At 43.1% G+C, this 140,763-nt stretch overlaps 12 protein-coding genes across 18 annotated transcripts in view; 6 read left to right on the plus strand and 6 right to left on the minus strand.

The window, feature by feature from the left end:
• Positions 1-1,159: 1,159 nt before the first annotated feature.
• Positions 1,160-14,614, minus strand: brd2b (bromodomain containing 2b). 3 transcript variants are annotated; one of them, XM_079275331.1, is made up of 12 exons: positions 14,491-14,614; positions 9,701-9,968; positions 8,724-8,861; positions 7,835-7,979; positions 7,453-7,613; positions 6,079-6,576; positions 5,688-5,816; positions 5,334-5,579; positions 4,978-5,237; positions 4,483-4,805; positions 3,451-3,585; positions 1,160-2,774 (listed from the first exon to the last, which is right to left on the minus strand). In XM_079275331.1, the coding sequence occupies exons 1-12, from the start codon at positions 14,520-14,522 to the stop codon at positions 2,644-2,646; spliced, it is 2,466 nt and encodes an 821-aa protein (XP_079131457.1). In that variant the 5' UTR covers positions 14,523-14,614; the 3' UTR covers positions 1,160-2,643. The 3 variants fall into 3 exon arrangements, with proteins under 3 accessions (XP_079131457.1, XP_079131456.1, XP_079131458.1); XM_079275330.1 differs by having other exon boundaries at positions 5,334-5,816; XM_079275332.1 differs by lacking the exons at positions 9,701-9,968; positions 14,491-14,614 and having other exon boundaries at positions 5,334-5,816; positions 8,712-8,826.
• Positions 14,615-15,484: 870 nt separating this feature from the next.
• Positions 15,485-23,669, minus strand: tap1 (transporter 1, ATP-binding cassette, sub-family B (MDR/TAP)). Of its 2 annotated transcripts, none has more exons than XM_079275337.1 (13): positions 23,503-23,669; positions 22,832-23,131; positions 21,953-22,193; positions 21,159-21,273; positions 20,606-20,736; positions 19,819-20,024; positions 19,292-19,489; positions 19,009-19,137; positions 18,651-18,845; positions 18,383-18,556; positions 17,419-17,578; positions 16,253-16,389; positions 15,485-16,163 (listed from the first exon to the last, which is right to left on the minus strand). In XM_079275337.1, the coding sequence occupies exons 2-13, from the start codon at positions 23,126-23,128 to the stop codon at positions 15,933-15,935; spliced, it is 2,214 nt and encodes a 737-aa protein (XP_079131463.1). In that variant the 5' UTR covers positions 23,129-23,131; positions 23,503-23,669; the 3' UTR covers positions 15,485-15,932. The 2 variants fall into 2 exon arrangements, with proteins under 2 accessions (XP_079131463.1, XP_079131464.1); XM_079275338.1 differs by lacking the exon at positions 23,503-23,669 and adding an exon at positions 23,247-23,365.
• Positions 23,670-26,940: 3,271 nt separating this feature from the next.
• On the plus strand, positions 26,941-30,533 carry LOC306782140 (uncharacterized protein). Its single transcript, XM_079275339.1, has 4 exons — positions 26,941-27,071; positions 27,363-27,470; positions 28,198-28,839; positions 29,248-30,533. Exons 1-4 carry the CDS (start codon positions 27,026-27,028, stop codon positions 30,165-30,167), a joined length of 1,716 nt encoding a protein of 571 aa, XP_079131465.1. The 5' UTR covers positions 26,941-27,025; the 3' UTR covers positions 30,168-30,533.
• A 572-nt stretch (positions 30,534-31,105) lies between these two features.
• Positions 31,106-38,638, plus strand: notchl (notch receptor, like). The gene is made up of 11 exons (XM_079275334.1): positions 31,106-31,340; positions 32,141-32,285; positions 33,108-33,440; positions 33,784-34,004; positions 34,290-34,617; positions 34,964-35,139; positions 35,865-35,926; positions 36,159-36,282; positions 36,957-37,054; positions 37,186-37,517; positions 37,666-38,638. The coding sequence occupies exons 1-11, from the start codon at positions 31,289-31,291 to the stop codon at positions 38,174-38,176; spliced, it is 2,382 nt and encodes a 793-aa protein (XP_079131460.1). The 5' UTR covers positions 31,106-31,288; the 3' UTR covers positions 38,177-38,638.
• A 2,557-nt stretch (positions 38,639-41,195) lies between these two features.
• On the minus strand, positions 41,196-42,142 carry LOC306782146 (enhancer of split mgamma protein-like; the record flags this gene model as incomplete). The annotated part of the gene is made up of 3 exons (XM_079275346.1): positions 41,196-41,738; positions 41,841-41,927; positions 42,098-42,142. The coding sequence occupies 3 exons, from the start codon at positions 42,140-42,142 to the stop codon at positions 41,196-41,198; spliced, it is 675 nt and encodes a 224-aa protein (XP_079131472.1).
• A 5,141-nt stretch (positions 42,143-47,283) lies between these two features.
• On the minus strand, positions 47,284-48,693 carry LOC306782670 (uncharacterized protein; the record flags this gene model as incomplete). Its single annotated transcript, XM_079276114.1, has 4 exons — positions 47,284-47,709; positions 47,767-47,856; positions 48,156-48,248; positions 48,655-48,693. The coding sequence occupies 4 exons, from the start codon at positions 48,691-48,693 to the stop codon at positions 47,284-47,286; spliced, it is 648 nt and encodes a 215-aa protein (XP_079132240.1).
• Positions 48,694-50,546: 1,853 nt separating this feature from the next.
• On the minus strand, positions 50,547-56,515 carry pbx2 (pre-B-cell leukemia homeobox 2). The gene is made up of 8 exons (XM_079275341.1): positions 56,137-56,515; positions 55,371-55,444; positions 54,185-54,429; positions 53,481-53,671; positions 52,921-53,056; positions 52,511-52,652; positions 51,807-51,901; positions 50,547-51,326 (listed from the first exon to the last, which is right to left on the minus strand). The coding sequence occupies exons 1-8, from the start codon at positions 56,376-56,378 to the stop codon at positions 51,246-51,248; spliced, it is 1,206 nt and encodes a 401-aa protein (XP_079131467.1). The 5' UTR covers positions 56,379-56,515; the 3' UTR covers positions 50,547-51,245.
• On the plus strand, positions 56,470-59,913 carry gpsm3 (G protein signaling modulator 3). Of its 2 annotated transcripts, none has more exons than XM_079275344.1 (6): positions 56,470-56,488; positions 57,174-57,273; positions 57,688-58,210; positions 58,480-58,645; positions 58,889-59,130; positions 59,244-59,913. In XM_079275344.1, the coding sequence occupies exons 3-6, from the start codon at positions 57,734-57,736 to the stop codon at positions 59,382-59,384; spliced, it is 1,026 nt and encodes a 341-aa protein (XP_079131470.1). In that variant the 5' UTR covers positions 56,470-56,488; positions 57,174-57,273; positions 57,688-57,733; the 3' UTR covers positions 59,385-59,913. The 2 variants fall into 2 exon arrangements, with proteins under 2 accessions (XP_079131470.1, XP_079131469.1); XM_079275343.1 differs by lacking the exon at positions 56,470-56,488 and adding an exon at positions 56,552-56,600.
• A 2,114-nt stretch (positions 59,914-62,027) lies between these two features.
• On the plus strand, positions 62,028-69,483 carry dnase2 (deoxyribonuclease II, lysosomal). The gene is made up of 7 exons (XM_079275342.1): positions 62,028-62,161; positions 63,274-63,371; positions 63,576-63,744; positions 64,517-64,613; positions 65,222-65,386; positions 67,673-67,891; positions 68,077-69,483. The coding sequence occupies exons 1-7, from the start codon at positions 62,132-62,134 to the stop codon at positions 68,439-68,441; spliced, it is 1,143 nt and encodes a 380-aa protein (XP_079131468.1). The 5' UTR covers positions 62,028-62,131; the 3' UTR covers positions 68,442-69,483.
• A 175-nt stretch (positions 69,484-69,658) lies between these two features.
• Positions 69,659-95,887, minus strand: rgl2 (ral guanine nucleotide dissociation stimulator-like 2). 3 transcript variants are annotated; one of them, XR_013772254.1, is made up of 21 exons: positions 95,663-95,887; positions 93,499-93,665; positions 84,704-84,751; positions 84,260-84,343; positions 83,987-84,153; positions 82,971-83,027; positions 81,383-81,579; positions 80,596-80,705; positions 79,659-79,874; positions 78,454-78,557; positions 77,383-77,467; positions 75,236-75,295; positions 74,107-74,193; positions 73,967-73,999; positions 73,445-73,566; positions 73,250-73,336; positions 72,681-72,774; positions 72,325-72,549; positions 71,995-72,109; positions 70,510-71,782; positions 69,659-70,456 (listed from the first exon to the last, which is right to left on the minus strand). XR_013772254.1 is itself a non-coding variant. In XM_079275336.1 (20 exons), the coding sequence occupies exons 2-20, from the start codon at positions 93,655-93,657 to the stop codon at positions 71,601-71,603; spliced, it is 2,226 nt and encodes a 741-aa protein (XP_079131462.1). In that variant the 5' UTR covers positions 93,658-93,665; positions 95,663-95,887; the 3' UTR covers positions 69,659-71,600. The 3 variants fall into 3 exon arrangements, 2 of the variants coding, with proteins under 2 accessions (XP_079131462.1, XP_079131461.1); XM_079275336.1 differs by having other exon boundaries at positions 69,659-71,782; positions 73,250-73,330; XM_079275335.1 differs by having other exon boundaries at positions 69,659-71,782.
• Positions 95,888-100,452: 4,565 nt separating this feature from the next.
• On the plus strand, positions 100,453-116,174 carry phf1 (PHD finger protein 1; the record flags this gene model as incomplete). Its single annotated transcript, XM_079275340.1, has 15 exons — positions 100,453-100,530; positions 100,682-100,763; positions 101,608-101,694; positions 102,789-102,883; positions 103,418-103,566; positions 104,171-104,266; positions 106,201-106,269; positions 107,242-107,365; positions 107,935-108,002; positions 108,478-108,609; positions 110,617-110,695; positions 112,051-112,166; positions 112,867-112,953; positions 114,058-114,421; positions 116,103-116,174. 15 exons carry the CDS (start codon positions 100,453-100,455, stop codon positions 116,172-116,174), a joined length of 1,698 nt encoding a protein of 565 aa, XP_079131466.1.
• Positions 116,175-121,544: 5,370 nt separating this feature from the next.
• The window catches only part of syngap1b (synaptic Ras GTPase activating protein 1b), a gene marked incomplete at both ends in the record, with an annotated part of 117,942 nt that continues 98,723 nt past the window's right edge, over positions 121,545-140,763 (plus strand). The window contains one exon of the mRNA XM_079276039.1: positions 121,545-121,566. Within this exon, the coding sequence (XP_079132165.1) occupies positions 121,545-121,566 (22 nt within the window). The remainder of the gene's footprint in view (positions 121,567-140,763) is intronic.

Below are 140,763 nucleotides of genomic sequence, written 5' to 3' on the forward strand. Positions count from 1 at the left end.
GTTCGTCACTCGTCACGTTCCTCTGGCAGAAGGTGAGAAAGCGAAGCGGGTGTTTACCTGCACTTTGTGAGGAAAGATTGAAAACATACGATGTGATATATGATGGTGTCAAATTGTTTTTGTGAGCAAAGCTGGTGTCTATGGAGAATTAACAGCGGACATCCTCCAAGCTGCTGCCAACATTTTGGATGTTTCTGTCTCCATCAGCTGGCATGTGACCAACCCTGATGATTTCTATTGTGGAATAAAGTTGTTTTATGGAAGAAAATAGAGATTCTATAATGTAAAGGCAGACAAAAGGGTGTTTCATAAACTGGTTCTTACACGGCTGATCCAAATGAAATGGTACTTCTCGAATGACCGAAGCGTTCTCATAACATACGGCATCCTCAGTGTAGAACGAACTTACTTTCCTTTATATTTAAAAACCAAATGTCTTTTACATAAACTTACCTTGGCAGTATTGTGGAAGACAAATAAGCAGCAGCACTGGGATCAGATCCATCGCCATGTCGCATTTCAGTTCATCCAAACAGCAAAGTGAGCAGGTTTCTCTGCTCGTTCCCTCCCAAACATTAGAGTCACACGGTCGGATTCACAGGCTGAGATGACTTCCTGTCACATACCGATCAGTGCTTGTTACTCAGTCACAACAATGTCTCCACCTTGACAACACTGGAGGCATGTCCACGGGTTTATGACGTGAGGAACTGCTGCCACCTAGTGGAGGACAATCAGAGTCACACTCTGTGCACCTGTCTGGAGGAAATAGAACAAGTTGGGCACATCTTTTTAACATGATGCATTCAAGTTTATCATGTTTTTAAAGCTCTGTAATTGTATATCACATCATACTTCAGTATACCGCTATAGAATACGTATTTGTATAGCAGTGGTGTTACAAAATAAAATAAATTCATTTGTTTTCCCAACTTCTAGTGTCAAGTTGTCTTTTATCAGGAATTCTTTTTTTTTAAAGTTGTTTCTTAGTTTGTCCGACCAACAGTTAGAACAGATTATCTTCACATTGAGGGAAATATAAAGAGTCACCCTCCCGCTGATCCCAGACAGCCGGACAAAAGTCAAACCGTTTGTACAGAAGAGAATATTTTAATAAACACACTTGTCAAATGAAAGTTATGCTTCGGAGAGCCGCTCCTCAGGAAACTACTAAGACAGTGAACTGGAATGAGAAGTAACAGCATGTAAAAAAAAAGGAAAGTAAAGGAAAGACAGCAGAAATACAATAGTTTGTGCACCAGCAAATACAGCTGAAGTATATATAAGCATATATTCTTTCACTGAACATTCAACAATAGCTTCAACTATGCATGGGGGCTGCGAGGACTTGGTCCTCTCTTTATGGGGGACACTTGTGGCGTTATTCAGTCAACGCCATGTGCTCCAGTAAGTGCAGAGCCGCTTTCTTTAAGAAACCGCCGCTGAGTTTCTAAGTGCTGCAGATGCAACACGTCACATGTTCAGGAGATCAATGTAGAAGCTAAGAAACCCGCACAGCAGTCCGATAACACTCACGCCCAGCAGTGTTCAGCTCTGATCAAATAAACGCACACTTCAGTTTCAGTCGGACGTAACGAAGAGAAATGTTGAGAACAATATCCAAGATGAACAGCAAAGAGCTGATTTTTTTTTTTTTTTTTTTTTTAAATACTGAAGACAAATAGTGTCACATTTAGAACACCGGCTGCTCTTTTAAAGTCAGCGCAGCCATCAAAATCATTACAAACTGAATGATTATGTTACTTTGTTGCAGACTTTGTAATTACAGTACGTAAAGCCATTTCTATACTGTACTATCAACCCACTTTGTTTTCAAACGACACGAGCTACATGCTGTAAAAACAGGCCGCGTGACGCTCAGACAGATTCAACTGCAAGAACGTGTGTAAACATAAAGGAGGAATGATCCAGAGCTCAAGTTTCCCCCTGAAAAGTGGCAGATACCAGAGGTTTGCTTTGCTAAACTGCTCAATAGGAATATTACAAGCTTTTTTTTAATTTTTTTTATTGTTGTTCCAAATAATCTCACCGTTATCAACAATCTGGAGGATTAAGGCAGAGTCTAGGGGCGGATCTAAAAGAGAAGCGTGGCCCGGAGGCCAGATGATAGAAAAGCAAGGCTTTGTGACCACAAAGGTTGCTGGTTCAAACTCCAGTAACATCCGAGGAAATGTTGGTGAAGAACACAGATAAATAAACACTCTTCCATTCTCTCACCACAGAGGACACAGCGTGAGGCCAGCCAAATCACATCTGGAGTCTTCCCACATCCCTTTTTTTTCTTTTCTTTTTTTTTTTTAAATTACTCCGCTTCCCTCTTTGGGGGATCACCATAAAATTCTTCTTTATAAAAGAAACATAAATTTGTACAAGTATTTACAAAAGAGGAGGAGGGGGAAACCAAGGCATTTAGTGTTTGTTTTCTACGATTATCCACAGAGATGTCGTTTCTCGTCCCTCAGCTCCACATTCAAAACTTTTTACGAGTCCACTCGGAGTGTTTTTTCGCCACGGTGTCTAATATCTCAGCCCACAACTGTTTCAGGGTGTGTTGTGTCCGGGGCCAGCCCAAGTCCCTGAGTTATTAGTGTGTTCTCTCTCTCTCAGCCTGTGCCGAGGATCTCAACCAGAGTCTGAATCGCTGGTGTCTGAGGACGAGGAGGAGGAGGAGGAGGAAGATGAGTCGGAGCTGGAGCTGCTGCCGCTGAGGCGCGCTGGCTGGGCGTGAGTCTCCGCAGCGCTGGGCTTCTCCACTGAGGACACAACAATGAATAAGAGTAAATGAATACGCACACACCAGGTAGAGACCTGTTCACCCTCTCATCACCGGCATGTTTTCTTTAAATGGCCGACATTACACATTTGACCAGAAACTGCATGAAAAGAACTTATAGTCGGATTTTCACATTCCCAACGGTCTTTGAACTAATCATGTGTGAAGAACCCGTCTATCAGGAAAAGACACCAAATCTTAAAATAGTGATGTTTCATCAAAATCACGTCATTCTTCATGTTTCATTTAATATTTCGCATCACGTGACATCACGTGAAGAATGAGTGAAACTTCCAAGTGACGACAGGACAAGAGAGGCTGTACGTAGATGTGTGTAGCATGAGGAGTCCCTATTTGTTTCTGTATTGGTAACACTTGTGGGCACTTGGCAACATTTTTTATATATAGATTACATTTTTTATAATTTTTGTAAAATAAATTATCAAAGAAAGTCAAATAACCCTTTTATATATAATTTATGGCACCACTTTTTTTGCAATCCTTACTTCTAGCCATGATTGTAGAAATAAAATGTGAAAAACTTACTGTTGTCTTATAATAATAAGACAACAATAATCTTAAAATAAATGACATCTAAATAGCAACATTGAAGGTGCGTGTGGTGTGCACGAGGAGAATAAGGATGCAAGGCTCACCTTTAGGTTTCGCAGGTTTCTTGACAGAATTGAGTTGCCCACTGACATCTTGCAGCCTCTTCTCCAGCTCCCTCCTCTTCTCCAGAGTCAGCTCCTCTTTCGACTTCACAACGCCGCCTTTCTTTCCTCCTGCGGCTGAAAAGACGACAGCGTTCTTTAAAGACCTGAGGTCCACACGGTCGTGCGGTTGCTAGTTGGATTTAGGAAACCTTGCAGAACACCGGGTTGGCGTAGCTAATTTAGCCTCATGATGTGACCCAACCAAGCACTGTGCTGCCATACTCTACACACCAACTCAGCAGATGCATAATCAACTTTCCACATCACTGTATCGGCCTTAAGGAGCTTATCCAGCAGCGTTTACTCAGGAGGAAAACGAGCCTCCCCTCCCTTCTGTGTGTCACTGACAGAGGAAACAAAGTCAGGTGCATTAACTGGCTGAGAAAACAACGTTGCATGCCGTAGTATTATTACTCCCAGTGTACATTTACTCAGAAGCAGGTTGTTTTAACAAATCTAATTCAAAGCTAATTCAACAAATCCCGCTTCAGAATAATGCACAGCGCTGTTTGCTTGTTTGTGTTTGGAGTCGCGGCGCTGTCCGTAGTACTGATGAGAGAGAGACGCGGTTTCTCATCCTGTTCGCTTTTCGCGGTTGTAAATGGAACTTTCCGTCCTAATTCCATTCTCCACATTGTTGCAGTCCACAGAAGAAGGGAAACCACAGGGAAGAGGAGGGACAGTCAACAGCTGTGACAGCAACACAAACAGCTGTTTTGCGCCCCCCCCGCCCCAGCTGATTTTTAGAGAAGGGTTCATAAATTAAAAATATATCGAGTGCTCTGATTAATGAATGCAGGCCTATTCTTTAATTATGAAACAGCAATGTTGTTATTTATGAACGATCCTTTACATCACGACCATAATTTCCAGTCACTGCGACAATTCGACTGAGATTGTCAGTCATAAATACACAGCATCCTCCTGAAGTCTACACTCAAGTGAATGTCTTCCCTTGATCGTGTCATTTACCTTGTTCGCCGTACGGCTTACGGGGCTTCTTCCTCAGACAGGTCATGACGTAGCGCTCCAGCTCCTTCAGTGTCGACGGCTTCAGCGTCTCAAAGTCGATCTCGATCTCCTCCGGGTTGGTGTCCCTCAGTGACGGCTCCCTGGACTGGATGATGTGGACCACGCGACCCAGCTTCTCCCCCGGCAGCTTGTTGATGTCGAGGCTCAGCTGGCGCTTCTCGTCGTAGGACATGGGCACGATCTCCTCCTCTTCCTCAGAGTCGTAGTGCGGCAGCATGGAGGTGGGCGGAGGAGGAGGAGGGTAGAACGGCTTCTTCGTGGTCCTGCAGAATCAAGAGGAAGTGAGACAGTCAGGACAGAATCATTGGCAGCTGCTTGACATATTCCTATTAAAGACAAACGATAATGTTTGTGTGTTCCTTTACATTTACAAGCTTTAAAAACTCTTGATGTGAAGAGGAGGAACAGTTTGATGCTAATCTGCTGACTACTAACTTGCTATTCTTGTTACTCTTCTTCCCCTGGCTCTTCTTGGGCTGGGAGCCGCCTGCTCTGGCAGACTTTGTTTTCAGGATCTTGCCGGGCATCTTCCATTCCTCAGAGTCCGCTTTGCTTCTGACAGCTCGACTGCGCTTCTCCAGCTTCTTCTTTTTCTTCTTCTCCTTCTCCTTCTTGTCCTTCTTCTCTTTCTTCTTCTTGGCCTTGATGATGGGGCCTTGGGAGAGGGCAGCCAGCTGCTCGTGCATGGCTTTGAGCTGTTTGGAGAAAAAAATAATGAATGAATTGACGCTCGTTGTGAAAACCCCCTTTTTTTGGAGACCTGGATGAATAAAAAGTACCGCGGGACTTACTTGTGTGCACACCTGGTCCTGTAACTCAGCCAAGCGGTGCGCCCGCTCTTCCTCGCTGTCTGAGTTGGGGCTGCTCTCGCTCTCCTCGCTCTCACTGCTGGGCTCGCTCTCGGAGGTGGAGGAAGAGGAGGACGACGAGGAGGAAGAGGAGGACGACGAGGACGTTGGGTGGCCACTCAGCGACATGGCTGTGTGATCCATACGTGGTTCGTCTGGCATCTTGGCAAAACGGAACTCGAACACATCCTGGGGACAGGCCAAATCAGAGAGAAATGAACAGTCACGGGACAGAGTTTCCTCACAGTCGGCTTCGGTCCGATGATCCCAACAGCAGGGTTGGACAGCTGGGCTCACCTGCAGCTTCCGGGCCATGCCCACGACATCGTGGTCCGGTGGGTTGTACTTGTAGCAGTTGGAGAACATGAGTCTGACGTCGCTGGCAAACTGTTGAGCCTCCCTGTACTCACGACAGTCCATCTTCCTCTGATGAAGACAGGAGAGGACAACTTTAGAGCTTCAACCGCACCGTCGGGAGGTTTTATCAGCGTTTGTATTTCTTAATAATTTGCACTACACTGCATATTTTCAGCCCCAATGTCTGTGTGTTCATCATCACAGTGCGTTAGATTTAAAATAAGGACATTAAGAGATCTGAAATCACTTTACTGTGTAATCAGCAACACAATAGGAGCTATAACAATGGGCCATTAGTCTTTCCACAAGTTAAAGGCATATGAGGAGTCACCTTGATGTCGCTGAGGTCCATGGGACACTTAATGATGTCATGATAGTCGTGGAGTCCCAGTGCAGCTGCGTCCACAGGTGTGTAGAAAGGCCAGGCGTACGCAGCGTGCTTCTTCGACAAAATGTCCTTCAGCAGCCCGCTGCAGTACCTCAGCTGAGGGCTGAGCTTGCTCTTCTTAGAGGGCTGAGCCTGCACGGAGTCAGGCAAGTCCTTCTTGGGGGGTTTGATGGGACGCCCGCTGCCCACCCTGCGTCCACCGCCTGCCATCATCGGCTGGAGCAGGACGGGACCTCCGGGGCTCCTGACCAGGCCCATCCCAGGTGGGGTCTCCAGGCCCATGCCCCCCATGGAGGAGATGGTGTGCATGGAGGTGTCGTGGACCTGGCCCCCGTGGCCTCCTTTCCCCAAGCCCACCATGTGCGTTGGTCCCGACATGCCCACAGTCAAGCCCATGGTGGAGGGGGTGGTGGTGTCTGCCTTACGTTTTACACCTTTTTTCTACAAATAAAGGAGGTTGGAAGTCACAATATACTCAGTATTGTGGCTTTATTCCAATCCCTTTCATACTTGTAATTCAACACATTTTTTCCTCCAACAAAAATGCTGAATACGCGAAAATATTTTGCAATTTTTTTCACAATAGGCACTCAAATCTGTATTGCTTCTGCCTTTCAAGATGGCCTAAATGTTTCCAGACATTTGTGTTTTTGTAGAGAATATTAATTGAATGTAGTAAATCCTCACTTACTGGTCTTGTTTGACTTTTATTACACATGTATAGACGACCAGACATTCTTTTGTTGTAGGGCTGTACCGAATGTTGTTGTTTTTACATTCAAAGCTTCTATTGAGGTTTACGAATATCTATCGTCATAATTGATGACGTCATCACCATTAAAAAAAAATCCTGAAACAAAATCTTCAATTTAAACAAAATGATTCAACAAAAAAAAAATACTCTTTTTTTATTTTTTTAATCAACTTTATTTAAAGAATATAATCCATCAGTTTTGCCAACATAATAACAACTAGAGGACTGAGCGCGGTGGCAGTCGCTGTGTGTTTGAGAGAGAAAGAGAGAGAGGTGAAGAGGAGAGGCGGCCATGTTTTCCTAAGTTATCAATAAATAACTTGGAATGCTGCTTCGTCACCCGCCCGCCTGAACCTTTTCTAGTAAGCTCACCACTGGAATATAATTATAAAAATAATGTCATGCTGATAACAACAGTGCAGACTGATCTTTACTGCAACTGAATGAATGGAAATGCAGAAAAAAAAAAAAAAGAAAAAAAAAAAGGCTGAGCAGCATTCGAATGCCAACGTTATGAATGAAGCTTCATTCTATTCAGTGCAGCACTAGATTGTTCCATCTACCTTGGTTGTGGGCTGTGTAGGAGGCAGGCCCATGATGGTGGCCGGTGGCAGGCTTTTGGTCACCACGGTCTGGGGAGAGTTGGCCAGCATGGACTCCCCCGTGTCCGAGGAAGACGGGGAGTAGGCCGACTGGGACACTGCCGGCACCTGCTGAGCCCTCGCTGGTGAGACATGAATATTCAACATCAGTGATAGAATTCAGCTACAGAATGACAGGTGGCAACAAGTTCTGTCTAAAATCACTGGAGACATGCACGGCTTTCTGCACGGCTTTAGTATAACCGCTGAGCTGTGTGTGAGCGTGGAAGTCTTAACAAAAAGTTTCTTCTAGTAGTGAACAATAAACAACAACAGAAACGGCTTCATTTAAATTCTCACTTACAGTTGGACTTGCGACCTCTTCCCCGGCCGTTCTTGCTTCGGGGAGCTGGAGGAGGCAGCTCCACTTCGTCCTCGGGCATCTGGGCCACTTTTTGGAGAAAGATCTTCTCTAAGGGCTGAGCCATCAGCACGATGTCATCCGTCGGCTAGCAAAGGAAATAATAGAACAAAGAACATTAGCACACTGCAAAGATGCCATTACAGGTTTTACATTACAGAACAGTTCTTTTGACATTCATTTGATTTGATTTCAATGTACTTTTTAATCACCGTTTTAGTTAAAACATCAATATTTATACCGAACATTTGCTCGACAAAACTTCACAAATACTCGCAACTTGTCCTCAGGTTTGTCATTTATTCTGATATATTACAAATGAAATGTAAAAACAGTGACATATGGATGAAGCTTATGGTGAAAACTATCTTTCGGTGATGCTAAGATAGAATCAAAGTTTTGGGGATTCTCTGCATCTACCACTTAGACACCCATTGACCAAGACACCTGGATTTACATCTCCAGAGAAGTTGTCTGATTTGTAAAAAAAATGATTTGGCAATGGATCTCCACTAAATCTGAAAAGGCAGCATTTTCATTTTCCCTCTTGTGTTATTACGTAGGAAAACATCCCAGATGCAAAGTGTTGGATGACCGTTTTCTCACAGGTAATCAAGAAAAGGTTGAAAAATGTTCCCTCTCTCACATTGTTAAGAAAACCCCTGAGAGAACACCTGGGTCTGGACCTGGGTCTGGACCTGTCCCGAGCGCCTTGAGCTTTAAATAACCCTGTATTATTCCTGCTGTGAGAGAGAGTGGTGCCATCTTAATAAGGCTGCAGCGAGAGGGAAAACAGGATGGATAAAGATCTGTTTTGTACCTTTTAACCTACCTTGTTGTAGATGTAGCAGTTGGTGAACATTGTGTTGAAGTCCTGTATGCACTCACTAGCACTGCGGTAGAAGCTGTTCTCCAGGCGCTTTTTGATGGTCCCCATGTCCATGGGTTGTTTGATGATTTTATGGTAATCCTGAAAAAAGGCAGGACAATAGACGGAGAAGTGAGCGAGAAGTGTCGATTTTTTCTAGAAACGAAAATTGTGAAGGAGGAGAATGCAAAAAACGCAAAAGCTGCAATAAAGAACGCTCCACGTGACATAACTGAATGAGAGGAGATTAAGAAAACAACTTGATGCTCGCAGTACAACTGTGTGAAAATGGCCAAGGCCGGGTTTAAGTGCGATCCACATGTTTACATATGACATTATTGTACGAGTAACGTAGCTCCTTTTGGGGGAACAGCTCAGTGTGTCGCGAGTGTGGGGGAGGGAGAGAGAGAGAGAGAGAGAGAGAGACAGAGACCAAGAGAGAGACAGAGACAAGAGAGAGAGACAGAGACGAGAGAGAGACAGAGGCTGCACTCAGAGCAGATCGGAGCAGAGATTTAATTAAATTAAAAGTAAACTTGTAAAGCAGTAAATGTATCTTTCACTTTGTCCATGAAGTTCGGATTTTATTGTCCATGAATCAACGCTGCAGCTCCTCAACACCTTGAAGGCTTCAAGGTAAAATTTATAACATTCTACTGTGATTAATGGTTTTTCAATTAAATAGATAAATAAAGACATATTAATACCGGTAATATCAATTCATGCATCAATTAATCTCATTTCATCAGAGCACATGAAGCAGCAGTTCATTTGTTGACTGCATCCGATGCAGTGGTAGTCACCCTTTAGAATGATTTATTGCTTGTGTATAGTGAATAATACAGGAGATGAGGAACTACAGGCACCACAATGAGTTGCAGAAACATAAATCAAACTCGACAAAATAAAAGTGAAAGTGTTGTAACTCTGTCGTAACTCACCGGCAGGTTGAGCCTGTAGGCATCCACCGGCTCACGGAAAGGCCAGGAGAACTGATGCCTCCACAGGTACTTCATCAGGGTCCTCTGGAGGAACTGCAGCTGGTTGGTCATGCGGCCCGGCCGGCTGGGATCGTTCACCGCGGGCTGTGGTGGGACAGGAGGACCCTGAGGCATCGTGAGCGGCAGAGACGGGCTCTCGAAGTCCTCGTAGAGCAGGGAGGGCTTGCGAATGCGTTTGCCCGAACTACTGTGTTGGTCCATTCCGCCACTGGACAACCCGACCAGAGAGAGGATGGGGAGGAGCCAGAGAGAGAGGAGGAGCCAGGGAGAGAGGATGGGGAGGGGACAGATGAGGGGAGGAGCCAGAGACAGAGGAGAGGAGGAGACAGAGAGAGGAGGGGAGGAGACAGAGAGGGGATGGGAGGAGACATAATTAAAACCGATAACAGTGATTGACATTTTTGTGATGGAAGACAATGAGAGAGTAAAGGAAACGGCACTTTAAGTTAACTGCTGTTTGACCTTTGCCATCGATTCACCGAACTTCAACCCGCTCCCATGAACGCATGCACTCGTGGAAAATCTGCTAATGTCAAAAGGCGCAGACTGTACATGCTTCAGTCACGCAACCCTCGACCTGTGAAACTCTGGCTCTGGCCTCCCAGTCAGCGAACCGTCCTCTAGGAAACTAGGACTCTATCAACGGGCTGCTACTTTTAGCACAGTCATGGGAACCACCATCGCAGGGCTCCTCACCAGCTAAAAAAACCCCCAAACATTCACTTATAATAAGGCTGGGTGATAAGAAGCAGGTTGTTTTTTTTAACTTTGGCTCATAAATATATCCTGAATCATGGGTAAAATAATAAGATTCAACATCAACGCCATGCCTGAAATGAAATGGCTCTCGGTATTTTTTTTAAAGACAACTTTACAAAAGAGATGAGGTCGGAAGCAGAAGGGATACAAACAGAAGGGGCCTCGGGTCTTCTCTGCTTCCTACCAAGCTTTGGGGGGAATCCAACGCTCTACATAAAAGCTAAATCACTAAAGTCACTAGCACGTAGAGATTTCTGCTGGAAGAACTTAACTTGCTTTCTCATAAACACACAGAAAAGAAAGAAGGAAACTTGCTGCTCAAACAAAACCGTTGGATGCTGTGTGGACACGTAGGCTGATCAAAGGCATATTTTCTAGTGTACAAAGATAAGGATATACCGGGAAAATGTTAATGCAGTTGGTAAAATATTCTGGATATGAATTCCAAAATACCTGCCCTGTGATGTACTTAGGGAGCTTAAAAGGTACACGTTATCCACAAAATGACCGTTAGTATATCAGTTACTCACCCGGTGTTACCTTGAATTCGTGAAGAAAACTTATGAACAAACAGTCTCAAGTTTGTAAACTTAGTAAACTTACTTACTTGCCTCTATGGTTTAGTTTTCTTCAAGGGTTGAAGGTAGGGCTGGGCGATAAATCGATTTAATCGATTAATTCGAATTTGTGCTTTAAGGCGATGTGTTTTATTGAAAATCGAGAAAATCGCCCCCACCCCTCCCCCCCGTTGGCTTCCCGTAGTAGAGTGCGCGCGCATTGTTTACAAACTAAAACAATGGCGGCCAGCAGCTTCACTGCTGGCCGCCGCCGCCGCCACCTCACAACAACAACCCAGCATTTTGGAGACATTCACCAACTGTACTCCGCATGAGAAGAAGAGTGCCCGGTGGAAAGCCATCACGGATGCAGTCGCGATGTATATCGCAAAAGATATGGTGCCCATATACACCGTGGAAAAGCCGGGTTTATTCACCTTCTCAAAGCTTTGGACCCCAGGTACGTGCTACCAAGCCGTAAACATTTTTCTGACGTTGCCTTGCCTCGGCTGTACAATAGTACACGCCAAAGGATCTCTGCGGAGCTGGAGGAGATGTCATTCTACTCCGCAACAACTGACCTGTGGTCCAGCAGGTTGACCCAGACACCGATCCACTTGACTGGTGGAAGCGTCACCAACTTAACTTTCCAAGGCTAAGTACTTTAGCAAAGAAATACCTCTCTGTGCCAGCTACAAGTGCCCCCTCTGAGAGGCTTTTCAGTGTGTGGGGGGGCATTGTTACATGCCACCGTGCATGCCTGAAGCCAGAGGTAGTAGACAGGCTTGTCTTCCTGGCAAAAAATATTTAGAAAAAACATGCACTACTGTTTAATACTGTTGGTTATGTTGTGAATGCACTTGATTTTGTTTACATGCACTTATTTACTGTGCAAAATATGTTATGTTGATGTTAGATCAGATGTTGCACTTTTGAAAATGTGAATGTTAAAGGGTCACATACATTTTATTTCATGCTGTGTTTGTATCAGTGTATTCAGTTAGAAAAGCTTACTGTAAAAAGTTACATTTGCACAGTTGTTTACAATGGAAGGCTACTATTTAATGCCATTTAATGTTATGTTTAATTTAATTTTATATTTAAATGATTCAGGCAAACAAAAGAGTGACCAAATACTTTTTGTATACTACAGGCACCTTTCTACAATGTTCAGGTTTTGTTTGCACTTTATTTTTATCAACCTACTTGGGAAAATCATCACAAAATAAAAGAAAAAATTGTTTTCAACAGCTTCTGTCATCTGCAAAAAATTTTTGGGGAAAAAAATCGATTTAAATCGTGAATCGGATTTTTTGTAAAAAAATCGGAGATTTTTTTTTTAGGCCATATCGCCCAGCCCTAGTTGAAGGTAACACTGGGTGAGTACTTGATATACAAATAGTCATTAGGGTGAGAAGTATTCCTTTAAAGGTGAGAGAAGATATCTACTTGAGTTAAGTTTTACTTGCAGCAATTAAATAATTAAAATAGTAACGTTGCAAAGCAAAGAGCCGAGATACGTCTGACATTTTTGTTGCTTTCAAACTATTTATTGGAAAGAAATGTCATGCATAAACATATAAACAAAACTATGGTGCAAATAAATAAACACTTACATAATGAATAACTAATACATAAATACTTACATGTGCTCTAAAAAACGGGCATAATAAGCATGAAATCTCAACTCTGCTCTCTTCTGTATGAAACTTGTGAGCTCTGATTTCCAACTATTTACAAAGAAATGACTGTCAGGGATACTCCTGCCAATACTCTTGACTGAGGCTCTGTGGTCTAAAGTTGGAGTTGGTCTACAGCTGCCCAGTACACCTACAGTTACTATTAAGAACTAATGAAAAAAAATGAATTTCAGAACATGAATTACTAACGTTAAGTCAAATTTTGAATGCTCTACAACCATGAGGCCACCATGTCACCATGAACCCTGTCATCCCTTCTTCACCTCCTTCTAAGCAACACACAGGAACCAGAAGAAGGTAAATCTCACCTGGGAGATCAGGACACACACTTGCCCCACTGACTCACTAACTGTGTGTGTGTATCAGTCAGAATCCTAGCAACACAAACAACGGCTGAAAGCATTAGCATTGAGAAAAGTATCAGCAGCCAGTGTGTGGTGAATACACTTCAGTATCAACTTACAGACAAATATATTTGAAGACTTAAGCTTTTTGGAATACGTATCAAGTAATGTAACTGCAAATTAGCTGTGTGTATATATATATATATATATATTTTTTTTTCTCAGTTGTTTTTAATCTCTATTTGTTGTGGGTGTTTCTGCTTAATATTTTCGGGTGCACCAATGCAGCATGTCAGTTCACCACAGACAAAAAAGGTACTAACTCATCATCATCATTGATCGGTAAAATCATTGTTTTACCACAAAACAAAAAAGGAGCCACAGAGCCCACCAACGTGGCTTAAACATGACAAAAAAGTATAAACATGATGATTAAAAAAATAAGCTCTGGCAAACATTTGACAGTGTTAAAAACTCAACAATGCATGTTTAAAACATAACACTATTGGGAAAAAATCGAGTCATGAATATATATTATGTTCAATGATATATAAAGTCACTTGAGTCTTTATTGTGTTTCTTTATTGCATAACATACAACATGTCATTAACACGAATGCAGCTTTGTTGTGCCAACCTGCACTGAATCAACGCTTCTTCTACACAACATGCATTTATATTAATACTCATACAGCAGAAACTACGCAATATATTTACAATTTAATTAAAACAATTAAAGAAAAGTCAGGCTCCTTGGATTTAAAACCCTAACATCCGGTGATCGCGTGGTTCTGACGCCCCGCCCTCACTGTTTGTAAACACTGCTTCACAATGACAGACGCTACGACGGCGGAAAGCGATTATATATAAAAACAAGACATCTTTATTCAACGGTGCAGCTTTAGAATAAAAAGGTCAAACTGTTAGCCTGCTATGTCGATCCCAGCCATTTCGCCACATGCATACAAACGTTTAATAATCACTGGTACAGTAGCCTTGAAGCTAAGCTAACAGCTAAGCGTCACCCGGGACTGCAACAATGACTGACTGATCAGTTCATTTTAGGGCTGCTTTATTTGCATTAGCACAGGCTGTGTGTAATAAGCATGCTGGGTAATAGTTATTACCAGTTAATACCTTGCGAGATAGTCACGTGAACCTCGATATTAGCGTTGGCAGAGTGTCTGAGCGATGAATGAAACCAACAGATGGAAAGCCGGGCTGCAGCTGTCAAGCTAGCGGTTGTTGTTGTGAGGCGAACGGCAACTAACGTTAACGAACGTAAGCTAACGTTTTGTGGTGATATTTTTACGTTACGCTTTTCCTCCGTTCATCGGGGGCATTGATCAAAATGACTGCGGGGCTTTTTACCTGTCGTGATGCAGGTTGACGGCCGCTTCCATCGGGCAGAAGAAGGCGGAGTGTTTATTACAATTCCAAATTTTTTTTCCACGACTGTTGACGCTGCACTTCCACCGAAAGACCACTGTGCAGAACTCCGCAATGAAATGGCGCCTTCCGCTTCCGCTTGACGCTATATAAACCCACGACGTGGCAGTGACGCGTATTTCCGGTCACGTTAGGGGTGACTCTGCGCTCCTATTGGCTGCAACCACACGTCTGTCAAACTAGGCACACACGGCAGGCACCTCCCTGGTTCCGTACATGTTGTAGTCTGCCATGTTTGAAAACAATGGATTTATTCAGTTTTTAGATTTTGGCTTCGAAGTATTCATAATTACGGCTTTACTTTTGACAGACACACGTCAATCTGTCTGCAGGGAATGATGTCATGTGTTATCTGCAGTGTCTGGAGTTGCTGGTGCAGGTCCTCTCTGCTACAGAAAACCCTTCAGATTTACATTGGTGGTAAATCGTCGTTTGTATGGAGATCATGAAAATACTAACCGTTGTTTTAGCATGGAATATGTGGCCAATCATTTAGCTGGACATCCCTTTATGTGATATGCCGATAGACATATGAGCATTATATTTCAGGCTTTTAAACTGAGATATTCTGTGTTTAAAGCAACACTTCCCACAAGCTGCCACCAGGAACCCCCACAGCTGTTTGAGCCATGCACTTTAGAAGTAGCTGTCATGTTCTGACAGTAATGCAGAGATAAGCTATCAAGAAAGACCCTTTGACAATGTATATGTCCTCTGGTGCAGGTCACAGTATTTAAAGGAATACTCCAGGGACGTATTACTGTACCCCCATAAAGCTGGGAGACTGACAAGATTCAGTTTTATGACACATTTTGAGTTTCAAGCCCAAACTGAGACTCCCCTCTCAAACTTTGGAGAACTCCCTTTAAGTGCAAACATAATCAAACAAAGGGTAATATTGGGATTGTTAAAAAAGAACAAAAAACAACAACTTTTGAATAAAAAAAAAATCAAATAAAGGAGGAAACAAATCAACAATCACCAACTTGCAGTACATGAAAACAATATTTCTCCATCAATTTTAATTCACTCAGAGTAGATCTGAAAAGCATTATTTTGCTATGAGGTTGTAAATAAGTAAAGAATGATCAATACAAGGGAAAGTACAGCGAGAATAATACAAAGACAATATGAATGAATAAAATATACAACCAGATAATGTTTCAACTGTCATATCATTTCTACCATGGAAGCTATCCCTTAAATACTGTGTCTCTAGTTGTGGACCATTGTGGGCAATGTTGACCCTTCTGTCTTGCTCATGGACACGTCGAAATGCGACTAGCGGAGCCGGAATCGAACCGCCGATTCTCTGATTGAAGGACGGCCCTGCTCTCCACTTAGCCACGGTCACCCAGAGTGCATCAGTGTGTGTCATTCGTCTCCTCTTCTTTACGGTGAAAGCCACATTCTGATTTTTTCACCAGATCAGCATAAAGACCGCCTTCCTGCATCAGCTCCTCATGGCTGCCCTCCTCCTCTATAATCCCGTCGCTGAGGACAACTATGTGGTCGGCCTTCTCTACGACCTTCATCTTGTTGGATATCAGCAGCACGGAGTAGTTGTTGGTCTGGTTTAGCAATTCTTGGTGGACCTGTTGAGTACAGTTATGACTTGATGTCACATGTGGAATACGGGAGTAAATAATTAGCAAAATGTGAGAAACTCAGAAGAATAACCTACCTGATATTCATTCTCTGCGTCCAAGTCACTGGTGGCGTTGTCAAGAATCAGGATTTTAGGACGTCGGATCAAAGCTCTGGCAATGGCAATGCGCTGCTTCTGGCCTCCAGACACCTGGCCTCCCTTCTCCCCAGCATCTGTCCGACAGAAAGACATACTGTTGAGTTTATGGACATTTCTGGGGAACGGTGAGTTGTTTTTGTGAGGTTTTTTTACATTCAGTAAAATCACAAGGCCAATAATCAAATCCATCTGCCCTTTCACTACTGTCAGTCGGGTTTTTGCAGGGTTCACTAAATCCAATTTCAGATTATTTAGTATCTTTATATTACCGCATAGAATGCAATTTAATGTATGTTTTACAATCATACCAGCCAAAAGTATGACGGAAAACCAGGAGGGACAATATTTGCTTTTGAATCACATTTCTTCAACAATAGAAAATAGAAGGAAGGATTAGCCAATTAAAAATGATAAATGCATTGAAGTCTTTAAGCTAAAACTTGAGCCAGTGAGCTTCCTGCTACTGTAGCTGGCAGTGACGATATTGAAGTATTTTGTAAATTATAGTAAAGACTTTTCAATGCTGTCGAACAATTTTTTGGAAACAAAATTCTATAGTTTTCAAGACCTGCAGATACCCTGGTAGCAACACAAAGTTGAGTTTATATGAGACTTAAAAAACACAGTCCTCCCACTACTAAGTGCAAACATCTAAGTACGATAATCAAAACTAGAAAGGTGCACTCAGTAGAGGGCAGATCACCACAAGTGTATCAGACATGGTTTTCACAACACAACAGATACGTTTTAATCGATGCAGATTCATGCACCAGCTCTGGTCAGGCGTGCGTCTCAGCGCCGTCTCACGAGCGTAACCACGGCTTGAACCGTTTATTTAGGACTCGGGTCTATTTCTTTTTTCCAGAGAAGGTCCTCGATCATGCAGCTGTAACTGGCCACATGACATATTATGCTCTTTGGTGCAGCAGAATGCGAGACTAGCCGTGGACAGACACAGGGGGGCCACTCTCACGCGTGAGTGATCGCATTCTCCAGGCTGAGATAATGAAAAATACATTTTATTCCCCCAGGAAGTAACAAGCACCCATGTGAAGAACCCCACTTTAGGATTCCTTCTGATAGATGGGGTTTGTGGGTCGAACCTGTGTCGTAGCCACTTGACAGCTCCATGATGAACTCGTGGGCACTCGCCAGCCTGGCAGCCGTGTGCATGTCCTCATCAGAGGCGTCCTCGCAGCCGTACTTGATGTTCTCCCGCACAGAGCGCGCAAACAGCACGCAATCCTGGCTCACCACAGCAATCTGTAAACAAACAGGATGAAGAGGACACGTCAGCGGCCGCGTCACTGTCACAGCTGACTCTGAGGACGCTTTACAATGAGGACAACAGCAGAATACACCCGGGCAATGAGTGCTAGTAAGTGTCAATGCAACATTAAAGAGCTTTCAATGAACTGTGATTCACCTTCCTTATATCATCATCATTGTACAGCTCGGAGATACTTTAATCTCATTTTCTTTTTATGGTCTCAGCTGCAGAATTCTCTTCTTCACATCTTAAATTTTAGTCAATTTTTGTGGTACAATAACTGAAAACCTTTCAGTAACTCCCAGATGAAATGTCCTAAAAGGCTAAAAAGCTCCGTGTAGTCTTTCATGTTTTTGTTTGTTTCGTAATATCGATTTAGGAAATGTAAGTTATAACGTGCTGTTTTTCATGGGGACAAATTGATCGATCAGCGATTTAAACTTCTTCTTTTTCTTTAACATGATGACCTGAGATTTGATTGCTTTAGGACAACAGCTTAGCAGCTTATGAGGACCTTCTCTGTTACTTTGTTTGTTAGTCGTTCTGCCACCTAGTGGCAAAAAATCTCTTAATGCAGCTTTAAAGGAGCCCTGTGGCGTTTTCTTCTGAAATAAAAAAATAAAAAACATTAAAGTTGTGTTTACATTCAGTGCTTCTCGCCAAAATGCACAGCGTTGCCTGTGTGCAAAACACAAACATGTGAACCCACTCCTAGAAGCTTCCTACTATTGTGCTCACTGCAAGTCAAATCAGAATATTAAAATATTCAAGTACAAAATAGAAAAAAAACAACCCACCTTGTCATGTAGGTACTGGTCTTTGTAGCCTTGCAGTGGTTTCCCATCCAGTAGGATCTCCCCAGCTTGGGGCTGGTAAAACCTCTCCAGCAGCTTGACACAGGTGGACTTCCCTGATCTGTTGAGCCCCACAAGGGCCGTGACTTGGCCTGGCTTTATCTCCAGAGACACGTCCTGGTAGAAGGCAGGAATCGGGTGAACAGGTAAAGAGTTGTGCATCTCAATCGTGAACACAATAAATGCACAGGAGATAAGAACACATACGTACCTTGAGCACAAGATTGCTTTCGTTTGTCGTGCCAGAATAGGAAAACGCAACGTTTTTGAATTGAATGCGTCCCTCAAGATTTCCGGGTGCCAAACAGCCATCTGGGGGTATTTGAGGTTTGCGTTCTAGATATTCAAAGATCTTCTCAGAGGCACCAATTGCCTTCTTCACCTCCGGGTAATAACGCATGACAGCCTGGAGGAGAGATGGTAGAATGAGGTCATTTTTTTTCAATTTGTCTAAATTACTTTTTGAACAAAATCATCAGCCCCTTGCAATCCGGCCTTAGAGGAAACAAGTGCACGGACATAATAATATATATTCAAGCTTATTCCATTTATCTTGGCCTGTGGCTCACCTCAACAGCAGAGGCAAACTGCAGCTCATAGAGGACGAATGACACCAAGTCTCCACTGCTAACGTCCCCTCTGGTCACCAGGGTTCCTCCATAGTACAGAATACACACCTTCAGGGCCATGGTGGTCATCTGGGAGACAAAGGGTTACAAATGAAAAGAAATGCATGAAATAATATTCAATATTCGTTGTTTTTTCTCTAGGTTAAACTGGCTCACACTCACAGACGTGCATGAGCTCAGAAATCATTGCACACTTTATAATCCAGATCTGTATTGAACTCACGCTGTTCGCCCAGGTCGAGGCTGCATAAGCTAGTGATTCCTTTTTGTTCAGGGCGTACGTGTCCTCCAGCCGCCGTCGGTACCTCTCTGTCTCACCGTCCTCGTTGGCAAAACTCCTCACTGTCTTCATGCAGGAGAAGGTCTCTGTGGCCACCTGGTTGGCCTTAGCCAGCGACTCCTGAACCTTTGCAGCAATGGCCTGAAACACGGATGCAAAATGTAAAAAAAAACCGGAATGAATTTGTGACAAACATGACGGATGGGCACGGGCCATGATCATAGCTGCACTGGAAGTATTTCATCATAATGATGTCACATTGTGGAAGGTACAACAACTGTTTTTTAACAGTGTCCAGCGCTTCGGGGGGATTTTTCCTTAAACTTGCATCAATTGATTGAATTGTCCATTTACAGAGCAACATTTGCTTCCATCCGTCTGGTGAGTGAAAGCTGTGTGAACCTCTTGAGGGAAATATCTGTCTGTCTTTAGCTGTTAAATGCTCCACGTTTAGGGAAGTTCCTCTTTACCTTGTGGAAGTCTCCGGTGAGCTCAGGTACGAACCAGATGATGGGCAGTCCCATGCAGGTGAGCAGGGTCATTTTCCAAGACTGGATCACCATGAAGTACAAGAGGAAGCCAAACCGAGCCGTGTACCACATCACAAGACTCAGTTTGTCACTCAGCGCCTCGCTCATAGTGTTGGTATCAGTGGTAACACGGGACACCAGTTCCCCTGAGAAAAGAGGAGTGCATTATTCGCCATGTCAAAGAACTTACAGTTGAGGTATATGTTGTTAAAATTCTGCATATTCTGGATTTTCACCAGCCCACGCAAGTTCTGTCAAGTATAAACTATGACAGCAAAAGAGGGTGATTGTAGATTCATGAAATAATTGACGAGGCAGTGGAAGGGTGTAATATTCTCTTTCTGAGAACTTTCCAAGATTCACAAAATTAATATATGAACAAGCGAATTTACAAGAAAAAACACCACAAATTTGTCGAAAGAAGTGCAAAACCGCGTTAACGAAAAATAGAATAAATGCACTCCACTATTTTTCCAAATTTGTGACTCTATAATCTGGCAAATTTATGATTTTTTTGCGTAAATTTGCTACTTTTGTTTGCTACTTGACTAGAATATTGAAGTTATTTTCTCAGAATATTGCCAAAAAAAATATGTTTGCTCTATAAGTGAAAGGATAAAAGCAGGTTTATGATTCATTCACAATGACCTAGTGTACTGTACACAGCACTCTTTCCTTTAAAGATGCCTGTTGAGTCCGTCATATGCACTGTTTTCCCGTGATTTACCTGTCTTAGTGGCATCGAAGAAAGCAATCTCCTGCTTCAGCACGGCCTGGAAGACGGCTCCCTGCACCGAGGTGTGTACGAGGCTCATGGTGACGTTGTAAATGAGGTCGCCTACGAACTCAAGCACAGCACTGAAACCAGAGGGGGAGAACGTAATCAGACCTTTTACTGAAGTAAAAGTAGTCACACCGCAGTGTAGATACTCTGTTACAAGTCAAGTCTTGCATTCAAACAAAGTAAAAGTAATCGTTCGAGACATTTTACGACGGGGAACTAAACTGAAGGTAAAACGTATCTATACTGTTTCTGTTAATGGAGTCTGGTGGGTTTGAAGAGAGTTGAGATTAGATTGACTTTCAGTTCAGTTTTATTCTGAGTTTTTAAATGACAGTTTGAATTTCATTCAAATTAAAATATAAAATGCGTCTCTTCTGCACTTTGTCTCCATGTTTTTGATGTTGTAAAGTGCTTTGAATTTCCTTGTTGCTGATATGTGCTAAATAAATGAACTTGCCTCGCCTCGCTTTTTTTTTTTTTACAAATATTACATTACCTGGCAATAGTCATCAGCGTCATGAAGATGATGGCCTCTGTGAATGCATCCGGTGCATCTTCATTTGTGATCCAGTCTGCCACACGGCCAGTGTAATGCGGGATAGCCATCTCACCTGAGGTCAGAAGATCACACTATCACAACATATTTGGGGAGACACAACTGTCAAATCTAAAATATGAAGCGTGGTCTTTCCAAGCTTCAAAATGCTCAGCTGTAACATCCGAAACAAATGCACAAATTGATTCAACTGCGAAAGAGCCAGATGAACCTCAATGAGAAACACACAAAGTAAATCTGTGAAGTCTTGGGAGGAGAATGTGACACCGCAGAGCATTTTCAACACCTCCATAAGTGACACATCAAGCTCACCAGACCTGGAGCTCAAAGCAACAGGAGCGGGCAGCTCAACGGCACAATGAGGTGGAGGCTGCTAGACCCGTTGACAGGCCGATGAACACCGCCATTCGAAAGGTTTTTATGATACCAAGCTGACGTTTAACTGCATAGAATCTCAATTACTCAGAATAGAAGGTGACGAAAAATGGCAGCCATATTTTCAGTATCAGCAACCAAAAGTGTTGAGCCTTGAGTTGTGCTTGTAAAATGGCTCATCTCATAGCAGAGGTAAGTTTTGAATAAGCGGTACTCTATTCTAAAGGGATTACTCTGAATCAACACCGTCTACTTGGTGAGTGAAGCTGCAAACAACACAGCAAGAACTGCAGGATGTAACTTCAAAACAACAGTTTCATAAGAACACTTAAGTAAAGTTCCCGCTCAGTCTGACTTACCATAAGAAGAAAGAGTCACGAGAAACAGCACAGAAACAATGCGCCCGACATACGGCCGCATGTATCCCATCAGCCTCTTCAGAGAGGCACTGGTGTCCTCTTTGGGCCCCTCTTTGGGCCCCTCAGAGAGGGCCCTCGTCAACAGAGACGAGATGTATCGACCCCCGCAGAGCAAAAGAGACGACACATATCGACTCCAGTAGAGCCACGCCACTGCCGTCACAACATAACCCTGTAACACCTGCAAGACAGATCACAGGTTCATTACACAAATCCAGAAGAATATGAAATGAAATGCTTCAAAATGATTCTGACAAATGTTCGGATAAAAAGCAAAGACAACATTTCTGAAATGGCGGCTTTCTGGATCTCCTCAGACTGGTCTGGTTTTGGTTTCAGTCTTGTTCCTGCTCCAGGCTCAACAACTTTATTACAAAAACAAACAAATAAAATATACTTGAAGTGTCAAAAGTGAAAGTATTTGTTATGCAGCAGAATGCCCCCGTCAGCGTTATACTGTAAAGTATATTTGAATGCTGTCGCAGGTGGATTTTGAAAAGTACAATACTGTAGTAGAAGTATACATACACATGAACTGAATAAACTCAGTAAGTACCTCAGCAATTGTACTTATTTATACTACAACTATGTGCTGCTCAGTGCCCTTGAGCAAAGCACTTTTGCCAGTTCCACATCATCAGTTTGGTGACACCCATGTTTGTTTTCCACCTCCTTTTGGGTACAGCACTTCTTCTTTTTTTCTCCAGCACATAAACACACACCATGGTCCGGATGCCACAATGCATCATGGGCCCTGATCTAGAGCACATAAAACAATATCAATGTGATCCATACTGCAACGAAATTAGTTTCACCCACCCGCTCCCAGGAGTGCCACCCCCACAGTTCCTGCTCGGTGGGCATCCCCAGCGCCCAGAGAAGAGTGGTGTACACCGGGAAGTGGAAGCAAAGGACCCCGAAGCTGCTCATCCACGGCAGTCCTCCTCTGGGGGAGGTGAGGGCGAGGAGGGCGAGGAGGCCAGCCCTGGTCAACCCTCCTCCCCACAGGGTGAGGAACGGATGGGGGAGGAGGAGAGGCGAGAGCTGGACCCAGCGGATGGCGTTCACCACACACACATCCAGGCACGCGAAGAGCAGGGGGGAGAAGGAGCTCATCTTCTGCAAAACAGGAAAGATGGATCTGAATTGTTGGCAGAAACATGTAGAACACAAAACTAACGAATAAGAAAAGATAATAATTTGCACTTGCATGTCTTGCATGGGGAGAATTTACTTTCACTTGCAGCAGACGTTATTCCGCTTTACTTTCATTTTCATCTACACGTCTGATTTCCTTGAAACGGTTTTGACAGCAAGCCGAATGAAACAACACCCACAGAAACACCAGCGACACTAAAACATACAGTATTACCATTCAGCAGTATTAGCGTTAAGTCTAAATGTGCAACAATGTGCAACAATGTGCTACAGTAAGTACAGTAAGTACAGTAGCTTAGCCGAGTTTAGCTTGTCGCTTAAATTCAACTTACGTTTCCTTTTCGACACGCCCGGGTTGTATTCGTCGGTTTGTTATACGTTAAGTCTGACAACGTAAACCGACGACGTTATGTTTCCCCCAACAAACGTTAACGTCAGTAACCCGCTGCTCGTTCCAACGTCGACCGAGCTGATATGTCTGTCAAAGTGAAAACGAAAGTTATCGACTCTCCTTTTGTAATGGAAAGCCCCTTTTAGGTCTGCACACAATGGCGGACGAAGACAAACGAGCGATAACACTTCGATTGAAGGAATAACGTTGATGCTTTCGTCCCCTGCTTTCTTAAACTCTAGTAAAAAGAGAAAGTGTGTCGCACGTCCCGTGGTGGTGATATGATAGACCTGGTGGGAACATGTGCCATTTATAAACAGTCCAACAGCGACACCATGTGACGAAATGATGGAACTGCACGCTTTATGAGTATAATATACATTTACATTTATATTTCGGCGACTCAACTGAAATCATAAAACAGATTTACGGAAGCTGATCTGTCGTAACAACAATGTGTGTGTTCTCAGGAAATGTGGATTAAATAGGAGAGTCTTCCCTTAAATACACGCATAATATAGGACAGCTTGACATCTGAGCTGTTTCAAGGACTCATGTTCCCAACAGTCTCTTGTTATCTTCTTCTACACCTCAGTACGTCGGTTATGGCTCGGCATGCCTGCTATGGTACTACAGACGCATACCAGTGTGAGATTACAACATAGCCACAAAGATAATCACAAATGTGTTGTGCTGACACTGGGGACCCACACAGCTGATGACCACAAGGCTGTGCACGTTCAAACAGGCCGTGAGACACACTGTGAGGAACAGACCGGTGTGTGTTTCTCTTTTGTTTTCGTCCCTTTTTTTAAATACCGTGTCCACCAGAGGAGGGCAGTAACTTAACCTGTAAAGACAGCCATAATATCCACCATCTGATTTCAGCACCATCACTGTGGACTAAAAGCAGTGACGCTCTGGAGCAGGATTTAACCCTTTAGCTCCAGATTGTAGACTGCCTGTAGATGATGTGCTTAAATGCACAAGTTCAACAGAAAAAAAGAGCAAATGTTGAACTTTATTTAAATACTAGTGAAACCTGCACATATACAATCCTGTAAAATGAGATGAAATCTATACAAGATGCTTCTGAAATGTCACTTTTGATAAATGCTGTATTTCTTTTTGCATGACATCACCTTTGCATTCGTGCTGAAAGCCATGAATGCCTTTTGTTTAATTTTCCTATTGTGACGAATAATGACTGCTGATAAGAAGTTATTTGCTTCACAGTTGGTACTTTGCAGCTGCAAAATAATCCTCAAAAGAAATGCATGCGTCTGTTATATTTTAATAATTGTGTCCCTGTTTTCACAGAAATGCTCCGTGTGACGCAACACAGTACGTCAAACTGCGGAGGACGGTAATGAAAGGGTTAATTATTACAGTTTATTTTACACAAGTTACCTCTCTGGCACAATACCACCAGACAATTGAAGATATATTATGAATACTAGATGATCTGAGCTATATTTAATAACAAAGTGGGTGACTTTGGTGAATCATACATCTTACTGCAGCTGCATTTGAATCTGCAACAGACAATTAACCCTTTGTGCAAATTAAATTAAATCATTAAATAGAATCTTTACCAACAAATGTCTTAATACGTGTAATCGATCTGAAGACAATTAAGGGTTGATGTGTAATCATATTGGTTTTACATGATGATACAAATATTAATGAAGAGATGGTAAACAACACCAAATACAGCTGTTTGTGGGTTAACCAATCACTGCTCTCCAGCAGCATGGACTTTTGAAGAAAGCAGAGAACCTCCACATCGCAGTGAGAAAGTCTCGGCCTAAAGTTGCGGCTGGGTGACTCAGCTTCTGCAATATTGTGCTTCTATACTTCTATACGACATGAACATTGTTCAACATTTTTGGACCAAACCATCACTCATCAGGCCGGTCCAATCAGTACTACTCTATAGTCTATAGAACAGTAAGACATAAGTATAGACTATATTTTTACATTTGGATCTACAGCTGGAATTTAAATAAAAACTGAATGTGTTGTGACATTAAACTGTGAGGGTACCCTGGGGCAAACATTTGTTGTTTGGACCATATATGTATGAATGCTGTATGCCTTTTTTATTAAAGACATTTGATGTACAACAGTAGGAAAAGTACTGGTATAAATAATAAAATGAAGAATGATTTAATTCCACATTGAGTTTCTATTTAGTGATTCACATTCCTTCACAAAGTTGCCTGCTTTTCCCAGTTGGTTATTCCTGCCTTGTGTTAAGACAAAGAAACCCGACAGAAACGTTGAACTCCCAGATAGCTTCCTTCCTTCCCCTTTGCCTTCATGTTTGTATAGGATGAGAAGAGCAAAGCTATATCTGTGCTTACTGTTTGAAGCAGCCTGCGTGAACCCCCCCCCCCCCCCCCATATAGCACTTATAATTAGAACACGTTTCCTTTCATGCATTTTAAAAACATAACGTACATTTTTGAGAGATTAAATGGAAGGAAAGCCTGTTCATTTATACAGCCTGTGTTTAGTGTCCAGACAAATAGAAAGAGGCTCAATATTGTTTATGGGGATGAATTAATATGTAGTATTTTACAGTTGTAGTTGATCGACATGAAGCTAAATTTAACTATCTTGTGTCAAATCTTAATCTTTATTTGAATACCTAACTGTAGTCGCGCCACCTCAATGGATGCATCAGTATTACAGTCTCATGATATAATATGTTATAATATCTCAGTCACATCGGGGGATGCTTTCTGCTCAACAAGTCATTTTACTTTAAACACTTTGCATACATTCTGGGTTCTGCATTTTTACATGAATGTGTTAATACTTTTACTTCAGTAAAGGATCTGGATACTTCTTCTGATGATATTAGTAAAACCCTGACAGCAGTCACTCAGCATCATGAGTACATTTATTCAAGTAGCATTTTGAATATAGCACTTTTACTTGTACTTGAGTATTTTTATATTGATGTATTGATACATTTGTTCAGTAAAGGATCTTCCACCACGATGATAATGATGAATGTACTGACAGCAGCTGTTCTGTATAATAGGTGATTTTACTTGTGGTACTTTTAGCACATTTGCACTTTGTAAAATTGTACTTGTACACAACAGTTACATATCTGTAATACATGCTACATTAGAATACTTGCTATAACACTGCAAAACAAAAACACATTATTATTATTGTTGTTCTTACTATCACAATTGTTGTTTTTGTTGTGTATTTATTCTATTTAGAACACGAACTTCCTATCTCTGCCTTGAAGGCCAGTGCGCATGCTCAGACATGGCAGCTGCCAGTGCGGGGAAGCTCCGCAGTTCCGCCAGTTAATAAAGACATTTAGCGAAATAAAACGTGAGCTAACCGGAGCCAACCGAGCCGACAGATGTTCGCGTCTCGCTGCCGGAGCCGTGGCGGAGTGAACAGCCGGCCGCGGGGGAACTTGTGATCTGCTCTGGATGGAACCGACCGGTCTACGAGACGTCTTCAGATGTATAACACTGTGTGAGCAGAGCCGAAACAATGCGGCCTTTTTAAAGGGTTGTTTGTCGAAGTTTAGCATGCAAGTAGAGTTAGAATTAGCTTATGGTGCACATCAAGTTAAATAGTAATAATGATAAGACTAAATATCGCTATAAACACCGTTACAGGCGTTTCTACTTACCCTGCTCTGTGACTGTCAGGCCTGCAACGCCTACTTCTACCTCAACTACTGAAACATCTGGATTGAGACACATGGCTTAGTTGTCTATCTTCATGCATGAGCAACCTAACAACCTGGTTCTTGTGTTCTAGCCATTGCAGCCATGGAGGATATTGGTCTCCATCCCAAACCCACCAATGACCCCCCTGTTCACAGACCCGCAGTCACTGAGACTTCCGGGCGGCACCACATCCCTCCAGGTGTGTATGAGTGTCTCTGTAAAGACACACAGCGGTTATTAACGCGTCTTAACAAGAAAGCGTGACACCAGTAAGTAACAGCTGTTGCTGCTGTAACTGTAAGCTGTTTGAATTTTGTGAATGCTAGCTTACATCCTGTAAAAGCACAATATTATTTTTTTAGCTTTTTTACACATTACTACCGCAAATCCACTTACAGAAGTGTGCACCTTATTGTTATTGTTATCTTGCATTCTTTCCTTTTTTTCTACTGCAACTGCTGCACAGCACAGTAATTCCCCTTGTTATCAACAATGTTTTATCTTTTCTTGTATGATCTTGAGCCTCAATGAGGCTCATTTTAAGTCAACCGAAAGAAAAGTTAACGACACAGATGATGATAAACATGTACCAATGTCACAATAACTGGGATAGATGCTGTTTATTTATTTGTAATATATATAAATATTATCCAGCACAGACAGCTTTCTTGCAATGACGTTGACATTGTAGTTCTCTTACAGTATCTAGCTTTATTTGATGGAATGTGTCGTTTCATATTCTCCACATACGTGTACAACAAAGTCTTATTTTATATATTGCAATCATGAGACGGGCGTCCTGTATTTCTGCAGGCTGTTGCAGTTCCTAACCATTATTTTGTTTTTAACAAACCAAACATATCATTTCCAACTGAGCATAAGTATTTTAACATTGAAGAACTTTTTTTTGTGTTTGTTTTTTTCAGTGCTCCTTAATACAGCTGCCAAAAGTGGAAACACTAATATGGATAAGGCCGGGAATGGAAGGAAAAAGCCCAAAGCCAAAGTAGGAGATCCATCAAAGTGGAAGCAAAACAAGCAGAAACAGCTGAGGATGGAGGGTAAAGCCTACGTGAGCCAACGAAAGAAAGACGGCGAGGTTATGACAAAACATCCGAGAGCAATCGGACCGAGGTGCACCTCCAACGCATGCAAGAAGGCCTCGAACCGCCTTTGTAACGAGATGGACGAGGAGGCCCGGGAGAAAGTGTTTGACGATTTCTGGCAGCGCATGAAGTGGGCTCAGAGAAAACTGTACGTAGCAGAACAAGTGGACCGCGACCCCGTGGAAAGATCTCGGGCGGTGGGATCGCGGTCGAGGAGGTCAGTTTCCCTCCGTTATCACTTGATGGTGGACGGCAAAAGGAAACAAGTGTGTAAAAACATGTTCCTGTCCACCCTGGGGATAGGAGAGTGGTCCGTGCTCAACTGGACGCAGCAAGGAGCAACAACGACAACAATCAACCACTCAAATGAACACAAGTTAGAAAAGAGGCGGGCTGTCCCTCAGTGTGCACAACAGAACCCTGCTTCTTCTACTGTTTATAAAACTGCAGATGTTAACCCGGGTGAGTGTCAGCTACTTACTAAAGAAAGCTGCGAGGCTGCAACTTCCGCACTGCGTGATAATCAGTTGTGTGTCAAGGAAGAAAATGCCAAACATTTGCTGGTTGCAGCTCCTGAAATGTGTGGATTTGATGCTTTTATTCTGATGTACGTCATTGTAAATTGATTGCTTTTAGGGGTACATGTGTAACTGTCTGTTACACATTTCAAAAAATATTTTATGGACAATATTAACAGTCATTTAACTGGAAAACGAATCAATGGATCATTTGAGAATGAAGATAATTGTTAGCTGCAGCCCTGCATAGTGCATTTATGTAATAACGTTTGTAAGTAGCATTATTTTCCATGTTTTTTGCCGTTACCGTAATATCTCATACGTGTTCATGTCATTTCCCCTGTTTTTGCAGAGCGAGTGAATGCCACTGACAAAGACAAAGACAGGCCTCCAGAACCAGAGGGGTCGGCCAGGAAGAAATCCAGAGTGGCCAAGCCGCTAACGTGGAAGCAAAATCGACAGAAGCAACTCAGGATGGAAGGGAAACCGTACGTCAGCAAATGTAAGAAAGACGGCTCGACCACGACTAAAGGTCAGAGGACAATGGGCTCGAGATGCACGTCCAGCGCTTGCAGAAGGGCATCCAACCGCTTCTGTGCCGACTTCGGCGACGAAGCGAGGAACGAGCTGTTCACTGGGTTCTGGCAGCGCATGAACTGGGCTCAGAGGAAGATCTACGTGTCCGGATTAGTCGACTGCGACCCGGTGGAAAGAACCCGAGCGCCGTGGACTCAGTCGAGAAGGTTGGTCTCGATGCGGTATCATTTGATAGCCGACGGTGACAGGAAACAGGTTTGCAAAAAGATGTTCCTCTCCACTTTGGGGATCGGCGAGTGGTCAGTGCTCAACTGGGCACAGAATGCATCTCAGCAGGACGATTCAGAGGAATCCACCAAGAAGCAAACGCAGAGGAAGTCCCGTAAAGCCTCCGAGCATGTGGTCCTGAATGAGTTCCTCCAGGGTTTGCCCAAAGTTCCCTCATACTGCTGCGGCACGTCCGTCTCCAAGCTGTATCTGGAGCCGGTCTTCTCGAACATGTCCGAGGTGTACAGGCACTACTACAACCACTGCTCGGAAAGGAAGGCGGCGGCGCTCTCTCGGCAGGTTTTCTGCGCTGTATTTAAAAAGATGGACTTGGGACTATGTGACCCGAAGAGGGATCAAGGGTGCTCCTTCGGTGCGACCAGGAATTTGTTCAATGAGCTTTGGGAGGAGTACTGCTTGGAAAGAGGAGCTCCAGGGCCTCAACCAGAGAAAGCGGGTAACCAGTAGAGAGGGATGAAAGGAGTTCATTGCTCCTTGTTGGTCACTTTATTACTTACAACATACGTTGTGGAGAGTTGAATTCCAGAAAGACTGAATGATCTTGACTTTCATTCAATCCTTCTTCCAGGCTCACACTGTCTGAAGCAGTTCAGTCTTCATGAGCAGCTGCTTCCCTGAAGAGGGATTATTTAAACACGATAATTATTGTTGTTTTTTTACAGTGGAGAAAGCTTTGTTGTTCCTTGAGATGTCAGTTCCCATTAGATTCTTTTGTCAAGCATCATTGTTAGTTCAACGCAAAAACAAAAATGTTTCATAATGTGCGTAGAAATCTGTCGACCGACTGTTTGTTATTTCAATGAAAGTGTCATGTGAAGGGTCAAAGTCAAACGCCTTAAAGAACTTGAAACACTGCAAACTGATGAAGTTATTGGTTCTTATTTATTTCACTCTGTGATGACAAAGAGCCATTTGGGGCCCCAAGTGCCCTATTTTCTTTTGTGGATCGAATATGAACAACAGAAGCGGTTTGCAGAGTAACTTTAGAAGCAGAGAACTCACAGAAGTTTGTTGTTTTTTTGACTCTGGACAAAACAGAGTCTTTGTAAAGGTCTAATTCAAACCACGCCGTTCCCCCCCACACCCTGTAGCTTTTTACACATTCAAATAACGGCTCCTCTAACAGCTCACATGCCCCATAATGTGTGTTTTCAACTTGAGACACAGTACGGGCTACAAATACGCACACACACACACACCCATACAGTCATCACACTCCTATTCTTCTCCACACAGTGGCAGGAAGTTGTCCAGATATCCGCAGGGCCTCTGAAAAAAAAAAAAAAGAGCGAGTGAACAAAGTGGGCTGGGTGGTGGTGGCGGTGTTGGAAGGTGTTGGTGCAAGTGGTGGTGGTGGTGGCGGCGGCGAGCGGTGATGGGATCGTGCAACTTCACTCAGAGTTCATGGTGAGCAGCGGGACTACAGCGACACCACAGAGCTACAGATTAAGCGCGAAACACCGTGTCGCAGCGGCAGCTCCCGCAGATCAGAGGCAGGTTTACAGAACAGCTGGACTGGACTGCTGATTCCTCTGAGCAGAGAAGAGAGAGAGGTGAACAACCTGAAGATGTTGGCTCTGAGGCTGTTTGTTCTGCTGGGACTGAGCTGGACATGTCAAGGTGAGGCTGCCGGCCCCGATTCTCCACAGATTGATCTTTCTTTCGTACAAACGCGAAACACATCACCTGTTCAAAGTGTAGGGAAACCGCATCCTGTGTCTGTAGACTAATTATTGTAGCTGGACCTAAGTACTAAGGTCTTTAAGGAGTGATTTGTAGCCTCAGACAATGTGGTTTACAATATAATATTATGGGTCATTGTAGATAAGAATTGAACCTTTTGTAATATTCTGTTAAGAACAAAGGGAAAAGTATTTTTTTAATTATTATTATATTCAAATTTGTATCCCTCCTGCACCAGGAAAGCTCTCTTTGCTGATCAAGCTCAACAAAAGTGTTCAACCTAACATGTCTATTTTCAGCTCTATTGTTCTTGCATTTTTTTTTTTTTTTGCTGCTATGAATTCATGTTCCCGCACACACCTGCCAAGCCCATTGTCCAACTCCATCACATTCCTCGTTGCCACAGTAGCGACCTTTAACCTTTATCGAGTCCCGGCCCACTCCATTTCCTGTTGCTATTCGCTTCTCCTGGAAACTTCCTGTTTATGTCGGGCCCATTTCCTGTTTCCCTTTAACGACCCGTATCAGGACCCACCTTTCATGGCTTGACCTGCATTGTTATGAATAGTTAGCTGATGCTCTGAGACAATGAGTGACCGAATGAAATAATACACTCAATGTGTTTGCCAACTGTGCAAATACATGTGAATATGGAAGGGATGTTTGCCGTGAAAAAGATCACCATTTATGTGCAACCCTGTGACCCTTTTCGCCCTTATGTGCGCTTGTCCCCACAGCTGCGTCTGGTGATCCGTGGGGTCAGTGTCCAGTCAAAAGAAAGTGTAAGGACAAGTTTGGAGACGGGTCATGTGACAGAGATTGTACGGAGCCCGAGTGTCTCAGAGACGGCTTCGACTGCCTGAAGGACAGGGGCCACTGCAAGTAAAACACTTTTGTGTTCATTCTCGTCGTCATAGACCCATAAAAAGAACGCTTTCTTGGCTTCGTAGTGAATGTTGTGAATTAAATCATTTCATGTGTCCACTGGCTTACTCAAAACCAGTTACAGTTGCCCTTTTGAATTGTCGTATGCTGGTTCAGCTCTTGTTTCCATCGATTATATTTTTCATCGATTTTTACTGATTTGTCTTCATATTTCAACATCCGTTCTACTTTTTTTGCTGCCATTTTTTATTCTTTATACATATATTATCTTGTTTATTGTAAATTTGTGTTTGTACATTGAGAGCGGAGTGGAAACCGGAGACAGATTCCATGTATGCGTATGCACACATGGCCAATAAAGCTGATTCTGATTCTGATATTTGTAACTTTTTAAACAAATCAAAAATCCATTTAGGTTTCGGGATGTTTTTTATGCCAGACAGACTCAGCCTGATGCTTATTATTATCACTTATTATTGTCATTAACCAGTACACATGTGCAAAGGAGAATCAAACAGTGAAATTCATGAACTTTTTCTTTGGTATCAAGGTGCAGGCAACATAATAGTATCGATAAGAGGAGTTGTCTCAGTAATTGTACTCTGTGCATCGACAACACAACATTTCCAGAGTCAAGAATGGAACTTAATTCATTACTTTGAAAATAGTACATTTACAGCCAAACACCACATCTTATGGTCTTGGTTGAAAGCTCTGGGTGAGAAAAAGAAGATGGTAAGTTGACCTTAAGGGGATTTTTCCCAAATCTCTTATTCTGTCTCTTTACATCTCTTCATTCCTCTCCATCATGACTCTCAGTCCGGCCCACATCCAGTACTGCCGCGACCACTACGCCAACTCCCACTGCGAGCAGGGATGCGACAGCGCGGCCTGCGGATGGGACGGCAGCGACTGCTTCACACACCAGAGCCCCCTGTGGGCCAAAGGCACCCTGGTCCTTCACGCCAGCCTCCCACAACAACGCGGAGCCTTCTCCAACAGCTCCCTGCTCTGGGCGCTCAGCGTCCTCCTCCAGTCGCCGCTCAGACTGAGAGGGTCCGCTGCTCTCTCCACTGACAGGAACTTGTTTGACTTCGACGCCCAGCAGCTCGCCAACCTGCTGGCTCAGGCGTCTGCGGCGGACTCGAATGGGTAGGTGCTGAGTGAACTGTGAAAAATAGTGAGTGTCGTTGGAAACAACATACTTTTGAACCATGGGAAACTCCAAGTTCAGTAAGACAGTCTGAACAGGGAGACTGGTATAAATACTGATATAAATATCAATCACCATGTGTGTTAATCTCAGAATTGCATTTTGTTGATTTTCTTTGCTTTGTTTGGTAAGAAGGTGACTTCTTTATGTCAAAACATTGCCGTAATGTGATTTTTATGATATGGTTTTAATGAATTTAGATTTTATTCAGCCGACATTTCATTCACTTGTAATGAAATGATGCTCTTTCCTACTGTTTCCCTTCCTCTCACTCGTTCCTAGATGCCTCCTTTTCCTCCAAGTGGACAACAGGCCGTGCTCCCGTCTGCTCTCTACCTGTTTCCCCTATGCCACCGAGGCGGCCAGTTTCCTGCGTGCTGTGATGTTGCTGAAGCCTGGCTTGTTCCCCACCCTCCCGGAGCTGAAGGCCGTCGTCAGTATTAGGGGAGTCCGAGAGGAAATAGGAAGCAGAGAGGAGGAAACGGTGAAAGAGGAAGTCAAAGGTATGGGCTCACAGGTCCTGTCTCCCACACACACACACACACACATCCAGCTTTGACTCATCCAAACAAAACACTATGAAACACCTTTCTGTTTCCATTGTGTTGATGTTTGAGCTGTTCAAACACACACAATATGTCAGAGGCAGAGATAAATAGGAATGTATTTGTTGTATTTTTTGGACAGTTAAGGATCGGTGTGATTAACATGATAAGTATCTTGACATCACTTTTTCCTGAACGAAATGTCCCAGTAACAAAATCCATTGTCCGCTCTTCCTCTCACAGAGCCGACCCCTGCATGGCTATGGGCCGTGATCGCCGTAGCGATTGGCCTGCTGCTGGTGCTCGCCCTGGTGGCGTTGCTGGTGGTGAGGAGGGTGAGGCAGCAGCGGGCGCTGAGGGAAGGCGGTGACAGGGTGAGGCACCGGTCCACGGTCATAGACAATGACCCCAAATCCAAGGCGGCCGTGGCGCCGCACGCAGCCAACCAAGAGCAGAGGGTCAGGTCCAGCAGAGACAAAGAGAAGATCAGCTTGAGGAAAAAGAAGAAAGCGAAGGAGGCGGAGAAAAAGAGAAGGAGGGAACCGCTGGGGGAGGACGCCATTCGGATGCGGTGAGACACGAGCTGCTTTGAAAGGCATGAGAGAGGATGTTTTGTCTGCTGGAGGGATGATGTCATGCAGACAAATATCAAACAATAGAGACGTGTGTAGTTTTCGAAATGGAACTTTTTCCTGCCAATCAGTTGGATATTACCTTTTGGATATACCAATACTTATCTTTAAGCCCTGACATGTTTCAGGATCCTGTCCCTCAAAGACTACCAACCCATGCATGTTTTAGGAAGGACTTAATTCTTGTGTTTGGGTGTGTTGCAGAGCTCTCGGGTGACTTGATTACGATGGAAACCACAGCAGTTAACCTAATGCCTTGATCAAAACTGTGCTTTTGGTTTCCAGACCCCTCAAAAGGGACCAGGATATAGGAAGCGACACAGACTTTACCCAGAGTTCAATGGAAGACATCAACGCGAGATGCTCCAGGCGACAAGAGGACGCCTCCATCTGTGACCACAGGAGCCAGGAGCAGAAACACTACCGGGCTGGAGCCTCACAGCCCCGCAGGCCTGTACAACGTAAGGTTCAACATTCATCCATCTACTCACTCACTCATTCTTAGCTTCTTTTCACCACGTGCATTACTACCACGCTACACTTACATTCAAAAATACTTTTATCTGATTGGCTGTCTGGCATCTGGGTTCAACCCCCGGCTCCTGATGTAAGTATGATGATTGTAAAGTTTCAGTTACATACTGGGAGACGGCAAATATTTCTTAACGACAGATTAATCAGTGTTCAAGGTTTAAACCGCAGGTAATGATATAAATAATACTTCACAAATACAACGTTTTAAACTTGCTTTGATGAACGAAATAATGCACTCTGAGATGTCCTGATGTCGAAAATAATACTCGGTCAAGGAAACGCCACTCCTACTTCACCTCCTCCATTCTTCTCACACGTTGTGTTTTCCTTGTTGCATTATGGCTTTTCGGTCATTTAGTGGTTCCATTGGTCTGAAATGTGCTGTGTGAATAACACTTCTTGATTTTATTGTTATTTGTCTGCTTCGCTGAAATCTTTTTTTAAATTTTTTTATTTTGTCGGACAAACCATTTGAAGATGTTCTTGACATATCGTCACCACAAACAATACACGTACAACACTGAAATACAGCCTTTATCAACTGTCGAACGGGACTCATCATTACATACCGTACTGAGTATTTGTGTGAGTATTGCAATTCTTACACTTTTCAGTTGGAGATCCATCTCAAATGTTTTTTATTCTCCCTCAGCTCCACCTAGAGGATGGGAGAGAAACGCCATTCCTCCTCCTCTGCTCAGTCCTCCCCAGCAGGTCTGGCCGTAGTTTTTGTTTTAAATGTTTTGTTCTTTTTAATTCATCCATGTTGAGGGGAGCCGGTGTTATTTAGGACTTTAACCCATTGGGGTTGTATTTTTTATTCTCCTTTTTGTGTTTTTCGTAGACCACACTGTTCAAGGCTTAAACTGTTTAATATTTAGGTATGAAATATGTATTTTATGTATGTGTGTTCTATATATTCTTCACGGCTCTGTTGTGTTGGCAGTCGGCAGAGTGGTGTGGCCCGGATGGCTCCGTGGTTCTGATCCGAGCGGTGCGTAGCGGGCTGGACAGGGTGGTCTTGGAGCTGCTGCGAGCGGGAGTACCGGTCAACAACACTGATCATACTGGTAACGCATCCGTGTCACAGTTACTAATATTCGTTTGATACCTCTGTCTGACTCAGCCCATGAACCTCAGTCAAATAGAATTTACATGTAAAGCTTGATGCCTTTTATGAACCTCATTGAAGTAAGGGCAATGTGAATGTAGCCAATTGTATTTAAATGTCCGTCTAAAAAAGTGACATGGAAGCCAATAAGATTTAGTATTTTGTAAAAAGACTTACAGAGTGCCTCCACAGCCATAACCAACGTTTTAACAATTCATCCTGAAGGAAACATGAATCTCTCACATCCTCTTTTTGTGTCCCTCCTCTCCCGTCCTGTGCTCATGTCTCCATGGCTTCCATCTCTTCCTCTTCCTCCTCTTCCTCCTCCAGCTCCCCTGCTGCCCTCCTCTGACTCAGATCAAAGTTAATGTGCTCTCGTGCTCAAACTCGGGTCGATGCACATGTTAACTTTGATGCTCATCTTTCTCCTCGCTTTCGCTGTCTCTCTGTCTCCCTCTGTTTACACCTCTTGTCTCTCTTTCTCACTTCAGCTGAAACTATTTCTACATCCCTCCATTCTCCCTCTCTTCACCATCTTGGGCTCGACTCTGTTGTGTAATGGTTGTTCATTGGCTGACTTACTCCCTCCCTTCTTCCCCCTTGCCTCCCCTCCACTCACGCTGTCTCTCTCAGGGAGATCAGCCCTGCACTGGGCATGCTCAGTAAACCATCTCACCCTAACGAGGACCCTCATTCGCTACGGGTCGGCCGTGGACCTGCAAGACAACAAGGTGAGTTCTGACTGTTTCTTTATCACTATAAGAACCCTGACTTGCATGTTTAAAGCGGCACATTGCCTGTTTTATTTATATCCTCCAGACGTCACAGACGTATGTTGTTTTTTTGTGTATTTCTCTTGTAGGGCGAGACGGCGCTCTTCCTCTCCGCCCTCCATGGTTGCTATGATACGACCAGACTTCTCCTCCTTCACGGCGCCAACCTTGAGCTGCACGATCGGAGAGGACGTCGTCCGAGCGACGTGGCCAGGGAGGGCATTCACCACCAGGTCCTGGAACTCCTGTTGGCTCACCAAATTCAGAGGGGGCCCGTTCCCGTCGACACGGCCAATGACATGCTGTGGGAGGAGCGCGCTCTGATGTACTCGCCGTGGGTCGGATCTCAGGGCATGCCCGGAAGAAGTGCCTCCTTCTCTGGGATCATAGCGCATCGAGATATGACACCACCTCCACAAAAGTAAGGTTTCAGGAAGATGATGCGCGCACAGAGAACCGTGTCTCTGTGTCTGCCTTCTGATCATGTGCCGCCAGATGAGTGAGTGAGAAATGTAGCCTATGTTACTGTGTGGCAGTCTAACGTTGCGATGACTTTCTTGTCTTGTCAGTGATTGGTCGATGAGCCGAGTGCAGTACCCCTCCCCTCAGAACTGGCGACCGCAGCTCAACCAATCAGCAACAGCGCTGGTCCCACCGAGAGTCATGGGCCGCTCCCCTCGGCCAATCAGCACCTTGCAGGAGGTGACCTCGGAAGACGAGGATCGTCATAGGCATCAGGAAGTCCCCAGAGCTGCAACGCCTCACTTCCTGTCGCCTCAGCCTGCCCCTCGGCAGCGTTCCTTTTCCTGCACCCAGCATGCATTGCAGCGCCGCTCCAGTGCCCACCAGCCAGAGCCCAATTATGTTATTGTGACAGACAGAACAGCCAATGAGCCCATAGAAAGAGTGGTTGTTTCACCTCCCACCGATGCCGCCGCCCAATCGGATCGCCGGCCAGTTGTGATTGGCGACAATCCCAGTAGAGCAGAGCAAGCAGCGGCGAGTTCAACTAATTTAGAGCAGAAATACAGAGGTGAGAGGTCAAACATCACATCTGACTCCACACAAACAGCCTTGTAGAGAAGCCAGTAACACAACTTCAGCTGCCTTTCCATTCATCCCAAAAGAAGAGCATCGAAGAACGTGAGAGAATGACTTTCAATGAAGCTATATTGAGATCTTAATTATTATTCAATACGCATTTGATGGGTGTGGCCTGACAGAGTTCAAACACAGCAGCCCCTCCCCAGTTTTCACTCAGCCTGACCTAAATTATTATTGTTATATTTTTTACTACGGGGGTTTAATGTCCTTTGTAAATGTTCTGTCAAATAGTTAATAAAGCAACATGTCTGAGGTGCCATGTGATGAAGGCCACAGTCACGCTGAAGCTGCCACATCTTGTGAATCTTGTTGCCAGATGTTGTAATATATTCACATTGTCTTGACATCTAATGGGTTGTATTCAGATTATTCCGGAAACATGCAAAGAGAAATGATTAAAAAGGAAACATGTGCATGGTTGCACAAAGATGTCAGAATCCTGCTGATTCATGCAATAAAGTGACGTTTCATGCTAACTATATGGATTTTTAGCATTATTTCCAAATCCGCTTGCATCGTAGTCAGCATAAGTGTTTGCTCAGTTTGACTGATATGATGAATCAGTGGACTTTTCTTGAATTTTCAATGATCAAACATCACAGCTTGATCAAACATGAAGTGGAATATCAGGATCATTTTCAAAATACAAGCGATGAATATCACCAAAAAAGTCATGACGAATAAAATTGTGTCATCTTTTTTGTTGACATTATGACATTGTGACCAGAGTACAGATGATCAGCCCCGTCGGTGAGATTCCCAATCGTAGTAATCAGGTAGGATGGCAGAAAAGCTCCCAGCAACCTGATACCGTGCTCTGGAAGTCTCCAAAGTTTAGAGTCCCTTTGGTTTGGTGACTGACCGTCCTCAACCAGAGATCTGTACCACAGGCTTGTGGCAGCGGTGGAGTCCCAGGCCAGCAGCCACTTTCCAGAGAAAACGTCCCACTAAGCATCGCCCGTTTGTATCCGCTTCCAGAGGAGCGGCTGGTGACTTTAGAGGGACGCCAGATGTCTTATTATTGTGGTCCTCCATTATTTCTGGGTTTTGTATGTATAAATATGATCAGTTCTTATCGACAGCTGGCACCTCACAGCTTGCTTCATCCCATTCTACAATGCGTTACATTCCAACTGGTCACATTCTGCTTCCTTGGTTAAACTTGGATACATTTGAGATTCGGGCAATTAAAACTAAATGGCTGACCTTTTCCTGTGATACTGACGGTTTTATTGTGGACAAAGTAGCCAAATACACTTTAGAAAAATGTAAGCAATGTTTCAAAATGCACCCAACGTTGAGTGCTATAATAGTACATTGTATAACATACATTAGAAATGATGGAAATAGTCCTGGTATGTTTTTCCAATCATCAAATTCAACTTTGAAATACAAATATTCCAGAAGGCCTGTTTTTCTGGTTTTATACATATGTCCAACAGAAGTAAGCCTGACATGTTATGTTTTGAAACGTTATGTATTGCCACTGAAATTTTAATTAAAGTATTTTTGTTCGAACACTTTATGACATAAGATTGTATCGAAACATAGAACAAGAGGCAAACAGGGCTGAGAAAAACTTCCACACCGGCGACTTCTGTTGAGCTGTAATTCACACGAATTGACGGGGTTAAATTATGCGAAACTGGCTCGTGCCTGAGTCACACCTGCACGCGCCTGTGTAGATCAAAGGGTTGCCAGGATTAGCACCTTTGAATCAAACGCTCTCCCCCAACAACCCACATTTTCTGGCAAAAAGAGCTTTTCAAAATCGAAATGAGACTCATCGCAGGAATGCCATCACTCTTTTTAATGACACTGAACCCCAAGTTGTTTGCCAGACGCTTTACTGCCCACTGCTCCCAATGCGTATGCTGGGTGACATGCAAAAGTCAAAGTTCATGTTAAACCTGTATATAGACATATATACACATATATATATATATATATATATATATATATATATATATATATTTAAATATATAGCCTGGCTTCAATGAAGGTTGGGTCAAATTTCTTCAGATAAAGAGACGCCAAAAGTTCAAACGCTTTCCCATGGGAAAGGAGGAAATGGTGCTGCATTTACAGCTTTATTGCTTGTTAAAACGGATACATCACTGGAGATGAGGGCACAGAGAGGAGATACTGCCATCGTTCCCACGCGCGTTTGCCGACGATTGAAATGCAAATGAGCTACAGATCGAGAGACTTGCTCGGTTAAAACTGATGCAATTAAATGATCGGGCAGTGTCTATTAAGAACCGTTTTACGCACGCCAATAATACATTTACGCAGCAAATAGCGACTTTGGCCATAACAACAATAAAATATATATTTACACAGGCAAAACATTTTTTTTCTTTAATTTAAATTAGTAAGATCTGACATTACGCACGGGAGTGGCAACTTTTACGCACGGCTTACCCTCAAGTTAAAGTGATTTATGTAGTTACTTTAGAAATAGGTGTAGAATAATAAAATGCTAACGATGTATGAATAGAATTATGTAACGTTTGTTAGTTTGTCCAAGTGAAGCAGTGGGGATTAAAGCTCATTCCACTGTGTGAAACGCCACCGCATGGTGCCTCTCATCCTCACGTGTGTGCCACAACACAAGTCCACACTTATGCATATGCTCCTTCAAGACACGTGCCAGCAAACAATCAATGAACGCATAGACTTGTAGTGATTTTTTTTTTCCTTTTGTTTATTTGCAAATGACAAATAGAATAAATTAAAAGGTGCAAAAATACGTCACAATATGTGTCACAATGAACACGAGTCGGCCCGTAAGGGCCGTAGCAGCACTTGGTGTGGTCACAATAGATTTACAATATCAACAAATGGATCAGACTTGACAGAAAGCAGGAGGCCCGAGTTCAATAGATTGCACGGGAAATGTCCTTGTAGAAACAACGCATGCTCTTATTTTGTGCATACAACTCAGCATATTAGAGTCATTAAAAGTTCAGTTTCTGAAGTCACTGCGTGGTGATCAGGGCCACGGCCTCCACATTGACTGGCTGACCTGTTGGCTCTGGGACGGGCTCTGTTTGCTCATTTGACTCGCCACTTCGTGCGGCTGTTGGGGAGTTGATGTGGCAGAGGTATGCGATTCCCCACGGGTCTGAACACAACGTGGTACGGTGGTGAGGGCAGGCGTGCACAGTCTGAGCCCGGATCTCTGTATCAGCAACCGAAGAATGGACCTGGAGGACTTCCTGAGAAGAAGCGAGCCGGAGGAGGAACGAGCTTCGGTTCTCCTTTGGACACCTGCAGGGTCGGTGTCTGAGCGGGAAAAGCGAGCGGAAAGAGACGCATCTAGTGCTGCTCCGAGCCACAGGCCTTTCCCCTCAGGTCCCAGGAACCGAGCAGCTCTCTGCAGGCAGGTGGAGAAGCCGTCTTGGAAAGAGTGTTTCTGACCTCCTCCACCACCCCCGCCTTCAACCCTCATCTTGTTTCTTTCAGCAGTGTCCTGCAGGAAGAGGACTGTGTGCTCGAGTATCTCAGCTTTCTCCACTCTGCGCCGAGACGCTTCCTGGGACAGAAACGAGGAGTTAATAAACAGTTTCACAGCCTGCTCTAAAAGGCTAGTTCTCGATGTTGAACAAGTAGACCACTCGAGTTTTGTGGTCCTTACCTGTTGCTGTAACAAAAGAGTCTTCAGGCTCTCCAGGCTGCGGTTCATTCGCTCCCTTCGACGTCTCTCCACCTGAGGTTTGAGACTCTGCGAGGCAGAAGCGAGAGTAGAATGAATGAAATGAGACCAAGATGTGGAATTGTTTCAGTTTTTTCAACAATTCTGCTTTTGTCCCAGTCCACGGAGCAATGTGCATCAGACAATACAGATACGGAATAATCTGAAATATTCGGTGAAGGCATGAATGATAAAAGTACCTTTCTGTCGGCCTTTGCGTCCTCTGAATCCTGAAGCAATTTCATGATCGTATTCCAAGAAGCTGATCGCTGCAGCTCCGCCGGCGTTTCAGTCAAAGCTGAATGTGACATCAGAAACGTTTGTGACAGCTTTTATGCCATAGGTGGGCGTGACTCTAGGCTCCACCCACAACCTCTGATCGCAGATTTTATTCAATTCAATTCAATTTATTTTTGTATATGTTATTGTACTCCAGGTTTTTCTACTCCATGATTAACGACTTAGTTTAGGTTTTACCAAAGTGGTTTAAAATGTTCAGCATTACAAGTGAACGGCTGCTTTGTTGTGACTCTTTTTTTCCTGACAGTCTGCTCCAGTTTAAAAGTTAATGTTGGATATGTTAGTGGGAAAGAGCTTTAGCACTAAAATAAAGTTAGACGTGAAATATGTATGTATTTATTCATTCAATCATACATTGAAGTATACATTCCCCTTTTAAACATTTTCTTAATTATCTGCTTTTAACACGTTTTGACGAAGATCAATGCGGACTGAACGACACGTCTCGACCCTTCCCTAATCTGCGGGCACGTGCAGCTGTCCCGCTGAGCGTCAGCGGCACGCGCATGTGAAAGGTGTTACCCGCTCGTGTGTCTAGTTTTACATATGTGAGGGGAAGCAACAAACATCCGCCAAAACAGCGTGAAGCTCAGACAAATGACCGTGGGTGACTTCTCTCACCATTATTATGGACGGCCAAACGAGACACGTCCGCAGGCCGACACCGTCAGAAGAAAAGGAGTGTGGAGACGAGAAAACCTTTTGAAAAAGCGCCCTTTCACTCACTCACTGATGAATGAGGTTCTCATAAATATAAACATCTGCAACAAGGGTGACTGTTACGGATTTGCGTAAAATCCACTCTTTTATGCGCATGTCCTGTTGTCTCTCTCTGTTTGCAAATAAAACACAAAACGAAGTCAGAAACTACAGCTTAAAGTTATAGCTTATTTAATTCAAACCATGTTTGTTAATGTATGATCAATCTGCAAAATATGCAGAAAATAGCACCTATGTCGTTAAATTACCTTTACGCGCGGTTCTGAAAATGCAAATAATGAGATTAAAACCAAAAGGCTTGGGAACGCGTGAGAACCCGAAAGTCACCTCTCCCTCAAACACTCTTTGTTATGATGTATCGATTCTAACACGTAATAAAGTGTGAATGCAGCTCCCTGACCAATTTTCCCATGAGAAAGAGTTGGAGGACCGACTCCCACATTTGCACATCAGGACAGTCTCTGACATTCAGTAAACAAAACTGGATCAAGTCGTTGTGTTAACTGTTTTCGGAACATCTACCTACAACTCTCCTTTACTATTTAAGTATTTAAGTGTCTAATAATTCCGTAGTTCTCAAGGACAACCGAGATGCGCGTAAAGTATATCATTTTACGCGCGACTCTTCCAATTGACGTGATTAGTTACAGTACTAAAACAAAAATGGGAGAAAAATGTTCATAAATGTTCACTCCCATACTCGTCTACCAACGGTTGGTCGTTCACTGTTAATTGTTCTGAGTGTCCCATATACGTGTGTGGGAACCTTAGAGCAACCTCTCCTCCAAGCACATTTGTCAACGAAGTATCGGTTTTAACAGGTAATAAAGTGAGACTGAAGCCTGTTGCTCCACGTTCCCATGATGAGAAAGAGCTGGTGGTCGCTCTCCCACTGTCACACTTCAACACTTGTCTGCATTTGCCATTTCGACTTAAGGCCGTTTGTTTATATATATATATGTGTTGCCTTTTGGATTGTACAGTTTATATCCATGCACATTGTGTAAGCAGTTTGTTTTGCAGTGATGGAAGAAGTACTCAAATACATCGAGTAAAAGTCAGCAGAAAGTACTTGAATCATCAAAGTAAAAGCAGGTACAGTGTCCCCTGTGACTGATATTAGATTTTTTAATTGACAGAGCAACGTGAAAGCATGCAGCATTTTACTGTTGTAGCTGCTCGAGGTGGTTAGTTAGTCCAGTGGTTTCCAACCTAGGGGTCAGGAACTTCTTGGGGTCACCATAAACACGAGGGGTCAGGAGATGATTAATTGTAAAGCAAATAACAAAAAATAACTGCAACACAAATGTGTAATATTTTGATTTCTCTCCATACTTTTTTTTGTATGGGAAAATGGATAATAATAAATGATCATTTTACTTTTTGGGGCCTGAAACAGTTATTCAAATGTAGCCATCTGAGAAGTTAAGAGAGGAAATCATTATTTTGTGACAAAAGACCCCAAGCTTTTTTAATAAGGAACACAAGCCAAATGGATGGGAACCACTGGTTGCATCTAAAAAATGTGTTGTGTTTTATAACCTTATAAATAGGCCTACAATCTTTCCCTCTGAAATGTAGTGAAGTATACGCCTTAACATACAATGGATACGAGTGATTTAGGTGCTTCATAATTTTACTCTTACATTTCTTGAGTAAATACCAAACTACAACAACTAGACTATGAAATATAGACTTAGAATAATAAATACCTTAGACATTATTAGGGCTCGTTTAGCTTACGGTTACATTTTTGCTGTTTGATTTTAGAGTTTATTTATCACTCATCAGTTAATGGAACTATACTGTCTTCATTAACTTTTAATTTTAATTAATTTTTTTAGATGCAGGAACAAACCATGTCTCTTTGTTATTTGACCCTATAAATGCTGATTCACGAAAGCCATTTGCGGCCCACACGTGCAGCAGCTCCGGCAGCACGCGACCACATCACACCTATATTCAAACACGCGCCGGCTGAAAAGCACCTCAACAGACTGAATTCTTGACAAGCGCACCTGCAAGTTCTTTTTAAAACACGTTTATACATTAGAACAACTCTTACTTGTCAGTCCAGTGGAGACATAGAAACATAATCTTTCAGCTGAGTTTAATGTCTACCAGGTTGTACATTGCTTGTTTGTCGATCAGCCATATTTTAGCACCATACGCCTTTGTTGGGAAATACGTGATACAAATGTCACAGAAAATGTAGAAATGTCTTTTTATTAACTTGAATAAAACCCGCAGTATGTTCACGAGACACATCAACACGCTGAGGCTGATAGAGACTGAACACCGAGTCAGCGCACTGAAACAGTTGTGACTATTTAACCCGAGGTCAAACAACGGGGACAACCTCGGCGCGTGATTTGCGTCTGAGTGACCAGTGTGTGTAAAGTGAGTGCGTGGGAACCTGAAGGCTCGCAGTCCTCCACACACTTATTTTATTGACGCAACAGATAATAAAAGTGCAAATAGGGGCGCGTCACTCTCTTGTTCCCACGAGAAAGAGGCAGAAAAGCGTCTCCCATGTTGTCTCCCATCAGTCAGTGTCGTAGCGTCAGACTATTGCGGTTGTCTGCCAATACAGTAAATATCAATAAATAAAAGTTACATTTTTAAGGCAATGTTTTACTGAACGAGCCTATAACTTCATCTGGTTTGGATTTGTTTACATTTAAGTACGTTTTAGTTTGCAGGCAATGACAGGCCAAAATATAATTGAATGATTTCTGTGCTACTCGTGGCACATAATTCTGTGTATTGATAACTGGACAGTCACCGATTTTTTTTTTTTAACAAAACGTGTTATGTCGGTGTCAAACAATCCTGAGCAACAATCATGCAGCTTTAACCAGACACAAGTCCCGTTAGTGTGACTGAACTTCAAAGGGCTGCAGGTCACGAGGTGTGAAGACACGTTTGGTGTGAACTTACACCGGACACGCGTAGACAACAAATGGCCTGTGAGCAGCTGGGGGTCGACGCAGGAGACAGAATGAATACTAATGAATATGAAAACGCACGTGGGCATGAGCTACAAGGGTTTTTCCGATTATTCAACCTCATCCCGTCGGGTAACCGGCATGGTAAAGACAAGGGCTTTGGATAAAGTGAAGAGGTTTAACAGGCCCTCTGCAGTTACATAGCCAATGTATCATCATTTTTTCTATGAAATTACATGTAAGAAATCATATCACAAGGTATTTTTTCAGAAACAGAACAAGTTTGGTCAGACTTCTTGAAGAACATAACGTGTATCACTGCGTCAGGGCTGTAAACTGAAGCTAAATCTGGATGATGTAATTTGCTTCTTTTTGAAAACAAAAGTGGTAAACCTTGCACAGACTGCTCCAGGCTATATTATCTTTTATTGTCTTTTTTTAATGTATTGGTTTAATCCCAAAAGGCATTCAAAGTGAGTGTGTGAGCAGGGCTATCTTTGATGTCTTTGAAGTGAAAGCTGCTGAACTCTTTCGCCTCATGGCCAGACTTCACACCTGGAGGATGTAGCTCTGCAGGAGGCCACGCTTCACACCTCCCACTGCAGCTAAAAAGAGCTGTCAAGGTCAGCGCAAATAAAAGAAGGCCTGCTGCTTGCAATGAAAATAAATAAATAATTGAATACGATGCTTTTTTTCCATTTTAAGAAAGGTCTTTATTTTATCAATAAAAATAAAAGAAGAACACTTCTCACCATAGGGAGACATCCAGAATAAATTAGTGTGCAAAACAGACAATATATATATTTAAAGGGAATACATGTTATTCACAGAGCCGCAGGTGTCATTGATGCCAGCAGACATCGTGGCACACAGGTGAATGTGAGGGGCTGCGTGGGGCTCACCCAGCCTCCAACCCTGAGGTCCCACCTGGAAATGTGATGGATGGACACTCAATCATTATCCACTTCAGTATCTTCGAATCGTGACAGCAGAGAGCAGTACATGAAGGAGGAGAGAGACGCTTCAGAGGATACTCACCTCTTCACTTGCTCTTAAGCACAGCCAGCAGTCCCAGCTGGACACCGTGATCCAGCTCACGTGTGTCCCCGGTTTGGGAGAGTCCCTGTGCCGTCAGCGGGATAGATGGCTGTCCACTGTCTGCGCTCGTTCAAAGGCATTAAACAAGAGTAGTGAGTCCAGCCCATCACACATACAAATACAATTACAAAATACATTATTTAGGCTTTGAGGTTGTGGTTGAACACCAACACCGTTATCAGTTATCAAAAGTCCAGAGGCCATTTTTTGCAAGGATGCAATGCACATATTCATTCAGGAAGAGTACAGTTTGCCCCAGTGAATGTTAAACAGTTGTTCGAGTCATCAAATGTTCAGTTTCAGAGGTCACGGCCTGCTGATCAGGGCCAGGGCCTCCACAAAGTCTGGCTGACCGGGCTGCTCTGGGCCGGGCTCTGTTTGCTCGCTTGTCTCATCTCAAGCAGATTTTGTATCTGAGCCTGTTGGGGAATCGTGGGAAACCCCTGCTGGACTGGAAGCCGGTACGGATGAGCGACGCTGAAGTCAGGTGCGCGCGGTCTGTGCTTGGACTTTTGCCTCAGCACCCGAAGACTGGACTTCGTGTGAGGCAGAGAGCTGGAGGACGAACGGGCTCCTTCGGTTCTTCTCTGAACACCTGCACGGTCGGAGTGGGAAAAGCGAGCGGCAAGAGACGCATCCAGTGCTGCTCCGAGCCACAGGCCTTTCCCCTCAGGTCCCAGGAACTGAGCAGCTGTCTGCAGGCAGGTGGAGAGGCCGTCTTCGAAAGAGTGTTTCTGACCTCCACCCTCATCACCACCACCATCAGAAGAAGAAGAAGACAAAGAAGAAGCAGCAGAAGAAGCTCTCGTCTCGTCTCTTTTGGCAGTTTTTTGCAGGAAGAGGACTGTGTGCTCGAGGATCTCAGCTTTCTCCACTCTGTGCTGAGTCCCACCCTGCATGAAAACATCACTGTGAGCTAATGGAGTCTGCTGGCAGCAAGAGGCCTGAATGGTGCATCATGGTATAATAATTTCACTGTTCTAAACATTCTTTATCTTCACGTATGGAAATGTTTAAATGTCTCTGGATAACATGATATCATGTTTAGGGATTGAGAAGAGTACAGTATGTGTTATAACATGTTTTAGAGTCATACAATGAGTTTCAATACATGTTTGTAAAACTGAAAGCAAAATTAAATGTCATTTCTTTTCCCTACATACAAGTGCACTCAAAGGTTTTTTTTTACCAGTTGTTGTGGCTCTTGAAGCAACATTGTCCTCAGACACTCCAGACTGTGGTTCATCCTCTCCCTTCGACGTTTCTCCACCTGAGATTTCATGAACTAGAAAGAAAGGGATTCAAATGTTGTGGGTATGACGCAGTGGAAAATGAAATCAAATTGACTTTGATTGAAAAATGTTCTTCCCAGCTTTAAGGTTTTTGTCTGGGACACTTTCAGCCATCTCAATATCCAAGCCATCAATATAGCAGTTGTTATCTATACTCTAACAAACACAAGTTAGAACATGCATTGAGAATTATTTGTACCTTTCTTTCGTTTGTTGCATCCTCTGGTTGCTGTAACAGTTTCATTGTAGACAGAGGTCCAGTCGGTCTGTCCTTATCTCCTTCACAGTGAGCAACTGATGGCAATGTGGCTGGTGTCCCGGGCTGCTTCTTTTACCTCCTCCAAGTCGGTCCATCAGACTCCTCCTCCTCCTACCACCACATTTTACAGTCTCACCCACCCACAGCAGCCGACCACCCCCTCCCCTCAGCTCCTCCATGTCACCGTTTTATTTTATTCCCGGTTCAATTAAATTGACTTATCTTCCACATCCCTGATTAGAGGCATCTATTTCACCTTGATGCAACAAAAAAAATCAACGTGTGCTTAAAACACAAGACACAAAGTATGACATTTTGCATATTACGCGTAACGTCGTGCGTAAAAAGCCATGCGTAAAATTAAAAGAAAATATTAAATTTGAGTTTTGAAAACAAAAGTCACAATTAGTTTTCTTTCGAATGCATACATGGAACAGCCAACACTAAGCTCGCCATGCTGTCACTTTGAGCATAGCTTTTTGCATTTGAAAACAATACACAAAGGTGGAAAATAGCGAACAAAACAAAAAAGTGTTGATATCAGTTATTGGGTCGATTACTTGGATGCAGTTCAGCGGCGCCCCTGAGACTACGTAAAAAGCATTTGTGTACCACATGAGGTGAATAAGTCGGCACTTAAATCCATCTCTTCAGCTGCTTATTAATGCACCACAACCGGTGACATCTTCTGTCCATGTTGACATATCTGGTGCCAACTTGAGCAATTATAGACTACGTATTATTTTGCCAAAAAATCATTGATTATTCTGCTCACCAACATCCATTTTGAGAGGTTATTTTCCGTCTTTCTTTCTGAACTCCGCGCTCACTTGCGGCATGTGCTGACACCTTGCCGTTTTCACTTCACGCCTTTGCATTTGTTAGTCGGTCCGCAGGGTGAAGGTGCAACAGGTTAACCTCTTTGCATTGACACCTCCGTGTCACAATAGACCACGCGTGCCTTTTGGGCATCTGTCTCGTGCTGGCGCCCCGTTTAGCAGCGCAGCAGTTGTTCGACATTTGCCCGTGGAAACCCTTTGATGTCGCCAGGCGACCGTGGGAAAGCCGAGAGACGGTGGCGACGCACACGTGGCAGCTTTTTGAACAAGTGGTCTGAGGCCTCGGGGGCCCTCGTGGGCCCTCAGGGGTCCTTTGAGGATGTCGATTAATTAACAGCCTCGATTGCATTATAGCTGGAGCACATGAATCCTGCAGCTACTCCACACGATAACACACATCTACTCTTGAAAAAAAGTGGTATTATTATACGTTTCCAGTTCCAGGAAGGAAACACAATCAGTTTGAATTTGAACTTACTGCCATGTGTAATATCGGCTTGCTATGACGCTGTGTATATTTAGTATATGGTGTGCATTTGATTTGTCGGTTTATCTTATTATTGAAGGTGCTAGCCAGGGACAACAAATTCTCCTTTTTGGCTATCTTGGGCTCATACACAGTTCTTTATGTGCATCACTATCTTGTCAAATAAACTAATTAAATAAAAAGTGATTTAAGGAATATTCACCATACTAACTACATGTTCAAATGAAAGGTGAAGCTACATTTTCACACAGAACCGCTCCATCCAACAGGGTGAGAAGATCAGATAATCATACAGTCTCCCGGATGACATGTTGTGCTTTAGTGGTGCAAATTATCCAACACATTTAAAGTCAATAATATAACTTAAACCATAAAGTCTTTTGGGCAGTTTCCCCACTTTATAGTTCAACCTTGCACCAATACAAATACAATCACATGCTGTCCAGTTTTCATCGTTTACCTCTTCAATATAAAAGGTACTTACAGAGAAAACAGTTCACAACGAGAGCTGTGGCTTATCCAGCATCAGAAATCAAATTCCAGTCACCTCCATTGTATTGAGGGGGGGGGGGGGGGGGGGGGCAGGCAAACACTCCAAAACTATTGGGAGGTAAAGTTGTGTAACTATGGTGAACCAACACTTCAATGCTCGTTTATACACTTCAAGCCTTTTGACCGGTTACACAAATCTGGAGCGATCACCATCTAGTTGTGAATACAGAGTCTTTATTGTAAAAGAGGTAGAGAGAATACAGGTGTTTCACTGTACAGAAAAAAGACTGCACTGTTGATATACTCATTCAAACCACTGATATGGACTCACACTCACACACACACACCTCATCCATTTTACAGGGACACATCAGCCCGGTAGAAAAACAAAACTAACAAAAAAACTAACAAAACAGAGAAACAAACGCACAAAATCTTTGGATTTTTCTCTATTCCCCTCTCATTCACTGAATGCATTCTCTCTTTCTGAGCTGTTAAAATGAAAATAGTTGTAGCATTAATAATAACAGCAATAATATTAATAATAATAATGATAGCGTGCTAAAAACAATAATAATGCTGTCCCCGTCCCTCCCCCTCCCAACACACATCAGTAACATTTCAAAATTAGTGGAAAACAAACCCTCCTGATAATAAAACCACACCTGCATGCATGCACACAACACACAAACACACTTTCACTCTAGCATCCGTGCATTCAGCTAAACATACTAATGACCCACGCTGAGCGGTGAGACAAGACGAAAAACACAACTTACATTTAAAATAGTCAAACCAAACAAACAACGTACAAAAACAACTGCAGCCAAGTGGGAAGTGTGATATCATTCTTCTCGTCTTTTCCGTCGTCAATCTTTCCGTCGCTGTCGTTCTGTGCCAGTGGGCGGGGCCTTCAGTCAGATGTTTCCGAGTGGTCGCTGTGGGGCGAGGCGCCGGGCGGGGGCGAGTTTCGACCCTGCCAGTTCCCATTAGACTGAGAAATCGAAAGATAAACAAGTTGTGACTTGTGTCAACTGCACGTGCGTCACATTACTGCCAACTATTCTACGCAATCTCAAGATGTTTTGGATTGATCTCACATTTACCATCACAGTTCACGTGTGGAAATAAATTCCAAAAGTCTAAAAACTCATTTGAGATAGGCAATCCACCACTATAAACCTCACGACTGGTGTTGCATTGTCAAAGTTATGTTACATATCAAGTGCTTATTGGAATTGACAGGACCTGAGAGCTGGGTAAGGAATTTCATAATTTTGAAAAATGCAAAAAAAAAAGAGTGGGCAACGGGTTAAGAGAGGAAACCACGTCTACTTCTCGATGACGAAAGCCTCGACGCAGCGACAACAAACAGGACAGCGGCTCGGAAAATAGCGACGTGCCACTGAATTTGAGTCACCGGCCATCGTTACGTAAATATGTGTGTCACTACTTCATGAGTGCTTTAAAGTACCTGCACTCCAACTTGGTAAGCAGACTGCTCGCCGTTCACAGGCGGAACCCCGAGGAACAGGTCAGCTGACCCGGACAGAGCGAAAGACCCAGATCCTTAAGAAAGACAAAAACAAGAGCAACCTCAGTCAGTTTCAGTTATTTTGGAGCAGCACTATGAACATGCTATTAAAGTATAATGAATTTTATATTGTGTACTATATTGCCTTCAAATGTGAAGAGTCAGGATGTCTTTCAATAGGGAACAAAGACCAACAATGTGCAAAAACAAAAAAAAGGAATTAAAATGCTCTGCATTATAATCAGCATCTTACTGTCTCAGCTGTCACATTACGAGTCATACACTAGCTCGCCAGCTAATCAAAGTCAGTAGCAAACTGAGCTATAGCAGGAAGAGTGAGGCTTGTAAGTTACTCAAGAACAATGCTGTAAAAACCAGTGCAAACGTAATTGTGCAACAGTTCAAAGACAGGTTCAAAGACAAAGACCAAAAACGGGCATTACAAATTGTCTTTGTTGCTTCCTCAATGCCCGACAGAGTCAGGCATCGTCCCCTTTTTCCTCAGCCTCGGGTTATGCATTGTGTTCAGCTCAGACATACGACTGACAAGTTCCCGGGACGTGGACTAAAATGAGTGAGAAGAAGGGCGGAACTGCCTCGAGGCGAGCAGGTTGCACACTGTGGCTGTGCTCGTCTTTTGGTACCTGTGGAGTTGGGAGTGTGCGGGGAGTCGTCGCCCGGTCTGACCACCAAGGCCGTCTTCATGGCATAAAGGTTGGCCTCCTCTTGGAACTTGCCAATGTTTTTCTTGTAGCGGATTCTTTTGTTGCCAAACCAGTTGCACACCTGGAAGCGGAGAAAGACAATACCAGGCTCAGTGAACACGCTGGAGAATGATTGATCAACCCTGAACATTAAATCCAACACATATACAGCAAAAGCAGCGTCTTTAAGCTTGAGAGCAGAAAACCTGCTGCTTTCACCGACTTTAAACCTCGACGAAACAGCTTTAGGAACATTGAATGTTCTTCTTAGATGTTGTCAGAACAAAAAAAAAAAAAAACCTCAATCTTCCCAAAGCTGCCGGTTGCTAAAAGTACAGTGAGTGGTTTACCTGAGAGACGGTGATTCCACACAGTTTGGCGAGATCCTCTTTGGCTTCTTCACTGGGGTAAGGGTTGGACAGGTGGGAGTAGAAATACTCATTCAGGCCCTCTGTGGCCTGCTTGCTGAAGTTGCGCCTTTTGCGCCTGATGAGACACAAACAGGTGATAAGTATTGGAAAAAAGCAACTGTGATAAAAAATTGTTCGTTTTAAGATGTGGTCAAAGGTCCCATTCGCACACAGGTTTAAATGGCTACTGTTGGTTAAATATGCTCATCAACAGTTAATATATTCTACTTAAATGTGAATAAAAAGGTACAAACTGAGTTGATATTCATTTCGAAAAAGGGGAATTAGTATTTCAACAAAAAAAGTTTGTCACGTTAGATTGTTTGCACTCATTTACTATTTAAAACCATAATAATTGTTGAGAATCCAAGCTGACTACAGCTACTGTCCTCCAAAAAGGGGAAAGGTGCAACCTGGTCAATGCCACAGTGCAAGCCTACTCAAAAGACTTCCAGTTCAGTATTCCTTTCAACAAAAACAACAACAACCGCACACACTACCTGGCATCGAGGAAGCGGGACCTGAGGATCATGACTGCCTCACAAGTGCTCTGCTTCAGCTGGGTCTGGATGGTGCTGAACTTGCGGTGGATGATGCCCACCATGCGCTCAATCTCCCGCGGAGTCACGGGCCGCGTGCGCGACTGCTCCCTCAGCAGGTTCATCACATGGGTGGTGAACTCCGTGCATGCCTAGGTGGGGGGGTGGGGTGGTGTGGGGGGGGGGGGCACATGAAATGACGAATAGTGAAGGACAGAAATGCGCAAAGCAATGAAGCTGTGTGTATTATTTCATGTTAGTTTGATGTTATTTAGAAACGCCTGTTCTGAATCTTTTCTTTTTTTTTGTTTTAGTAGAGAAGAAAATGAAATGTCACGAGAAAACATTCAGAAAACTGGCAGCTTAGTATTGCTATTCTTGTCAGTAAGCATGTAGCATGCATAAGCATCATTACTAAAGGTGTGGTAGATCCACAAAGCAGCGGAACCCTATACAGCCTATACCTATATAGCCTATATGGAGCCTATACCTGGTGTGTTTTGATTAGCAAGATAAAGACAGTCGTGTATTCCCCGGTGAAGAAAAGTTATGTGACTGCACCCTAGACCCAACATGCCATTGGACTATGCTTCTGGCGAGCAGTTTTAGTACAAGCAAGCATGTACGGACAGTGTCAGCGCTCGTCTCCTGTTGCGACACGGTACCTGCTCATACTTCTCCAGCTCAGTGTGGTAGATACCGCGAATCTGGCTCAACTTGCTTTTGTAGTCGGAGTGTTCGAGCGAGCTGTCGGGTGACAGCCCTCCCGAGCTGGTGGCAGCAGACACCGCAGCGGCAGCCCCACCACCCTTCTCGGGCCCCGCCACACCCTCCGCTAACAGCATGTTATCCAATCGCACCAGCTGAGGATCCTGGGACTCGTCCTCCTGGGCGTTCCTCATTGACAGGCCTGTCGATGAGACAAATGTCAATTGGCTTTTGTGGGTGAAGAACCAACAGCAGACTGTATGAATGTGTGTTAATGTTGCTTTAAAGTACAGTCGTATCATACTTCTTGCATTCGCATCAACTGAAGCCTATGCAACTGCTGAATTCATGCACGCATTCCTTGTTTTGGTGCAACTCGTAGGTCAGAGTTGACTCATAAGTTCACAGGGTCAGCCAATAGAAACACCAACACAGTGTTTGGAAGTGTGGTAGTCATTACTTAGTAATAATGTGCCATCACCTCATTATGTGCATCACTCTCACATCCTGTTTACAGTAATCAATCTGCTCAGTAGTTATCTATTACCCACATCAGATCATCCTGTTGGGGGGCTGAGTGCAATGCAATTTTGCTGGACTGAAAGCAACCTTTACAGCGTCTTTGCAGGATTTTTAAAAAGTATTTATTTAAAAAAGAAAAGAAAAAAAACTGCTTGCCTTATCCAACAAAGGATAAAATCAAATACTCTTTTAAATCATACATGAACATATCTAGCAGCATTACTCACCACCCTCTATTTGTCTGTAACATAAACTGTTGCCAGTACTGTACTCTCATCAAGCAGCCTGCAACATGTATTGTTTGCCATGCAGGCATTGTCTCTTTGACCAGCTGCTGTCGTTTGTCTCTATTTTTACACCATATAGTGTTTAACATAAAGACGTCCATGTCCCTGTACATTTGGTCCTGACATTGAGTTACTGACAACCGGAGTCATATTCCTGGTATGCAGTGTGTATACTGTATGATTGTATTGGTTTCTGGTGACACACTGTCAACACATTCTAATAACGCGGCAACAAACCCCACTGCACATCAAAAACGCAGCAAAGGCGGGTTCACATTTTGAATGCATGATGGTTGACACAGATAACATCAAAATGATCTGAAAACAACGTTACCGGTTTTTTCCTTGATCTCGCACAGGACGCTGAATAACGCAGGTTTCATTCGGTGACAGTTGAGGGCATGTTTCCTGTGCAGAAAGAAAAAGAGCGTGACTTGTAGCTAAAATTAGCACAACAGTCTAACGTTAACTGTGAGAATGCGGTAGAGTGTCGATATTCAAATTGACCAAAACAAAAACAGAAATTAAGTGAGTGGCCAACCAGAAGCTAATTTAGTTAGCTTCTGACAAGCTCGCTAAGTGCTAAGAGGGTAACCGTTCCCTGGTAATATGTCTGTAAATGACAGTCAGTAGATTCAGTCGCATTTTAATTTGGTTCCCAAATAATTGGGTGTTAACATGTGCAGGAAGCTAACGTTACATATTTAACGTTTGCATTAGCGCTCAATGCCTGCTAGCTGCTCATTGTAGCCTCAGCTAGTTAGCCATGGTTGACGCAAGCTAACTGTGGCTAACGATAACGTAGGTTTGAGACCACCGCTGCCAAAATGCATAACGTTAGGTGTTAGTAAATGACAACAGAGAAGCAATCAGCATAGGCTAACATAACGACATATGAGTCTGAACAGGTTAGAGCAAAACCACTTCGTTTCCGTTGGCAACCCGTTGCTAATTTGTTAGCAGCTAGCTAAATAATCTAAACAAAAGATTGAGGTTCACGAAACTTTTTGTCAATGCGAGTCTTAGTCGACAAAGCGGAAACACACAACGTTGCAGGGTCGATAGGCAAATAAAAAAAAAAAAGCAAAGCTAATACTAACTTTGCTTGTGCCTCGTCCAAACTTTGGTCGGTGATGGTCATTATCTGCTGCAGTATGTCACCAATATCTCTGCGGTTTTCATGTCCGTTTTCTGTGCCCTCGAGGCCCGAGTCCCCCCCGTCGGACCGATGCTGGGAAGGTTGATGAACCGAGTTAAGCGCATGCATCCCGGGGTGGCCGCTCACGCCGAGTCCCCGGCCGTTGGAGGGCCCGTTTCCCGTCAGAGGCTGCTGCTGCAACATCTTCAGCGACGCACAGTGGCGACGACTGCTGCCCAAACTGTGCTCACAGACAGTCAACACACGGGCATCGGAGCACAGAGCAGGGATCCCCTAGCGATCGACAGGAAAAGGTACAAGCCATGTCAACGACACGCTGCACAGCCGACAGTGAAGTAGCACTGCTGGGTTAAATGTACCCACAACAGAACATATGCACTCCCCGCATTCTCACAAAGTAGAACTGTGAGTGTGTGTCATGGAACAATATGAATAAGATCAAACTAATTAAAATGGTGATTATGTGCTCTATTGTCATCCTAGTTACACGCATTAACAGCGACATAATAATTTGTTTTTTAATGTCTCTGGATATAACGTGACAACTTCTCTCACTTGTCTGACTCTTAACTTCTCGTTTTAGCTTGCAAGTCAACAGGAAGTGTGCCAAAACCACATCAGTGTCAGAAGAGTACTGTGCGCCTGTTTCAACATGTTGCAGTCGGGTCTGTAATGAACAAATGAGCAGCAGTTAAAGCAGCAGCTGCTTTTAACAAAATACATCTCAAAGGACGAAAACCTTTTCTTTGGACCATGTGCAGACGAACCAAAGTGCACCATGAGGGTTCCTTCTGCTTTTTTAACAGTCATATGTCACAATAGCATGGCTTGTCAGATGCGGGCCGAATAAATAAGGGTGGGCTGTGGTAAGAGGAACAGGAAGAGAAGAGAGACGGTAGCAAGGCAGACAGAAAGGGCAAGAGCTTCTCACGTCAACACCTGAAAATCTTCATTGCTGCTTTTCTTCTTCTTCTTTAGAAAGATATTATCAAGACAAGTGACAAGCCAAAATGCTTTGCTCCATCTGTGGTGACTTAGAGGAATGATGCTCTGAAGAGACAAAGTTTAAGAAATAAAGGTAAGAATGAATTTACTTTTTTCTTCTGTATCGTATACGAGGCAACCTTTGTGGCAAAACAACACGAATCACGGTGAAACTTTAGGCAGAATATACAACAGAAATCAATCTGCGACAAGCGGTTGTCATCTCCGAACATGCTGTCACACACCTTTGTTGTCACGCAGTAAGTCAAAGAGGAATATATGATTTACTTTTGGATTTCCTGGCTAAAACATGTTAGAACCTGCCAAACTGGTTTCTCATATATTTCTTTGCAAGAGGGAGGGAAAAAAACCCACATGCTGCTCTCTAGCAGTTTTCATGTCTATTCCGAGTAACTTCAGGGTTGAGAAATGTAATGTTTTGAGTGTTAACAATGGGGTGCTGCCAAGTATTTGACCTAAACCCTGTTTCTGTGTGGCTTCTTGTCAGAGGCTGACAGGGGGATTACCGGACCCGCACAGAGATCAAAGTTGAAATGGCTGAGGAGGGGCTGCTGGAGCGTCTCGTCATCACCGAGGAGGGAGACATGGCCGAGAGCGTCGCCGAACGGGGGCCAGCGAGCGGTTCACTTGTCGCCGTGCAGAGCTGCGGCGCAGAGACGGCTCTGAAAAAGGAAGCGGAACACACAGGAGAGGACCAGAACGAGAAAAGAGCGAGAAAAGAAATGTGTTTTGAAGAGCAGGACGGAGCGGAGAAGCAACGAACCAACGCAGAGCACGACCAGACGGGGGAGGTTGTTGTGACTGGAGAGAAGGACGGACAGAACAGAGGTGGTGGTGAGAGTGGAGGGCAGACACATGAGATGATGAGGATTAGTAGGAAACCTGAGAAAGCCGGTGACACAGAGGATGAAAAGGCGACACAAAAAGACCCTCAAGTGGACATTAAGAGGTTCAATTCCTCCGAGCAACAACCTGAAGGGCTAGCACACCAAGAAGAGGATCCAAAAAAGGTTTGTGGACTTATTTAGCTTTAGCTTTGGCATATGCCCTGAGATTACTGCTTGCACATGTAATCTACGAGAGAAACTATCTCGTAGTGGAAAAACAACAGGTCGGTTTCAGAGCATGTGGGAGTACGTAGGAGTCGGGTGAATTCTTCTGCTGTGCCAACAAACATTCCGTACCACTCACTGACAAAACCTTTCCTCCCTCACTCACTCGCTCTTTTTTCTTTTTCTTCTTCTTGTGTTCTACCACTTACCCGTGTTTTGTTTCTCAGGCTCACCGGTTAACTCCTGACTTCCCGGACGCCCTGTACGAGCTGCTCTGCACCCTTACGGAGGGGAGACGGCTCAATGACCAGCGCTGCTCCTTCCGGCTGGAGGGTGGGATGAGGAGGAGGAGGTGCCACTCTGAGCCCAACACCTCCAAGCCGGCCAACAGAGGTGGGGGGACTATTTGTGAAGCTCTACTTTTGTTTTCAGTGTGATAGTGATGAAACTGCTGCAGCTGTTGCATTTGTTTCCGTGCAATGATGCTGACTCATGTTGATCAAGCTGAAAGCCCCCGCACTCGGTGACTCAAGAGTGTTTTGAAACGGCGTGTTTCCACTTCTCTCCGCGACCACAGACCACTTAAGGTCACCTTCCATCTGACCATCAAAGCTCTTTTGTCTCAATTCTCCGCAGTCGTGTTTTCCTCCATGACTTCACTGCAGAAAGAGGAGTTTTTCGAGCTGGTGGCCACCACTCAGGCTCGCCGCCTGGATGACCAGAGGGCGCAGCTCGAAAAGTCTCGTCCACCGAAACCGAAATCCAGAGGTTTCAGAGGCAGCATCAAGCAGCTGTCGTTCGTGAAAAGGCCCGCGCCTGCACCAGCACCCGTCCCCGTGCCCAAAGAAGATCTGTACAATATGATTCTCACGACACAAGTAAGCAATCACAACTAGTCCGATTAAAGGTTTTACCATGACACTAGGACTTGTTGTTTGCATGAAATGCATCATGTCAGGCATTCATTTCCTCACTTACCTTGCACCTGCAGGCCCAGGGCAGACTGGAGGATCAGCGCAGCAGGGCTCCTGGTCCCATGGACGATGAGGACTTCTTCTCCCTGCTCCTGAGGGTCCAGGGGGGACGCATGGACGAGCAGAGGACTGAACTACCGGGCATGCTGCAAACCTGATATGGAAAACAATCAAAAAAACACGTGGGGCTACAGTGGGAGCAGTATTGTAGCGTTTTTCGTCTATTTGCTGTTAAAACAAGTTGTTTTTCTGTCGCTGACCCCGATGATGCTTTGTTTCAGGGGATTTGTTTCCCTCTTGATAGCGTTGGTCAGTGCAAAAAACAGTAATGTTTGCGCAACAGAGCTTTTAATGCAACTTAAGAGATGTTAACCATGAGATTGTTAAGTTTACGGCCAGTTAGTCTATTCTTTCCTAGTAAATAGGATCAGCAGATATGCTTTCTTATGTCGCAAAATGTTGTATTTTATTGAGTGTACGTGACGAGTGCTTGTATGATTTTGTGCGTGTTAACGTTGTTAATGTGGAGGAGGCAGTCTACTGATCCCTATTGTTTCTCCTTGTTTGTACAGCAGACATTAAACACACCAGGGATGGTGTTCGGGAGATAATAGCTCCAAGGCCACACAGCGCTTGACTGTAAATGGATGATTCTCCTCCAGAAAATAAACAAAATGTTTATCTGAACCATTTGCATTCGATCCATTTATTCAACTTGTCTCCGATGTTGTCAGGAGAGAAACCGATTTAACACGCTCTAATGATCCCCTCATGATTATTTTTACCTCTCAGACACACAAGCCTGTAATCGCACACATTTTAGCAGAGACACTAGCGAGGACGTGTAAAACCTTCTTTTGTTTGTTTTTATCAGGAATCATCGTTCCCTTGCTCACAAGTCACATTCCCATAAACTTGGGATGGTGTCTAATCTTTAAAACATGAATCAAAACATTCATGTCGATAGACACAAGGTGGTATTGTTCCATTCATGCAGCAAAGATAAAGGTGTTCCTTTTTCCACAGAATGAATGGACTTCCTCAGTTTTGTCATTTTTATTGAAGGTTACGTCATTACACATTTAATGTGTTTTTATGGAGTATTAATATTTATTAGAGGACTCAATCAAAGACAGTTTGACTCATAAATATCGTATTAACTGTGAAGTTCACCATCAGTAACGCCGCTTTACAGTATTTGCTGCTGTTAGAACAGTTACTCAGCTTGTTTTTAAAGGCCTGATGTAGGTAAATGCTGCATGCATGTGATGATCCAGCTCCTCCGATGTGTGTTTCGTCCTCTCAGCTCAGAGGAAAAGTTTTTGAGGAAGTCCTGGTCGGCCTGCATCAGTAAAGTTAGAGGTGACGAGAGGAAGCTGTGTCACTTCCTCAAACAGAGCATAATTATGTGATATGTGATAGCGATGTTTTGATCAACACTGCAGGTTGAGCTCCATGTTAAAAGGAGAAAACGAATTGTAAGTGATTAGAAGCACACAAATATTGTCTCTAAAGGTAATGTATTTTTGTTTAATCATAAGTCAATAGGGGAGATCGACTAACTAAAAGGTTAGACTTCACATGAAAGGTTAAAGGTTATGATGTATTTCCCGTTCTTGGTGACAGAGTCATTGTTCTCTCAGTAACCAGCTGTTTTCTCGGCCTAAGCTCCAAATGATCAAATGGTAGATAAACATTTCAAACGAAGAAGAGGAACAGAGGAGGAGAAGAAGAAATAAACCACACTAAAACAGGAAGAAACAACAACTATCCAGATTCTATTTCCACTTTTAAGCTGGTAAGAGTTCAACACCTCTGCCTACCAAGGTTGGGTCAATATACTGCATCATTTTAACGGTATTGACCAAGTCAACACGCGTTTGCTGTTATTAATTTAATTTAAGATGGCTGACTGAGAGTTCACTCTAGTGTGGTGGTTTCAGGAGTGTTTATGTCTGTGAAACCTTCACACTCTAACTTAACTGCAGAGGTTTGCTGTCTCTCCAAGCTGGATCGTTTCAGAGGCTTTTCCACCCAAGACGATGCAAAGGTAGAAAACACTGAAAATGTCTCATTTAGGGGTGAAAATGGTTAAATTAATAAAGTATTGGATATTGATACAGAAGAGCTATCCTGCCCCTATAGATCATATCGTATCAACTTATATTTCATAATGTTAATATTATATATGTTGCATTTATAAGAAGGCTACTTCTTGGTAAATGAAAACATTACGATTTATCTTTTAATATCACTCAGTCAGGACTTCAATTATTTTATTTATTTATCTATTTTTGTATTTATTTAAATGTTTATTTAGCTGTGTCCACTTTACATTTATGTACCTATTTTGCAGATACTCGTCTACATAATAATAGTACTGTCTATTCTTTAACCTTTAACTTAATGTGTCCAGCTGTTGTCCTTGTTCCTAGCTGTTATCTCAATGTGTGTATAAGTACACTGAGTGCATTGAAAGATACCATGTTATGTGTTTAAATACTTGGCCATTAATATATTTGTATTCATATTTGTCTGTGTAGCCCCGCCCACCGAGTGATGCCATTGGTCAGTTGACTGAAACCAAAAACTCTTAAAGAAGGATAAGACGCGAGCGACACGTTTACGGAGCATTTAAGTGTAACCTTCTTATATAACGTCTAAGAGTTCAACCATATTGTTTTTTCCGTCGATGTTTCGCACATTTTAAACTTTTTATCGTAAAAACGTCTTCGTTTGTGAGTGTTGTTGAAGAAGCCACCGGTTGCGTGACGTCACTTCCTCATCCTACTGTTGTGGTCCCAGAAATGAGTTTAACAAGGATGTAGATGAAGATGAAACTTGCTCAGGAACGAACCTACAGCACGTCTTCAAGCCGAGATCAGGTTTATAATCTGTTGAGGACATGACTGAGGAAACACGCATTCAGCCAGAGGTGTGTATTAAATGGTTAAATGAAGCTTTACATGTCACTTTACCTTCCTTTAGTGTTATAAGCAGTTAGCAATAAGCTCAACGTGTAGTTTTACTTTTAGGTGTAACTTTAGGCTAAAACGTCTACTGTGATTTATAGTTTAAAGTTCAATTTGAGCTTTCGTTCACTACATTTGCATCGGTTTTAACTGTGTTAACCAATAACCTTCCTGACGGAACCTGTGTTGAAATGTAGAAGTGCGTTTACTCAAGTAACGTACTGTACGTGTTTGAGGTATTTGTACTTTGAGTATTTCCGTTGTATGCAACTTCAAACGAAGGGGAAATATTGTACTTTTTACCCCACTACATTCATATATCTTTAGGTACTTTACATTGTCAATACATAATACAAACAAACAGATGAATCCAGATGTATTATTTGAGAATAAGCCTCCCAGTAGTGTATACAATAGGAATAGATTACTCTGTTTTTACCAGCTGCAACATCAATGTGGCGATTGCATATGACTGCATCAATGATTATAATGCAAATAAAAGATATAGATTCATTATTCTGAAATGAGTCATTGTGTACGATGAGTACTTTTACTTTACTTGGTACTTTAAGTAGCCTACATTTAGCTGCTGTTACTTTTGTAACATCTCTTTCATTAAGACAATTGTGAATTCTTTAATCACTAAAGCAATTTTATGCATAAATGGTGGATATATATATATATATATATATATATATATATATATATATATATATATATGTGTATATATATGTATATATATATATATGTATATATATATATATATATATATATATATATATATATATATATATATATATATATATATGTATATATATATATATATGTATATATATATATATATATATATATATATATGTATATATATATATGTATATATATATATATATGTATATATATATATATATATATATATATATATATATATATATATATATATGTATATATGTATATATATATATATATATGTATATATATATATATATATGTATATATATATATATATATATATATATATATGTATATGTATGTATGTATGTGTGATGATTAATATAAGTCTGTCTCTTCTTCTCAGATGCTTCTGTTCCTGTCAGTGCTGATCTTCTGTGTGCCACTAGGGGGCGATACCTCACCAATCACCTGCTACAACGACCAAGGAGATGCTGTTGATTGGTAATTCATTGACAGTAGTCCTGGACAAAGCCATCTTTTATAAATACACTTTATGCTTTGTTTATTTTTAGCCCTGTTAGGTGACTCAAGAAAGCCTCGTAGGAAGTTGAAACAATACTTTGCAAACCAGTGTCGTGTGAAGCTCATTTAAAGCTTTCCAAATGTCTTCCTCGGATGCACTCACTGTCTCATTCTCTGTGTTAGGTTCTACATGTACAAGCTGCCTAAAGAACATAAAACATCTCCCCATCAGGGTGAGATGTATTTACTGCTGGAAAGGGGGAGTGAAGGATGGACGAAAGGGAAGGAGACAGTGAACGACACCACGGGGGCTCTGGGCAGAACAGTCGGACAACTGTACTCACAAGGACAGGTGTGTTCCCACCAGGTGTCTTCTTCATCTGTAACAAAAGTGGAACAAATACTGAAACGAAACGTAGTGAGCTCAGTTTGGTTTTACAGAGAATTGGAGTTAATTGTCTGGGAAGTCACCCAGGTGGAAGTCAGCGTCCTTCTACATGTGATACAGAGTTATTATAATTTTCATTTCCTGATTATTCACGTTTCAAATACATGCATGATTCATGCGAAATGGCCATCTCAAAGTCATGATTTTCTTTTTATGACAGACAGGACCCTGAAATGCAAATTATATCCTTAAAAAATACAGATGATCGATCTGAATCCTCATTAGCTTTTGCCACAGTGGTTGTAAATCTTCCTGCTGCATTAATATTACATTTATTTGCCCTTTTCTTTAATGTCCACACTATCTTCCAGACATCAGCTGATTTTATTTAGTTTTGCCTGCTTCTGCTGTTTCACTACAGACTTCTCATTTTCTAAAAATACTATGCAAAAATAATATGCAGCAGTAAGCCTTTAAAAAAAAAAAAAAAAAAGTCTGCTATGACAACTTGACATATTATATCAGATTAAGAAATGGGAACTGAAAGTTACTTGTTGACTGTCTCTGAACAGCTGTGGGTACGATAATATAGTTGTTTCAGCAGCATCACATCAACTTAACTGTGTTTTCAGTTAAAGTGTGTGTGTGTGTGTGTGTGTGTGTGTGTGTTTCTTGTGTGCGGTACGTGCCCAAGAACACTGTTTTTAATTTCAGTGAACCTCTCTCCTCTTCACAGAACACAGAGGTAGCGTACATCCTTTACAATGACCAGAAGCCAGCTGAGGACGTTGGTAATGGATGGCTTGGCAACAGCAAGGGGGGGCACACAAAAGGTGAACACCACAGCAGTCCAGCTCCAGTACCTGCATAGCCCAGATAGGCTTCCGGAGATTTGGCTTTGTACTCAAAATCAACAGATATGTGCAAGTTTGTACTTTGTCATTTTTGATTTTACACAATTTATACAAAGTCTATTGCAACACTGTATGAAACAAAATATTTCATAAATCAAGCTTCATTATACACCTTGTATTCCATATATCCACACATGGAAATACATATAAAACAAATGTTAATCCTATTTACGTAAAAGAGACTCATAAGAGTCGCCAAAAATACCAAAACAAAGCTACTGAAATTCAGAGACGTGGTTGATTTTAAAACGGCACAAGTCATGTTTAAGGCCAAACTAATTACGGACTGAAAGTATCCAAAAGTAAATTATATTTTTATCATAGCATGTATGAAATGACAACGTGACAGAGATGAGCTGGTACTGATGAAGAATAGTCACCAGAATATTCAGCTCCTCTCTTTAGAGATCAACTCGATCAAATGAGCACAGTTTAATGAGCACAGTTGATTTAGTTTTGACTCTCGCCATCTGGAGGGGAAACCTTGATGCTTGTTGCTGACAGTCTTCATATCTCTGTTTCCTCAGGTGTTGTCCTGCTGGATAAAAATCAGGGCTTCTGGTTGGTCCACAGCACGCCTCACTTCCCTCCTGTACATCAGGCAGGACAGTATTACTACCCCAGCACCGGTGTGGTCAACGGGCAAAACTTTATCTGCGTTACCTACCCGCTCGACCGCTTCCAGACCATCGGTAAGACTGGAGTCCTGCAGTGAGGCTGTACAGCACAGAGCTGTTATAAAAATACACAGATGACCATGATGAAGGTATTAGATCACAATTGCAACGATTCATTCCCTGCCTTCTGACTGCTATTATATATGAGGGAATGAATATACTTTAATTCAGTAGGAATTCCTTTTAAAACTCATATTTATATTGGTAAAAAAGGTAATATTTTGCTAAATAGACAATAGCAGTAGCTTCTAAAATGCGGTTATTTTGTGCCCGTTAGGTATTGATGCTATCAGCTTTCTTGAGAACCGCTCATCCAAACGACTTCACACTCGACACTGCGCTTCCATGGGTCCGGACCAAGACACCCACCAAGACTGAAGTCGATGGGATGAACGGTTGTCCAGAAAATTGAAGGGCAGACATACATAAATACAGAGACTCCTTCCATTTGGATCTAGTCTAGTCTATCTGGAATTAGATTTAAATTACAAGTTATCATATCAGCCAATCGTGTAATCCCCTGCCAATGCAATGCCGCTTCTTCAGGGAAGACAAAGTCTATTAAACCTATAATAACATGTATTACATCTATCAGAGTTTCCCTGATGTTACTCTGCCTTAAAGAGCTGCTGAGTGAAAACAGGTTTCAGCACGTTTCAGGTGAGTCTTAGTTTCCCATTAAGGTGTAAATGCTGTTTCTAAGGCTGAAACCATCAATAATTGTCATGCGGTCTCATCTTGAAAGGGATTTTTTCGGTCGGTATTGTCTCGTCCCCCCCAGTACTTCATAATCCTGTCAGGTTTTTGACACGACTACAACAAGATCATGCAGATCCCAGATAATCAGCATAAACTGGTCTCCTCACCATGTCACCGCGCTGACTGACTCAGAAGTTCGCCCAGTTGCTATGGCAGTGCCCGGGGTAATGTTATTAGATTGAGGCGTGTTACCATAGAGATGCTGGGCTTCACTCTGCGGCATGCGGTCGCTCCATCAGAGGCTCTCTCGTGAGTCTCTGGGATGCTCAGAGTGAGGCGTGTGTCCGGGCCAACGAGGACACCCAGCGATGTCAAGCACAGGAAGGTGTCCCGTTTCATTTTAGCGCACCTTGAAAGTGCACATTAATGAGAGGAAACTGAGATCGGACACTTCTGTAACGAGTTCATAAATAACCTAGGTTATTCAATTTGTGGAGACGTTGTCAGAAATATATGCTTGTTTATGTTTAAATGAACTCAACTATTGATGTTTCATGCATGGAGTTATTGCTGAAACAGAAAGCCGATTAATGGAACAGTCAATTTAATATAAACTGAATCGACAACTATTTTAATGTTTGATTAAAAGTCATTTACGAGGCAACAAGAGGCTTAAGACACGCTTCTGTGAGGCTTCAATTTGGCTTAACGCTGCGTCAGCGCGCTGACATGCTCACAGTGACGATGCTAACGTGCTGACAGTTAGCAGTTATAATATTTACCACGTTCGCCATCTTAGCGTAGCGTGTTAGCATGCTAACATTGGCTAATTAATGATGGGATTGTCATCAGTTTTGCAGATGTTTGGTTACGAACCAAAGTATTGAATCCATGGAAAATGTGACCTCATGATGGTGCGAGATGAAAAGTCGATGGATTACCGACATTATTACAATGAACCCTCATGGGGACGATAGTTGGAAAGATATTTCACTACAAAACAAAAATGTCAAACCATGGTGTCGCAAAATGAAAAGTCATTTTTAAAGTTTGAAGACATCGCCTTGGACTACGAGATGTTGTGATGGTCATTTTTCACCATTTACTGACATGTTGTAGACTAAGTGGTGAATCAGTTAAGCAGAAAGGAATGGAGCGCTTAATCAATAATGAAAGTAATTGTCAGTTGCAGTCCCAATGGAGCTCCTTGAGAGACAGTAAGCTGAAGTGCATAATGTGTTTGTGTTAGAATCAGAGTTAAGTGTGTCGTGTTGTATGTGTAGCAGTTGTGTACTATTTAATACAGGCCAATAAAGGAACAATTTACATATTGTATACGTACATAAAGGAAGAAAAATAACATGCAACAAAATAACACCAATGATGCATACATGGATTTTTCTCATTACAGTAAAGAGTCAAATCCTTTCACTGTATCTATAATTATATTATCCTTATCTGTTGCAGTGCAAGTTATTGATACGCCTCCGCACCAATGTCAGCAAGCCAACGCTGCTCATTTACTACACTGAACCCATACAGTGATCCTGGGGCGCCGGTAGCAGCGTTTGCCTTAAATCGAATTTGTTTTTTGTCCAACAGGAGAGCAGCTTCTGATCAATCAGCCCAATGTGTACGACTGCGACGTTCCCGAGTCCTTGGCGTCCCTGGTGCCCGCACTGGCTGCTGTCTGTGGGAAAACACACCCGTCTGCTCACATCTTTCCACGTATGAAACCTGTATCCAACCGCAGCGTGACTCTGACCTCAAAGGACGGCACCAAGTTCATCAGCTTTGCCAAAGGGTCTTCTTTTGACCAAGGTACGACTTTAGAGCAATAAAAAGGTGTTTTCTTGTTGCAGCCTCACCTTTGAGTTTCTTTGCAGGTATAAATAGGCCAAATTGTAATAATTATTCACCCTCTGCACTTTACTAGAATGCAGACAATTTACAGACAGAGATAACAAAAACATGTTCCCATCCATCTCCCCTCTCTGCCTCACCAGACCTGTACCACTCCTGGGTGGCCCCCAGCCTCCGGTCAGACCTCCTGGTCCAGTTCTGGATTCGCTCCTCGGGCATCCTCCCCTCCGACTGCTCGCTGGGCTGGAAGGTCCTGGACATCACGCTCATCAACCCGGGGCAGACGTTCACCTTCAAGGCCAGTCAGGACCACTCCAAGTGGGCCGTCAGCCCCAAGCAGGCCGGGGCCGGGGGAGGCTGGGTGTGCGTGGGAGACATAAACCGGAACAAGGCGGAGGAGAAGCGAGGCGGTGGCACGGTGTGTCTGCAGGACCCGGTGGTGTGGAAGGCTTATCGCACGGCGGCGCTGGAGTGTGAGGCTTGTGCAGGAGGGACGATCCATTGTTGACACCCTGCCGGGGCCCCATGGGCAAAGGAGAGGGCCGTCATGGGTTCTTAAGGCTCAGATTATATCTGGCATGTGGGACTTTTAAGATAAACGTTTGCACTAATTTGGTACAGTGGGATTTTATTTTAATGTCTGGGGAAATCAAGCATGTTTAGCATTTTAAATGAATGATCTTGGTGATAGTCCTGAGATGCTGCAATCATTTTATTTAAGGTTCCCTTTGGAGGGTTTGACCACTTCTAATGCTTTGGTTTTCATGAGTGGCTTTATCTGCACTCTGTGCATGAGGAAACGTGCATGTGGGTGATGCAATACACATTCCAGCCAATATATTAAGATAGATTGGTTTAAAGCCCCGTAAAACACTTTTAGCACTTCTCTGCGACATTAAACACTTCTGACTAAAGGTTGAAAACAATCATTTATAGGTATTATTTATTACAAGCTTAGCTTTAAAAAAAAAACCTCAACTAATCAGGACCGTGGCTTGTTCCTAAATCTTGATTGGTGCATGGAATTATGTGACATCACATTATTCAAACCAAGCCCCGTCCATTTCAAACCAGCGCAAAGAGCACAAAGAAAAGAAACACAGAGTTAAAATAACTGGAAGTGACCCAACTTTGGCAGAACATAGTGTGTCCACGTGGGACCCCATCACTCACAGTAAGAGGCTGATTGAGGAAATATGTTTCCGGGGCCTTTAAGGCACAAAAAACATTTTACTTGTTCAGAACCATCAAGGGCTGCTATCGCGGGCTGCTGCACTCCTCTTCAAACTTGATGCATGATCGTTGTCTGTTTAAAGGTGCAATGTATACTCAGGTGTGAGGAATGCTTTCGTACTTGTTTCATTAATGCTTGTGTTATTAACTGGCTTGTATGAGTGTTTGTGAATCTCTAATGTGCTCCTCTGACATACATATCCTTAACTCTGTTTTCTTTTTTTATGTGTCCTAGATTTTATAGTTGTGTCACATTCTTTGATTAAGCTTGAAGATAAAGATGCTTTGATGAATCTGAATAAAGAGACTAAAACACAGGTGTATTTTTTTGTCGCTGATGTATGAATTTGTCTTGCTTCATCCATGAGAAAAATAGAAATGTGTGTATCTGACATGTACAGACGGCTTTAATAATACTCACGGGATACTCAGCAGCATGGAAAATATGCCTAAAGTGGAAACCGTTACAGCACATCAGTCAAAAGCAATGAAATTCATATAAAAGTAAATTTATTCCCACAAAAATAGGACATCCTGTATGTAGTGCATAAATAGCTTTGATGTGACACTCACAGGAGGTGACTGCGTGTCCGTGTATACTGAATACATTATAATGCAAACACGAGGGAAGATGTGCATTCTGCTTGAGAAAGGCACTAAAACAATTCGGTAGCGGAGCACGACGCTGGCACACGTCATCTATTATTACCCAGAATCCTCTCCCCGGTCCCTCCATGCTCGTGCCTCAGCCAGCGAGGAGGCCTCACCAGCACTGAGCAGATACAACCAGAGGCAACACGACTTTTATCAAAGTCCAGATTTAAAAAAAAACAGAAAGAGGTTGTGTGTTTCAAACCTACACGTGTTCATTCACACCATGAAATTGGAAGTATGTAAACAGGGAAGATGTATGCTGCTGAGCTGTGGAATCTGCATGATTTAACTTTAGCTCATTCTCCGTTCAGACCTGGAAAACCTGACACCTAATAATGGTGGTGTATTGTTTTGATTTTCCATACCTCACGTTTTAGCTACTGCGGACAAACTGAAGCAAAGCCAGGAGCTTTGAAAGTGCTGCAAGGGGGTTCATTTAAAGCTGCAATAATCAACTCCTGGCCACTAGGGGTCAGAAGAACTCCAAACGAGCTGAAGAGGAAGCGTTGAGCTGGAGTTGTGTTTCTGTCCGTCTGACAAAAATAAGTGCGCATCGCTGTCTTTTTGGGGCTAATTTGGTCTTTAACAAATAAAATCGCCTCTTTAGCAGATAGATGTTCCAATTATTTCCACCAGCTGGTCGCTAACTGATTGCTTTGATTTTTATATGCTCTTTTTTTTGCTCTTACTTTTTAAAGCATCATTTTCATCTGCTGGTTGCTGTCATGTAGCACACACACTGGATTATCTGAGCTTTTTTGGCAAAAAATAAAAAAAGGCAGCTGCTACTGGAAACAGGGTTGATACCGTGACGATATAACTATGAGAATGAACCATGAAGAAAGTTTCCAACACTATGAAAGACCAAAAAAAACTCGATTGAGCTTCAGGGATGATCTTTTGTTTTTTTTAGGTTAGTCAATACAAGCAGCTGTAAGTATTGAAATGAGTATCTGCATGAGTCAAAGCTGAAATAATGACCCTCACTGTCTGTGGACACATGCTGGCCTCTTTAAAGTTAAAGTGAAAATCTTGCAGGTACTTGACGCACTTGTTTTCTTTTGTGAATTAGACAATTGGGACATGTGGACCCAGAGCTCCTCGACAGTGTAAACACAATGTTGACATCATACAGACGTACAAAATATATAAATATATACAAAACATATTTACGTCTCATTTGACAAGCTACGGTGATGCACTTGCACTGTGTCTTTGGGCCTTCCAGAACCAGGACCTGACTCTGTGTATTTACATTGCATTATGCTTCTTCCCCATAAAAACACACTTTCCTTCATCCTTCAACGGCATTGCAGGTGATCGCAGAAGTTCTGACCAATCAAATGTTTTTTTTAACATTTAGAAATGTCACTCACGACACACAACAGCAGGGGATTTCCTGGTGGCTGTAGGCAATTAAAAAAAAAGACCTTATTCATTAAGTAAGAATGAAAGGAAATAAATCAAGAGCTACCTGACTGGGACTCGAGAGCCAGCACCAAAAGCACACCGTTAAAGGCTTCCATTGCTCTTCCTCTGGGTGTAACTTAGTAACGCATACTGTTCTTCTGCAGTAGACGGCTCTGGTGCACGCAGCAGGGCAGCTGGAGGTATGAAATGTTGGAGTTGTCGGTTGAGACTTGGTCCTGGCGTTGGTGTTTTGGTAGAACGAGCTTTGTGGGAGCAACGGCGGAGAAAGGCATGTGTGGAAGGCCACATTCACTGAAGAGAGAACATCCGTCACTGTGGACAAAGTTGGGTTGAGGAAAAAAACCGCACGTCAAAATAGTGTCCTGACCAGTCTCCTCCCCTTGGCCTTGATTCGAGGAAAGGTGGCGCTCGTCTCCGTGTTGATCGGATGTGAGCCCAGAGGAGTGTTCCCGCCTTTCCTCCTCAACAGGAAGTCAACGCTCGATGACGACATGGCGTAGAAGACGTTTCCTGTAGCAGGGATGACCAGTTCTGCGACACGAGTAGAAGAGAGACAAATACAAACCCTGAAATTAACCACAACTTAAGATCAATGGAAAAACATTTTAAAATCTCAACACAATCTCAGTTTTGTCTCCATTTGGAGGACAGAAATACGCCACCTAATGATGAAACGGCTACAGAAATACCACGCTCATATCCAATAGGTGTTGTGTTTCTCGGCACTGGAAACACGTCTTTACCTTTTCCTTCAGCCAGAAGTTGGATCAGCTCATATCTGGGCGTCTGTTCGGGGTCCTGACTGTGCTTTTCTAAGGCAGAGCTGATCGCAGTGGGGGTCTTGTCATTGCTCGTAACCTGAGGGGAGAGAGAAGGATCACAATGACAAGAGGACAGCGTGATTCGTGCTCATGACATCCGCAGCCCGTTGTATCCTGAGGATCATTACGGGATCCTTGCAGACAAGACATAAGCGCAGCATGTCGTAGATAATTCGGGACAGGAGCATTTTTCTACAATCCCACTGTGCCGCTGCTGCTGTTAATTCGACTCAAACGGTTTGATGTTGGTACCAGTATGCTTCGGTACAGGTTTCCATCCTGCAGGTCCATCCGTATCCTGATGATTCGCATGTCGGGCCCCGACCCTTGGATGTTATTGGGGGGGTTGTTGCCGCAGGAGACTGATCGACGGTGCGATTTGGTGGGAGTGGATGGAGTCAGCGTGGCGGGGGTGGATTCATTGGTTGAAGAAGATGTGTCGACATCCAGACAGGACACAGACGGAGATCTCATGTGCTGCAATTCCAAAATGAAAGTAACGGTGCTGATGAGAATCAAGAGAGGATTGTTTCTCCGGCATACAATGTCTGTGAAACAAGCGAAATGAAAATGCAAAGTTTGTTTTTTAAAAAAACAAACAGTTTTACCTTTGTGAGTTTTGAGAGCAGACTATTGACAGGTGAGGGGAAGTCAAAGAGGCTGTCACTGTCACCAGTCAGGCTGGTCCGAGAGCTACTCAGGCTGCGGACACAATAGAAACGTAGAAGCACATTCATATTAGGGTTGGAACTAATGATTGCTTTGATTTTTATATGCTCTTTTTTTTGCTCTTACTTTTTAAAGCATCATTTTCAGTCAACAAATTGCCAGATAATTGTCAAAAGGCAACCCGATAGCATCTTTCTTTCAGCATTTATGTGTCCCCGTCCACATTTCCCTTGCAACATGGGGATCTCTTAACTTTTCAAGCCCAATAAGAGGTAAGCTCCAGACTTTAAAAAACAAGAAAAAAGAAGCTCCATTAGCGAGGGATGTTACTGTTTTCACAGTCTGAGCAGTTAGCTCCTGAAACTGAACTTCATGTGTAAAGTCTGCGGACAACACACCACAACCTGGACCAAACTAAATCCTAGTCTGTCCATCGTGTGAATGTGATATCATGGTCATTTTACTGTCCTGTGTGTGTGTGTGTGTCGGGGCGTTCAGTATCGCTTACTCTCGGCACTGTGTGATGATGACTGTTGGAGTGAGGCCACGGGGGCTCGGCTCGCCGGGCGCTTCAATTTCATTGGACAGTCTGTAACTGAAATAGGCACCATTGAATATTTTGAAATCAGTCTTTGTCCCACGTACACAAATGAATGCATTGATGGTAATTTGTTTAACCGGAACCAAACGTAGAGATATCTACCTTTCCTCCTCCGTCAGCGTCGGTACACTCTGATACCACTGTATGAAGGCTTGGTCGGCGGTGAAAACACAGTTTTTGCAGGAAGACTGCAGCAGACGGATTTGAGCTAAAACCTCAAATTCCTGTTGACAAAGAGGCATATCATCACAACGTTTCATCACAACAAAAAAACAAAAAGAGTAAAAAAACGAAATGTTGGCTGATCTACTGTGTTTGCTTCTCATTTTGCACCTCGCGGCTGCCTCCACCTAATCATTCTCCTCCCCTCAGATCTAATGTTAACACGCTCTTATCTCAAAAATGATCCCACGTATCTTTGTGTTCCTCGTCTTCTGCTCTCGAACAGGATCGTTCACAGAACCGGGGCGCTACAATTCCCACTCATCGTGCACACCTCAGTCGTAATTGCTTGTTGTGTCATGCGCCGCAGGAACAGAAGCTCAATCCAGAGCGTCGGCGAAATGCAAATCTCTAAACTTTTGACCTTTCATCTCACACACCGATGCGCGATGCAACACTCACCCTTCTCCTTTTGTCAAAGTTGATGTAGCCGTTCTGCAAAGGCAGTGACAGGATGTGTCAGTGTGATAAGTGTAAAAATACTGAGCAACTTCAAGGGGTTGTGAGCAACTTTCCCCTTGAGAGAGACGAGGGGGACTTACATCCAGCCTGTCTTTGACCGCCGTGTCCAGCATGGTGAGGTCTGTGAGGAAAATGCCCAGGTAGGGCACGGTGCCCTGCGCGTTGGACTGTGGAAGAAAAAAAAGTGTTTTATCAGTTCCCCAGTGGTTTCTACTCGCATCGTAAAGAGCCCACACAGAGAGGGATTGCAGAGCAGCCGCCTGCAGCTGTTTTCAAATGATGGCTTCAGCACATCACACACACACACACACACACACACACGCGGAGAGCCCTCTGTTCCGCGTCGCTGCTGCACGCCGGTCGATAGCCCTTACAACCCTCCATCAAACCACTGAAACACCCCCGCTTAGCGCAAGTATCAGTATCAATGTAGAAAAACTGTGTTTTCTGCTACTTTTAGTTTGAAATACAGTATTAAGCTCTCAGCAAAACCATCAGGATTTTATATTTATCATAACGGAGTGTTTTTAACTTTAACATTGTTTCATTTCATCCTACATTGAATATCTACAGAAGAACATACAGTGTATGCATACAATAAAATAAGAATGAAGCCCTAAAATTACACCTGAATGCATTTTTCACAAGACATTCTACAAAATTGTGTGCCCTAACTTTTACAATATCCCTTTTGCAGGTTCTTACATCATTCCTAAATTTTCCAAGGTCTCCCATAAAGGCCTGTGGGGGAGTACAGCCCTTCAGGCTAAAACGATTGGTATGCACACATGACATGGGCTGTAAAATGAGTGAAAATTGGTCTTTTTCATGTGCTTGAAGATCTGAGGTTTTGCCTCAGCAACAAATGTTGAGGTCATTATCACGTTACTCCTCTGTGACTGGAACGATCTCAAATGTCTTGGTGGGGATTTGAAGCTCCAGCGAGAATAATTTACAAATGTTTCACTTCATGTGAACTCTTCAGTGTTTCAAGAGACGTATTTGCACAATTTCAGCCGCTGACAAGCGAGTGCTGACCTGTGCAACAACAGTCTCTGGTTTTCAGCAGGTTGTAGAGGGAGTTCATGTTCTCTATCCTAAATGTTAAAGCCAGTGATCGTCCACAAACAAGCCTGCCTCACATATAGCTGGACCTCCATCACTCCCTCATTTCACATGGAATCAAGTCTTTAACTCCACTCTGCTTACCCTGTTGAGAAGTTTGTTGTTGAGCCTGTTGTCAAGGTTGGCGAACTTTGACGTGCCTTCCTGCAACACAAAAGCAAGGATGTTGTGAGGTTTTAAACGAGACGTATCTATTCATATATTTCTATTTATGTCATTATTTCTACTTGGATATAGAAGATTTCCCCATAAATACACGACATAAAGAATTTATCTTTTGTTGCATAAAAATACAAATTCAGGTATGAAAAAATACAAATGACCATGAATGTACCATTAAACTAGATAAAACCAGGACAACTGATATTAACATGAACACACTTTCATGACATTAACATTGTAAATGCAAAGATGACACTGCTCTAGACATATCCTGTTATAATCATGCAACTAAATAAACTTTACCACATTGTAAAATGCTTCAACGACAGTGTTGTGAATAATTCCTCTCCTCAAACTTTGAGTACGTCTTTGATTGGATCATTCATCTCACACTCTGTCTGCTCGTCGGAGTCATTTTTAGACAAGCTCTGAGATGAAGGGAAGCAAGTGACTGTGCGGAAAAAAAAAAAATCAAAGGGGAACAGAAGGCGATGGTGTTTTTCTGTGATCAAAGCTCAGAGTGAAGCTTTCAAAATGAAAGCAAATGTTTGATTGAATTCCTTTGGGGGGTATCATGGATAAAATCCCAGCTAATGCAAAAGGTATTGATGCCTGCATTGCACCGTAACAGCCAATCAAAGCACGGCTAATCTTGTCAACTTCTCTAATTCTGTGACACGGTGCAAACTAAATATATTGCACGTCTTCAGATGGGTGTATCAAACTGAAGTGCAAGTGTTGACAGAATAAGGGCAGTTACACTCAACCAGATTCGACTGGTTTCTGGTCTTTTAAAGCAGTCGTAAATCTCGAGCGCTCGATGTTGTTTTCGGCTGAGATGCTCGACTATAGCCTGTGCGGATAGGAATTTAATAAATGTGGTCCAGCAGTGGCGCTTGACAGACATTAATAAATGCCTCACACTGCTGTTGACATTATAGGATGCTCGTCAGCAGGATGTGAGATAGAAGAGGCTTTTCGGAGCTGCCGTTTGAGACTAGAGCAGTTTGCTGGTATGTTGTTTTTAACCGTGCTAGTTACGTTGCTCTAGCGATAGCAGGACAGTGAAGGAACTTTGCCTCTCTATGTCAGTCAGTTGATCGGTTATATCAGAAATATCTTCACAGACATTGGATGGATTCAGATGAGATTTTGTACAGAGATTCATGGTTCCCAGATGGTGTATCCCATTGATTTCGGTGATGCCTAGCATCGTCATCAGGTCAATATTTGAATTTGTCCAGTATGGTTTATGACCAAATACCTGGAAAAACTAATGATGTTCCCGTCAACCTCAGCTGAAAAATGAGCACACTAAACTAAGACGGTGGTTAGCTTGCCGATGTTAGCATTTAGCTCAGCGCTTAGAAGTAAAGCCTCACAGACCTCATTTTTCTTCTTCTTTCCCCACATGGATTAGTTCATACAATCATAAGATCAAGTCCCAAACTGTGATGATGTTGAGTTAAGACTGATAGCGGAGCAATTACAGCCCAAATCCGACACCTGCATACAGCAAACAGTCAATAAAACCTTTCTGTCTTTCTGTCTGTATGCAACACGAATGCTTCAGGACTTTACATATTGTACACACAGGTGTACACTCAAAGTGTTTGTTGTAATGGGGTGAAAGTATCTTTAAAGATATTTTTAGCAAGGCAATTAAAAACGTAAAAAACATAAAAAAGAATCCTCAAACAAGTCCAAGACATCAGAAAAGAGCTGTTGAAATCTGAATACAGATCAAAGCTGCACTCCAACACTTTAATCCTGTGAGTGAGAGTTAAAAGTGACGGCGCACAAGAAACAGCTTCTCCAGCCTCCAACACACAAGCGGTTAAATGACAAGATGACGTTCAGGCTCATTCTGAATAACTGGTTCAACGCTGCGTCATAGGAGCCAGCCTCTGCGTGCAATGAATAAAGGACCACATTTCTCACTGAACCTGCTCCATTCACACCGTATAATGCAGATTATGTCAGCCTGATTTCCTGTTTTTAACTTTTGAAGATGTACAGTGTATTACATTTCCATCGCAGCTCTGTATGTTGTCTTGACATAAACTTACCTCCTTAAGGAGTTCTCTGCTTTGTGAGTAGTTGTCCTTGTCTGAGAATATTTCTGACAGATCCTCGTATCTCCTCACTGCCTCCCTGTCAAGTGACCAAAGCAGTGTATTCAATTCAATCAGCATTCATGTTTCAATGTTACTAAGATAAGGAAATCCAATGAAGACATTTTGTACGAGCTGCGAGGTCAAAATCCTGTACTGCATGCATGCAGTGCATACTGGAGTCTGAGAGACAATGACTGATAGAAAAGCAGAGAATGTTTCATGACATCAACAGAATGATGCTGATTCAGAGACGGTGCTGTGACTGATAAGGGTTTGGGCTTATGTTGCGGGAACAACACTGCTGAAGTGGCATTTTTAGCTTACGTAATGAAATTGTACTTCTACTTCTTCTTTACGAGGTTTAATTCAGAGTTATTTAAAAGGTTACCTTGGTGAATAATAGATGAGGACATTTACGGTAGCCATTTTTGAACATGTGATCAAAGCTCTAAGCATCTGAAAATGAGGGTCGAAGGTCAGCTTAAAGTATTTACTTTTGAATCTTTACAAAATTCACTGATTTGGAAAATCTTCATTTCAGAAATGAATCTGCTGTGCTCTGTATCCAGTGTCCTGTGTGGACATTGTGACTTGTCACAGCAGGAAAAGCACAGGTGAAACAAATGCCATTCACTGGAAGGGTGCAGATCTCCACCAGGTGTGTCTGCAACGACCACAGCTGTAATGTTTGATTGAATGAATTCCAGTCATGTGAGGTGCCACTGTTGCCATTCCTCGGTCACCAGCACAGGTCAATTAAAGTCCTCAATAACTTACAGTCATACTATAATACTTCTTCCTGCTTTTTTGTACAAACACAACTATCTTACACCTCAATTATGACACTAATATGCACAATTGGTGTACAACTTTTGTTGTTCGTTATCATGTTGTCCTGACTTTTTTATTTTGAGGTGTTTCTTTTTCTAGCAAACTATGAATCACATTGCTCAGTGAAAACCGTTCTCTGTGTGTGTGGCAATCAATGTTGTCTTTAAAACTGCGAGTTGTTGGTCTGCGGACCTGTCAGTGTCCTGCCACGTCTTCCTCAGCCGGTGGATGGGATTACTCTGCAGGGCAGACACGATGGCATACAGCGAGGAGAAGTTTTTCCTGGCACGGCACTCCTGTTGAAAGCACACACGGATGACTACAGTCATTTGCATGCACACACACACACAGACACACACACACACACACGCACACACACTCACACTGTAACCGAGAACACCTGTGGGTGTGGGTCTGGCTGGTATTGAGTTACAGTGTCGGCTTGAGGTTGCTGAATAATGCATGCTGCTAAAGAGGTTTGTCCCAAAAGAAACCTGGGGTGGGCTTAGGACGGCACTTTGGCAGCAAACCAGCGATACCTCGCTTTGCCAGCGAGGATGTTGGAGTGTGTGTGTGAGTGTGTGTGAACGTGATGACAAATGCAGCTTCAGGAATACTGGAGAGAAGCTGCGTTTTATTCACAGATAAAGAGGCTCTGAAAGGAATAAAACCGCTCATATGACCCTAACAACCAAGGACAGGATATGTTTACGTGTGTGTGTGTGTGTGTGTGTGAGAGCAGGTGCTGTGAGCTCTTCAATATTTCAAAGGAGACAGATTGCTGTGCACAGTAACCACAACGCTGTTACAGTTCTCTTGTATAAGACCGACATGTTTAAGCAGTTTAAAAGCTTTACTGTTTGCCTTGAGGTCATGCATCACATTTCTCGACTCAGCACATTTCTTGTCCTGTTCATGCAGAGTACATTTCCTATTCTATTTCCCAAAGGTGTGATGGAACTCTGGTTCTACTTCTAGTATAACAATATGCAGATTTTTAAAATAATCTCGCTTATTTACTGCCAGAAGTGATCGACCACCAAATGCACTCAAAGAGTGAGAGAGCACTATTTACAGATGTGCTGCTGCCGTCCAGAAATAAACCATGATTCAAGACGTCACTGCTGTGTTTTGCTCTCAGCTATTGATTCAAGTGAAATTACCAGAACAGTCACAGCAGAAAGCAAGCTGACCGTGAATTTGTGACGTGCAAAGAGCTGAGATTAGGATTATGTTTCGGGGATTAAAGGGGGTTTATTGTAAGAAAATGCACAGTTGGGGATTTTTGAACATTTCAGGATGAGCTACATTTTTATTCCCCATTTCTAGCCTTTAAAAATGGCATCAAATCCTGCATTTTGTTTTAGAGCTGTGTCCTTTGATTTATGCACACTGACCTCTGCCACGCTGATCCATTTCTCCAGCAGTCGGGCTCTCTGCTGGCTGCGCAGATTGGTGGGGCAAAGGCAGGACGCCAACACTGCATTGGCCAGCTTGTTGAACTGACGTATGGTGGCCCGGACGGACCAACAAACGCCCTCCCTCCCTTTCTTGTCCCTCTGAGACCACAGTGAGCCGAGGCAGTGGTACGGGACGAGACGGACAAACAGCTCCTGATAAGTGACAGCATACAGAGTTCATAAACAATAAACGAATCAAATCATGTGACCTGTACTGAAGTGTCTTCCCGCTTGAATTTCGTGCTGATAGGATTTGAGTTTCTGAGGGTGGCACCCTTTCTGTTTGTGTTTGCAGCGAGCGTCACGGCCTCCGACTGTCTGCCGGGTGTCACCTTGGCAAACTCGAGACACTGAACTTGGCCGCTCGGCCGTGTTTGTTTGTGGTGTTGGTGCCTTTTGAAAAATGCATCACACAATACGGGACATAATATGGCTTGCTGTTCAGCGATTTGGAGGCCAGACATCCTGCCGGCCAATGTGCGGGCGTTGGATGACGGTCTGCATTTCACTGAAGTCGTACCTTGTGTGATTGAATTTGTAAAATGCTTGTTTTATTCCATTTATGCAATGTTACAGCACCAATTAGCAGGTGTGTGCTCACTGTACCTTGATCGTTAGCTTAGCTTGTTGTGCTAAGAGACACTCTAAGGAGTCATCTGTTAATTTTTCAAGCGCTAGCTTGAGCTGCTAACTTAGCATACCTGAATTACTCCACAAAGTCAACACTGACATCAAAGCTGAGTTATAGCTGACAATCGCATGCAAACAAACTCAAAAGGAGAATAGTTTACCCTGAATCCTAAATTCAATTGCAGCATCATCGGTCAATATTTTGCTTCATGCCACCATCGAAAACATGTCAGGGAGAACTCACTGTCTCTATTTTGGTGAGCTGCTCGGCGATGATCGCTGCAGGGAATCCAAGGATGCTGGTGGGTTCAAACTTGGAGGCGTCCGGAGGAGGGCCAGTGAAACCGGTCTTATCTGCAAAGGGTGAACGTGTTCACTAAATGCAGAATATAAGAAAATCTGTTTCTCTCAGAGTTGCTGCTGCTCTGATCCTTGGCTGTGTCCACTGTGGTAATGAAGATGTTTTGTTCCAGAGGATCGTCTTTCTCAAGATAACAGCTTAGTCATCTCAGGAAAACCCGAGGCAACTGGATAAATATCTAATTTTAATGAGAAAATGACCTTGTTATGTTGAGATATGGGGATATTTCACTCGTGACCTCGAGATTACAGGATGGTAGAAAACTAGATAAAGAGTCGATCTACTGAGACACAGCAGTACTTTGAGCTGAATGCCAATGCTAGCATGGCAACAAGCTAATGTTTACCATGTCCACCATTTTTCCTATTCGCACTAAACACAAAGTACAACAAGGATTGCATCAACGGTCGCCTTTGGCTTTCACAGCAGAGCAGCTGTAGTGTCCAGAGTATTTTTAGAAACCAACGTTCTACACACTCCTGTAAAGTAACAATACAATTCAAGTTTGATTACATTTGTATGATCAAGGAAGCCACAACCAGCCCATTTTATATCGTCTTTGCAGCCTCACTTGTGATTTATACTGAGACAGCAAGTGTATTTCTTCATGAAAACCTCATCCAGCGAGGCCTCAGCATGGTGACATTTAAAGCCCAGTGAATTTACAGACCTTTATGGGCGTCGGGGAGCAGGGCTTTCTCGCTGAGCTCCTCGGCTATCCGGAGGAGGCGAGCGCAGAGGTCGGCTGCGGACGAGGAGTCCTGGGGGAGCAGGGGAACCAGGCGCAGCAGCCGTGAGGGCTCCTCCAAACTCTTAAAGTCTTCAGGATACTCAGAGAGCCATGTGCTGAACACCGTACACACCGCTCTGCAGGAATGTGGAGAGAGATGTTGCAGGAAGAAATGATTCATTATCTCCATGGCTTGAGAGGGATGTGACTCTGACCTTTATGGGTCACATCATCAGAAACATGATCATCTTTTGTTGTTTTCTCCCCGACCTCCACAAAGTTCAGAGTACAAAGAGAACAAAAAGGTTCCCTGTGTCGGAAAACCAGGTTATCAGGAATAGGAAAGAAACACTTTCAAATCAATCCCAAAGTTTTCCGGAAGCAAAAGAAGGGAGGTGCATCTGCTTCTGGTTTAAACCCGGGGGAGGTGCAGGTTGCCAGAAGCAGATGAACAAGCTGTTGCAGATTGGAATTGATTGAATGTATTGATATTTTCCAACACACCGAGAAAATTTGCCAGGAAATCACGTTCTTGGGGGGTTTAGACAAGAAAAGCGGCTTAGAGATGAGTCTATAGTGTAGTGGAAGCAGAGGATCGACGTGTTGCCCTCCTCACAGTCTACGTTCTGAACAGGACTAAGGGCCTGAGTCCATAATAAAAGAATAGTTGTTTGCTGCTATACTACTGCTCTGAATTTTGAATTGAGCACCTTGTAGGTTAATACAGTTCATAGGCCGGTTGAGATGGTTTGTATTTCCTGTTCCTCCTTTTATTCTGGCATCTTCTGCTATTGTTCACTTGTTTTATATTAAAGTGAAAGCAGACAACTAGTGGTGGTATTATTGTTGGAGCCACTGATCGCTTTCGGTTATCGCCAGAGCTTAGCATTCTGCCAACAACAGAGGACACACGGCATTTTGTTTTCCACGGTTACTTCGGTCATTCCACCAGCCACTATTTCCGCTTGTGGGGATAGTAACTGCAAATAACTTCCATTGATGCTTTGGTAGCTGGAGATAGCGGCCATAAATCGAGCCTTCATTTCCCGGGAGATGGTTCCCAGTGGCAGACAGAATTGCACAGTTAAAGCGAGGCTTACATGGAACCAATCTAAACAGCAATGGTGTCATTATTCTACAGCCATTACATTGTTCAATCAACATTGACTTCATAATGAGTTAAAGCAGAAAACTTGGCTATTGCCACTTTAACGCGTTATATATTAAAAAAAAGATAGTAAAAGACAAACTATAGTTTGAAACGAAAAAAGGAACTCTGCCTGGTAATAATAATAAAACCCCAAAAACAAAAGCAAGAAGCGAAACTTTCTTCAGAAGATGTATTTATGGCACACACAGCTTCACACTTATATTCAAGCACACACACACACACACACACACACACACACACACACACACACACACACACACACACACACACACACACACACACACACACACACGACCACAAAGCGTTTCACAGTAAAAGTTGCACGGAAGATGTTGGGTAGCATTTTCAAAAACTCACCTGTTGAAAGATTGTCTCACATGGCTCCTCTCGTTGTCCCCAGGCGGATTCTCCAATCTGTTAACAAAAAAGGAAAGTTAGCGGAGCAGAAAAAAAAAAGAACATAAATATCATTCAGCTTCACATATGTGCATCTGCCGAGTCATAAATAATGCTCTTTGTGATAAACGTATCCGGGGCTTGTTTTGCTGCCCTGATGTTTGCAGGTAAACTGAGCTCGTTGCCGGGACTCAAAACTCTCTTTTGTGTTGCTTCGTTTGGAAAAAAACTTTCCAAATAGCTGTTTCATACAAATGCCTCCATTATTTAATAACGACTTTATAAGGGAATAAAAAAGCCTTCACAAGCAAGTTTGTTTTGCTGAATTATGTCGCGGTTATCTTAAATAAGCACCCAGGTGCTTCCTCCATTGTGGAAGTGTCTCTAAAGTAAGTTACGCAATTAATCTGAAGACTGCTGTTTGTATGAGAATCAGCTTGAAGACAAATTACAAAGCTGAACTAAAATCTGTTTATTTTGTGAAAATGTAAAGTAGGTTTTGCTGACTGTTATGTAAACCATTTATCTGCACTTTATTTATTTATTTGATAAGGGACAGTGCACATTAATAAAAACATGTCTGTAAATGCACCAGTTAGCCAAAAGGCTATTTTTCATCTGTAGTCTTTTAGTATTTAGTACGAAGCTGTGAGGCTCTTCAGGTGGCGACGTCAGTCAGTCGGTCCACCGCTTTGTTCCAGACTGAAATATCTCAACAACGATTGGATGGATTGCCATGACATGTTGTACAGACATGCACAGAGCCCACAGGATGACTCAAATGGATTTTATTGATTTAATGACGTTTCATCTAGTGCAGTCAGCCTGTCAATGTTTTTCATTTATCTCGTGAAATATCTCTACCAGATGGATTTACGGCTCCGAGACTTCGTGTAGATCCCCCCCCCTTTTAAAAAAAATCAAAAACAACAAACTTCATCGTCCTGGATCAGAGATTTAAAAAAAACACCTCCAACCTGTCAGTGAGGATGTCCAGCACTCTGCCCGTGGAGGTGAAGGATCGATAGGTGTAGAGGAAGATGGTGATGAAGGAGGAGTCTCCCAGAGAAAAGGAGTGGAGGAGGTGGAGCACCAGCTTCTCCTCTGTCCCCGCTTTCACACACTGGGAGCGAGACACCGTCGACTGGAGCGAGACAGGAAGGAAAAGAAAGGAAGTTCATGCTACTGCAAATAGGAGGCCCTTCTTTCTTTTTTTTTACTGTGCATCCAGTCAGTCACACATGACTTACCATCAGACTACTGGGGGCACCATGCTGCTGTTTGACCACCACTGTGTAGATCACTCCATCATCCTGCTCCTCCACCACCGTGGACTGAGCAAAGCAGAGGAAAACAGATTAACGGCTGCAAAAGTGTTGCAAAGAATGCATGACAATCAAAACAACATCTGACATTTAACCGTGTCCTTTCACTGAATGAAACACACTCACACCAATAAACGGTCTCAGTAAAAGGATAGAGATAGTATCTGTTCTACTCGGGACCCCATGTCCATGGAAAAGAAAAAGACATAAAATCCAGCTGCTCATGTCTCACGCTACATGGAGCTCTAACGATCCCGTTTTAGCCTCGGGGAAAGTCCCTGACACAGTTACCCGATTCTATACTTGAACTGGCTCACAGGCACATTATCCCATTCATGTTACAATGTGTGCAGCACACTCTGGCCTTACCAGTTCTAGAGGACAGTACCAGGTGGTCTTCATTGGTGAGGGCTCTGCCTGTAGATGGAGAACCAAACCAAACTTGAAACGTATTTGTCTTGTTGGAAAAGAGCGTTGCACCAAATGAGGGAATCAACGGTAAAGCAACACATCGTATACAGTCTCTCTAGCTTCTTTCATTTGATGAGCCACACAAAACAATGATGCAGAACAAAAATATGTTATTTTACAAGAAAAGGTGAAAAACTTTTAAACAGACTTCAATAAATTTATGTCGTGGAGATAATTTAGTTTTTTAATCAATCGGTCTCACTTTTCCACATCCACACAAAAACTTAAACATTGTATAATTAAACATTCTATAATAACAGCAGTCCAAAACAACAACAACAATAACAACATACGGAGGAAATGACAGCATAAATATCTTCAATTCACGGCGAGGAAACACTAGAGGACTTGAAATACAAAAAGCCAGACTAAAAAGGTAAAATACAATCAATAATTAGAAATACACATAAATAAAGCTTAATTAAAAGCCAGACTAAAAAGGCAACATGCAATACATAAGACAGATGAATAAGCAAAGCTCAATAAAGGCCCGGCTATCTTGCAACTCTCCAGAAAGAAGAAGAGAAATGGGTGCTCATTAACAACCAGTGTTGTTTAAAATCAAACCTTTCTCGTGGCCATAAAACCACTTGAACCGCCTGCAGAGAAGTCCAATCAATGGATACGACTTTGTCTCGGCAGCATTAGTTGCTCAGTCTTATCAACAACAACATATTGCCACACACACGGTTGTGGGACAGCAGGATCCTTGCAGCCCAAGTCATATCGCAGACAGCAGATGACTCAGAGCACTTTAATAGTAAGAAGAAGTGAGACGCACAGCGGCACTGCAGAGACATTTGAATCATGTCAAAACAGCCACACAGATAAGAGCTACAAAAGTGCTTCAGGCACACATTTGTATGTGTCTTTAAAGCCCAGTGCTCGTCAATATATTAACCCAAGTACTTTCCATTCTATACAACTTCATATTTCTATTTCACTACAATTCAGAGGCAACTATTGTACTTTTCACCAATTAGTTACTTTACAGACAGATTTTTCTTTAAAATAAGCACATAATAGGTAATTATAATGTACAACAATGTACAACAATGATGTTCGTTCAAGAGTGAACCAGTGGTCCCTAAAGCTTTATGGCTGGTAACCTCTAACAAAACAACAGTGTGTAGTTGAGGCCTGTTGTCGTGTTTCAGAAGTGTATGAGTTGTTAGCAGTTCTAAGACATTCAGTATTTAACTCTTTGAGACCTCAAGAGGTAAAATTATGCAAAAAGCAAAGATAGAAATCCCATATTTGTGTCGCAGAATTGTGTTTTTACTTATTTCCTCCCTGAGTAATCACCTCATGACCCCTCGGATCTATCTCGTGACCCTTTGGGAACCACTGAAATAAGCGACCTAACGATATATAGATCAGCTACAACAGTAGAATAATGCTTACATATTGATGCATATTTTCAAAAATGTTCAAGCTTCAGAAACTCTGTATTTGGTGTTTTCTCAGCTGAGATGGGCATGTTTTACTCATGCAAACAAATATTTACATGAATATTAATGACTGAGATCTAACTGTTGTCTTGTGTTAGTTCTCACAGTAACAGAGTCTCGTGTTGTGAATAGTCGGTGGTGGGTGGGGCCGAGCCTTTTGTTTACATCCAAATCTCAATGATACAAGTTAGTAACACATCGATATGATATCACTTTACTCTTGCTCCGACACTGACGCTTTCGCAACTGTGACTTTTTCCGTCATAAAAAATGCATGAGCAGCACACCGTGTGAATTCGCCCTGGTTGGCAGAATCTCCAGGTAACGTGGGACGGTTTGTTTTGATCTACAACAAACATGAGCAACACCTTGGAAACAAGGCAAACGCACCCCAAAAACACAACATCTTATATCTTTATTCTAAAAAATGTAACGAATAACCTGCCTTGTGTTTTCATTGATTTTGCATGTGCTGCCTCGTGAGCTTTTTCATATGCAAATTCAAAGTCACACATGAGCCAAGAAACATATTCATACGAACAGTAAAAGGGCCCGAGTTCTTCTCTCCCCTCTGATCGACCCATGATGTAATTAAGCTGCAATAAGCATACGTTAGCCTCTATTAGCCTCTTTTCAAATTACCTTGGCCTGAGTTGATCGGAGGTCAGCGCTCCAAGCAGGCGCTCCTTGCATTCAAAGAGGATCCTGCTGCCCTGCATTGTCTGTGCATCAAACCTGTTATTCTACCTGCCATCTCAGCTTGCATCTACACAAATCTGTATGCAATTCTATCTTTCCCATGAAATCCCCCCAAGCACAAGAACACACAAAAAGAAGGGGGAAAAAAATGGTCACGCAAGTTACCTTTCTCACTGCAAGTCCAGACAGGTAGCAATCCCTAAACTTCCTGGAAATCTTCGAGATTACGGTCTCATTTTCTCCATTTTCTCTCATCTGTTGCTCCCTCTTTTCTCTCTCTCTCTCTTTCTATACTTGACCGGCGGTTGTTTCCCTCTGTTGTCCTAGATCTGTGTGTTTTTCTCTTTACCGTTTGCCTCTCAACGTCTTGTGGCTCTACATTACAAAGACACACCTGAAGCAGGAGCTAAGTCCGGCCCCCGAGAGCATGCATCACCTGGGCACACCCATTACACACACACACACACACACACACACACACACACACACACACACACACACACACACACATGTCGGTGTTGATAGCACATTACTCATTTTCAGTGAGTCGCTTTTTACACAGTCACCACAGACACACATGCAGCTCACACAATTGCAGACCTTCGTCAATAGACAGATGCATGGGCACTTGCCTGCACACACACACACACACACACACACCCACACACACACACACACACACACACACACTGAGACAAAGCCCTGAAGCTATTTCCAGAACAATACCCCCTCTCTTTCAGTCTCTCCCCTCCTCTCTCTCTCTCTCTTTGTCCATCTAGATAACCTTCCCCTACATCACAGTAAAACAGCAGCTGACTGAGAGGGCCGCCATCTCATTTCAGATATATATCGTTGGACCGCCTTCATCCTGTAGTTTTCACTCCAAAAGCCCCACATGCTGTTTGAGCAGTAAGAGGCCTGTATTCGTGTAACGAGAGGTAATAAATGTTCAGACGGCCTCTGAACCAGGAAGCAAGCTGTGTGTATTTAAGGGGTTAATGACATCGCAGAGTGAAGCCATGTTAACTAAGTGGAGACTGTCAACGCTGTGTGTTTGTGTGGAGGCCAGTTAGCTTATTCGTGTGTCAGCTAACATAATATAGTATCCAGCGGACACACATTAGCTTTAGCATTAGCATTCATATGGAGGTTTTTGTCTACCTGGTTACATTAAGTCTAATATTTACTCTCATTTCAGCTCTGTTTTTGTCTCCGCTAACTCCTGAAAAAATTGGTCTTTTCAGCTCCATAACACTCCATTATATTCACCAGCTAGTTTTTTCAGCTAAAACCGACCAGGGAGACAAGGTTGATGAAAACATGAAACGTCTAAACCAGTAAAGTTGCTAAAAGATGAGCTAAAAGATGCTAAAATGTTCGGTGGAGGTGAACGGTTCGGTGATAATTCTCTGCAGGTTTGTCACTACGAGCATCACCTTTCACCTGACATGTTGTCGTTCGACCCATTGCTCATATGAAAATATAGATCAGTGCAGCTTTAAGTGTACAAAGAGTACAACAGACCCTTTTCACAGCAGCCATTTGCACGTGTCATATAGCAGGGTAAACACAGGTGTCATTGATCAAATTAATTATGGTCCCATTCTAATTAGTGTGTCACAGTCAGTCCACTGAGGCAGCATGCACAATACCAGGACCCTGACCCACTTAAATGGAACAGGGTCATAACTAATGGTATTGATTACACCTGTGTTTGTCCTGCAGTGACATGTCAAACATGGCTGCTGTGAAAAGAGTCTATAGAGTGCTGCAGGGATGACGTATTTTTGTAGGCCAGCCCCAGATGTTAGCATCGCATCGGTTCCCTCAACAAAAAGCCAATGGGATTTTTCCATTGGACACCACTCGTCGACTTGATGATGTTTTGGAGTCTCATTTAGCCCCTTGTTAGAAACCCCATTTTTAAAGACACGTTAAAGCTTTAAAATCCACCAGAGGGGTGTTTACTGACATTTTATATCGTAGAACAAAACTTTAAAGTCTCTTCAGTTTGTGTTGACCAACCATCACCACACATTGCACCTTTAAAGCGCTCACTGATCATCTGGCCTTTAGCACTACATCACAGACGCGAATACAACGATCCCTTTGCTCTGTTTCCTTATTCCAGACAGAGCTGGTATATTGAGATACTCCAGATAAAAGTATATTCCCTTGAGTTTTCCTTCTGAGGCCAGGCTGAATCTGGGTCAGAGGGACCAGCCTTTTCTGTGTCATAGATGAGTGTGTAATTTGGAGTTCAGCTCCCTCATAGGCTGGTGGATGAGCATCATGATTATAGACCACTGTGGTGGGTGGCACGAGTTGGTAGACGGTACATAAAAAAAGGACTCTGCAGCTGTTATTTTGCTATTTTTCAAGTTCTATTTATTGTTTTTCATAAGTTGATTTTGTCCCATATGTACTATTGTTGTTGCTATGTGACACTTTGTTTATGTTCTTTTCAAAGATGGGATCTTCTCTCAGGACCTTCAGCTCTCCTTTTTCTTAAAGTCCCCCCCCCCCCCCCCCGCTGCATGCAGGAAGTACGTAATAAGTGTAGACAAACACAGGAAGCAGGACATGCTGTTGTGTTGCGAAGCTATTTTTCTTCCATCACAAGCCGAAGGCTGTGTCAACCTCTCCTCTTGAACAACTACGTCAGCTATTGGACGGCACCAGAAAAGCAGGAAGCCGACTCTCCATTTTCGCCCCCTCCGCTCTCAAAAAACAACCAGTTCCAACCTTTTTCCTGAAATAAATCCATATCGCCGGGCTTCAGCTTTGCAGAAAAGCTTTGACTTTGAACACATACACACACCGTTCCAACCCTACACAAGTCTTTCCACAGAACAGGGGGTCATGAATATATCTTCTGAAGCTTTTTTTTAAAGATGACCATTGTTTTGTTTTTTGAGTGGTCCACAGCCCCGACCCCTTCCTTCCTATCTTTCTCCCTGCTCCTCTTCTCACGCTTTCATCTATGTATCCCTCGGTGCCCGTTATCTACTCTCTTTTAAGTAAAACTCTGGGGCATTCAGGTCAAAGCTGTTCTATTCCCCTTCAAGGAAGAAAGTCCTGCCTTGGATGTGATTACGCTGATAGATCTCATCAGTCTGTGATGTTCTGCAAGCTAATTTGTCGGGAACAGTTGGCTTTTTCAGTGTGCAAACTTTTGCCTGAACCTGTCTCCTCTGATTCACCTCAGTGAGTGGTTTCCACAAAAATATCCAGATAATGTTTACTGTTAGTCGAAAGTGGGTTTATGGGTACATACTATAGTTAACTAGCCAGCCAGCGTCTGTGGAAACCCAAACATTACACCCACACATGAATAGTATTCCAAAACCATCGGCATTAATCTGCTGTTATAACCATGTCTACTGTTCTTGTCTCAGGATTTCCACCAGATATTGGAACCTGGCTGCAGGGATCCGCCCCCATTCAGAACATTAGAGTCACTGATGTTGGGCGATAAAGCCTGGCTCAAGGCGCCAGTGTACTGAATAGCTTGAGAAACCTCCTCCATACACACCTTTTCAACGACACAATTAAGGGGCCAACCTGTTCTCACCCCCAATGGGTCAAATACCTTTCAGCTTGGTCAGTGACATAGAGCGTTATAATGTGAAGCTAAGAGACACTGACCAAGCTGTGGTATTTGACACTTTGGGCTGTGAATGTGTTGAGGGGGCTGTTTCAATTTCTGTAACTCACCGAAACCGACAATCCGACCTTCTTACCTTGAACCTTCCTCATCAGCTCATTCCTTCATTCTTGACGGAACTATTCCTCTCACTTTTCATGTGTGCAACCAAGTAAAACGCGATGAAAGACTTCCAGGAAAGACGGTCTAAAGACGGGCTCCGTTATCCCCCTTTGGAAATGGAAGCACGTCTCCCTCCTCTCAAGGCCAGCTCTTCACAAACAACACTTTCACTTTCCAACATGGTCAAACAACACATTTCACAAACTAGTTATTTTCCAGCACAACCTGCATCCTCACAGTCGGTGCTCCGGATAATTGGATGGGGTTGAGGTCAGGGTTTTGTGTAGGCCAGTCAAATGCTTCCCCATCAAAATGGGAAAAAAAAACATTTCTTCATTGACCTGGCTTTGTGCAGGGGGGGGGGGCATTGCCATAATAACTGCTGCCACAAGGCTGGAAGCAAACTCTTATCTAAGTCATTGTACCTCTGTCATGTTAAGATTTACCATCATTGAAATCAGTGAATCATACAAATGGACTCTTTTCATGAAATATGAGCCCACTGAAGGAATAATTTCTTAACAGCTGGGCCTCTTGTAGCTGTATTTGCATTCTGGTCTCCTGAAGCTGTATAGAAATGTTGTCCTGCCTTCTCTGTGATAAATTTCTTGCTGTGTAGTTGTTGAATATCTTCCCAAAATGGTGAGTTAAGAGAAAATAATATATAATATTAAGATTTATATCTCAGCTATTAAATATTTTATAACTGCATTAAACATATTATGTTCTTTGAAATCTTTATGTACCTTTGGTAGCAGAAAAATACACCACAGAGTAAGAAAATGGGCTCAAAAATGCAAAGAAAAATCACATCAATGTCCATTATCTGTATTATTCGTACATGTTCCAGGCTTGACTTTCACCCCCAATCAATTAAACTCAACCTGAAAACAAACGTGGTTTCTTTCACCTAGAAGCTTCATTGTTCACTCGACGGTTTCACTTCATGCATTCTGACTCGCACATCCAAGTTTCCCCCATTAAAGAATCAGCAAGTGGTCGTATTGGATTCCACTCGACAGACCGTCGTTGGAGACGGCCTGTGATACTGGATACTGTTCATGGACAGAGCAGGTGTACACCACATCGACCGGCCAAACCGCACCGTAAATGATTTAATGCGAGGTCCGGCTGCCACCACGTGAGCACGGAGGAAGTCGGCTCATTCGGAGAGAGCGTCAGCGCGACTTCATTTTTAGTTTCTTGTAAAGCAAAACCAAAAAAGCCATGAGCAGGTCATGTGTGGTCGAGGCAAAAGGGTTGGTCAGGAGGTCATCATGACCCAGGAAACATGTTTTTTTTACTATTCATTGCTATTGTTGAGGGCTGACATTTTGTGCAAGAGATAAATAATCCTGCCCTCATGTGTAGACATATCACAAAGTAAGACTGAATACTTCTACTACTCCTCAACACAAAACTCCAACTCTGTGTGAAGTTCAACCGTGTGAGGAGCTTCTGATAAGGCTCAACGAACCTCACTATCAAGTCACTAAACATTAACAGAGGTGAAAGATCGTGGGAAATCCACGTCTACCATGAACTTTTTATCTTCCTCAGCTTTAGTTCAACCTAAGTCCATATTACAGATGTGATCCTGGAGTCAATGCATTTCAGTGACAAAGATACAAGTTGAGAAGTTCGTCTTTAAAAATACATTACATTTACACAAGACTCGGGGCTCTACGGCAGTGCTGAGCCCATGGATGAGAACTGGATACAGCCTTGGAGGTGGCGCCCCGTTCGTTGCTATGAAAGTTGGTCAGTTCTGCATAAAGCAAATACAGTTTTGACTTCCGAGTATAAAATACAGCGATCTTCCACGTACATTGGGCCCATAGAGCGAGCGCATTAGCGTTTCCTTTAATTCTGCCTCCAGGCTGCTCGCTTGACCGCTAGTGCATTTTACAACTTTTAGGACTTAATGGTTTAAATAACAGATACTTAAGAAAGGTGATTGACCTCAAAATAAATTATGCGCTGAGCTACTGACGTCTCTTTCCCGGTGTTCGTATTTTTAGTGTCCGGACCCTTAGGTTTTAATTTCACAGTTTTGCCGCTATGTAAAATTCCTTACTGGTGGCACATGTGACAGTGGTGCTTTGAGCTAAATGCTAACATCAACATGCTAACATGCTGACAGTGACAATGCAAACACGCAGATGCTAAGCAGGTGTAATGTTTACCATGTTCACTATCTTAGTTTAGCACGTTAGCATGCTAACATTAGCTAATTAGCACTAAACATAGAGTTCAGCCAAAGTTGATGGGAATGTGATTAGTTTGGCAGATATTTGGTCATAAACCAATGATTTAGGGTAGAATTTTTGGCATTGTGTTGGCACTAGAGGTATTTATTCAGTCTATGGAAAATAACCGGTGGACTGGTGGAAAAGCACTAAACCAAAACACACTCTCTTTCTGTCTGTATCACACTGACTTCATTCCCTCAGGGTTCCTTTCTGGAAACCAGCCGACCGCATCTGCTGTTTATTTAAGAAACTGGTAGCTGAGCTCAGCTCTGTGCTAATAGCTGTTAGCTGTGTTGATCAGGAGCGTCGTGACAAATGAAGAGTTCTCCTAATCCCCTCTCGGCTCCGCCAGCGTCGCTTTATTGTTTGAACACAAGAAAAAGACTAATAAAGTGCGAAGCAATACCCTGAAGACTTTACAGAACAAAGCCGAGAGAAATCAACTTCACATCCCTCTCTGTGTCGCACCCGAGTGACAAAATGACGGATGTGTTTCAATGAGGCGAAAGGAGAAACACTCACCTGTGAAGTTTCCAATTCGTCGCCGGCGCTCCCCCTCCGTGATTGGCTGCTCGGGGTGTCAGGCTGTAAGAGCCGGTAGCCAATGAGAGGCACGTCGCTTGACTCCACCCCCGGCAGGTCATAACCACCTGTTCTCATGTGCATGCTATGGGGGAGCATGGTGCCAGCTGCAACGGACAGGGAGGACATCAGAAGAGAGGTGTTTTGAGACTTTGTTGACAACATGTTCATTACTTATAGGCTTTTATACCGTGTGCTATTGTTATTATTATAAATAACTCACTAAGAACAGGAGAGCACTGGCTTCCTTGCTTTAAAATAATGAATTTAAAATGATTTGTGTGTAACTCGCTGAATAGTTTAGGTAGTATTAGAATCTGCTGCTACTGTACATTATGAGCAGTCAGGTCAAAATCTAAACCTGGAGAGCTTCTGTTTTTATGGCACTCCATACCTGTAACTATTACATCACAGCTAATTATAATCTTCTATTTTATTTGACTCTTCCTGAGGGCTATTTATGTATTCTTATATCACCCTTTGTCTGTTTTACATCTTGTCTTCAGGGATAGGTCTGTCTTAAACCAACAATCAGGTGCCCGTATGAACATCAAAACCGGTTTCGCTTGCTATAATCATACCTCTTGTTGACTGTGACAATAAAAAGATCCCTGATGAAATCCTCAGGTCTCGTTCTGTGCAATATTGTGTTCAAACGTGTATCTGAAGCTGATATGCTGAATGTGTTTTTGTGTCCTATGTAAAGGACTTTGAATCGCCTTGTTGTTGAAAGGTGCTGTATGGATCAGCTCATGCTGGTGGACACACTTTTAAACTTTGAGAAGTAGATAACGTGGACAGACTGAACTTCTTTTGATCACGTTACAGCCTAATTAGAACAAAAACACATGCCAATAAATGTATTGCTGGATACGATACAATGCAACAGTTTGACTTGTTACAAAAACAACACGGTGACCTTTGAGGTGCAGGTCCCAGACATTTGTAAATGAAAGTAACACACGACTGTAAGTTAATGGCAGCTTGGAGGCCATTTCGCGGTCAATTTGTTGAACACATTCGTTGTGTTCCACTGCAGGGCAGGATTTGCATTGAAGCCCCTCCTTCCATTTCCCTTTCCCCGCTTCGGTATTTGGATTGCCATGAAGATAGACATCTAGTAAACACTGTGGCAGGAAGAGAGGCGCAGGAGAGAGAGAGAGATGGGGTGGTTGATACACGCGCTATGGAGATGAGCTCTATGGATTCTCACACTTCCATGTGCAGGTAGTGCTTTAGGCTATTTGTTCCCACTTTTCTTGCAAGCTAGCAAACCGTGCAGAATGGCTGTCAGGTGGCTGATGTGACTGAAAGGCCACAGAATCGATCCCCTAAAGAGCCTGCATGCTGACGGGTCCAACCTCGGGGAGAATTTCCTTCGAGGACCCCCTGTCTCCTAAAAAGCCCTCAAATGAGATGTGAAAATGTGCTGGCACACCCCAACGTTCCTTTGTGCTTTTGTCTTGGACTCCTGCAGCTCTGTAGCATTGGCGCAACACTTGCATACCCTCATTTATTATAATTTGTGACTTGGCTCATTGTAATCTCGCCTAAAGAAAGCAGTTTGCAGTCTGCATGAGAGAGGAGAAGACACCTGCAGGCCTGCGGGGAAAGCAAGTTATAAACAGTGCAGTTTATGCTCTGACCAACGGCCATGCAGACGTCTGAATGCCTGCTATTCACTGGCTCTGACCAAAGCAAACATATGACTGAGGTGTACACACACACACACACACACACACACACACACACTGCACAGCTGTAACTAGGTTACAGTTAAGGCACACCCCATAATGCTCTGTTTTCTGCTCAATAAATGCTGCCATAGGGTGGTGCTAAAGGTATGCACCCAATGATAGCTTCTGAAACAATGTAAATAATGATGATGATGATGATTATGAAGCCCGACAGTGAGAGGGTCTGTAGAAGTTTGTGCGGGACGACACTCTGCTATAGAGTGACAAATGGGGACATTTACTTCCTACATGAGTCACTCAGTGACATGAAGGCCGTGGAAATGTTCAACAAAAAAAAAAAAACAGGCGATAAAATGAAGCAAATAGAGGAAGAGAAATGAGGGAAGCTCTGTGGTAATTCAACTTACTTATGGCCAAGTGTCATCCGCAAGATGTGGGTTATCCAACTGTGGTCGGCTGGCTTCGGGCAGCATCGGGGTGACCGCTGGTTGCTGCTGGATCAGCTGAGGAGAGTCGCGCCCATCTGCACCACCGACACCGTCAACTGCGACGAGAGAGCGTCCGTCCTCCGCTTCGCTCCCCACCCTTTCTCTCTCTTTCCCTCTCTCTCTCTCTCTCTCTCTCTCCCCCTCTATCCGGTGTCCCCGCGCCGCTCCTCTGACCAGCCTTCAGCAGCTGATAGCGCACTTTGGCCCAAGCCGCAAACTCCCTCCTCCCTCCTCCTCCTCCTCCTCTCTCCTCCTCCTCCCCTCTCCTCCTCCCCTCTCGCGCTCTCTCTCCCTCTGACGTCGCAGTTCCTGTATGTTGTGCAGTCAGCGCTTTGGCAACAGCTCTCCGATGTGGTACACGGTGTGACACAGCACACCGGCTCCAGTGCGACGCACCTCCGGGTAAATGAGACTTCGGGGACGGAAGAGGGAGACATTCCCAGCGCAGACGCGTTTCCGCACGATTGGCATGCGCGCACGTACACGCGGACAGTCCGCGCGCTTTTCTGTGACATCTTAACCTCACCTCAGCAATTCTTAAATGTAACATTACCATATATCCAAGAACCCAGAGGCCTCAAGTATTTCCACTTTATAATCCTCCTCAACTACACTTGAGATGCAAGTCTTGCACTTTTTATACTCTACATTGATTTGACAGCTATAACATAATCCCAAATTACTTTGCAAAATAGCCTTTATGCACAAAAAGGGTGAGCATCATTAGACGTGGCTCATTGTTATAGATTAGATTACCCAACAATGTATTTATATATATATATATATATATATATATATATATATATATATATATATATATATATATATATATATATATATATATAAAAAGTTACATTTAGCTCTGTCTTGACCAACTACAACTGCAAAATGCAGCTTAAACAGTAAATGCACCATTGACAAAAAGAAGCCATTATACCAGCCAGGACTTTAACTTGTAATTGTAGTTTTTTTACACTGTGGTATTGATACCTTTTACAGAAGTAAAGTATACTGAATACTTATTCCGCCACTGACATCAATTTAACCTCACTGCCGCATGCACCCACCCACCCGAAGAAATGATCACCTTGTAAAAATGTTATCCCTCTCGGGCTGTAAAACTCTCCAGCTTTACAAGGACGTCAAATCAAAGTGCAGTAGTGTGTGTGTGTGTGAGTGAGTGTCTATGTGTGTGCATGCGTGTGTATGTGTGTGTGTGTGTGTGTGTGTGTGTGAGGGCGTGCGCCTCTGAGTCTCATGACATCTCATGACACTAATCCGGACAGTATCATGCTTAACTCTCCGAACGATCTTTGATTAATTGGCTGATGCGCTCTCGGCCTTGTCAAAGGACTGGCTTGTTGTTGTTGTTGTTGTTGTTGTTGTCTACCTCAACTGTTGGGCCATTATGACTGACTGCAATAAGACCAACCAAGGCCACGTTATGGACAGTTGAAACTGTGTGTTTCACTGACAAAACAAAGAGGAAAAAATGACCAGAAACAACACAAAGACACACATACTTCAAGACACATACATGCTATAATTTATACAAATCACATTATTTCCAAGTCACATGATACCATACTGCTTTTAGAACTTTTCAGACTTGGGGCTCTTTAAAGCCAAGCGATGCCTAAAGAGTTGTGAGAAGTTTAACCAAAGAGTAATGTTGTAGTCCTTTCATTTTAACAGTTTTTTAGAATCCTGAGGAGGTACAGCTCTACAGCATTTCAAGACAAAAAATAAAATGTTGTAAGGCCCTCAGCACGTCCTGCCCAGTAGTGGAAACAGTACTCCGATCTTGTGAGTAAAAGTGTCAATACTGGAATGTAAATAGGTTTTAGCCTCAAAGTGTAGTTAAAGTACCAAAAGTAAAAGTAGTTATTATGCTGAATGGCCCATTTCAGAACAATATGTATTATGACATTGCATTATAATGAGTGCTTTCATGTGTTTAATGTTGCAGCTAAAATGTGGGGCCCATTTTATCTACTTCTACTCTGTAGTATAAACCATAACAATACATCATGTATTAGTTGTATTTCTTGTATTAGGAATATTAATCTGCATAGTAACTGGTAACGAATGCTGTCCTGTAGTGGAGTAGAAGTATACATAGAAGAAAATGGAAATACTTCAGTAAAGTACAAGTAACTCACAATTATACTGAAGTACAGTACTTGAATAAATGTACTCGGCTACATTCCACCGCTGGTCCTGACCTCCAGGTTGGGCCCTCGTGTCTTATCTCATCATATCGTCCGGTCCCTTCAGTCCCAATGACCCTGAACATCTCTCAGACGTTGTCCTTGTATTTGCTCGCCACCTAGTGGTAACAGTAGGAAATTGGCACTCCACCACTTGTTAATCTGCCAGAGGCCATTTTGAACCGCACGGCTGAGTTGCCACAGGCTTGGCTGGTGTGAGTAATGTGTAAGACATCAACAAACAAGAAAAGACACAGAAATAAACAAACAAAACCTTGGCTTGGATACATGCGCCTGTAACCAACATGTGTTATTCTTCCAAAGCAACTTAACCGTGAGTATAATCTACTGTAGCCTTAATTGAGCATTGTCATCATTTAACAACGTGTCAGTGACTCTCTTAAAGCAGTTTGGGCCTCTTGTTTGCCTTTGTTTCGAAGCAGTAAACATGTTTTCTGGCATTTAATATAAATTCAGCAATGAGCATGTTTGGTTTATGACTGGATCCTAATTTGTTGGCTGTATGGGAATAGCAGTCTGCATTGATTGTGGCAAATATCTTAAGACTTGAGCCGGTGTAACCAGTTCCATAATTTGTTTTGTGTGAACAATATTTTCCATCACACGTCAAATTACATCCCGGATGTCTCGTGAGAGGAGATGGCCCACTGGGTGTCACATCTGTCCTGCAGATGTGGGAGCCTATATGTGTCCAGTTTGGAGCACAGAGTACTGGAGAGCTGATTCGAAATTTAAAATGGCATCATTTGTTGAAAGAAAAACAAACAAGGAATACAAATACCATGTAAGAATGTATGTGATGCATATGAGTGAGATCATTATACCTGCAAGTCTGCTGTGATATTACAAGTGGCATTCTAAACCTGACTCAGAAGAGTTGATGTCCAATCACCCCTTTAATTTCCCCTTCAATAAAGACAGCAAACACACCACTTTAATTCCTTTTAGTTTGATATAAAACGGAGGATATCATTTGTACCGGCAGAGACAAGCTCAAGTGTTCGGCGCTGCTTGCTCGAGCATCTCAGTTTAAAAACTTTCCCCCTCGGGTTTCCTAAACTCTGCTGGTCCCTCTTGTTCGAGCCCAATTAATGAGGCGGCTAAACTCATTAATTGGCCACTTAATTGGCCCCCGCCGCTGCGCGCGCTGCTTCCGCCGCCGTCCCTCCCTCCCGCTGCCAGACATCACAATCCCACCTTGTCACAACGATTTAGGGTCAGTCTCTCAGACGGGAAGGTGCTCTCCCCGCGGACGCACCCCCCTTCCACCTCCGGACCCCCCCCCCCCTCCCTTCCATCGGTATCTCCCTCCCACTCTATCTCCGTGTTTTATGTCTGCGTCACAACAAGTCGGTCGAGAGCGAGAGGCAGGGATGATGGCGTCTCTGGCGGCTTGATTCCGGCGCTGCTCTGACAAACCCGCCTTAATAGCATCAATAGGTGGAGGCGGAGAGGGGGGGGGGGGGATGGGGGAGCAGGGGGGGGGAGCGACGGCAACATGACGAAACGGCATCGCGGAGGACGGACAAACTAGGCTGAGAGACGGACGGACAGTTGCCCCCCCCCCCCCCCCCCCCCCTCCTCCTCCCCCTCGCTTGACTGACACACACAAACACAGACACACACATACACACACACACACGGGCGATTGGCAAAGACAGGGACCATACATGCACACCATCCACTTTTTGCAAACACGCAGGCTGCGCATCCGAGCGGGCAGTAATTGGGCAGCGGAGATCCACAGCAGATGAGGGCATTGCATGTCCAGCCTGCCCAGGAATCACTGTGACCCCGACGGGAAAGGAGTTCGACTTGACAGGTACCCTTCGCCGGCGCGGCTCACTGTGTGCGAATTTGCCTGATTTCCTTTCTGTGATTCACAAAAGGCTACATGCACTGTTGTGCATCCTGCGTCTGTCTTGACTTGAGTGCATGCACTGGAACAAATGCTTGCAGAGATAATGCCCGCGCAGTCATTTCATGCGTCCATTCAAGTTGTTTTAAGGATGTTTTGGAGAGGAGAAGAAAACAGCAAAGTGCCTGGCAGACGCTTTCAAGTAGCCGCACACTGATCTTCATTCAATCAAACTGTATTGCAGCAGTCATCATGCAGTGTTTTTTTTCTCCCGCTCTGTGTGTGTGTGTGTGTGTGTTTCATGTGTGCAGTAATCATTTGTCTTGCTCTCTGGTTGTGTACTCACTCTCATCTTTCACTGTGGTGGATACAGGCTGTCGCTATGCTCTGATCTAAAAGGAGGAGAAGGGGGGTGTGTGTGGGGGGGGGGGGGGATTTTAACCCCTTTGCACCGAAGCCCGCCTGTCTGTGATCCAGCCGAAACGTCGGGGCCATAAACCCCCTCTGTCAGCAATGGCAGCAAAGTATTCAGCGAATAAATCGGATTTCCATTTCACATGAGCCCTGCTCTCCCTCCTCTCGCTTTCTCTCTCTCTCCCCTCTCTGTCTCTCTCCTCAGGATGGGGGGAGTAAGTGAAGGAGATGATGTGTTGGCTCGGTGGAGTGATGGACTACTGTACCTCGGCAATGTGAAAAGAGTAAGTGCATGTGGGAGTGTGTGTGTGACAGAAAGACTTCTGCGTGTGTGTGTGTGTGTGTGTGTGTCGGTGAGTGTGTTCACCTGGATTTTGAAAAGAGTTCCATTTAGTTTTGTCAGTCATTCTCACTCACCTGCTATCTCCCTCTCAGGTAGATGGAGTCAAGCAATGTTGTCTGGTGAGATTTGAGGACAACTCTGAGTTCTGGGTGCTGAGGAAGGACATTCACTCGTGTAAGAAGAACTCTTTTTATTTTTTATTACTCCCTCTTCCTTCAGCTGGAAGAGTTAACTTCCTGTTGGGAGCACTTTGTGTGTCTTGTAGGTTAAAAAAAATGCTCTTAGATTGAGTTTTGGAATGCACATAAGCTCAGCTGTTACTTTGTTTCCACTCTGAAACTTTGACCAAAGAGTTGAAGGAATACTTTTGTGATTCGTTGCCCATGTGAGCTTAAAACTTCTCAGTTGTTTCTCTTCGCACCGGTTGTGTCAGGATCTCTGAATCGAAGAATTGCAGGAGAGAAATTACAGTCACGTTGGAGGTTATGATGCAGAGTGCTCTGAGTGTTCTGATCGCGGCACGGCGAGACGTAATTGGTATATTAGAGTCTATTTATGAATTTATTCGATTGATGACTCTTCAGGGAAATGGCGCCCCCACTCCACCAAACATCAAGCGTCAAGCGAAGGGGGAAGTTGGACGCTTGTTTGGACCAGGCTGAATATCCGCCCATCAAATGAAGTGAAATCTGAAAGGGTGCAGGAGACACTGAAATCAATGAGGTGGCAAGGATGTGAATCAATATACATAAATTAATGCTCTCTCTCTCTCTCTCTCGCTCTCTCTCTCTCTCTCTCTCTCTCTCTCTCTCTCTCTCTCTCTCTGTCTTCCTCTTTCACATTTACTTCCTCCCCTCCCCTGCTCTCTCTCTCTCTCTCTCTCTCTCTCTCTCTCTCTCTCTCTCTCTCTCTCTCTCTCTCTCTCTCTCTGTCTCTCTCTGTCTTCCTCTTTCACATTTACTTCCTCCCCCCCCCCCGCCTCTCTCTCTCTCTCTCTCTCTTTCTCTGTTTGCCTTAGTCGCTGCTGGAGAGGAAGAAGTTTGCTGTATTTGCGACGCGCCGCCTCTTAAAGAACCCCTCATAAATTGTCTTAAATGTCGCCACGGTAAGGAAGCACGCCTCATCATACGCTGTCAAGCGCTGGATCTCCACCAGTTCTTGCACTGACCTTGAAGATTTGACAGAGTACGCCAGACAACAGCATTGCTGTTTGAAAAAAAAACAACAAAACAACGACACAGAAAACCATCAGTCGGAGATGATAGGAATGAATTGTTGCGCCTGCAGCCTGGCTAGAATAGAAATGAATGAGCCATTGGAGCTCAATTCATAGACCTAAATGCCACAAGTTGTCTTACTTACCCCTCCGCACATATTTCAAGACAAATTAAATTGCATCAATTATGTCGTTAAAAATTCAAAAAATGACATCCACTCCTACCTCATTGAAAAGTCAAGAATCTATGACAAAGTTGAACTCCTGGACACAAGACATGTCCACTAAGTCCACTCTCTACCACACATGTCAATCGTGCTCTTGTGCGCTCGCCTTGAACTCAGATTTAAAGGGAGAGCAGAGAAAACCTCAAACGAATAAACACCTGTCTGGTGTCAAACTCTGCACACACGTCCTTCTGCACACTGACGGTAAAACATCTACGTGAAGTAGCTCAAAATACAACACATTGTTGAGTGGAGAGGCAGTTTTCGCCCCTAAATCCCAAATGCATTTTTTTTTAACAATTCACAGCTTCCTACGGCCGAACTAGGCACACATCACAACAATCTAGATTGATAAATAGCACCGCAGAGGAAAAATATGTATTTTAGATTTTGTGGTGAACTGTCTCTTTAAAAGTTTGAAGGATGAAATTAAATCAACCAAAGTGCAAGTGGGAATAAGTTTTACAGACACTCGGCAGCAGGATGCACAAGCAGGACAAGCAGCAAATGTTACCGTCACGTCGTCACGGCTCTGTCAGACTAACAGGTTTACTGACAGTTTGTTTTTGGGGGGAAAAGCAGACAAACACACTGCCTGCTCCCTGGATGCAAACAGTAAAGTAAAATGTTTTGCATCGCCCCTGACGGAAAAAAACAGCAGATCACTAAACATGGAGCCGCGCTGCCATTATCGTCACTCCGGCTGTCTCTCCTGTACACACGAATTAAACGCTCTGCCTCCTCCTCCCATCACAGGTTATCATCCAGAGTGCCACACGCCAGCCATCGAACCGGAAGCTGACAGCGATTCGTGGATATGTCGGCAATGTGTTTTTGCAGTCGCAACCAAGGTCAGGCTGCTAATCTCTCCGTCTCACACTCGGGGGGGGGAAAACATTCAGTGTGTAATATGAGAGACATCCAGTCAAATATATCAGGCTTTGCTGCTGCCACAATGCTGCTGTGTACAGCAGAAAATGGGTTTATTCAGGGCAAAAGCACACTCATTCCCTCAGTATTGACTTCAACATTAGATGTTCTACATTGTGTCCAAGAAATCATGAAGAATCAATAGTTATGAAGCTGAAAAACTACGCTGGAGTTGAGAGAAGTACATTTAAAGTCAATCAATCACATGTGCTCCAGTTCTGTAGATATGAGACGAGAAAGCAGCCGGTTAATTGTCAATCGGTCAACGTCCATATCTCATTGTCCAGACTTCCGCCGCTTTCGGACACTATCTCTCACGGCCGACCGACAATAAAATGAGAGGAATCGCCTTCCCCCCCCCACCGAATGCGATCCGTCTCCCTGGCTGCTCTGACACGACAGTGATTTGAGCGTTCGCCGACCAATCAGTTCTGTCCTAAAATTGTTGTTTTCAGAGAGGCGGGGCGCTCAAGCGGGGACGCTTCGCCCGGCTCATGCAATTCATGAAACTCCGGCTTCCGTACCAGCTGTCGTCTTTGGACTGGGACCCGCAGCATCTGACCAATCAGCAGCAGTGCTACTGCTACTGCGCCGGACCTGGAGAGTGAGTGACACTGCAGAGGCCAGTTTAAGTTTGAATGTACAGCTCGTGTGTGCTCTTCAACTCTGAAAGCTCAATCTCATCGAAGTCAAAGTCGTCTTGTTGGATTATTTGCAAATTGCATGCAGCATATCAGACATGTGTCACACTGTTAGCAGCATTTCTTTGAGTTTGTTTTGACTTTCTTGGAATGTGAGAGATGTTCGCTGCATCAGTTCAGATCCTGTTGAGGTGAGCTGTCAATCAAAGACAAGAAATGTTGCACCAAACTCTTGAAAGCATTCGTGGTGTTTCATTTTGTGTTTTTGCACCTTTGCTTATGTTGCACTCTTTTGCTTATGTGGCAAACCCCACCCGCCTGGCACGTGAATAAGTGTAAAACAAACTCCCAAACTGCCGAATCTTTAGGAGCAGCAGGATCCGGTGGGAGTTTACACCTGAAGACACATCTCAGCTCAGAAAATGAGAACTGTCAGCCGCAGTCATCAGCCCTCAGTCTTCCCTCAATGATGCATAAATACAAACGTGTCTGCTGGCAGATGTCGGACACGTGCGTTCATTCGTGTGTTTGAAGCGTCCTGATGTTTTGCGTGTGGTTTGACTGCAGGTGGAACCTGAAGATGTTGCAGTGTGGAAGCTGTGGTCAGTGGTTCCACGAGGCCTGCACACAGTGTCTAACCAAGCCGCTGCTGTATGGAGACAGGTGGGTTACTGAGCATGAAAAAGACAAATTTAGTGACGTATTGAGACCATCAGGGAAAAAACAAGAAAGATATTAAAACACATTGTGTTGTAATTCGTTCTGTGTGTAGCTCAGAGTGTTGGCTCTTCAGCCAATAGCAGGTGCTCTTTCCCTCGCTGCAACCGACACAACTACTAAGCTTCGAGCAAATTTTGCTCGTGACGTCATCTGTCGACTTTTAGCAACTTTTGGAGCGAGAGCTACAGCTACTGTTCATCGGAAAAGAGTTGACAACACAGGACAGGACAGGACACACCGCTTTATTGTTTTTGTTCCCCCGTTTGCCAGTTCCTCTACTTGGGATAGTAACTGCAATAAACGTACATTGATGCACTTTAGTACGCGGGGATAGCTACCGATAGCTACCGATAGCTACCGATAGCTAACAGGGAAACAAAAGCGCTTCCAGTTCTTGTTGCGCTAAAATCAACCGTTGCTTTATAATTAGAAGCTGAAGCAAAAATTGCCTATTGCCAGTTTAAGAAAAATAAAAAATATAGCCTGTAAAACTGTTGTTGCTGCACTTTCTGTCAACATCTGTGCCGATACACATATGTGTGTGGGAAGTCAATATTAGCCGACAATAACTTGCTGATGTTTCTGTCAGGATCTAATATTTGGAATGTGTTTTTGGTATGAGACATGTGACTTCTTTGTTGACCTGGTTTATATTGATTTTTCTTCTTGATTTTTTTATTTAGTGGTTGCTCACCACATGGTGTTGACTTTGCAAGGTGAGCAGAAACCTACCTGTGCTGACTCAGTTAAATATACTTTGATCGCAAACTTTTTATTTTCATTTTCAAATCATCTCTCGACAATGCAACTGATTAATTCAATGCAATTTCTCAGAGCGCGGTGACGTCTTCAAATTGCACGTTTTGTCGAACCAACATTTAAAACCCTTAAAGATATTCAGTGTACAATCATGTAAGCCAGAGAAAAGCAGCGCATTTAAGCCGCACCTCGTCTCAGCAGTAGATTCCAGGCTGATTAAGATAATCACACGAAGACGTCTCCATGACAGCTTCCCTTGTCGGAGAACTACCTTAATTAGCTTCGGACTAACTCATTAGCGTGCGTTTTAATGTACTCACTGACTTGAGCGACGGGGACGAGAGCTCCTCACACACTCGGAGAGCAAAAGGACGGCAGAGCAGACGTATCACCTCTGTGGTAGTTGATCAGATACGATGAGGGGAGGATATGTACGAGATGCCGATCGCGGCGCTGCATCTGAAGCGTGTAATAAAACGTATCCATCCATTAAGTCATTATTGTCATTAACCGCCTGTGTTAGCGGACTGGGCTCCACACCCACCGTGACACCTCGTTATTGCCCAACCTGTCTGAGGGGGGGGGGTGAAGGAGGGATTCGATTTAGATTGACAGTCGGGGAGAGCGAGGCCGGATTGGTACAACATCTGCTGAGCAGGTGATGGAGGAAGAGTTCGCAGTTGGAATAGCAAGCGTTTGCTGCCGTCATACTGTGTCTGCGCTTCATCTTTCTCAGCGAACACATGCATGTACCGTGGAAAGACAGATGCACACATTCTTTTCAGGGTCACCCACAGTAGAATGTCATTATCGGGGAAACAAACACACCTGTCTGCTTATTTTCAGTTCAGGTTGATTGGTATGATAAAATATTGAGAGAACAGAGACCTGTGTAGACCGCAAGGAAGGTACAGGGGGAAATATCCCGTTGTACATGAAGAAGCTGGACTAAGTGATAAGAGGTCTGCACAAGGAGAGCTTTCACAGAGATCGTGCAGCAAAGCATGAAGACAAGATTTAAGATGACAGCTGTTGTTTTTTTAAAGTAAACGACAAACTGATTCATCAAAGAGAAGAAAAAAATTGTTCATGTGTTTTTTCCTTGTGTGTCTTTTTAGGTTTTATCAGTTCCAGTGCTCCGTGTGTACAAAGGGACCCGAGACCATCCAAAGACTACCCATGACCTGGTGATGTTAACAGTCAAACCTTTACATGTTTGCAGCAAACAAAAAAAGGAGTTCAAACCAATTTCTTTCACATGGCACATTTTAATAAGTCATTCCCAATAGAATAAGTCACTTTTCAGTACATTCCATGTCTAGGTTGAGAGAAGAATTAAAGGGCGGGTCCATTATTGCAGTTTCTTTTTTTTTTATCCTGTAGCTTATCAGTAGTGTCCCTTAAGTATTCAAATCAAAACATTCACATCTTGGTTGAAGTACGTATGATTTAGCATCAAAACGTTACTTTCCTGAGCCCCTCTAAAAGGCTTCACGTGACCTGATGTAGGTTTCTGCTACACGTATACAGAGTGTGTGTCCTCATCCAGTCGGTGTTCACAGTAACTTTAGATGGCGGTCGGCATGCTACCCGTTTGGAGACACAGAGAGGAATATGGACATCCCATTCGTTCGGATCCGAAAGTTACACAATGACACAAACTAACTTATCGATGCAACATGAAGTTGATCTCAGTTTTTTGCCAATGGAGCCATCGGACTCCATTGACAAAACTGTCAATTTACATTGTACATACAACCTCACATATCCAAACTAACCCTTTCAGTTATTTCCAAACTTAGCACAGCTTCTGTTCCCTCAGCTCGTGCTGATGTTCACATTATTCATCAGCTTTCACCTGGTTACCTTTTGCTAACGGCTTAGTCGGCGTTTCCTAAAAAATAAAACAGAAATGAAAGCAGATGGACCTGCCCTATAATGGTTTTATCCAATGCTACTTCACACAACAACACAGCACATACTGATGTCGCTAATTAGTTGGAATAATATATTTATATAGTGATACAAATATGGTATGTCAAGATAGGCTCAAACATTCTGAAATATGTAAAAAACAAAATCGGAATCTGTTTTTTTATCGTTTTATCGTTTTACCTGTTTCTGATACCTCATCTTTTCTTGTGTTGTTTGAAATGCAGGATGGATTTGGCTCACTTAGTGCTCTACCATCTCTCGCTGTGCTGCAAGAGGAAATACTTTGATTTTGACCATGAAATCCTGTCCTTCACCAATGAGAATTGGGACTCGTTGCTCCTGGGCGCGGTATTGATATTTCCCCTTTCAAGCACCATGATGAAATTATTAGAAATGCTGCCTGCCCTTTTTTTTTGTATTTGAGACTTAAAGCCTATTAGCTGCCATTAAAGTACATTTTCAAAGTAAAAAAAAAGAAACATGACCTCTACGTCAGCTTCAAGGGGAGCGCCACAAAGAGTTGCGTTTGACGTTGCATCTCTTTAAGATCTCGGTCCTAGAGTCGAGGACACTCTGACCATACATGAATGAGTTTCGAAGAATCCTCAAACCAGAGTGCTGATGCTCAAAGTTGTGATATTACCAATTTGAGAGTCTGAAGTTGCTCCACAGAGACTGGTGGACAGACGGACGCACCGGGGGATGATATGAGCGTTTCCTGTGAGGCTTCGGGTTCTCCTTTAAGCTGCTTTTTAAAAAGACATTTTGAAACGTATTGTTTGCCCCGTCATCACATGGCAGCAGGGTTTTACAGCAGCCGTAAAAGAAAAGCGTCCTATGCATTCACGGTTTTCTGTCTGATGGCTGTCCACTGTGTAAACACAGCTTTGATTTTTTCATTCCCGTCCGTTCTCTAGCTCTCTGACACGCCGAGGCAAGACCGCTGTCACAATCTCCTCAACGCTCTGAACTCCCACAAGGACAGGTAAGTCCTCGCATACGATGAGTGGAATAAACACCGACCACACATGACGGCCCATGAATAGAGGGGGCTTCTTAGTGCTCCGCCGCTTGCGACGGTGGACACGCAGGCTGAAATGAGCGAAAATGAAAACGTGTGGCTTTGAATGAAGCGTAGCTGCCAATTAGACCAGAGGAGACTTTTTGCTGCTTATTTTGTCTTGTTAGAAGAGAACACAAGCTGTTGGTGTTAAATCACAACAACCAGTCAAGAGTCTAATTGCTTTTAGTGGGTTTTCACTGAACTTGCCCCAAAAAAAAGTCTACTCTAATTATGTGTACTTAATTACACAGTCACTGGCTTTGAAATGTCCATGAGTCTACTTTTTCATCAGGAGAATAAGTACATGCTGTTACACTATGTAAAATGCATTATTAGCATCGAAGAAGTATTTAAGAACGTCAGAACGTACTAAGCTGTGTATTTAATCTCGCCCCAGGTTCGTCTCTGGAAAGGAGATCAAGAAGAAGAAGTGTCTTTTTGGGCTGCAGGTCCGAGCTCCACCGCCGCTGACGTCCGATTCGTCGCCCCTCATCACCGACCAGCCTATCAACATCACGCACCGGAGAAGGTCAGTGTAAGGACAGCGCCTCTCTTATCTCAATAACAGCTCGGGGATTCCCGCAGGGCATAGAGTCATTACGCATGAACAATTAACACGCAAATCAAAGGGCTGCACGTTTCGTATGCCAGCAAAAGTATCAGTGTCTCATTATTCTCCTAAAAGAGCATTTAGCCCCCCTGAGTGCTTATGTTTTTACATCCATAAGTGTGTGTGTGTGTGTGTGCGCACACATGTCCTGCAGTCTGCAGATGTCATCGACACACTTTTCCTTTTTAATATTTTCAGCATTTAGCTGGAGCTTATTCAGACTGAATTACCATGGAATCAGTTGCCGTGTTAGAGGGAACAAAAAATGAAATCATATTATCTGAGTCTCTGAAACACAAGTGTGACGTTTTCTTACACGGAAACAGAATTCACATCTTCAGTAATTTGTCCTCTAGTTCCCTTTGCTCATCTAAAGCTACAAGCTGCAAGTGTCCCTGTAGTCCGCAAGAGACTTGATCTTATTGGCTGGAATCGCTTCAGGCTTCACCCCTCTTTCTGGAGAGAAGAGAATGGACAACGTTTAGACGGCGGAAATGTTTCCACCAAGAAGTTCCTGGTAATTTTAGTCCCAGGAACTACTTTGCAAGGAACTAAAAGGTTCCTTCAGCCCATTGTTGTCTGCGTTTCCATAGCCGTCTAAAGATTAGGCAAATTGATCAACCTAAATTGACCCCGGAGTACTCCCTTATTCTATGACTGAAACTACACGAGTTGAAGCAGCGACGCTGTCTGTGTTTGACCAATCAGCCGAGGTCGTCCCTGCAAAACCCCACCTCGAAAGCTCCAGTGTACCTTCACACAGTGCCACCCTCCGACCACGCTCTTTTGGGGTTAAATGTCGCCGGAATATGTCCCCGGAACTTAATTTAGACCCTGGTCTCTGCGGACGTAAGATGGTGGTGTTGGTGGTTCATTTGTCAGTCCTACACAGAAAAAGTATTTCAAATGATCCCCTGATACAGCAGGTCGACATTTCCCCTCCACTAACACCATCTTCTACAGTATGATCCAGACGAAATGAATTCTTTAAATTGGCTGTGGATATTCACAGCCTGCAGAACCTCCGCTCCCTGAGCTTTCCTCTTTCTCTCCACCCTGAGGTGAAATGATTATATTTGAATGCAAAATACCGGAGAAAGGTTTTATCTGAAGTCTAAAGGGCAGAAGGACAAAATATACTGAGAACATTCATGCTCTCCAGAAGGTAAAGTCAACTATTTTCAATGTCAGACAGTGGCTTATATTTTGCTTCCCCTTCAGGTCAAAATGACAACTTTATGCACAAGATATCTCTCAATCAAGGGCCAGATTTCCATTTCACACTTTTTCAAAAGAATATTGTTGGGCATTCTCGCCTCTATTGGACATTCGACAGTATGGCATGCAACAAACGTCCCCGGCTGCAATTAAACCGACAACATTGCAATTCGGTTGCATGCCCTGAAACCATTCCAAAGCGCTCCAGTTACCAAACAGTCTGCTGGACACGTTCATGCTCCCACGAGGATAAATCCTTCCTGTCTTAACGACTCCGGTCTTGTCTTTAGGACAAAATATACATTTAAAATCCTACCTTTGGGTCTCTAATTAGAGTTTGTCATTCCAGTCTGCATTTTCAAATTATGGGTTGTTATTGACATTGCAGCCTTAAGGTTCTGGGGGTTTACAGGAGACACGTTCAGTTCCAAACAGAAGAAGAAGAAGAAAGGGAAGGAGGGAAATTGTTATTCTTTCCATATTTTTTAACCTCCTGCTGATGATATTTGGCCTCATATATAAACACTAATATAAAATATATATAATATGATTCAGCATATCATCTCACTGCTCTCACTGTCTTGTATTTCACACCTCTCAGTAGGCTTTTATGGAGACTCACTAATAAACTAAACATTGCACACTGGGGTTATGTGTGTGTGTGTTTGTGCTTGTTTATTAATTTATGTGTGTTTTTGTTCACTTCAGCCCGTTGTCACTACCCTGCCAGAGGAGAGTGGGGGGGCCAGAGTCGCGTAAATCAAAGCGTCGCATCATGGAGACACAGGTCAGTGCCTCTGTCTCGGGCTCAGCGCGAGGAGGGGGGTCTGGGCCGCCAAACCTCTTGATTTATTTTTTTATCCTTGTCTTTTTCTTCCATGCATCCAGGTAAACAGCTCTCCGTGATCCAAATAACCTGTCAGTCACACCGCTGTGATGAAGGTTCATTTCGCAGTCTAAATCAGTCGGCGTGTCTTTTAACACCCAGTGCAGCTCAGTGCCTCGGCAGCCTTCCTCTGCGGCTTGCTGTACTTTAATGTCTTTGGTTAGACGAAAGGTAGCGTGCGGGAGATGGAAGCGTCGGGCTTTTGCCTCAGTTAAAATGTATAATTCAAATACAAACACTCGGCTGCGTGGAAAAACCTGCTCATGTATTTCATCAACATCTGCAGTTCAGCACCACATCCATCTTGATCATCAAACCCAAATTCCCGGCGGATCACAATGAAACCGGCAACGTCGCATGTGGCAGCTACTATTTTTACACAGCGTTCTGAACGGTGCGCGCTCTTTGTGCTGCGGTCCTCCTACACAACACTCTGATCCGTGTCTGTGCACATACAGTAATCCTGGAACAATGCTCTCCACAGAGCACTCGTTTTCACTCCGGCACATCCAGGCCGCGTCGTGCCTGCCGCTCTGATTGATGCTAATCTCCGTCCGTCTTGGAGGAGCAGGTTCGTCGTCGCGGGGAAAGTGAGACGGGGAGGAATGCTGATATGTGAAGCCCGGGATCACTTCCAAGTGCACTTTGCAGTCGATTACAGCTCGGCCAGGTGACGCTGGCACCTTGGCAGTGCAGTATTGACAGAGCGCATCCATTTAAAGGCACAGACGTCGACTGAGGCCACTGAATAATAATCTCCCGCTCTAATAGTAATGCTGGAGGAGAGAATGATAATGGTCAGAGTGGGGTGCCGTGCGTCACAGTCCAAGCGTTGAGAAATGCAGCAACCTTTAGGTGGCGTCCACACAGATGGCGTTTCCTGTGATTGATTGCTCTGGTGATGCTCCGGTATTCTTACTTTCCATGGGTCGCGAGTCTTCGTGTCAGGAGAGCTGCCTCGCTAACCAGACATCTCCATGGGATGTGCTCTGGAGGTGATGCATTTAAGCGCCTGATGATGTGACTCGCATCCATTAATTCTGTTGGTATGGACTTATCTGCCCATATCTGCACTCAGGAAATGCAGGGACATGTTATTCAAGCTCTAAAGAATGTATATTAACTCAGTTTTTAAATGATTTGCTTTATCACAAGACTCAACGTTCCCTACGCAGGAGGTATCGGAGCTTGATTGACTCCTGTGATGATGCTGGCATCCAGACACAAGCTGATCTGTGTGTGTGTCCTGTGCCCAGGCTTGTCCACCCCCAGTTGCTGCCAACCCCATTGAGCTGCTGCCATGTTGCCATGGCTATATGGAAGGGGCCAGCCTCTACAACTCCAGGAAGTCAGAGGAGGAGCTCAGTTCGAGGTAAGGGGTGTACAGTAGGCCATGGATATATGAGACATATGAGACATATTGCGTTTGCTCGGAGCTTGCGCGCCATCTGCGGAGGCTCGCGGTGCTCAGCGCAAGTCTGAAGAAAACTTAACACACACTTACGTATGGCTTTTGGTTTGAGTGGAAGAAGTTACAATTGGCATTTATTCCCAGGAAAAATGAATCTTCAGTAGACATGAGTGTTTAGCTTTTTTTTTGTCATCTCAACCACAAATTTCATTTGCCTCCGTCCAAGCAGTGCTTGGCACCGAGTTTGAAATGACTGAATGAGTAACAGAAAAGAAAGAGAAGTAAACACCGAAACAGCTTCACTGTTTACGAACCCTGTTTTCGGCCGTGTTCGCGACATCGAACAAAAAAAGAAAATGCTGAAATTAAATGTGTTAACTTTGGTGGAAAAAAGAGCACAAACTGCCTATGGACTTACGTACTCTGTTCACGATGGAAAGGCACTATGTCGGCTTTTTGCCGACATAGTGGGGATGACAGCAGAAGACGTGGTGGAAAATATCTTGTAACTTAAGTTGTTAGTTTTAATTTTTTGGGTGAACCTTTAAATTATAGACTTTCACTTCCTGTTTTGAAACACAGCTGGTTGAAAATATGTCTATTTTTTGAATAAAGTAGCAAAACAATTGTTGTCTTTAACCCGTGTGCGTCCCGTCCGCAGCTCTCCTCCCAAGCGGATGTACGCTCTGTACCACAGCACGTACAACGGAAACACCGCTCTCTCCAGGGGTCTCCATCACTACAACAGGTTTTACTCATCTGTCCTTCTCCTTTGCAGTAACTGCTGACATGTGTAGAGTTATATCGTCACACGTGGGTTCTTGAGAACCCTTTTCACCAAACACAGAATAATAAATGTGGACAATTTGGCAGTTACACAGTTACAAAGCTTAAGTAAGTTGGTTGGTTGTAGAAATGCACTTTTTCAGAGTAGCATTAAAGGCATTTGAGCATGAAACAGGAGATTTGTTAGAACTAAATTCACAACAGTTGGACATATTAGCATTTGTCAAGGTGCTTGAGATGACTGCATGTAATCAACATATGATATCAGACGTTTTCAAGACACATTTAATAAGTTGCCACTTGTTTCCATTCATCCATTTGGCCTCTTTGGAACTTTTTGGAGTTGTGTTATGATGTTTTTCAGAAGAAATATATTGAAATTGGTATTCAGAAGCATGACTCCGGTACAGAGTCGTTCTTATTTATTTTCATCCAGTTTGAAACTGCATTGATTTCATTTTTTGGCCACTTTGGGGCAGTGTAAACACAACTTTGACATATTTTCACTGAATACATTTAATACGGGGAACATGTTAGCAAACAGCTGCTTATTTACACATCCAGCAGACAGAGAGCAACATTAGCATTCATCGGGAGTCACGTTTTTTTGGCGACCCTCCCCATTTAGCTCTGTCTTGGTTTCGACTCTTGAGGGAAATATTCTGGCTGTTTCGCTGCCAAATGCCAAATGTTTTTAGAGCTTTTTGCTGAAAACTGCAGACAATGAGGTTGACGTAAATGAGTCAACGGAAAGTTGTGGCCGTAAAAACCAAAACAATGACCCGAAAGATGCTAAAATGCTCTGTAGTTGGGTGAGAATTCTCTGTGAGTTCATCACTATGAGTAACTCCGTTCACCTTACACATAGTCGTTAGAGCAGCTTCAAGTCTACTTTATGTTCATGGCGGTGACAAATGCTTCAGGCTGTCCATGTTATTTCGATGTTTACTACGTTGTATTTGTAGCAAACCTTTAAAAAGCATTTCACTGATACTATGGTGTTGCAGTATGTTTTGAGATGGTGAACCACACCTGGATGATTCAGTTCCTGACTCCCTTTTCCTAGCGTGGAGGACACCTGCAGAGTACCACCACCTTGCTTCCCATACCCTCTCAACTCTAACGGCAACCATCACCACCACCACCACTCCCACCCGCACCATCACACCCACCAAAACAACCACCAACACATGCCGGGGCAGAAGCAGCTGGAGCCCCTCATCCTACGTGACATGCCCCCATACCAGGCCGGTATGGGCGTAGGGGGCGCCGTAGGAGGCGGAGGAGGAGGAGAAGGAGGTGGCGGCGGAGGAGGTGGCGGTGGAGGAGGTGGGGTGGTAGTCGGAGGGGGGGATGGGACAGTGGCCAGGAGCTGGGGAGGAGGCGAGGCGGTGAGGATCTTGGCGAGGCGCGTCACACCGGACGGGAAGGTGCAGTACCTTGTGGAGTGGGAGAACGTGAATTTGTACTGACACGAAGGGAGTAAACACGAGACGCCATGACTGTCTTTCAAGTTGCCACAGGAACACTGTGTATGTAAAACGTGGCAGTGTTTAAAGTACAAACAAAACAAAAAAGAAAAAAAAAATCTCTACACGTTGCAAATCCAGGTTGCTCTCATAGAATCACCATATTCGACATCATTATAACTCACTACTCGTTACTAAATGTCCCTCTTTGCTCGTGTTTCTCTGATATTTGTACTGTTAACTTTGGAATATGCCTTTGCATTGATCATGTTTAACAGTGATGAGGATGAAGATATTTAAACCTCCTGATGATTTGTAAATCTTTTCATAATCGAGAGGAGCATGTCTTTAATTGTAGTCACATCTTGATATAAAACACTCGACAGACAACACTAGGGAGATAAGCAGCAGTACAAGAAATGTAGAAAAGAAAGAGTACTGCTTTTTCCTTGCTTGAGTAATATCGCAAAGAATTCAAAGTATTCATTGAACTTCCACCAGACAACATGCTGCCAATTTAAAGGGTTAGTTGGAAGTTTGATGAAACACACTTATTGGCTTTCAGGCCGAGAGTTCGATGAGCAGATTGACGCCACTCCGGTGTCTGTGTGGTTGTTATGAAGATATAGCCAGGAAACGGTTATTGATCCTCATATCCAACTTGCAGCAAGAGAGCGAATAAGCATATTTCCCAAAAACTATTTTAGAAACACAATACAAGAAGTCAGCTGAATTATGTTGGCCCACTGTTTTAAAAACAGGGCAAAAGCTTTTGAGGAATTAAAAATAAATGAGCAACTCAATGTGGCTTGTTGCACAAAACATATCTGAAGAAAAAGGTCAAGGTTAAAAACTAGCTCCATTCTGTGAAATTACTATATTTGAATGTGTCGTTAGATCAAACCTGGAACTGAATTATAGTCGTTTAAAGGAACAGTGTGTAGAATTTCGTGAGATCTATTTGCAGAAATGGAATATGATATTAATAAGTTTGTTTTCTTCAGTGAATAATCAGCTCACGTTTTTGCCTGGGCCACCATTGTTCTCCTAACACACTTGGCACAGAGTACAAATTTCAGTTGGTTGCAACGTGCAACCTCACCACTAGATGGCGCCAAATCCCAGACACTGCACCTTTAAATGCTGAGAAAAACAAGAATTATCTGCAGCCTGCCGGTCAAAAATGATTAACTTTTAAAACCAAATTTAGGTTAGACATCTAGACGTCTGAATACACTGACTCAAATCACCAAATCACTGCTTAGTAGGTACTTTAAAGAAGGAGCAAGTTTAAGATGTAACCCCCTACAGCCAGTCTTGTACAGTATTGTAGTTTTAACGCCTTGCTGAAGGGAACGCTGACAGTAGTGGTTGAGCCCTGTCATCAGACTTCATAGAAAAACAAATTCTCCGGAGGTTTTCATATTTTCTTTCCTCATATGTTAATAAGAGGTTGTATACATGTTATTATGGGGTTACTTATTTGTTATGTTAGATTTTGTCATACATAATTTACATTTAGACGACTGTATTAGAAATAGGAGCCACGAGAGGGCTTTTGTTTTATAGATAGAATTATATATTCACAATATATTGCTATGATCGAATAACTTTACTTTATTTTTTTGACGTGGTTGAATAGTGCCTATATGGGTTGCGTACCTGCCGGTTGGTCTGCCGACCCGAGTCGACCAATCAGACGACGGAGAGATGAGCGAGGCCGTATTGCGACTAGACAAGAGGATGGCTCTTTATCAGTTGACAGATACAACCACATGGGTAACACGGACCAGTTGTGACGTTGAGTTGTTATCGGAACAGGACTGTGATGTTACTGTACATTCCAAACAAAAAAAGAAATATATACATGTTGTTGAAATGTCTGTTTGAAGTCATCGGAATGGAAATTACTTTGAAAGAATGCGTTTCTTTTCTCTTTTGCTTTGTTTTTGATGGGTGTCACATGTCATGAAGATCAAGCGAAGGTCCCGTTCAGGTTCAGGTTCACGTCGTAGGGAGTTCAATCCTTGCGTTCAAAGTAACAGTACAGGTAAAGACGACACTGATAGGCCCGACTCCCGAACTCAAACCCATCGTTTCTTCCAGGGTCTAACAGTCTATCATTTAGAAAATACAACATGGCATTAAGTAGAAATTCAGAAGGCAAGTGAGCTGCTGGAGTTGGATTTTATCTTCGTGCAAACAGGTCACATAAATCTAGAAAACTGTGGTGCAAGTTTCAGAGTTTATATTTTATACAGAGGTTTATTTCAGCAATCTGTGCGATAAAACTCAACACAAACGTACACATTCATCAGTTTTATCTTTCAGGAAAGCCTGCATTACAGTTCAAGTTGACAAAAGCAAAGGACAAATACAGCATTTATACTGTTATAATCGAACCGATGCAATTCTCTCAGATTTGATTTCAAAGCCGACCTCTCTGTTGAATTATCTTGCTTTCAGTGAACTTGTGTTGATTGCAGTTGTCATCCTCCTCAGTGACTATTTGACTGTAGTTGATTAGGGAAGGGGTGTGCTGAACCTTTCTAGGCGATGGTGATGAATGTATTTGTGTGTTTTCTATGGTATGTCTATACCCGTTAAGTGCTTGTTATAGGTCCAACTCGAGGTGGAACTCAACCCGATTCGTTTTAAAACGTAACAAAAAAAAAGGAGGAAATGAAGACATCAACATTGAGGAACATCGTTTATTTTGGGAGATGTAGTCTTTTTTTTCTGATAAGTAGTCAAGTCCAAGTTCCGTTTGATGTATTTTGGGAGAAATTACGTTTGTACATGTATACTCTGCGTTGACACCTAATATGTAACATGAATAATAAAAAGAAAACGTTTCACCTCATGCTGTGCGTTTCTTATCTATTAGTACATGAAGGTAATCATTAACATCCATCTGTCTATCTATCCATCCGTCTGTCTATCTATCCATCTATCCGTCTGTCTGTCTATCTATCCAGCTTTCTATCTATCCATCTATCTGTATCCGTCTGTCTGTCTATCCATCCGTCTGTCTGTCTATCCAGCTTTCTATCTATCTATCTATCTATCCATCTATCCATCTATCCGTCTGTCTTTCTATAAATAAAGCTTATGTAAGTACCGTAAGTAAAGCTTGAGTCACTCAACTTCAGACCTTGTTTTTTCTGCTGAAGGAAATGTTCAGCATCCATCTGTTTGTATCTGAAATGATGGCTGTAGTCCTGAAAGAGGATTTTAAGAGAATAATCGATAGCCTTGGGGTTACCTTTGTGGAACAACTTTAAAAAAAGCTGCATTTGAAGTGGACACAGGAGGCTTCATTCAAAACTTCATTCACATTTTGATCAATTCATACAGCCAGTGAATGCCACCCAATTGCTTTTGTAGTCAAACGGTATCTTGTGGTCGATCTCCTGAAAACGTCACTGTGTTTCTTTTAAAATATATATTTGTATTTTTTTGGTATTTTCAGAGAGTTGTGCTCCCCAGCTGGGATCCAAACAGCATCATTGTTCTGGATCTATTCAGCTACCAAGGCCCAGGAACATCAGTTCTATTGATTCAGAACAAATACATCTAGTGACAGCAAAGAACAGGGCCAGTATTTATTTTAAACTTCTGACAATTAAACCTGAGAATTCTGTGAAGAGACAAGATGTATCTGAGTGAGCAGTAACACACACGTCACATCGGGAAATACTCCAACTCCTACTTCACCTTACTACCTCCAGCAAAGTGCAGGCTAATAGACATTTAACAAGCCAGATTTCAGGTGAACTAAATGATATATGAATATATTAAAGGGTTTTAATTGGTGATCTCTTTCTTGTTTTGTTTTTATGGCTTTTAATTTGATCCAAAGGGTATTTTAATGGATTATCTGCATGATTTAAGTTTTATTTTTTTTTCTTTTAAAGGGGTAACAACCCCTGAAAGGAACTTTAATTTTGTTTTGCCCAGTTCAGACTGATCCTGGTTCAGTTTGCTGTAGGATCATTCGAGACAGGCTTTTCACAATAAGAGACACTCTTATGACACAGTCCTCTGAGAGTCAAAATACAAGGGAATTAGGTGAGTTTTAATCTCCCAATTTTCAGTCTATGGAGCAATTGTTTTTACCAGGTGAGCCCTCTGGATCCTGAAGGAATTTGGGTTTCATATCGAGAAGAAACAAATAATCTGCATGAAGTAATAAATGAATGTGGACGCAGATTAGTTTTTTCTGTGTTGTATTTGCAGCTGATCTCACTCCCGGGTTTATTTATGGATGATCTCAATGATATAAGAAGTTTTTATTACGAGACCTATTACCATAAAATGTTACAAATAGTATTAAACCCACCTCACAGCTTTCATCCTAATTATACATTTATTCTGGTTTTCAGAGGTAGAATGTTCCCAGGTCATTATTAACCTACAGGAGAACTGTCTGCTCAACAAAAGGCCCAAAAACACTTAAAGATGCTATCTTCATAATTAAAACAAAAAAAACAGATGTTGATTTTGTGTTTGTGCCAGAAAAAACGAGATTTCACGCTGAATGGAAATGCTAAATAATGACTCCAGAGATTAATACTGCATCTCTGTTATTAAAAGGCCTGTGTGACATGTTTTATTTCCAGGAAGGAGAAGCAACAACAACTGATATCTTATTGTCTTTATTGTGAAAGCGTTAGCCCACTTTGCAGCTGTTGAGTCAAACATTGTGTTTAACGATCTTGTGAAAAGGCACGAATCACATTTTGACACACAGTAGAAAAACACAGGTGTAAATGATCAAATTATTGACGTCTGAATTTCATTGAGCTGCTTTGGTTTCCGGCTCCTCGTATTGTGCATGCGAGCTCACTGTCATACTTCGACACCGTGACAATACAGAGCCATTGTTAATGTTATTAGTAACACCTGTGCGTTTCTTACCGTGACAAGTGTCAGGTGCACAGGTGTGTTGGATTAGGAATTTAATTGACACTAAATAGACTCGGCAGACTGGTAAAAAAATTACATTTTGTCATTTGATTTTGTTATTGGAGCATAGTCCTTCTGTACTTTTGTTTTTGGCATGATGCAGAAATGATGTCCCCCATGAAAATCTGTGCCCCTAATTCAAAAGATATGTGGAAAATAAAGGGAGGGGTATCGAGCTTTATCTCTCTCCTGCCCTGTTAAATTGTTTCCCTCATTTAGCTAGATAGTGTTTGGGTTAAAAAAAACCTCTGGATTGAATTAGCCCCAGTTTCACCTGCAGCTGCTGTTTTAAACCGCAAGGTGGCGGCCAAACCTCAACATTTAAAGCAAAGGCTGGCGCTGCACTGTGCTGCCTTCACTTGTCACGCTGACGGGGGGCAGAAGTGGTGACGCTAGCCTTCATTTGTTCAAATCTTTTTTGGTTGAAAGCAACACCAAAAAGTACAATTTTGGCTCAGTTTGTTTTGAGGATTTTAAACCCACGTTTCAAAGGTGCTATGTCTTTGGAGGAGGAACAGAAGGAAGACAACATCGTGTCAGACATGCAAGTATCTGTAAATTAGCCAAAAGTGAGCCAAAATTAGCCAAAGTTGCATTAGACTGACGTTATATATATAAACAACATGTATAGCTGCTGCTAATTCAGCCTTTCATCAGGCGCGTTAAGCTAGCTAATGACGGTTTGTGTCGTTCATAACACCCCATACTAGCTTAATTATTATTTTCCCCATGTCCCCTAAACGCAGCATACTACGGCTCAGGGCGCCATTTTGGCTCCACAGCTTCTCACCTTAATGCAGCTCCTGTGGTTAAGTCATGTGCGCTGCACACCCAGCGTCGCATTTCGCCGTTTAGAAACACATAAATGAGTCAGTGGAGTTGCAGTCAAGTAAAATCCACCTTTCAGTCAAAATATACCATCAGTTCCTGTTATCATCTTTGAAGTTAGCTGTCAGAGAAGCTTGTAATTGGCTTGTTTTCAACAGGTCTGTAAGGGCGAAGAGTTTTAAGAGCCAAACACAGCAGATTCTACAGCCTAAATCCTGCATATGGAAGCAAACCTGTCGGCCGAATCACATGTTGTAGGCCAATTAAAAACTAGTGTAGCCGCGGATACATTGGTATGACAGGCCTAACGTACAGAACTGCTTGAATTGAAATAAACCACATGTAATTTCACTAGAATAAGTAAATTACGGTATGTAAACGTCATAAACTACCTTTGGGACATTGCACACTCGGCTACTGTAGCCTGAATCAGTACAGTGAATTTACACTCACTGAAACATTATTAGCCCTATATATAGAAACACACATATATATATGTGTGTGTATATATATATATATATATATATATATATATATATATATATATATATATATACATATATATATACATATATATGTATATATATATATACATATATATACATATATATGTATATATATATATGTATATATATGTATATGTATATGTGCAAGCATAAAATGTAAAAATGCTTATGCTAAAGATAGGTTATAGATATTGGGAAGCGTGCGCGGCCACACATACGGAAACACGCACACATGCATTTGCTCCGTCCTCCACCCCCTTCTCTCTCTCTCTCTCTCTCTCTCTCTCTCTCTCTCTCTCTCTCTCTCTCTCTCTCTCTCTCTCTCTCTCTCTCTCTCTCTCTCTCTCTCTCTCTCTCTCTCTCTCTCTCTCTCTCTCTCTCTCTCTCTCTCTCTCTCTCTCTCTCTCTCACACACACACTCACTCGTGTTTCACCCTCACACCTCAACGGCAGCGTGCAAATAAACATACACGCGCACACACACACACACACACACGCACACACACGCACACACACACATATACACTTATTTCTGCATCCTGTATTTTTTTTATCATGCACCGGGAACCGGGCGCTTTATAAGCGGTCGTGGATTATGATGCCAGTTTTTGTAACAGCGGAATATTGGCCTCTCCTTCGGCTCCAACTGTGAATAGCGCTGTATCGCGTGTGTTTTTAAAAAATTTATTTTAATCCAATTTTATTTCTAATTTGGTTTCCCGTTACTTCTGAGCACCGCGAGACCGCCGAGACGCAAAGCATACGTTCAATGCCGTTGGAACATGTCCTATGTTCCCTTTCAAGGTAAGACAGAGCAGATATTTTATATATATTTTTGTCATCCACTGCATCTTCCTTCTCCGTCCTCCTCCCCCGTTCCTCGCCACCCTCTCTCCCCCTCTCTCCCCCTCTCTCTCTTTCTGCCCCTCTCTTCTCCCGCTATCTCTCTGACACTGTCATATGCGAGAAGCATATCTAAAAGCACCATAGTCGACAGGTGCATAGAAATTGCCTGAAGTGCCTTCTTGATACGATAGATGCCCCCCCCCCCCCCCACACACACACACACAGACGCACACACACGGTTCAAGCGCAGCGTGCGTCCGTGTGGACCTTTTGCATGCGGCAATTATAGTAACGTAATAAGGTATGCATGTGCAGACCACTGGTGTCACGGTCTACTCTTGCAAGTGCATTCCTCCGTTTGAGAGCTGCTGCACAGCATGAATGGGAGAACACGCAATATATATTTGTATCTTCTATAATAATCCTATATCGGGTATATGGTTCTCGTAAGGAGTTTATACTGCCCTAATAATACTTGGTGGTTTTAGTCTTTGTCGTAAAATGCTAATAATGTTCTGAGCCACTCTCAGTGTAGTAGGAGTTGAGAGTGCTTCTACTATCTCCTTTGAAACATTGCTGTTGGTAGATTTTATATTTGGGATTTCGTCCACAGCCTGAATGGACTGTATCCTGCCCCCTGTGTGCAAAAAAACAACAACTTTGGCCCACTAGAATATGTCGATGAGCAGAATGAGAGGGCTTCTTCACTCTCGCCTGGTCTTTTATTCCCCCATACTCGATCGTGAGTGGGTGAAAGGCGCTTCAGTGTACGGTAAAGGCAGATTCCCCTCGGCATCATTGCACTGCAACTGTGACTAATGCTGTATGTGAGCAGGCGTGCTGCAGTGAGCTGCCTCAACTCTACCCAGTCAAAGCCTTCAATTTGCAGTATGTGTGTGTGTTTGTGTGATGAGAAGCTAATTCGGAAATGAAATAAAGTAAAGCGAGGTCCTCAAACATCAGAGTCCCACCGGAATAGGGTGGAACAGCCAGTGCAAAGTTTGAACCGTGAAGGATTTGGGGGTTTCGTGGTGTGTGTGAGTACCTGTTATCCAAGAGGTTTAGATCAGAGGTCTTCAACAGGGGGTCCGCGGAGGTACTGCAAGGGGACCGTGACATTTTTGGTGAATTAGACAATTCAAAAAAAATTTAAAATCTCTCAACATGAATCTGTCCATTATTTTAATAGTTCAGTATTGTATGAAAGATAACTGGTATCTTTATGCATGGCAGTGGCACTAACAGGCCATCACTCATTTTTCGTTTCCACGTTTAAAATGAAAACATCAATTTGAATAACTTGTTTGCAATTAACAGACAATGTTGACATTGGCATTGGTATCAGCTGACAAGGTGTGTTTATAAATGGCAGTTGCTCGGCCTCCCTACTCACTGTACCTTGCACATGTTTAAAATAGAAACATGAATATATGAACCTGTGTATTATTTGAATGGCTTCGTATTGAATGCACAATAAAGAGGTATACACGGTACTCGGCCCATTTAACATAAAACACAATTTTATACAATATATATAGTCGGGGGTCCCTGCTCCATCTCTCTATCAGTTTGGGGGTCCTTGGCCTGAAAAACGCTGAAGAGCCCTGGTTTAGATGCCAAAAACTGCACCGGTTGGGGAGGAGGAACTGAGTGTGTGTGTGTGTGTGAGAAAGAACGAGCGGTGTGCAGTCAGTGTGTGGGTTCAGGAGAGAGTGGAGGTGTGCTGCATGTGACTGTCGGGGTGAGAGAGAGAGCGAGAGAGCGCTGGTTTATGTGTGGACGCTCACTCGTCAGACCTGTAACCCCTTGTCGAAACAATATGGAGGTGCCTCCAAAATGGAGACCATAATCTCGACCTGAAGCTCAACCCCTCAGCTCGCTGGACTTTCGCCGTGACCCTGGAGTCATCGTGTGAGCTGCACGTGAAAAGAGAGGCCACATTTAACTGTGGCAGGTCGCTCTGCACCCTTTTTTCGCTCAGCTTTGTTATTCCCTCGGCGCAAAGCAGATAATGACCAAAAATGCCCTCTTGTGCAAGTGCAGCTATAGAAGTTGGTTGCATAATGTTGGTGAGATGCTCTGCCTGTGTGTGTGTGTGTGTGTGTGTGTGCGTGTGTGTGTGCGTGCGTGCAAGCCCACTCTGGGAGTCATTGCCAGGAAATTGTGAGCACAGTGCTGCACCTTCAAAAACCTGTCAGCGATGGCACCGAGTACTCGTTCTCTGTGATCTCACACCGGTGCTTCATTTTAGACATTGTTTTCGGAGCTTAGCCGTGTTTGGTTTCATCCAATTTGGTACAACTGCTCGGGGGTTTAGCCGCAAGATGGATTGCGACGCAAATCAATATGGAGATGCACCAATCGGCTGTTGGGGTTTTATGGTTCTAACTTCATAACTGCATCAGTAGTGTTAAATATTACACCCTCAATGGAGAGATGACACCTGCAAAGCTGTATTTTCTAGCATGAATTACTGTCCATTATTCATGAAGTGAAATCCCCACATATATTCCCTTACATAAAGTGGAAACACTTGCTAAATAGTGAGAATCTGTTGGTTTCCCCACATTTATTACATCATTAATTGAATGTGTTTCGTTTTTTTTTTGGACTGTTGATCGGGAAACATAAGCCAAGAAGACGACACCTTGTGTTTTTGGAAATCGCGATAATTTTCACTGTTTCACAGAGCAAACAATTCATTTGAGAAATTGTGGAAATGTTCGTCCGTCGCAGCCCCAGCGTGTATTTTGGCCAACACGCTCAACAGACTCTGGGCAGATCTTCCATCCATCTCCCCTGTCCACCTATACATTAGAAGCACCATGGTTACTCCAAGCGGTTATGTAACACAGTGTGATATTCATTGCCGCACAGTGACTCAACATCCACAGATGAAATATGTGGTAAGACGGCTGATATGAGTGTGACATTGATTTGCGATGAGATATAGATCCACGGACCGGGAGGGGGGGGGGGGATCAGCGGATCTTGCAGATGTACATTTGAGCCCACATTGACGAGTGTGTTAAGCTAATGTACCAGGCAAGCCATTTGCAGTCATGCCAAGTACCGGCTCACATGAACAGGCAGTTAGTGGGAGGCAGCAGCAGCAGCAGCAGCAGCAGCAGAGATGGGCCTTCCTATCTTGGCGAAATCTTTTTCCTCCCTCATTCGCGCTCTTAAACTCACACCTCCTTTCAGTCTATCTCTTTCTGCTTTGCTTTTCCCTCCCTCTCCTCCGCTGTGGTCGACTCCACTGTCTCTTCTCCCTCTCTCTTTTCCCTGCTCTACGATGGCTGTATCCATGAGAGCAGATGGACACCATGGAAGCAAGCAGCCAGCCACTGAGCCATCCCCGGCCTTGTCGATTTTACAGTAGTTTGATACAGCAGCTCTTGTCAAGCATGGCCATAGTTAAAGAGACAGCACACCGCCAATGCACTCACTGCAGCACTCCTCTACTCCCTCCTTCTCCTTCTCTCTCTTTCTCCCATGTGACATAAGGGACTGTCTTACACCCCTCCACTGCTCAGACTGTGCCAAGAAGCATCATCTGTTCGGCTATTACTGTACTGCATGCGCGAGCTCCATCCAGCCCGTGCACTAGATGATCTGCAAGAGAGAGCCCATTCATTCTCCAGTGGGGGCGCCGGGTGTACTGGAGATGCGTTTGCGGCAACTTTTTTGCGAGGGGGGGGGGGGGGGGGTGAGTGATTTGCTTTTAATCACACATTTAGGGCCTGAATTCTCCAGCTGGAGAGCTTCTCGGCTGGTGTTGACAGATCTTTAGTTTCAGGAATCAAAGAAGCCCCTGTCCAAGTTCACGGACGATTTACATTTGCTGGCCGAATCCCCTCTAGATGTGGGAAGTCAGCACTTCTAAATGTCAAACAAGACTGTGCATTCAGCTTTTTCAAGTACCCCCCCAGAGCTTTCTGGTCAAAGGCATGCAACGATGTCAAGATATTGAGGAAATATCACTCATGTCATTATTCTGGCCTGCAGACAGGAGGTCAATCAACGCTCAACAGGGCCTCAATTGAATGCGCTCACATAAACTTTTACATATTCATCAGCACGTTCAAACATGCAACAAATAAGCACATGGGCTGGTGCACAGCAGTTGCTTACGAAGCTCGTTTGAACACGATTTATCTGGCAGACATTTCAAAGTCTTTGATACCCAGGAGGTCAATGAATATTTGACCCCGGCAGCATAAATAATGTCTGTACTACACCAGGAGCTGTGACCATGTGGACCCATTGATGATCGAACGGGAAGCACTGGTGCCCCGGGCAAGATCTTAACATGATGTGACATTTTACTGGTGATGCATTCTTTATCGCCTTTCGGGGCCTTTTGTATAGAGTGCTGCAGGGACGACGTATTTTCTTTAGGCCAACCCGTAAGTTAGCAACGCAGTGGTTCCCTCGACAAAGAGCCAACGGAATTTTTTCCCATTTTATTTTGGATTTTTGCGGAAAATAAACTCTGTGGCAAACACGAGATCAGCAGGATAGTCTTCACAAATGAACGCCCCTTTATTAAACAGCTAAAGTGAGGCTAGAAAGAAACTACATCACATCACCACTAAGCTATCGGTGGACTAGTGTTCAATGTGATGGCGTTTTACTCTCATTCAGCCACTTGTTACCAACCGCTTTTGCACGACACGTTTTTGATGTTGTAGAAGCAAACGTTAAAATCTCTTCAGCTTTTGTTAACCACAGACCTTATTTCAGCCATCTAACCAAAGAACACTTCATAAAACCTCTTGACTTTAAGAAAGGAAACCTGAAGTGCAAAAATGTAGGACTCATCCCTGCAGCACTCTGTTCTTGGCCCAATAGTGTAGTAAGTCATCTGCATACAGTGTGAGAGGTAGGCCGCTTATAAGCTTCCACAGACACAAATGTTTTACTTTTATGTCAGTGGAAGGCTCTGCATGGTTTATTTTTGGAAAGGAATATATTAATCCTTAGTCCAGATGTGTCGTCACTTTCTCTGTCTTTTTGCTCGATATTAATAGATTGAGTTCAGTCATCAGCTGATCCTCTTTTCTCTTTTTTTCTTATCTGTTGCCCGACACTAATCGCTTTAGTGAAGCATACCCGGCCCTTATCCTCCAAGAGCCTTTAGTGCTTCGGTGATACTGGGGGAATCTGCATGGGGGCTGCTGGGACTGAGTCGCTGGGAGGAGTGGCTTTTTAGATTCAGCTACACTTTGGGTGGGTGGGTAATTCAATTCTGCTGCAAAGCCTGAGTGGAATGACTCAATGGGTCTTTGCAGCGAGAGAGAGAGAGAGAGAGAGGGAGGGAGAGAGAGAGGGAGCGAGAGGGAGAGAAGACTTGGCTTTTGATTGTTCTTGTCAGGATTCACTCACAGCAAAAAGGTCAGGTTGAGCTGCCTCCTCTTTCCTGCACCAATCAGTGGGCTGCCAATCCGGGGTAATGATCTCCCTCTGGATACGGTTGGCTCATAAGGTTTGCAGGCATGATGTCATCCAATCCCATGGATGCCCGTGATTCAGAGTTGTGAGGTTTTAGCCAAATACCCTAGGCAGTGTGAGAAGTTACAGTACATATGTCAGTAGTATGAGTCATGGGGTGACCAATGGATGGACTATTTGTTTTTTAAGACAAATTCATGACACGCAGATGATTTAGTTAGTCCTCCATTCAAAGGTGTGTTGAGTTTGCTCTACATTATACTCCCAGATGCCTTTTTATTATTATTCAATACTATAGTGATGTTGAACTATTGTTTCCAGTCATCGTTTCTCTACAGTTGTATTTCCCACATTCGCTGTTTAAAAAAAAAAGCGACACCTATTGTTCGAAAGTACAAGTTTTCAAACATAGACGACTTGACAAAGTGTGCTTTTTGTATTGTAATTAAGGTATCACTTTTTATGAAATATAATAAGAAACATATATTTATATATATTTTGCTGATATTGTGTGCTAGCTGTGAAAGCCTATGTTAAATAATAATGTCCATAATTAAAAAAGTATACACAGTACACTGGGGGGGATTTTATAATTCCCTTTGACATGGAGTAGGCTGTAAAAAAATGGCCTCTAAAATGAATATAAAAAAAACAAACATCTCTGTGAAGCTGGATTAAACATCAGTGTCAGACTATCAATCTAAGAAATATAGTGCTCTCCGCTCAGAATTCAGCATGCTACACCGAACAGGTCTATACTGCACCACCGGGGTGTTTAATCAGCCACCTGTTCATTAAAAACATCCCTCTTTTGTGTGTCGTGCATGTTTTGCTCATTGCATGTCCACAGTGCATGTTGTGTGTTGCGTGTCGGAGGCTGAGATGCTGCAGTCTCCTTCAGCTCAGTAGAGAGCAGCGGTCAAACCAGGTCATGGAGATTGTTGTACAGTACCAGCTCGTCTGAGCCAAAGCCTCCGTCCAACTCTGGAAAACGTGTGAAAGCTGCGACCTTCACGTAACAACAGGAGTGTTTATGATGCAGCACATTTTCTGCCTCAAATTAGGAACATTCCTTTTTTACAGTTGTCCTTATTCGTGCAAGTAAAGTAAAATAATATCAAAGTTATCAACTCTCTCGCTAGCACCACGTTTCCCCACTTCGGTCCCCTTAAATAGTTCGATTATTTTTAATACAAGTACATAACTGTGAATAGCTCTATTCTGAAATGACAACGTTTTTTTAAGGCAATTTTAAGCACAATGCCATGGCAACAATATCATGGTGTGGCTGTGATATATCAATGAATCTTTTTTTTAATCTTCACTCAATAATTACCCAGGGTGTTAGAATGACAGCATTTCCATAACAAAACTGTTCGGAATAAGTGTGAACCTGAACAAAAAACGATTGCCATCTTCAGGAAATGCCACTGCTGTGTTTGTGCGTGCACTTCCTGTATAGTTGGTCCAGGGTGGACTTTATTTGGTGAGGTGTGTATAGTTTGCAATCTGAAATTCACACTCATGCAGGGAGTAAGAATTCACCACAGGAACTGAAATAATTAGTCGATTGTAGAGTTGTGCTGAATAGAAGCTTTGAAGCTTCATTCATAATGTTTGACGTTTGAACTGTAAATCAACATTTAAATACAACACAGTCTTTCCATTCAGTTCAAAGCCAGTGTTTCTGCACCGTTGCAGATAAATGTTCCACTAATATGATTAGTATTGGTGTTTGTAGAATTAGATCCAAGTGGCGCCTTCGTAGGATTGTTTCGACTCCTGTGATTTGAAATTTCCAATAACTCCAGAGCGTTGTCCAAAAGTCAAAATGTATTGTAAATAGATTTACAAATTTACAACATTTCACGCAATATTTTCACTGCGGTCAAAGAACTGTCTGCTCTTCCCCGGCACACAAAGGTAGGCCAGCACCTGCATTAACAGGGCGGTCTAGCAGCAATCTAACATCCAACTATCTCATTATTTAAACAACCACAATTTAAAAAAAATCTATTTTTTACACATTTTTAGAATGACGATGTCATGAATATGAAGACAGACATTCAAAGTTTCATGTTTTTAATGTTACATTTTAAAAAATTTGGTATCGACTGAAAGAAAATGAAACTGCAACTATACTGTAATAAAGGAATTCTTCAAGCAAAAATGCCAAAAATGTGCAGTTGTCCAGCTTCTGGAGGATCGCTGCTTCTCTCTGTTTTACATCATTGTAAAGTACATTTATTTGGGTTTTGGACTGTTGGTTGGACAAAAAAACTGACATTTCAAGAAGTCTTCTTGGGCTCTGGGAAATTCTGATGATATTTTCCACTATTCCACTGTTATCAACCAAAGAATGAATTGTGTAAAGAATCAGTGGCTGAACTTTTTCTACACTTGTGTTCTATTCAGTTTGGACAGTGGCAGGTTCAGTCCTGAGCCAACATGTCCATATTTAATATGGACGTTGTAAAAATCCTCCTCGTGACTAAAACAGTCTTCCACTACACTCCATGCGGTCATGAAAGTAACCGCCACAGGTTTGATAGTTTAGTGGTTTGACACTATCGCCTCACAGCAAGAAGACCCAGGTTTGATCTCTTGGCTCTTCCTGTGCGGAGTTTGCTTGTGTGGGTTTTCTCTGGTTTCCTACATTGCAAGTGGAGACTCTAAATTGCCTGTAGGTATGAATGTGAGCGTGAGTGGATGTCTGCCTAGCTGAGTTCAACCTGTGATGGACTGGCGACCTGCCCGGTGTCCTGCCATCTGCCCAGTGCATGCTGGGATGTTGTAACCCCGCATGTGCCAGAAAAGGATTAAGTGGGCGGAGACATTGAATGAATAAATAATTAACCAGATGCAGCTTTCTTTGTATTTAAGTATCAAAAGAGAATATATAGAGAATATTGATATGTGAAGAATATTTTAGACATGAACCATATTTGGGTTTTTGTGATTCTGTGTTCATGCTTGTGTCCTTTTTCAGGATGTAAAACGTTTTGAGGCTGAAATGAATCAATCACCAGAAAACTCTTTTGATATGAACTCTTTTTGAATCAATTGTTCATTGCATTGTTTTTCTCGCTCCGACCTTTCAAATGGGAGGATTTGTTACATCTCCTTGTCTTACGTGATAGTAAAATACATTTCTTTGATCTTAAATCTGAACTTGAGCTTCAGCAACACAGCAAAGCTAAATATTCAGCAGACAACACTTGTTAATTAAAAGTGTTTAAACAAATGGTGGCTCTTTGGATGCCAGTTGCCTCAGCACCATGCGAGATGTATTGTTCATTTAATGTACATATAGCTCATTGAAATAAGTGGAAAGTGTTGAGGTGGAGGCTTTGATATGGAGGCAGACAGTAAAAGGCAGGGCTCAATATTCTAGCTTGGTCTGTAGCTGTAATCTACTGTGATTAAGTTCTCCTTCTGCCATCTACTATAATCATTGAAAAGTGGCTAAGTAGCATGGTGGCTTAATGACGGTTTGTGTATTCGTGGGGTAATATGTGTGGGGTCGATTTGAATGGCAATGTCCTCGTGTGAAGATCATTATTCAACATAAACAGAAGGTAGAGGGACTATTGTGTGTCAAAAAAGGACTTTAGTTACCTTCTGGCCTAAAAGCTTTATTCTTTTCTTTTTTTTCACAATTAATGGTTTTGTGAGTGTAGATGCCATTTGTTAGCTGTTAGGTATCTAATGAGACTCTTTGTATGCTTGTGTCGAGAGCAGGCTCACTTGTTTACCCAATTACCATTTTAAAGGTTTTTCAATCAAATGTGTTTTTTTTAATTCATTATGTAGGTTGTGCCTCGATTTCAGATGTAGATTTGAGCAAATGTGTTACCTGAGGGCTTCACGAGAATGATGTTTGCTATAATTGTCTGTATGACTGCGTGTGTGTGTGTGCGTGCGTGTGCTTGTGCCTCTATGTGTGTATTATGTGCGTAGTGGTGATTTACCTCCACTCATAGGACCTCATAAAGGTTAGCAGGCTCACTCAACAGCTGATGGTAAATTTAGCCTCCTTTTCACACAGTCCCACACACCATTTGAGTATTCCTCCACTGTATCCAACCACATCCAGGCACGTTGCTGCTACTGAAGCGATGTGCCATTATCCAACCGCATAAATGATCAGAATTAGAGGTGGTCGTGATGACAATGTTTTTAGAAAACAATTCAAATTTGTGTGTGTGTGTGTGTGTGTAAGGAAGAAAGTTAGAATATTGGATGTCTTATGTATGTGATTGATCAAGTTCAGCCTTCCAGAGTCGTGATACGTTTTCCTGGCTGGGATTGAATGTAATAGAGTAACGGAGCGTACGACTCTGTTGTTTGTGATTAACGGCACTGTCAAACAGGTAGGAATGGATGGCGATGAGAAGGTGCCAGAAACACACTTTTCATTTTTGGATCTCACTTCAGTCTCACGTTTACATTTGGAAAATTGCAAACCCTACTCAAGAGCATTCAGTATTTGCTGGTGCCATTGAAGGACAGAAGGGAATAAATGCTCCCGTCCAAAGAGCACCACACGAAAGAGGCCATTTCTTGGATTATTGTTTTTTTTAATCCAGAAGAGAACGATTAATCCACTGTTCATTGTTGAAATGTTTTGATGTGTTGACATGAGCTAGTCCTCTCACAGATAGAAATGTAGCACCGCGTGCACCGCTTCTGTAAGAGGTCTGTAGTTGCATCTAATCAACTTTCCTTGTGATTCTATTTGCACGCCAACACGAACATTTTCTAACTGCTCTGGCGCACAGAGCGGTGGATTGTAGCTCTGTGCTACAATCCATTGTCGTGTCATGACCCCCAGGTCCTGCAGCTTTGCTTTATGTAACACATGCAATGTCGTGGAAAATGAACATATGACAGAACTACTGTACGCTAGGCAGCTTTCTCTCACGGGATGCAATATTGTCGACACTCAAATATACTGTAAGTGGAGAACGCTGGACTTTCTGTTTCAGAGGAGAATATCGGATTTGTGGTATAAATAAACGACATTTGGTGTGGAGTGTCAAACGGTGGTGATTTCAATATGATGTCTTGCAGTGCAAACATATTGTCCAGTCAGCATTTTTTACACCTGGGTTAACACAGCTACGGCTTTGTTTGGCTTTGTTAATTGCCCCTTTACTTCAAGGTCTGAGAGAGGTCTAACACACAAGGCCAGATTTAGAAGAATAAGAATTTAAATGAAGCTATATACTTGGTGGTGATGTAAGTGTATTTCACATTCCAGATGTGACACCATAAAGAAAAAGGAAAACAGAGGTTTGATTTGCATTAATCTGGAAATTTATTCCTGGGATGTCAGGTTTGTGCCCAGCTCTTCGCCGCCTGTCTATTCTCATCAGCGGGCGGCTGCAGGACTCTGTCACTTTAGCTCGCAGAACATATCAGCAAAGACAACATCTCGTATGATAACAGGACTCTATTCTCTTGACTGCTTTAATGGAGGAAGGGGTTTGTGTCTGATCTTCCGAGGGATGTCGTCACCTCATTTGAATAAACTCAGACTCGGAGTTCATATACAGGAAGAGCTGATTGATGAATGCCAAGCTGTCCCCCAAAGACAGAGCTCGCACGAACGCAGTAATCTTCCAGCAGCCAGCAACATTGGACTGTATTTCTGTTGTAATGCAAAAGAAGGCAGGAAATAACAAGACATTGTGAGCCACGTGAATACATTTAGTCCCTGACTCTGCTAGGGGTTTGATAGTTTATAGCTGGCAATTTCTGAGTGAATTTTCCAAAAAAACCTTGATTAATCCAGGGAAGGTTTGCTGAGCTTGCAATGCCTGCTCCTCTTTTCAAGCAATCCCCCTCTGCTTTCTCATTCACATAGTTCAGGCACTTTGGAGATGCCTCATGCAGCTGCAGTATTCCTCAGGTGATTACTGAGCAGCCCCGCTGGAAGTGCTGGGGTTTAGCTGCCCGGCCCTGTCCGTGATTGTTGTTGAGGGACAGGATTTACCATCCCAAGATTTGTTTATTTTTCTCGCAGGCTCACTGATTTTAACCGGCAAGACTTGACGTCACGAGCGCTCCTCTCAGACCCTCTGAAAAGGGGACAGTGTTACGACGCTCACACTTAACTTGCCATGAATTGGGAGTGAAGATGTGAACTGATGACATCTGGCAGGAATGGCTACTGCGCACTGGAAGCCCGCTGCTTATGTCTTATTTGTGGTCACGGGCGGATGTGCTTCCCGTTGGAGGTACATGTCCGTTCGTATTAGCGGCAGAACGCGACGGGTGGAGAGGCCTGAGGTGAGCTCTCGGGGAGCGGGCAGTGACATCACGTCACGGTTTCTGACATCATCAGCAATGCGGATGAATGAATGAATGCACAGTGACACACGTGTCTGTGTTCACATAAACACACTTTCAGGGTTGTATGATGTCGCACGCTCGCATACAACACTCATGGTTAGAAACACATACGTTATGGAAAACGTTATGTGAAAACGTGGGAGAATTATCTGTCTCATTTGCAGCACGTCAAGTCTCAGAAGTGAATATAGCGTCATAGCAGACAGGCACAGTTAGCAACCAGCAGGCGAACATAGCGAAGCATAAAGAGCCAGATATTTACCTGAGCAGTTAAAAGAGCGGGAATATTAGACTTACATTCACCAAGTGACCGGAAATTTGACTCTGATTAATGCTGATGTTGCTACTAAGGATGTTAGCGGTTAACCACTGAGAGCGTTTTTGGCCAGTTATGCATATTGTTTAATTTTTAATTTGGGACAAAAATGATGATATGATGACATTTTGGGCAGACATGGATGTAAACTGCGACTTCACCGGTTGCATATTCAACCACAAGGCGGTAATAGTTGTCCTACTGTAACCAGGCATCAACTGGACAAACAGACACACATAAAAAAAAGCGATGTGTGCAAAGAAGCTGTCTAATCCTCGGGGTGCCCACAAAAAAAGGCTGCTGAAAGCAACAACTGGAGATCAATGATTTGCGAGTGCATTCCCTGAGATGATACAAATACCCTCACGCTGTTTCTCTAATTTAAAAAATCAGGTCATGTATTACAGTACTTATGGAAAGGTGGCTGCAGAAGACCTCCTTTCTTCAGATTCAGCATTTGTGTGAGCTCAACATTGTGTTCTGGCAGCTGAACTGCTGCTCTTTACCCATTCACAGTGAGTGTGTGTGTGTGTGTGTGTGTGTGTGTGTGTGTGTTTGCAAATGTCAGAGTATCTCATGTAGTTTTATTTTTTGTTGTTGATTGTTTCCGTGCTCATGTGTGCTCATGTGTCAACTCATCTGGGTGAGTGTGTGTGTGTGTGTGTGTGTGTGTGTGTGTGTAAGTGAATGTTCATTTTGTGTGGAAAATAGGAACACCTGCTCTTTCCGTACAGTAGACCAGATGAATCACGTGACCCCTTATTAATTTCATCTGCTACAACAGATCTACCTCAACCATGACAGAGTGTGGATGTGGATGAAGCAGAGGAGACGTGTTAAAGAGGTTGAAGCTCAGCATCAGAAAGGCGTTCCCCTAATATTTCTCACTCTGTGTGTGTGTGTGTGTGTGTGGTTCATTCTCCATGCACTTGCTGAAAAGTGAGCAGTGAAGAATGAGTGAATGTGTTATCCCCGCTGGAAGATGTATGCGTGAAAACATATTTTTCCCTCATACACCGATGGCGCCGTTAATGGAGTCTGTGAGCATGTGCACTGATGAACTTTTATGGGAAGTGACAGTGCAGTGATGGTGCGCCATGTAGTCATGAATATCTAAGAGCTGTGGAGTGGAAGTGCCCATCTCAGTTTAAGCGGATGAACTTTCAATTTACTGACATTTTGACAACTAAATGATTAATCAAAGAAAATAATCTGCAGATGAATTGATCATGTGAAAATACTTTCGGTGTTTCCCACAGAATTAGAATCTAGCTGTAGCTGACGGTGACGATTGTGTCATGTTATTTTACACTTGTTTTTCTTTACTCGCCTCTACTTTCTTATGTTAAACGAAAGGTTAAGCATGTAAATCAGTGGCTTTGAAAATGTATTATATTAAGATTAGTGCTGGGCAACAATTAAAATATTTAATCACGATTAATCACATGGATTTTTTGCGATTAATCGCATTGTTATGGCAAAGTTCAATAATGAATTTAAAAGTAGTGTTTTGCGCACTTATATTTTAAAAGTACTGCTATATGAACAAAAGGGCAATAACATTTGGTTCACGAGATGCAGGCAGCATGTTTTATACTTAATGTGAATATAATTCATACTTTGTTGGCATCTTATTCTGAAAACCGGATGTTCGTCTGAAGAAACCGGATGTTGTCTCACGTTAATGTTTCCGCTGACTTTCAAAGTCCTTCACTGAGATCTGAGTGTCTGCTGACTTTACCGCAGCGGTGTCCAGTAGTCTCCAGGGAGAGCAGCGGAAGTCGCCTTTTCTCTACGGCAACCCTGAAGGGACATTATATCTCTCATACAAAACGATAAACACGAGACAGTCTGACGATAGGATGTTTGCTGGCTTTTATCCCACTGTTCTTGTCATCCTCTTGTTGTTATGTATATGTATGTCTCTTGTCTTTCAGTTAAAAAAACAATATATATATATATATATATATTATAATAAATTTTTAAAAATGCGTTAACTCGCGATAAAATAATTGTCGGCGTTAATTAATGAATGCGTTAACGCAAAATTAACGCGTTAACTTGCCCAGCGCTAATTAAGATGTATTAATACAAAGAGCCTTGTGTGTGCGTAATGTGTCACTTAAAGCCTGTCAGTCCTACGAGGGTGGACGCAGCAACAGGTACGTTATATAACATCCTCCGTACCCCTTGCGGCTCGGGGCAATGGGGGGAAAATGTTCACGTTAAAAACATCTTCCATGATAACGATGATCAACTGATTTATTTGACAGTTATTTCTGAATCCGATTTCCTCTACCGTCAAAACCACTCGACCAGCAGCCGAAATGTCTGAGGCTCTGGCGCGGCCTAGCGTAACGTTACTACGTTGCGGCTGTAAAACAAGCGGAGAAATAGTTTTGAGCGTCACAACCCTCGAGAAATCACTCGTTTCACTGTCAGACGATGATCAATTCGGTCCGATAACGTTTGAAAAGTCGAGAGGAGCTGCATGACCGACTTATTTCATCTCCATTGAAGTTAGCATCGGGCTGAAGTGGAAGTTAGCCGGCTCAGCCCATAGAGCGCGTGTGTTAACATTCTGCTAACACACAGCAGTGAGATGCGACGTATGCAGTCGCACTTAACCGTTAATGTTCTCATAATAAACAGTTGTTGCCTGTATTATAATCCATATTAACATTCAGTTTTTCTAGGGTTCTGTTTTAAGGAGAATACTCAGAAAACTGTAAATTGGGCTTCAGTATTATTATTATTAATAAATATATATTGTGATAATTATAGACATCGATCATAATAAAACACATATCGTAACAAAATGTTTGGCCGTATCATCCAGCCCTGCAGCCCACAAAGTGACTAACCTTCACCACACAAGACTATTTAGTGTCTCTGCCACACATTGTCTTCTGATTTGAACAAGCAAAGTCACCTTTTATGTCCGCTGCTCTCCGGTTTGATCGTGACTTTAGAGACCACCACTCTCTCCAGCCAGAGGCAAATATGATACTGAGGTTTCAAACTTTGCTCACAATGCTCAGTTAACACAACCAAACATCAGCTGTTCACCATCAAAGCTAAATCACCCCAACATAAAGAATTATTCATGTCCAATCCAAGAGATTGTACAAGCGAGGTTTCGTAGTCCGCCGAGGCACAAAGAGGCTGCGGTCAATACGTATCTTTGAAGGCTTCAGCTCGACCACAACCCTACACCCAGCACAGTAATGTCAATACAGAATGCCAGCTGCCTGAATTTACATCGTTTTCATTTTAACACTGCAAAGCTGATGACATTTTTTATTTTATTTCCACAATGCTCAGCGGGCACTCCAGTCCCCACGTAATAACAATAATAAGTCCAAGCACACTTTATTCAGAATGATGAATACATTTAATCAAGTCCATCGACGTTTCAGCTCAGGCGATCAAAATGTTAGTGGGATTATTGGAATCTACAGTGTCTGTCTGTGAAGCTGAACACAGTGTGCAGCTCTTATCTGAAGCGTCCTACTGGTGAAGAAGCGCTGGCTGCTCATTCGGCTGAGAGATGGGCCAGGTGGAAGGAACCGTGTCGGCCCTATGATCTTCATCTCACTGCTGCCAAACAAAAGACGGTCTGATAGATACGCCTTTCTGAAAGATGAGACGCATGTGTTTAAACTCAAGCTGCAAATATGCTGGTGGTTTTTACCAACTTTCACTACGTTAACGTGTGATTTTTAATGCCAAAAAATCAGTAAATCAAAAGCTTTCTGCCAGATTTGCCTTTCATTAAATGTGTTGCTCGCAGCCTGTGTCGAGTTTAAGGCAGCAGCTGATTATGCTATCAAATATTCCGACTTTTAGACGCTTTGAATGAAGGAGAGGCTGCAAGGTGCAGTCCACACATCTGCAAGCTCAGAGCGGAATCACATTGTGGATCTATAGTGGAAATATCAATGAAAAACAAGGTGATGCATAATTAAACTCTGAGAACAGTATAGTATAATTGTAATCACGAAGTTAGCTAATGTTTATTTATTTAAAGGTTTGTGAAACTAATGCCATAAGAGTCATTAATCGTACTTTTAGGGTAAGGGAAATGACATTGAGTGACAAAAAGGACAGATTGTCACATCTTATTATCATTTAGGTGTCACTGCCCTCTTTTTATTTGACCGACTATAGTTATTTTTGGTTTTTAATCTAATTCAGGGCAGCCCCACAAACACTTTATGCGTGCTCATCGGTTTTGCAGCGTCATTGAAATTCATATAGAACACAGGTTTGTAAACTGTGCTTCCATGCTTGTGCACCTGTAAATCACCTACAAATAACACACGTTTACTGTGGAAGAATGGGACTGTAAGGAGGCCCAATGTTGGTCCTCAGTGTTATTCACAAAAGGATATTTGGCTCTAAGGCAGTATTTTGACTTGGGGTTACTAAAGCGCTATTGAACCCAGACTAATGAAATGCCTTTCTGCCACTTCCTTAAGGCATAATGACCCGGCTAATCTTTTCAATTGTACTCCAAACCTTGCTTACTTAAAAAAAGGACCCTGCTATGCAGAGTTAAAAATAATTAAGAGTCAAGAGTCAACATAACTGGTCAATTAGATGAATAAATACAACATAAAATGACACGTGCAGTATTCCTCACAGCGTTCTTCTGTGTAGCTTTAGTAAGGGAGGATCCTTCATCATGGTGGTGGCTGTCAATATATCTGCTGACTGATTGTTTTGACCCCAGAGGATGAATAGCAGGAGGGACTTTACTCAATGCAGCTGCACATCTGGTTCACTAAATGTATGTGACCCCCCCCCCCCCCCCCCCCCCCGCCGCCAGCTGTTTGTCTGCTGACGCAACATGAGTTAAGGTGTTATGCTGCGTTCACACCGGTCGCGTTGATTTTTTGACGCACTGCAAAAAAGCGTCCAACGCACTGCAAAAAAACGTCCAACGCGCCGCCGGTCGTGTTCACACCGGTCGCCGCAAAATCTCGTAGCGCCGGAGAGGGGGCGTGGTTTATCGTCCTGGAAGCCTCGATCTGGCCGCCATTGTTTTCCGCCGTCAACCATGACAGGAATAAGGACAATTGCTGCTTTGTACGTGTTGTGGAAGTCCCTCAAACATCGGAATGCCAAACGCCGTCATGTCTGGTTCATAATATTGTTCAGAGGAGCTCCGTGGATTGTATCGAGCTGTATTCACTGTGTCTAGCAAGCCACCGGTCGCTGTTTACTACAGCTGTAGGAACACAAAATAAACTGATTTGGCTGTGATTCAACGGCAATAAACCGACAAAAAGGGACTCCGAAATAACTACGTAATGATGCCGATTTGTACTTGTCTTCTCCGACAAAAAGGGACTCCGAAATAACTACGTAATGATACCGATTTGTAGGTTACTGGTCTTCTCAATGGAGCTCTGATGGATCGGTGCTAGGCTATGCTAACATCGTAGCAGCTCCACCAGCACTCAATAACGTCACGTAGACGTAAATACGGCAGCGTCTATTTATTGTTTGTACCGTATGGTTTACACACACACATGCATACACATAGTTTGGTCCGGTCTCTGTTGATATGAGGTATCGTAGCGCTCTGGGTGAACACAGACGGCGACAGGATTTATTTCCTGATTCAACAACGGCAGGAAGCCAGTGACGACAGGGGGAGCAACTCAACGCTGATAGGCTATCGCGCCACAGCGTCACGCGATTATGTCGCTGAAGTTGAAAAATTTCAACTCGCGCGTTGGCGATTTTGCGGCGTCCAACGCGTCCACCGCGTCCACCGCACTGCAATAACGCGTCCAACGCGCCGCGGGATCGCAAAATCGAGGCGCGCCAGTCTCATCGCGTCTGTGCATAGACTTTGTATGTAATCTCGACGCGCGTCAAAAAATCAACGCGACCGGTGTGAACGCAGCATTATGAGTGAGAACGTTCAGCGACAACTCTTTGGGTAATAAGACCATGACACAGTTCCTAGTCTATCTCTGGATTGAGGACAGATGACTATAAGTGTTCTTTATCTCTTAGGGACAGCTTGGCTCGACCCGCTTTCAATCAGCCTGGTGACCCCGACGAGAAACAAAAACACACAGGGGTTTAGGGAACGGGGAGCATGACTTGCAAGATCCGCTACGCTAAACACAGTTGTGGTTCAACTCAGCTCAGCTTAATGTCATGAAAACGCGTATTAGCAAAGAAGATATAGTACGATACATGCGTAACAAAGATTCAACATCCCAAACATACAGCATATTGCACTTAAAGGGGTTCAACAGGTGTGAGGCAGTTACAGCACATGCCACTAATAATGGCACATCATTGACGTGCAGGCACACATCACAAGGCAACGTTTGGTTATTTCATGGTGCCATGTGCTGCACTCAGCAAAACAGTGGGATTAGTCTGCATGCGTTATCAGCGGCTGTGATTAGAGCTCAGTCCAATAAAGCCCTCTGACACTTTGGTGATAGGAGGTTTAGAATAGCTGGCACCATAGATTCAATTATCATGGCAGGAGATAACATATTGGCGTACTGCATGCTGTCCGAGGCGAACCCAGTGTAAGCAACGGCTCAGTGTTCGGCCAAGCCCAACAGAACCAGCGGCAGCTTGACTAGAAGACGGGAGCTTCTGTAAACCTCTCTTTGACATGAATAGTTCTGCTTTCTCAGTCTCTGCTCTGTGCTCTACGGCACCTGCAGATGCCAGCAACAAGGAGAGTTATTTTGCTTCGCTCGAGGGTCCTCTATCAATATGTAGCTGTTTTTTGTTGTTGCAAACGGAGAATTTGTTAGAGAGTTGGTAACCCTGGATTCTATAATATTCAACCATTGTTTTAGAATCATAACGGCATTTCCAGGCTGTAAAATAGCCACTATACAGCTGACGTCACATTGATGTTTGTGAAGGAGTCCTTGTTTCAGGATGCAGTCTTCACTTTGGACAGCTGGATCTATTTTTCAGGATGGTGGCAAAAGAAACAAAAAAGAGTCATATGGAGCCTTGCTGTAAATTATAGTTCTTTG

Source organism: Melanostigma gelatinosum, assembly GCF_949748355.1.
Source record: "Melanostigma gelatinosum genome assembly, chromosome: 9".
In the NCBI taxonomy this organism is placed as follows: domain Eukaryota; kingdom Metazoa; phylum Chordata; class Actinopteri; order Perciformes; family Zoarcidae; genus Melanostigma; species Melanostigma gelatinosum.

What these genes read in the sequence shown, in the direction of transcription:
- brd2b (XM_079275330.1), bottom strand. Translation starts at nt 14,522, where the DNA reads ATGGAAGCGGCCGTCAACCTGCATCACGACAG. An exon ending in ACTGCTACATCTACAACAAG is followed by an intron (nt 7,980 to 8,723) that starts GTAGGTTAAAAG and finishes TTCCTTTGCTAG; the next exon opens with CCGACGGATGACATCGTGCT. An exon ending in CTACACAGCCCACAACCAAG is followed by an intron (nt 6,577 to 7,452) that starts GTAGATGGAACA and finishes CTTTATTTGTAG; the next exon opens with AAAAAAGGTGTAAAACGTAA.
- tap1 (XM_079275337.1), bottom strand. Translation starts at nt 23,128, where the DNA reads ATGAGCTCCTTCTCCCCCCTGCTCTTCGCGTGCCTGGATGTGTGTGTG. An exon ending in CTTCGATGCCACTAAGACAG is followed by an intron (nt 20,025 to 20,605) that starts GTAAATCACGGG and finishes CTCTTTTCTCAG; the next exon opens with GGGAACTGGTGTCCCGTGTT. An exon ending in TCACCGGAGACTTCCACAAG is followed by an intron (nt 19,490 to 19,818) that starts GTAAAGAGGAAC and finishes TCCGTGTTTCAG; the next exon opens with GCCATTGCTGCAAAGGTTCA.
- LOC306782140 (XM_079275339.1), top strand. Translation starts at nt 27,026, where the DNA reads ATGGAACCGACCGGTCTACGAGACGTCTTCAGATGTATAACACTGT. An exon ending in CTTCAGATGTATAACACTGT is followed by an intron (nt 27,072 to 27,362) that starts GTGAGCAGAGCC and finishes CTTGTGTTCTAG; the next exon opens with CCATTGCAGCCATGGAGGAT. An exon ending in AACTGCAGATGTTAACCCGG is followed by an intron (nt 28,840 to 29,247) that starts GTGAGTGTCAGC and finishes CTGTTTTTGCAG; the next exon opens with AGCGAGTGAATGCCACTGAC.
- notchl (XM_079275334.1), top strand. Translation starts at nt 31,289, where the DNA reads ATGTTGGCTCTGAGGCTGTTTGTTCTGCTGGGACTGAGCTGGACATGT. An exon ending in GCCCCGCAGGCCTGTACAAC is followed by an intron (nt 35,140 to 35,864) that starts GTAAGGTTCAAC and finishes ATTCTCCCTCAG; the next exon opens with CTCCACCTAGAGGATGGGAG. An exon ending in ATGACACCACCTCCACAAAA is followed by an intron (nt 37,518 to 37,665) that starts GTAAGGTTTCAG and finishes TTGTCTTGTCAG; the next exon opens with TGATTGGTCGATGAGCCGAG.
- pbx2 (XM_079275341.1), bottom strand. Translation starts at nt 56,378, where the DNA reads ATGTTGCAGCAGCAGCCTCTGACGGGAAACGGGCCCTCCAACGGCCGG. An exon ending in CGAGATCAAGGAAAAAACCG is followed by an intron (nt 54,430 to 55,370) that starts GTAACGTTGTTT and finishes TCTCATCGACAG; the next exon opens with GCCTGTCAATGAGGAACGCC. An exon ending in GTGGAATCACCGTCTCTCAG is followed by an intron (nt 52,653 to 52,920) that starts GTAAACCACTCA and finishes CTCCGCTTCCAG; the next exon opens with GTGTGCAACTGGTTTGGCAA.
- gpsm3 (XM_079275344.1), top strand. Translation starts at nt 57,734, where the DNA reads ATGGCTGAGGAGGGGCTGCTGGAGCGTCTCGTCATCACCGAGGAGGGA. An exon ending in AAGAAGAGGATCCAAAAAAG is followed by an intron (nt 58,211 to 58,479) that starts GTTTGTGGACTT and finishes TTTGTTTCTCAG; the next exon opens with GCTCACCGGTTAACTCCTGA. An exon ending in ATATGATTCTCACGACACAA is followed by an intron (nt 59,131 to 59,243) that starts GTAAGCAATCAC and finishes TTGCACCTGCAG; the next exon opens with GCCCAGGGCAGACTGGAGGA.
- dnase2 (XM_079275342.1), top strand. Translation starts at nt 62,132, where the DNA reads ATGACTGAGGAAACACGCATTCAGCCAGAG. An exon ending in CAAGGGGGGGCACACAAAAG is followed by an intron (nt 64,614 to 65,221) that starts GTGAACACCACA and finishes CTGTTTCCTCAG; the next exon opens with GTGTTGTCCTGCTGGATAAA. An exon ending in CGACCGCTTCCAGACCATCG is followed by an intron (nt 65,387 to 67,672) that starts GTAAGACTGGAG and finishes TTTGTCCAACAG; the next exon opens with GAGAGCAGCTTCTGATCAAT.
- rgl2 (XM_079275335.1), bottom strand. Translation starts at nt 93,657, where the DNA reads ATGCTCCCCCATAGCATGCACATGAGAACAGGTGGTTATGACCTGCCG. An exon ending in AATGGATCAGCGTGGCAGAG is followed by an intron (nt 78,558 to 79,658) that starts GTCAGTGTGCAT and finishes TGCTTTCAACAG; the next exon opens with GAGTGCCGTGCCAGGAAAAA. An exon ending in ACGTGGCAGGACACTGACAG is followed by an intron (nt 77,468 to 78,453) that starts GTCCGCAGACCA and finishes GTCACTTGACAG; the next exon opens with GGAGGCAGTGAGGAGATACG.